The sequence below is a fragment of the Rhinopithecus roxellana genome, chromosome 7 (genome assembly GCF_007565055.1).
Source record: "Rhinopithecus roxellana isolate Shanxi Qingling chromosome 7, ASM756505v1, whole genome shotgun sequence".
NCBI lineage: Eukaryota > Metazoa > Chordata > Mammalia > Primates > Cercopithecidae > Rhinopithecus > Rhinopithecus roxellana.
Window position 1 is genome coordinate 124,228,765 of NC_044555.1, and position 130,641 is coordinate 124,359,405.

At 37.9% G+C, this 130,641-nt stretch overlaps 1 protein-coding gene and 1 pseudogene across 7 annotated transcripts; both read right to left on the minus strand.

Annotated features, from left to right (window-relative positions):
• Positions 1 to 27,523: 27,523 nt before the first annotated feature.
• On the minus strand, positions 27,524 to 27,641 carry LOC115898935 (annotated as a pseudogene).
• A 9,488-nt stretch (positions 27,642 to 37,129) lies between these two features.
• Positions 37,130 to 115,353, minus strand: SMARCA1 (SWI/SNF related, matrix associated, actin dependent regulator of chromatin, subfamily a, member 1). 7 transcript variants are annotated; one of them, XM_010354779.2, is made up of 26 exons: positions 115,343 to 115,353; positions 114,906 to 115,150; positions 109,993 to 110,079; positions 107,946 to 108,112; positions 107,502 to 107,602; positions 107,295 to 107,395; positions 103,595 to 103,774; positions 99,750 to 99,905; positions 97,899 to 98,030; positions 96,554 to 96,622; positions 91,409 to 91,518; positions 89,494 to 89,720; positions 88,403 to 88,524; positions 84,361 to 84,396; positions 83,269 to 83,421; positions 81,397 to 81,529; positions 80,277 to 80,425; positions 78,033 to 78,152; positions 72,583 to 72,693; positions 72,211 to 72,324; positions 62,487 to 62,609; positions 60,033 to 60,165; positions 57,114 to 57,232; positions 56,790 to 57,002; positions 38,966 to 39,076; positions 37,130 to 37,864 (listed from the first exon to the last, which is right to left on the minus strand). In XM_010354779.2, the coding sequence occupies exons 2-26, from the start codon at positions 115,077 to 115,079 to the stop codon at positions 37,793 to 37,795; spliced, it is 3,213 nt and encodes a 1,070-aa protein (XP_010353081.1). In that variant the 5' UTR covers positions 115,080 to 115,150; positions 115,343 to 115,353; the 3' UTR covers positions 37,130 to 37,792. The 7 variants fall into 7 exon arrangements, with proteins under 7 accessions (XP_010353081.1, XP_010353085.1, XP_010353084.1 ...); XM_010354783.2 differs by lacking the exon at positions 115,343 to 115,353 and having other exon boundaries at positions 37,130 to 37,932; positions 114,906 to 115,221; XM_010354782.2 differs by lacking the exon at positions 115,343 to 115,353 and having other exon boundaries at positions 38,935 to 39,076; positions 114,906 to 115,221.
• Positions 115,354 to 130,641: the final 15,288 nt, after the last annotated feature.

Below are 130,641 nucleotides of genomic sequence, written 5' to 3' on the forward strand. Positions count from 1 at the left end.
AGGACTTCATGTCTAAAACACCAAAAGCAACAGCAGCAAAAGCCAAAATTGACAAACGGGATCTAATTAAACTAAAGAGCTTTTGCACAGCAAAAGAAACTACCATCAGAGTGAACAGGCAACCTACAGAATGGGAGAAAATTTTTGCAACCTACTCATCTGACAAAGGGCTAATATCCAGAATCTACCAAGAACTCAAAGAAATTTACAAGAAAAAAGCAAACAACCCCATCAAAAAGTGGGCAAAGGATATGAACAGACATTTCTCAAAAGAAGACATTCATACGGCCAACAGACACATGAAAAAATGCTCATCATCACTCGCCATCAGAGAAATGCAAATCAAAACCACAATGAGATACCATCTCACACCAGTTAGAATGGCAATCATTAAGAAGTCAGGAAACAACAGGTGTTGGAGAGGATGTGGAGAAATAGGAACACTTTTACACTGTTGGTGGGAGTGTAAACTAGTTCAACCATTATGGAAAACAGTATGGCAATTCCTCAAGGATCTAGAACGAGATGTACCATATGACCCAGCCATCCCACTACTGGGTATATACCCAAAGGATTATAAATTATTCTACTACAAAGACACATGCACACGTATGTTTATTGCGGCACTATTCACAATAGCAAAGACTTGGAATCAACCCAAATGTCCATCTGTGACAGACTGGATTAAGAAAATGTGGCACATATACACCATGGAATACTATGCAGCCATAAAAAAGGATGAGTTTGCGTCCTTTGTAGGGACATGGATGCAGCTGGAAACCATCATTCTTAGCAAACTATCACAAGAACAGAAAACCAAACACTGCATGTTCTCACTCATAGGTGGGAACTGAACAATGAGATCACTTGGACTCGGGAAGGGCATCATCACACACTGGGGCCTATCATGGGGAGGGGGGAGGAGGGAGGGATTACATTGGGGAGTTATACATGATATAAATGATGAATTGATGGGTGCTGACGAGTTGGTGGGTGCAGCACACCAACATGGCATAAGTATACATATGTAACAAACCTGCACGTTATGCACATGTACCCTAGAACTTAAAGTATAATAAAAAAAAAAAAAAAAAAAAAAGAAACACCAAGAACTGGTCACCACCAGAAGCTAAGGAGAGGCAAAGAAGTGTTCTACCTAGAGTCTCAGAGGTAGCATGGCCCTACTAACACCTTGACTTCAGACTTCTAGTCTCCAGAACCATTAGACAATTAATTTCCATTGTTTTAAGTCACTTCGTTTGTGGTATTTTGTTATGGCAGCTCAAGGAAACTGATACAGCTTCTTTAAAAATATAACAATCCATTGAGTTTTAACTTGTATGAGATATCAGAAATTACACTGGACTAGGAGTTAAAGGACCTATATTTTTGTCCCAACTCTCTTCTAACTCACTAACATCGACGTTGGGCAAGTCACTAACTTTCTCTGTTTTTTTCCTTTTATAAAATGCAGGGATTGTCTTGCATGTTCACTAAGGTCCCCTCAAGGATGACATTCCCCATTAATAGAATTCTTTATTTTACAATTCTGAAAATGTTAGCATAGGACCCCAAATTCAAATGACACCAATAAAAAGTAAAATATTTTCCAAATAAATTAACTTCTTCCATTTTGAAACTCTTTTGTTCGTCTTGACATCTCACTGGAATGAAATCACTCCATTTCTTCTTAGCTCCCATAGGAATATGAAGTCATTCCCCAAGCCTTGTGGGGACTAACTAGCAACTGGGACATAACATAGCTGCTGAGACAATGTAAATTAAACTCCATTTGTCCTTTCTCTTATAACTTGTAAATGTAGAACTCCCTTTCAAGAATTGTGCTTTTATAAAACCTGTGTGATGCCAACAACTAAACCTCATTTAACCAAAGAAAGAAAAGTAGCATTGTCCTAGTTTTTTCTCTGCCTTGTATTTAAAGATGCCTTATATAATGTGTAAACCACTGGTTTGTATATAAATTAAAGAAATCTCATGTCAATCTCTCCTTTGTTATTAAAAATGTACAGCATATTATTGTACAACACAGCAAGTGCTCAAAATGGCTTCCCCTTCCATGTTTTTAAAATGTGAAACAAAACACTCTTTCCTTTATGTCTCCTTTATTTTATTTTTTTGACCTTCCTTTTATCTCTCCTGTGGTGTATTCTCTTTACAACAAAATTCACTTTACACACTTGACACTGTATTGTAGCTCAAGAAATGAGTATACATCAGTTGCTGAATTGTGTACATGCAATAAAGACGTCTTTTCTTTAATACCCAGCACCATGTGAAGTTTAAATTAACTTCCCCGATCACCACAAACTAGATTTTTTTTTTTACCAGCTGAATATTCAGGAAGCAGTTTGGTATTTAGCTTCAAAGTAATGAACTCTTCTATCCTAAGTGCCAATCATTGGCTTTTTGGTATCTCATTATGCAGAATACCAAGGATAAAAAAAAAAAAAAAACAATTCTACAAGGGAATGACTATTAGATTGACAATGGAGGCTCAAATAAAATGGAATGATAGCTTCAAAGTGATGAGGAAAAATATCTTCTACCCTGAAGCCTACGCTTAGCTAAACTATCATTAAGAAGTGAGAGTGAACAAAAGGCATTTTCAGACAAACAAGACTAAAAGCAGTTTCCTCTCAAAGACCCTTGCTGAAAGACAACAAAAATATCTACTTCAGAAAGGAAAAAATAATAATTTCAGAATAAAAGTATAGGACAAAACAAACAATGGTGAGCATAGAAACTGAAAAATATGTTTACAAATTTAAAAAGCACTGAGTATAAAAATAAACAATAGTGATAGTTGAGGATGATTTAATAATAAAGTTAATACACTAGACAACAAGATGGAAGAAGGGATGATGACAAGTATTTGTTTTCTTGCATCGTTTAGAAAAATACAGAGTGACTGATGTTAGACTCCGTTGTTACATTTATCTATAAACATTTAAGGGGTCACATATTGATTTAAATTTTTTTAAGTTACTAGAAGATCAGAAATAAAATGTACAACTTCCAAAGGAGTAAAGGGTAAAAATAAAAATAAAGAAAACTTGATTCATAATAAGAATCATCGTTGGCAGTTCCTTAAATAGTAAAACACACAGTTACAATATGACCCAGCAACTCGACTCCTATGTATATGCCCAAGAGAACTGAAAACACGAAACCTTGTATGTGAATGTTCATAACAGTGTTATTCACAATAACCAAAGAGTAAAAACAACCCAAATGTGTATCAACCGATAAATGGACTAACAAATGGCACTATGTCTATACAATAGAATATCATTCAGCCATAAAAAGGAACGAACTGCCTATAAGCTGACTGAGAGAAAAAAGGAATGAAGTGCCAATCCATGCTACAACATGAATGAACCTTGAAAACATTATGCTAAGCGAAAGAAGCCAGACATAAAAGCCCACATATTTTATGATTCTATTTCTGTGATGAGTCCAGAATGGACAAATTCATAGAGACAAAAAGTAGGTAAGTGACTGCCACGGGTTGGAAGAGAGGGGAACATGAAGTGACTTTCAATGTGTATGAAGTTTCTTTACTGGATGATGAAAGTGTTTTAAAATTAGATTGTAGTGATGTTTGCAAAGCACTGTGAATATAACAAGAGCTATTGAATTTTGCATGTTAAAAGCAGGAATTGCATAGAATGCACATTATGCCTCAATAAATCTGTTATTAAAAAATAAAACAATAATGTCCAAATATATCAGTAATCACAACAAAAGAAAATGAATTAAACATAGCTGTCAAAGGCCCATATGGTTTGAGAATCAAGTTTAACCAAATGTTCAAAAATATATAATCCAGATTTTGTATAAAATGCTCCAGAAGGGCCGGGCGCGGTGGCTCAAGCCTGTAATCCCAGCACTTTGGGAGGCTGAGACGGGCGGATCACGAGGTCAGGAGATAGAGACCATCCTGGCGAACACGGTGAAACCCCATCTCTACTAAAAAACACAAAAAAAAAAAAAAATGCTCCAGAAGAAAAAGAAGTTAGTATTTCCAAATTATTTTGTGAATCTAGTATGCCTTGATACAAAAACTCTAAAAGAACAGTGTAAAAAGAGGACAAAAACTGGAGAATTCAACGTATGATCATTAATGTAAAATCCTAAATCCAACATTAGCAAACCAAACTTAGCAATGAATTATAATTTTGAAAACATTATGACCAGGTAGTAGTTATTCCAGAAACATAAGATTAGTTTAACATTAGAAAATCCACGTAATTCACAAAATTAAGTGTCCAAGGGAGAAAATACACCAAATTTCACTAGATGCAGACAAAGCGTTTGATAAAATTCAACACTCATTCATATGACTTTTTTAAAAACACATCTTAGCCAACTCAGAATGAAAAGGAACTTCCTTGACTTGATAAAAGGTAGCTAACAAAAATCTGCAGCAAACATCCTATCTAATGGTGAAATATTAGAATCATACCCTTTAGAATCAGAAAACAAATCAAGTATCTTCATCACTATTCCTATTCAATATAGACTGGAGGCACTTGTCAGAACAACAAAACAAAAAATAAAAACAAATGAAAGAGAATATTATAAAAAAAGAAGGAAAATTGCCATTTTTGCAACAAACTATTCACTAATAAGAGATTTCAGCAATGTTGCTGGACATCAAATCAACATACAAAAGTATATATACCAGCAATAATCAATTAGAAAATATATGTTTTCAAATATCATTCACAACAGCAACAAAACCTGTAAGATTCTTAGGAAAAAAGTTAACCAAGTATGTGTAGAATTATAATAGAGAAAATTATTATTCAATTATATTCCAACCAAAATCCCAACAGTATATTTCCCATTAACCTTGACAAGCTAATTCTAAAAGTGCTATGGAGGAGTTTCAGGCCAAGAACAGCCAAGAAAATTTTGAAGAGAATGAGGGAAGAGTCAACCTACTAGATATCAATTTATTAAAAACATATTGTTAAATAATATAATATTAACATTAAAAAATCAAATAGATCAGAGGTTGGTAAACTTTGTCTGTAAAGGCCAGATAGTAAACACTTTAGGCTTTGCATGCCGGGGGAAAATTTGAGGATATTGTGTAGATACTTATATAACGAGAGAGGAACTCCTACCCAGCTTCACCCCATTTGCCTGGAGTGGATAGTTCCACACAGTGAGCAGGCTTTGTATCCTCTGTTGGAGACATTTTTCAGAAGATCTACCATCCAAAGGCTAAGGTGACTATTGATCAACTATCTCAGTTTGCCTGGGACTGCCCTTATTTTAGCCCTGAAAGTCTCAGATACTGAGTATCCCTCCATCTCCAGAAAATCGGCATGGTTGATTGCTCTACCTAAGCGGGAAAGGAAGACAAGAAGGCAACCACCACAGTCAGTAACATCTTCAGCCCCAGCCACACCCAGACCCCAGTACATCCATCCTGCTCTCCTCTCAGAGAGCTTGGCCATCTTAACTTGGGCAGGTGGCTAGAGGCAAGGCAACTCACTAAGTCACTGACCCCCAGACTGAGATTCCACTAGACTGATTCCACTGCTCCATGGGGGCAGCCGCCAACAGCAGAGCCTCCAACAAGTAGAAGAAGACTATGAGTCCTGGGCAGCAGTGAGAAGTGGCTGCCATAAGGGGAGGCAAGCTCTGGGAACAAAGAGGAGAACACAGACAGAGGAATATGGCCAAGACTTGGCCTCCAACATTTGAGCAGCGCTTGTGGGCCAGATTTGACCTGAGGGATATAGTTCACTGACCCCTGAAATATATCAATGCTTCACATTAGAGTGCCCCAAAGCAGATGTACATACATATGGGAACTTGGTATATAACAGAAGTAGCATTATAAATTAGTTGGGGAAATAATGGAGCATTCAATAAATGGTGCTGGGACAATTTGTTATCTGCAAAAGTAAAGGGAAATAAAAATTGATCCCTACCTTATATCCTACACAAAAATAAATTCCAGATGAATTAAAGACTTAAATGTGAAAAACAAATTTTCAAAAAATCTAGAATTAAAAAAGGGAGAATATCTTAATGACATAAAGGTATAAAATAAGTTATTAAACAGGGCACAATAAGCACAAACAAGAAAGAGTATCAACAACTTGGACTACATTAAATAGAAAACTTCTATATGATAAGACATCTTTAAAAAGTAAAAAGATAATCTACAGACAGGAAGAAGATATTTTCAATGTATAAAATCAATAACAGATTAATATACAGTGTATATTTTTAACTTCTACAAATCCATAAGAAAAAACAACAAACAGCCCAAATGAAAAGAATTAGACATGGAATGAATAGGCAGTTCCCAGAAGAGGACATCCCAATGGTTAATATAGGAAATATAAACAAGGATATACAAAGATGTTAATCAGAATAAGCTGGACTTATGCTACAATAACAAATTATCCCCAAATCTCAGTGGCTTAACACATAAACATTTCTTACCCATAAAAAGTCAACTATAAATCAGGCACCTCTCCAAGACAGTAGTTCTCCACGAGATGACTCAGGAATTAAGGCTGCTTTGATCATGTGGCTCCATTTTCTCCATAGCCAACTTCCATGCTCCTGATCCAAGGGCAGGGTGGTGGAGGAATGAGAGAAGGGAAGGATAGGACAGCATAGCGTAGCGTAGCGTAGCATAGCATAGCATAGACTGCCTCAACCAGGAGGTGACCCACATCACTTCTGCTCACAATTTTATGGGCCAGAACTAGTCATATGGCCCTGCAAGGGGACTGGAAAGTAGAGTTTTCTGTTGTTTAGGAAGGAGAATATGAAACAGAATTTGGTAAATGCATAGCATTGTCTCTAGCGTTGTCTCTGCTATAAATGATCATTACAGTTTCTAAGACAAAAACAATATAGTTTGTAATGTAAAAAATTGAGAACGATATACCTATCCATCAAAGTGTTAAATAAAGTAGCAAGTGTATTCATTAGAATACTACAGGGAAAATGAATTAACTAGATCCGTATGTCTAATATGGGTAAATCTCAAAAATAAAATGTTGAGAAAACATAAAACCATAGATAGGAGGGATAAGCACCAACCTCTAGGTAATGCCTACCTCTGAAGTGGAAAGGAGGGAGGGGAATGGCATAGGGAGAGGAGGGGGGTGATGAATCTTCAGAGGTATGATGTGACATTTTGTTTCTTTTTAAAATGATACGTAGAGTAAAATGGTGGTTATCAGAGGCTGGAAGGTGGGGGGAATGGGGCAACACTGGTCAAAGGGTAGAAAGCTGCCATTAGACAGGAGGGATAAATAGTAGGTATTTAAGTTAATGGATAGCTAATTCATTTGATTCGATCATTCCACACTGTATATCATATATATAATAACATCATATATCATAACATCACTGTATATGCCATAATTATATATGATTATAAGATGTTTACAAATAGGAAATAAATAAGTAATAAAAATGATCTGTAGAGGCAAATTTATAGAGAAAGGAAATTGATTAGTGTTTGCCTGGGGCTGAGTGTGAAAATTGGGGAGTGACTACAAATAGACACGAGAGATTTTAGGAAGGTGATGAACGTCTTCAAAAATTGGATCATGGTGATGGTTGCACAGCTCTGTAAACCACTGAACTGTATACACTTAAAAAAGTGAATTTTATGGTATTTAAACTGTACCTAAGTAAAGCTATTTTATATCCATAGTCATACAATAGAACATTTTTCTATATCTGTAATAAATCCATATTTATCTGTAATAAATATACAAAAATGTTCTATTGTATGCCTCCATTAACATAAAAATAGATGTTTACATATACAATAAAAGCTTTATTTTTTAATGAGGGGGCATAGTAGCTGGTTTCTGCCTTAAAGGTCTCATGGCTCAAGTAAATTGCTTTTTGGAAAGAAAAGGACGTGAGACCTAAAGATGACATTGCTAAAGCAATAATAACTACTTAATATTATTCAATTTATTTAGATAAATGCATATTTAAATTTTAAGTCAGCCACGTTGATTATCCACTCTAATTTCATAAAGTCTAATCAGTGTTTTCATCTTACTAGATCACTTTTTGCATCATCTAACATAATTTTCCAGAGCACAAAATTTTCACTTCCAAATAATAGCAGAAGACACAACATTTTTTAAATGCTTCTATGATGCTCTCTCTAGAAAAAAATCTTACCAGGCAACAAATACCTATAGGCATAACATGCATAACACTTAGACCATTTTTTCCATTAATGGTTTAATATAATGATTAAAAGTATAGCTCTGAAGCTTGACCAGTTAACATTTATTGAGGAATTTCTATGCACCAAGCCAATCACCTTTCAAAGTAAGGCTCTGGGATAAATATCGTTATTAAGCCCATTTTTTACGTGGAAAAACAAGGCTCAGAGAACTTGAGTAACTAACAGCTAGTGAGATCTGATAGCAAAGCCTGAGTGCCTCTACTTTAGCTGTTCCTATCAAAAGTCTTACCTAGGGATGTGTTATAACATTAACCACAAGGATCTAGTGGAAGGAGAGTGTTGTCCAGAGTCCTTGTCAATGTTGTCAGAACAAAACTTTCTGTTTTGAGTTTATTCAATGACTTCAGGTAATTTTAATACAAGGGGTTGCAGAGAATTCAGATGTTTTTGCAAGAGTTTTTCAGATTTTTTATTGATACACAATGTTTGTACATATTTATGAGATACATTTGATATTTTATTACATGCATAGCATGCATAATGATCAAGTCAGGGTATTTAAGGTATCCATCACCTCGAATATTCATCATTTCCATGAGTTGGAAACATTTCAAGTCCTCTTTTCTAGCTGTTTTGAAATATACAATGCATTGTTGTTAACTACAGTCACTCTAACCTGCTTTGAACATTAGAACTTATTCCTTCCATCTAACTGTATATTTGTACCCATTAACCAACTTCTCTTTGTTGACTCTCCTACACAACCCACACATTCTTCCCAGATTTCTAGTATCCATCATTCTTCTCTCTACCTCCATGAGATCAATTTTTTTCTCCTATATGAGAACATGCGATATATGTCTTTCTGTGCCTGGCTGTCTTCATGTAACAGAATGACATTCAGTTTCATCCATGTTGCTGAAATGACATTATTTCATTCTTTTATATGGCCAAATAGTATTTAATTGCATACATATATATGATATATATATATATGATATATATATATATATATATAACCTTATTATACTTTAAGTTCTGGGATACATATGCATAATGTGCAGGTTTGTTACATAGGTATACATGTGTCATGGTGGTTTGCTGTACCCATTAACCCATCATCTACTTTAGGTATTTCTCCTAATGCTATCCCTCCCCTACCCCCCAACCCCGACAGGCCCCAGTGTGTGATGTTCCCCTCTCTGTGTCCATGTGTTCTCATTATTCAACTCTCACTTATGAGTGAGAACATGTAGTGTTTGGTTTTCTGTCCTTGGGTTAGTTTGCTGAGAATGATGGTTTCCAGCTTCATCCATGTCCCTGCAAAGGACATGAACTCATCTTTTTTTATGGCTGCATAGTATTCCATGGGGTATATGTGCCACATTTTCTTTATCCAGTCTATCATCGATGGGCATTTGGGTTGGTTCCAAGTCTTTGCTATTGTGAACAGTGCTGCAATAAACATACATGTGCATGTGTCTTTATATTAGAATGATTTCTAATCCTTTGGATATATACCCAGTAATGGAATTGCTGGGTTAAATGGTACTTCTGGTTCTAGATCCTTGAGGAATTGCCACGCTGTCTTCCACAATGGTTGAACTAATTTACACTTCCACCAACAGTGTGAAAGTGTTCCTATTTCTCCACATCTTCTCCAGCATCTATTGTTTCCTGACTTTTTAATGATTGCCATTCTAACTGGGGTGAGATGGTATCTCGTTGTGATTTTGATTTGCATTTCTCTAATGACCAGTGATGTTGAGCTTTTTTTCATGTTTGTGGACCACATAAATGTCTTCTTTTGAGAAGTGTCTGTTCATACCCTTTGCCTACTTTTTAATGGGGTTGTTTGTTTTTTTCTTGTAAATTTGTTTAAGTTCCTTGTAGATTCTGGATATTAGCCCTTTATCAGATGGATAGATTGCAAAAGTTTTCTCCCATTATATAGGTTGCCTGTTCACTCTGATTATAGTTTCTTTTGGTGTGCAGAAGCTCTTTAGCTTAATTAGATCCTATTTGTCAATTTTGGCTTTTGTTGCCATTGCTTTTGGTGTTTTACTCATGAAGTCTTTGCCCAGGCCTATATCCTGAATGGTATTGCCTAGGTTTTCTTCTAGGGTTTTTATGGTTTTAGGTCTTATGTTTAAGTCTTTAATCCATCTTGAGTTAATTTTTGTATAAGTTGTAAGGAAGGGGTCCCGTTTCAGTTTTCTGCATATGGCTAGCCAGTTTTCCCAACACCATTTATTAAATAGGGAATCCTTTCCCCATTGCTTATTTTTGTCAGGTTTGTCAAAGATCAGATGGTTGTAGATGTGTAGCATTATTTTTGAGGCTTCTGTTCTGTTCCATTGGTCTATATATCTGTTTTGATACAAGTACCATGCTGCTTTGGTTACTGTAGCCTTGTAGCATAGTTTGAAGTCAGGTAGTGTAAGGCCTCCATCTTTATTCTTTTTGCTTAGGCTTGTCTTGGCTATGTGGGCTCTTTTTTGGTTCCATATGAAATTTAAAGTAGTTTTTCCTAATTCTGTGAAGAAAGTCAATGGTAGCTTGATAGAGATGGCATTGAATCTTTAAATTACTTTGGGCAGTATGGCCCTTTTCATGATACTGATTCTTCCTATCCATGAGCATGGAATTTTTTTCCATTTGTTTGGGTCCTCTCTTATTTCCTTGAGCAGTAGTTTGTAGTGCTCCTTGAAGAGGTCCTTGATATCCCTTGTAAGTTGGATTCCTAGGTATTTTATTCTCTTGGTAGCAATTGTGAATGGGAGTTCACTCATGATTTGGCTTTCTGTTTGGCTATTATTGGTGTATAGGAATGCTTGTGATTTTTGCACTCATTGATTTTATATCCTGAGAATTTGCTGAAGTTGCTTATCAGCTTAAGGAGATTTTGGGCTGAGACGATGGGGTTTTCTAAATATACCATCATGTCATCTGCAAACAGAGACAATTTGACTTCCTCTCTTCCTATTTGAAGGCCCTCTATTACCTTCTCTTGCCTGATTGCCCTGGCCAGAACTTCCAATACTGTGTTGAATAGGAGTGGTGACAGAGGGCATCCTTGTCTTGTGCCGGTTTTCAAAGGGAATGCTTCCAACTTTTGCCCACTCATTATTATCTTGGCTGTGGGTTTGTCATAATTTGCTCTTATTATTTTTAGATATGTTCCATCAATACCTACTTTATTGAGGGTTTTTAGCATGGAGTGTTGAATTTTATCAAAGGCCTTTTCTGCATCTATTGAAATAATCATATGGTTTTTGTCATTGGTTCTGTTTATGTGATGGATTACGTTTATTGATTTGTATATGTTGAACCAGCCTTGCATCCCAGGAATTAAGCCAACTTGATCATGGTGGATAAGCTTTTTGATGTGCTCCTGGATTCGGTTTGCCAGTATTTTATTGAGGATTTTCACATTGATGTACATCAGGGATATTGGCCTGAAATTTTCTTTTTGTTGTTGTTGTTGTGTCTCTGCCAGGTTTTGGTATCAGGATGATGCTGCCTCATAAAATTAGTTAGGGAGGAGTCCCTCTTTTTCAATTGTTTGGAATAGTTTCAGAAGGAATGGTAGAAGTTCCTCTTTGTACCTCTGGTAGAATTCGGCTGTGAATCTGTCTGGTCCTGGGCTTTTTTTGGTTGGTAGGCTATTAATTGCTGCCTCAATTTCAGAACTTGTTATTGGTCTATTCAAGGATTCGACTTCTTCCTGGTTTAGCCTTGGGAGGGTGTATGTGTCCAGGAAGTTATCCATTTCTTCTAGATTTTCTAGTTTACTTGCATAGAGGTGTTTATAGTATTCTCTGATGGTAGTTTGTATTTCTGTGGTATCAGTGGTGATATCCCCTTTATCATTTTTTATTGTGTCTATTTGATTCTTCTCTCTTTTCTTCTTTATCAGTCGGGCTAGTGGTCTATTTTGTTAATCTTTTCAAAAAATCAGCTCCTGGATTCCTTGATTTTTTGAAGGGTTTTTTTGTGTCTCTGTCTCCTTCAGTTCTGCTCTGATCTTAGTTATTTCTTGTCTTCTGCTAGCTTTTGAATTTGTTTGCTCTGGCTTCTCTAGTTCTTTTAATTGTGATGTTAGGGTGTTGATTTTAGATCTTTCCCACTTTCTCCTGTGGGAATTTAGTGCTAGAAATTTCCCTCTAAACACTGCTTTAGCTGTGTCCCAGAGATTCGGGTACATTGTGTCTTTGTTCTCATTGGTTTCAAAGAACTTATTTATTTCTGCCTTAATTTCGTTATTTACTCAGTAGTCACTCGGGAGCAGGTTGTTCAGTTTCCATGTAGTTATGCAGTTTTGAGTGAGTTTCTTAATCCTGAGTTCTAATTTGATTTCACTGTGGTCTGAGTGACTGTTATGATTTCCGTTCTTTTGCATTTGCTGAGTAGTTTTTTACTTCCAATTTTGTGGTCAATTTTAGAATAAGTGCAATGTGGTGCTGAGAAGAATGTATATTCTGTTGATTTGGGGTGGAGAGTTCTGTAGATGTCTATTAGGTCTGCTTGGTCCAGAGCTGAGTTCAAGTCCTGAATATCCTTGTTAATTTTCTGTCTTATAGATCTAATATTGACAGTGAATAAATACCACAGTTTTTAATCATTCGTCCATTGATGGACACTTAGGTTGATTCCATATCTTGACTATCGTGAATAGTGCTGCAATAAACATGGCAGTGCAAGTATCTTTTTGATATACTGATTTATTTTCTTTTGGATAAATACCCTGTAGTGGGATTGCTGGATCATAAGGAGTTCTATTTTTAGTTTTCCGAGAAATCTCCATACTATTTTCCATACTGGCTGTACTAATTTACATTCCCACCAACAGTGTATAAGACTTCCCTTTTTTCTGCATCCTCGCCACCATCTGCTATTTACCATATTTTTAGTAATAGCCATTCTAACTGAGCATGATATCTCACTGTGGTTTTGATTTGCATTTTCCTGATGATTAATGACGTTGAGCATTTTTAATATGCCTATTTACCATTTGAATGTCTTCTTTTGAGAAATGTCTATTCATGTCATATGGTCACTGCTTAATGAGACTATTAGGGTTTTTACTGTTGAGTTCCTTGTATATTCTAAATGTTAGTCCCTTGTCACACGAATATTTGATATTTTCTTCCAGTCAACAGGTGGTCTCTTCACTCTGTTGATTGTTTCCTTTGCTGTTCAAAACCTTTTTTGCTTATTACAGTCTAGTTTGTCTAGTTTTGTTTTTGTTGCTGCCTGTGCTTTTGAGCTCTTGGCCATAAAATCTTTGCCTAGACCAATGTCCTAAGATGTTTTCCCTATGTTTTCTTTTAGTAGTTTTATACTTTGGAGTCTTATGTTTAAATCTTTAATCCATCTTGAGTTGATATTTGTATATGGTGAGAGATAAGGGTCCAGGTTAATTCTTCTGCATATGAATATCTAATTTTCACAGCATCATTTATTGAAAAGTGTTCTTTCCCCAGTGTATGTTCTTGGTACCTTTGTAAAAATCAGTTGGCAACAAATAAGTCAATTTATTTCTGGGTTCTCTCTTCCGTTCCATTGGTCTATGCGTCTATTTTTATACCAATACCATGCTGTCTTGGTAACCATAGTTTTGTAATATATTTTGAAATCAGGTAGTGTGATGATTCCAGTTTTGTTATTTTTGTTCAGGATTGCTAACTATTTGGGTCCTTTTTTGTTCCCATATAAATTTTAAGACTGTTTTCTCTATTTCTGTGAAAAATGAAATTGGTATTTTGATAGGTATTCCATTAAATCTGTATATTTCTTTGGGTACTATGGTCATTTTAATAATGGTAATTCTTCTAATCCATGAGCATGTAATGCCTTTGCATTTGTCTGTGTCCCCTTTAATTTCTTTCATCAGAGTTTTGTAGATTTCCTCGTAGAGGTCTTTCACATCTCCTTATTAAACCTATTCCTAGGTATTTTAATGTTTGTACCTATTGTAAATGGGATTGCCTTCTTGATTTTTTTCCTCAGCTAACTCATTATCAATGTAAAGAAACACTGCTGATTTCTGTATGTTGATTTCGTACCCTGTAACTTTACTGAATTTATTTATCAGATCTCAATTTTTTTTTTTTTTTTTTTTTTGTGGAGTCGTTAAGTTTTCTATCTATAAGATCATGTCATCGCCAAAGAGGGACAATTTGCCCTCCCCTTTTTCAGTTTGGATGCCTTTTTTTTTTTTTTTTTTTTAATATCTTGCCTGATTGCTCTGGCTAGAATTTCCAGTACTATTTTGAATAGGAGTGGTGAAAGTGGGCATCCTTGTCTTATTCCAGTTCTTAGAGGAAAGGCTTTCAGCTTTTCCCCATTTAGTATAATGTTGGCTGTGGATTTATCATATATGGCCTTTATTATGTTGAGGTATGTTTCTTCTATGCCTAGTATGTTGGGAGTTTTTATCATGAAGGGATGTTGAATTTTGTCAAGTGCTTTTTCTGCATCTATTGAGATGATCATATGGTTTTTGTTCTTTCTGTTGATCTGATGTATCACATTTATTGATTTGCATATGTTGAACCAGCCTTGCATCTCTGGGATAAATCCCACTTAATCATGGTGTGCTATATTTTTGTTGTGCTGATTCAGTTTACTAGTATTTTGTTTAGGATTTTTGCATCTACGTTCATCAGGGATATTGGCCTATAGTTTTATTTATTGTTGTGTCCTTATCTGATTTTGGTATCAGGATATAATGCTGGCCTCATATAATGAGCTAGAAAGAATTTCCTTGTCATCAAGTATTTTCAAATATTTTGAGGAAAACTGGTGTTAGTTCTTCTTTGTGAGTTTTGTAGAATTCATCAGTGAAGCCATTCGGTCCTGGGCTTTTAACTGTTGGGAGACATTTTATTACTGCTTCAATCTCATTACTCATTAATGGTCTGTTCAGGTTTTCTATTTCTTCTTGGTTCAATCTTGGTAGGTTGTATGTGTCCAGGAATTTATCCATTTCCTCTAAGTTTTCCAGTTTGTTGAAGTATAGTTGTTAATAATAGTGTCTGATGATCTTCTATGTTTCCGTGGTATAAGTTATAATGTCTCCTTTTGCATTTCTTTTATTTATTTATTTATTTATTTAGCTGGAGTTTTGCTCGTATCACCCAGGCTGGAGTGCAATGGCACAATCTCGGCTCACTGCAAACTCTGCCTCCCGGGTTCAAGTGATTCTCCTGCCTCAGCCTCCCGAGTAGCTGGGATTACAGGCGTCCACCACCACACCCAGCTAATTTTTGTATTTTTAGTAGAGATGGAGTTTCATCATGTTGGCTAGGCTGGTCTAGAACTACTGACCTCAGGTGATCCACCAGCCTGCCTCAGCCTCTCAAAGTGCTGGGATTACAGGAGGTGCCTGCCCTCCTTTTTTACTTCTGATTTTGTTTATTTGGGCTGTCCCTCTTTTTTTCTTGGTTAGTCTAGCTAGTGGTTTATCAATTTTGTTTATCTTTTCACAAAACCAATTTTTTTATTTTGTTGATCTTTTTTATTTTTTTTTAAGTCTTTTTATTTAGTTCTGCTCAGATCCTTGTTACTTCTTTCCTTCTACTAATTTAAGTTTGGGTTCTTCTTGCATTTCGTTTTTTTTTTTCTTTCTTTCTTTTTTTTTTCCTTATGCAGAGTTCAGTTTATTTTAATTCTTAAAAATTGATTGACTTGCACATAATAAAATTAACTGAACTGAAATATTTGGCTAATTTGTCTGTCACTGTAGGAAATACAATCTGGCTAATAGATAGCTGCAAAAACCCTGAGATCTGTAAGTTCATTTCCATCTTTGCAACTAGAGTAGGAAATCAAGCTGAATTGCAAAAATCAGGTCTTTTATGATTTGAACTTCCATTCTTTGTGTCGGAATCTCTCACTTGATCTGAAAATTCTGGTAAATCATTAAGTTACCCTTTTTCCCAGCAGAACATCCTTCTTTTTTTTTTTTAATTTTTTTTTAATTATTATACTTTAAGTTCTAGGGTACATGTGCATAACGTGCAGGTTTGTTACGTATGTATACTTGTGCCATGTTGGTGTGCTGCATCCATCAACTCGTCAGCACCTATCAATTCGTCATTTATATCAGGTATAACTCCCAGTGCAATCCCTCCCCCCTCCCCCCTCCCCATGATAGGCCCCGATGTGTGATGTTCCCCTTCCCGAGTCCAAGTGATCTCATTGTTCAGTTCCCACCTATGAGTGAGAACATGCGGTGTTTGGTTTTCTCTTCTTGTGATAGTTTGCTAAGAATGATGGTTTCCAGCTGCATCCATGTCCCTACAAAGGACGCACCCATCCTTTTTTATGGCTGCATAATATTCCATGGTGTATATGTGCCACATTTTCTTAATCCAGTCTGTCACAGATGGACATTTGGGTTGATTCCAAGTCTTTGCTATTGTGAATAGTGCCGCAATAAACATACGTGTGCATGTGTCTTTATAGCAGCATGATTTATAATCCTTTGGGTATATACCCAGTAGTGGGATGGCTGGGTCATATGGTACATCTAGTTCTAGATCCTTGAGGAATCGCCATACTGTTTTCCATAATGGTTGAACTAGTTTACAATCCCACCAACAGTGTAAAAGTGTTCCTATTTCTCCACATCCTCTCCAGCACCTGTTGTTTCCTGACTTTTTTATGATTGCCATTCTAATTGGTGTGAGATGGTATCTCATTGTGGTTTTGATTTGCATTTCTCTGATGGCCAGTGATGATGAGCATTTTTTCATGTGTCTGTTGGCTGTATGAATGTCTTCTTTTGAGAAATGTCTGTTCATATCCTTTGCCCACTTTTTGATGGGGTTGTTTTTTTCTTGTAAATTTGTTTGAGTTCTTTGTAGATTCTGGATATTAGCCCTTTGTCAGATGAGTAGATAGCAAAAATTTTCTCCCATTCTGTAGGTTGCCTGTTCACTCTGATGGTAGTTTCTTTTGCTGTGCAGAAGTTCTTAAGTTTAATCATATCCCATTTGTCAATTTTGGCTTTTGCTGCCGTTGCTTTTGGTGTTTTAGACATGAAGTCCTTGCCCATGCCTATGCCCTGAATGGTACTACCTAGGTTTTCTTCTAGGGTTTTTATGGTATTAGGTCTAACATTTAAGTCTCTAATCCATCTTGAATTAATTTTCGTATAAGGAGTAAGTAAACCCCATTGTCTCAGCCCAAAATCTTCTTAAGCTGATAAGCAACTTCAGCAAAGTCTCAGGATACAAAATTAATGTGCAAAAATCACAAGCATTCTTATACACCAGTAACAGACAAGCAGAGAGCCAAATCATGAATGAACTTCCATTCACAATTGCTTCAAAGAGAATAAAATACCTAGGAATCCAACTTACAAGGGATGTAAAGGACCTCTTCAAGGAGAACTACAAACCACTGCTCAGTGAAATCAAAGAGGACACAAACAAATGGAAGAACATACCATGCTCATGGATAGGAAGAATCAATATCGTGAAAATGGCCATACTGCCCAAGGTTATTTCTAGATTCAATGCCATCCCCATCAAGCTACCAATGAGTTTCTTCACAGAATTGGAAAAAACTGCTTTAAAGTTCATATGGAACCAAAAAAGAGCCCACATTGCCAAGACAATCCTAAGTCAAAAGAACAAAGCTGGAGGCATCACGCTACCTGACTTCAAACTATACTACAAGGCTACAGTAACCAAAACAGCATGGTACTGGTACCAAAACAGAGATATAGACCAATGGAACAGAACAGAGTCCTCAGAAATAATACCACACATCTACAGCCATCTGATCTTTGACAAACCTGAGAGAAACAAGAAATGGGGAAAGGACTCCCTATTTAATAAATGGTGCTGGGAAAATTGGCTAGCCATAAGTAGAAAGCTGAAACTGGATCTTCTTGCATTTCTAATTCCTCGAGATGCAATGTTATATTGTTCCTTTGAAATTTTTCTACTTTTTTGATATAGGCATTCACTGCTATAAACGTCCCGTTAGCACTGCTTTTGCTGTATCTCATACGTTTTGGTATGTTGTGGTATGTTTGGTATGTTGTGGTATGTTTTGGTATGTTTCAAGACTTTTTAAAAATTTCCTCCTTAATTTCTTCCTTGACCCAATGGTCATTCAGGCTCATATTGTTTAATTTCTACATTTTTTTAAAGTTCCTAAAGTTACTCTTATTAATTTCTAGTTTTATTCCATTGTGGTCTCAGAAGATACTTGATATGATTTCAATTTTTAAAAATGTGTTGACACTTGTTTTCTGTCCTAGCATATGATCTATCCTGTAGAATGTTCCATGTGCTGATGAGAAGAATGTGTATTCTATCACTGTTGGACAAAATGTTCTGTAAATGTCTGTTAGGTCCATTTGGTCTAAAGTGCAGTTTAAATCCAATGTTTCTTTGTTAATTTCCTTTCCAGATAATCTGTCTAACGCTGAGAGTGGGGTGTCACTTCTTCCAGTTTTTTTGGAATTTGCTTTCATAGCGGAGGACTTATTCCTGAAGATGCATTTGCGGTATTGGTTGGTAGGGCATTTTGGCTTCGATTCTGAGCATGTGCAGTAGTGTAATCTCTGTATAATTTCTTCAGATGTAAAGAGTGTCAGTAGTGTCTGTGGTTTCCTCAGGAGCTTAGGGTGTGGTTTTTAGTGGTGGCTTTGTTGAAGTTTCACTGGGGATAGGTTTGTCAGGTGGGCCAGTCCTTGGACCACTGTGGTGGCAGTGGTGGACTGCACATACCTGTCCTTGGGCCCCAGTGTGGCATATAATGGCACTAGTATTAGCAGGTCGATGCAGGCCAATCATTTGGCCTCCAGGCAGCTTGCTTGAGTATCATCAGTGGCAGTGATAGACCAGGTGGTAGGGTGGGTCCTTGGGCCCTTGGGCAGTGGGTGTGTTGTGACCGACAGCAGTAGCAATGGTATGACAATCTACTGGCGCCCAAGTGTCTGCACAGGTGTTGGTGGTGGCTACAACAGGCTAAGTGGGCCAGTTCCCAGGCCCACAGGTGATGCATGCTGATGGGTTCCAGCTGTGGTGGTAGCATCATGTTGGGTGGGCCTGTCCTCAGGCCCCTAGGAGGAGTGCTCAGATGCCAATGATGGTGGATGGGGTAGGGCAATCCTCAAGCCTATAGATGGCATGCTTGTGCACCAGGGGAAGTGGAGCCAGGCTGAGTGGACATGTCCTCAGGCCCCCTACTGGTGCATACAGGTGCTGGCTGTGATAGGCAGGAGCAGGGTGATCCCCATGCTCCCAGCAGATGGCTCAGTTAGGGGTGGCAGCTGCTGGGGAGGGTGGTGTTACTTTCAGTGGCAGCAGCCATGAAAAAGTGGCTGAGGAGCACACACTTCAGCCCCAGGTGGTGGCTGCAAGCAGGATAGCCTTTCCTCAGGGCACATGTAAATGTACAGTGGCCCTGCTACTGGGGCCAGCAGGTTTGCTGCCAATGGTTTGCACTTCAGCCCTGGAAGTGGCATCTGGCTGTGGGTGGAGATGTCAATGGGACTCTAGGAATGTGAAGATGCAGGGACTGTTGGGCCTGATGGCAGAATGCACTCTGGTGGGAGCTGGGCTCTTAAAATGACACTATGCTGCAGTTTCTTGGAACTGGAAAGGGGTGAGGCACAGCAAGGTTGAACTCAGTGTGAGCTCCCTCTCTCTAACAATGCTGTTGCACAATCTCCAGGCAGTTAGTTCCCTGGGTTAGTCTCTTGGCCCACATGGATCCAGGGCTCTCCTGGGGCTAGGACTGCGGGAGTCTGCAGTAGGAATGTGAACCACAGGAATCACTCACTTACCCTTTTCCCTCATTGGGGAGCCTCTTCAGGCTCCCTGCCAATCCTGATGAGCTGGGAAGGCTGCCTCTTTCCCTCTTTTTCCTTGCCTTAGGTGTTTCCTGTCACTTATCTGTTGTATTCCAGCATTCTCTCTTAGGTGATCTATTTGAAGTATGATTATCTACACACTATTTTGGTTCTTCTTTGTGGAGGAGGCAAGTACCCAATCACTAGTCAGCCATCTTGAAGCCCCTCTCGATAGTCTTTTTAGGAAGGTTCCAAATTTACTAAATCATGAATAATCCTCCGGGTGCTTCAGCTCCATAGATGACCTGGGAGTGTTGGCTGACTCAATGACCAAGAAGCAGGAAGACTGATGCTCTGGCAGCAATGGAATTTTTTTAAAAAGGTATAAACTCCAAAATGAGGACAACAGTAAAGAGACCATCAGTATACCAGAGAAATCGGTGCATTTCTGAAGATAGAAAGCAGATGCAGGCATGGTAACTAATGAAGAAGCAATAACCTAAAGAATGCATAGAGAAGTACAGCCAAGAAAAGAGTCAGTGTGCCCTTTAGGATCCCAGAAAAGCTCAGAGTTCAGAAGGACCAGGTACAGCAAAAAGTAGAAGTGAAGTGTGGAACTGACAACACTGAGATTAATTAAAAGTCTGTATATGGAACAGTTGTCTCTCCTCAACCTCCAATTCCCCATACAAAAGAATATAATTACCAGGCTTCTATCCTAGGCAAGAGAAAGGAGGATTATTCTCCAGGGGAATTAAATAGTCCTAGAGCAAAGGCCTCTGCCTTATGTTCCTTGAGGGATCCCTACCAGATCAGCCTAAAGTGAAACCCACTAGTTGACAAGCTTTACCCAAGCACAGCGCTCTCAAGCAGTTGTTTATATTTACTGCATTATTGTTATATATGAAGACATGCAGGGATCACCAGATATTTGAAAAAAAAAATCTGTAATGTAAATGAGATCAATAATAAACAGAAAAATGGTCCCAAGAGCAACTGCAACAGATCAGGGAATAAAGAGAACTTAAACAGCAGTAAAACAAAACAATTTTAAGTAGTGTTCTCAGAGAGATTCGTGATATTGCATCCCCAAAACACGGACGAAATGCAATGATAAAGGACCAATCAGAGAACAAGAAAGAGGTTGTGTAAATTTAAAATGTGATTTTCGAAATAAGACTTAGTGACAAGTTTGAGCATAAGGGTGGGGAAATTTCCCAGAAAATAGAAGGAAAAGACAAAGAGATGGGAAATCTGAGCAAAAAGATAAAAGACATAGAGGGTCAATCCAAAAATTCCAAATCTAATTAACAGTAGTTTCAGAAAAGAGACAGAGAAAGCAGAGAGGGAGAAATTATTGGAACAAATTATATAAGATAATTTTATAGAACTGCATGAAGAATAGAGTTTCTATATCAAAGGGATCCCCCTCAGTGCTCAATGCCACAAATCAAAAACACCTAACAAGCCACATCACTATGAATTCCAGGACACCAAAAATAAAAGTGTTAAAAGCTTCCAAAAAGAAAAAAAAAAAATGGTGATCTATAAAGGTACAAGAATTGGATTGGCATATTTCTCATTTGCAACATTGGATACCAGACGACAATTGAGCCATTCCTTCAAGTTCTGAAAGAAAAGTACTTTCAAATGAGAATTCTGCACCCACAAACTTATCAATCAAGCCTGAGAACAGAATCAAAACATTTTCAGAAACTTAAAACTCAGAAAGTTTATCTCACATATTCTTTCTTCTGAAATTACTTGAGGCTCTATTCCAGCCAGGAAAACTAGTAAACCAAAAAAGAAAACAATGAGATCCAAGAAACAGTGGTTCTATCCAAGGACTGCAGTTAAGAGAAGTCCTAGGATGACTGGTATCTATTAGGACTAGAGTGCAATCACACCAGATTGCAGCAAGGTGATGGAGGGTTCCAGGAGTAAGGTACCCATAGAAAACAATAGGAATCAAGAGCATTTCCACTATCCTTTAAAAACTGGAACAACCTAAGGAGATGGTAAAGGCAGACAATTCCTGTGAATTAGGAAAGCAACCAAGTAAGCAATAATTTGGGTAATATAGTTCCCATGGAAGCCTCTGGAAAGAACTGCGTAAGGATAAAATCCATCCAGGAAAGAGATAAGCAAAATAAAAAAATTTATAAGTAAAGATTCTTTGGTAAAATGGACTGTTTTTCCAGGCATTAAATCTATGCAAATATAAAATGAAAACTAAGCAACTACGGAATTGAGGTCACAGGAGTTGCTCACCTTGGGCAATGTGCTCAGTGGAAAAACTATATTCTTCAATCTCCCCTACAGATGAGGGATGTAATGAAATACAAATAGCAGTTGGGGCTGCTGGAAGTCTTTCTGACCTTCTCCCCCTTCCGTTTCTTGCCTAGAATGTAGACATGATGAGTAGAACTCTAGCAGCCACCTCATAACCTTTAAAATGAAAGTCACACACTTAGCCTGGGAAACACGGAAGCCAGAGGAAGCTGGATCCCTATTGAGTTCATGGAACCTTCACCATGACTGACTCCCACCTCCAGTCTTCCTTCAGGTGAGAGACTAGATTCTTATGTGTTTAACTCATTACTGTCAGGTCTCTATTAACTGCCAAACACAATTTCTAACTGATTCCTAGAACAGAAAGTATATGTTATTGATCTTGACAATGTAAGATAGGGAAAACATGTATGATTTCCTCATCTTTCATAGCAAAGTCAATCAATATCACTTAAAATCAGAAAAAGAAGAAAAAATACAATAACGCCACCTCAATGTTTTTTTCATCAATTTTTTTCCCCTCAACCTTAGAAGGATCTGTTAGAAACTGATATTTTTATGAGGAATAAATATTTTTCCAAAGTTTACGACTCCTTCCACTTTACTTCATTTTCTCTTTGTTAAATTCTAGTAAACATAAATTGAATAATTTTGATTAAAATATATATAATATTGCCAGGTGCAGTGGCTCATGCCTGTAATCCAAGCACTTTGGGAGGCTGAGGCAGGTGGATCACTTGAGGTCAGGAGTTCAAGACCAGCCTGGCCAACATGGTGAAACCCCATCTCTACTAAAAATACAAAAAGTCACGGGGTGTGGTGGTGGGCACCTGTAATCCAGCTACTGGGGAAGCTGAGGCAGGAGAATCACTTGAAGCTGGGAAGCAGAGGTTGCAGTGAGCTGAGATCACACCATTGCACTTCAGCCTGGGCATCACAGTGAGACTCCATCTCAGAAAAAAAAATATATATATATATATATTCATCTATCACATGCAATGAGATATCTGGAACACTATGAATCTCATGCTAATGGACATTTATCAGGGTGGTGAGATTTGAGATGGCTTTAGCTCCCAACTTTTTATTTTGAATTACTAGAATTTTTGTAATGAACTTGTATCATTTTTAGAAGAATAAAGTCCTTTTGAAATAAGATGATTAGAGTCAAAGATCTCCAAAGATCTTCAAGCTCTAATAGTTTTAATAGATTTAATATTCCATGAAGCAAATGCATATCCATAATTCAAAGGCTCCACATTCTTTTTTTAAAAACAATAATATCTCACTAAGTCATCTGAGTCTCCTTTGATCACTGATCTTTGTTGAGGCTCAAGGCCTGTTAGAAAAGCACTAGATGACTTCAGATAACTTTAGAGGACAGTGTGTTCTCATTAACCAAAAGCAGTTTTTTTAACACCAATGGAAATTTTTTAAATGGGAAGCATGCTATCTAATTAATCTAAGAAAAATGAAAAAACATTAACTTACACATAAAGTAGTTTTTTGTTTGTTTGGGATTTTTTTTGAAACAGGGTCTCACACTGTCCCCTCCCCCGGGCTGGAGTGCAACGGCGCAATTTCAGCTCACTGCAACCTCTGCCTCCCGGGTTCAAGCAGTTCTCCTGCCTCAGCCTCCTGAGTAGCTGGGATTACAGGCTCCTACTACCACACCTGGCTATTTTTTGTATTTTCAGTAGAGACGACGTTTCGCTAAGTTGGTTAGGCTCATCTGGAACTCCTGACCTCGTGATCCACTGCCTGGCTAATATTTTTTGTATTTTTAGTAGAGACGAGGTTTCACTAAGTTGGCCAGGCTGGTCTCGAACTCTTGACCTCGTGATCCACTGCACCCGGCCCACATAAAATAGTTTTAATATTTAGATGTAATTATGGTAAACTGTATACTTAAAGAGTCTATAAATATAACTTACATTGTCATCACTTTCTTCAATACCAAGAGTCCAAATATATTGTCTGGTTGGAGAACCCACTATTCCTCTAATCTCTCCCAGTTATTTCATACCTCTCTGTCTTTGCACACATGCTAAGGCTTTCTCCTTCATCTCTATTTGGTCAAATGTCATTTATCCTTCAAAACTCAGTACCTCCTACCACTACAGGCCTATAGCACCTGGGGTATACATCAGTTATAACATTCTCAGGGCCTTGTGTAATTGTGTAGGTTGTGCACTGCACAGGGCACACAGATGAGGGAGTAAGGGGGAGTTAAAATCCAGCCTGAGCTCAGCTGCTAAGTGAGCTGTACCTGCCTAGAGGAGGACTCTACTAAATCTGCACAAATGTTGACCTTACAGGTTCATGTTGACTCTCAGGGTTGTTTGGATTGAAATCAGAAGTTTACTGCTCCTCCTAGACTGTGAATGCATAAAAGGCAGGGACAGTGCCATGTTCACCCTTTTACCCCCAGCATCCTCAATGCCTAGCATAAAGTAGGAACTTCATATTTGTTTAATAGATCCTGAATAAATATAAGATATAAACAGTTCCTTAACCTCTTAACATCACAGTAATAACAAGTGCCAGAAATTTTTCTCTCACCTTTAGGTTGAAAAACATTTTTTAAAAGTCATACAGGAAAATAAATAAAACTAATATTAAGTCAGTCGCATTTGTATGCCAGGAATTTCACATATATCATTTCATTTTATGCTTCCAATAACCCTACCCATTAAGTCCTCTTAGTAGTGATCATACTTAACATACTTAATCAACATACTTAACAACCAGTACAACATAGGCACCCACCAATCAGAGTGGACACTGATAGAGCTCAGCTATAAACAACTGTTCCACCCATGCTGGTAAGTATCAACTCAATGTCAGCCCTGTGTATGTCATCCTCACATCAGAGATAGGCAAATGCATGCTCGGGAAAGTTAGATAATGTGTCAAAGTCACATAGCTAGTTAAGTGGAAAAACCAGGCCTACAACCTGGCTGATTCCCAAAACATGTGCTCTTTCCCCCATACCATGATACCACTACATCATCTGTATATAGCCTAGCAGGCGTGTGGCAGCTTCGCCTGTTTCCTGACATCTGGCGCAATGTCTATTCACTAGAGTACTTCACCTTCCCAAAGAGGAATAATCATAGTTTATAACTCTAAAGTAATTACCTTGATTCCACAAGTCACACACAACTACTCATGTGGCTTTATAGTAATGCTTCATATCTTAATAAATCTGAGTGGTACATTTTTATTACTTCATACATTGAAGGGGTTAGGAACAGGAGACAATTCTTGATTAAGGCTCCTGGTTCCCTTTAAATTTGCTAAAGTTAATTTTCTTTAAACTTGGACTAAATAATGTAGTTCCTTTCCACAATTATACCTCAACTGCTTAAGATTATACCCAATGTAATTTTGTTCTGTGAAAGTTCGGGGCAGTACTTTGCATCCTACACATTTTACTATTGGTTAATGAATTCTAGCTTGTTTCAAGAGATCATATGTTCTATGAACATATGTTCATTTGGGGACCCTGTTATTTACTCAATCCTTGGACCATCCACCATATAGCCCTATGGCCAGACACTATACATAATGCCAAATCCCTACTAGGAATGAAAACACTGAACAGTGCTTGGTTTGTTTTGAGTTTGTTTTCCATTACAGCCCTGCAGGGAATTCTAATAAACTAGTTTATACTATTAAATCAGTTCTTCTCTGTAAAATAAAGGGGATTTTTTTCCCTTAGTTTAGTTTTACTGGAATGTAGTACTAACCTACAGACAATCTAATCATTCTGATTTGTGACCAAAATTTATTTTACTTGCAAGAAGACAGTGAACCTAAGGAAAGATTATCAGTTTTAAAATGCTTTTTAAAAGACATGCGTTCCCTTTTTTTTAAGCAAGACATGTTGAAATTGCTTTAGAAGAAATCAACCAAACTATGAAATGCTTTATTTACAACTACATTGATGCAAGTACACATAGAAAATGTTGTACACATGCCTTCTGTAATACAAGTTTTGGATCCTCTTTCCATCCAAATCATGGGGTGGCACTCAAAATAATTAGCAACCAGAATGGCAAAGACATAAGCCAATCAAAATGGAGGAGGCCAACCCTAGCCCTGAAGCAGAAGCCTGGAGTCCTCTGCTACGCCACAAAATAACCCTTTAGTTGTTGGGTAGTAAGAAGGTGTTGGGGGTCTCAGGAAGGGATCAAGTCAGTTGGGGTAAGAACGCATTCAAGAGGTTCAGGGAAGGAACTATTTACCAATCACTAAGAAGTATTCAGTATTTTAATAACAAGTTTAGCCGGTTATTAAATAATTGCCAGTATTGTTATATTCTAATTTATATTATATTTTAGTATTACAGTAATAGCAGTATAATTTAAAATAAACACTATGGTGAGTACCATCTAAAAATCAATCTGCCAGTCAATACACTGTACTTGAAATGTCCATCAATGCCTGCCAGACCCCAGGCCCTTTGTCCACCTACTCTACTCTTAGCCCCTACTGTCTAGCAGCCATGTTATGTATTATATTAGTGTGCCTTTCATTGGACACAGCCAGTGAGACTCAGGATGAATTCACAACTCAAGGTCCAAAAATCCACAAGCCAGTCAGCAACCTTTGACATAGCTGGCACAAAAATAAACTGGCCAACAAATCAGACTCCCAATCTTGGGAATTTTGAGTTGGGAAGCATGGAAAGATTCACGCATGGGGCATTAGTCCTTCCTGGCAGGAAATGAGAATTCAAGAGGCGATCACAGAAGTATCACTATATAAAAAGAGGATTGGAGGAGCTAGGGTTGGACACAAGTGGCAACAGTTAATCCCAGGTGAGTATGGACATCACAATCAGCATATGAGGAACAGTGGCAATCCAGGTGCCAGGAGGGATAACACAGGGAGACCTCTATTTTGAGTTTACAAATCAAGGGCTTCCAAGGATCATAACTGTCAGATGACCTAGTGAAATTCTCCTGGATTGAAACTACCACAGAGTGAGACAACAAAGCCCACTTCAGCTCAACCACCAAAGGCCTGGATTCAAATTGGCACCCTAGAAACAGCAGTTTTCAAAGCGTGATTCCTGGACCAAGAGCATCAACGTAACCTGGGAACTTGTTAGAAATGCAAGTATCTACTGAATCAGAAACTCTGGAGATGGAGCTCAGCATTCTGGATTTTTTTTAATTAAATTTAAATAATGCCTACAGCACTCATGTTCCCAGGGGGTCTCCCATCCAAGTACTAACCAGGCCCAACCCTGCTTAGCTTCCAAGATCAGGCGAGATTGGGCATATTCAGTGTGATATGGCAATAGACCAGTTTGAGTTTTAACAAGTCTTCCAGGTGATTCCAATCCAAGTTCGAGTTTGAGAACCAACCCCTCAAGTTGCCTTTGCCCAGAGTGCCAACATTACCTAGAAGTGTACTGCTGCTGCCCTTAGATCATCTCAGGGATAATCCTCCCAGAGGCAGATTCCCCAGTTGTTCGGATTTGCTGATGAAAGAACTCCTCTGCAATAGTTTATGCTTACTGGTTTCAGTATATAATTCATCATTCCCAAGCAGCTGCAAGGATGCAATATACACGCTGAACCAAAGACCATAAGCAGGCCCAGGAACTGAAGATTTAAGGATGTCCCCTAAAGGTTGCAGACAGAGACTGACAGGCAGCTTTTAATATGATTCTTTCATATGGCTTCTAGATGAAACTGAGTTGCGTCTCTCCTGGAAGCACGTGTTTGTGGTTGAGGTGTAATAGGTAGGTGGTTTTAGGCAGAGACATCTTTGGTATTGTATATAGAAGAAAGGTCAGCGTACTAACGGGCAAGAAACAGACTATATGAAGATGTCAATTACTGCCTGTTAGTCCAGTGCCTGCTTGCAACCTCTGCTGCTCTTGCTGCCAAGTTTTATATCACATGACCTCACCCTTTAGCCACAGGGTGTACCCCTGACCCAGTTGTAGCCAAGTCAGTCAAGTCACTTACCTACAATGTGGCCTGATGCAGAAGATGATCTATGCCCATATGATTCTCCCATTCAAAAACGTGAAGGCGGCAGCAGTTAGAAATGAGAGTTAGAGTTTACCAAAAATGTCCTGAGGAAGAGAGGGATCTACGAAGGATCATGGCAGGAAAAAGTAACAATAAAAGCAGAACTCGTGCACAAAATCAGTAGGCCATTGATTAGAGCTATGGACACATACAGAGAGAAGCAGGGATGCTGAGAGAGAGAATGACAATGACAGAGACATTGAGAGAGACATCATGTAGCCCCAGAGAGAGATGAAGAGCATAACTGCCTCGATTCCTGCTGGCTGATGTCCTTATAATAACCACCTGTTCTTATTTAGGTAGTCAGCGAGTTACTAGAGTGCCTGAGGAAAGAGCTATTTATATTTGTTTGAGTGTAAGAGCACGTGAGAGCAAGTAACAAGATGATAGAGACACAGAGCCAATGAGAGGCAAGGGCAATAAAAGAAAGAAACAGAGACAGACTGTCCCTATGGATACAAAGCTTGAAGGGTATTCTGTCAGAGAAGGGGTCATGGCCACAACCCCTTCTCCCTAGCGTTTAACCTGAGGTGCAATTAAAAATGAAGAATGAATGAACAAATGAATGCATGAATACATAAATGAGTAAATAATAAATAGACAAGTACATTTCAAATGAATAAAGTTAATGACATTTGTCAGAATGGACAGAGATGACGACGGCCAAGGTCCAGTGGCAGAAAGCGCAACAAAGCTTCTGAGATCAAACCACTATGAGACCAGAAAGATGACTTAAGCATTTGAATTTCAAACCATTTTTGCTGGAACATCTTTGCCCAATGGTGGACTGAGTGGGGATCTCACTTAGGGACCAGTGACATGGGAGTTGAGACATTTTGCCCCAGATACATTAATTTAGTCATAACAAGTAACAGGGCACAGTCAGTCCAGCCCCATCCATGGAAATAATGGCAATTATGGGATCACAAATCATGATAACTCTGGTGGCAGCAAAAGTGACAGGAAAGCCTGTTCTGAAGCAAACAGCTTAGGTAGCAAAGGTAAAGGTCTCCTGCCTCAAAAAAGCTTGTCTGAGTTCTGACCCAGTGACAGAATAGGGGTGGTAGGACCGTCCCTGAACCTCAATAAATATGTTGAACCTCAGGGTACTCTCAAACAATACAGGGCATTTTGATCTCACTGCCCAGTTTTGGCCCCACTATTTTGACCACAAGGCCGTTTTTTTTTTTTTCTGCATGTTGCTTTCTTCTTCTCAGACTATGAACCATTCTGGTTATAAGAACTCAACTTTACTAGTTTAATTTAATACCCCTATTTGAACTTATAAGGATTTCTTTGAATGTATAAATAGGAATTTGACAACTTGAAAGTAGCTGAGCCCATGAGATGCTGAGCCCAACCCAAACTGCTAACCCACAGAATTGTGAGTTGCAAGTGGTTGTTTTAAGCCACTGAGTTTTAGGGTAGATTTTTATGCAGCAAAAGGTAACTGACATGGAGCCTGTCTAAAATAAAGCCAAACCAAGTGTAGTTGTCTTCAAAGCCTAAAGCTGAAAATTCTGAATGTGATTCTGAATGATTTCCTTCAGCATGGCAAATCCATATCCCCGCATCCTGAGAGATAAAATCACTAATTCCAGTTCTATGAGGTTTAAGCAGTGCAGCTTGGCATACCACAGCACCTACCTAGCATTGCAGAAGATCTCCACGTGAGGAAAATTATGGCATGCAAACTATTCACATATAGTCTACATTGCTTTTTTAAAAACTACAAAATAAAAACAAATCGTTTAAAAACATAGTCCATCCATATTCAAATTTCAGCGTATGTGCATTTATAACAGCATATGAAAGTATCACATTTTCTCCCAGTATCGTAAACAGCAGCAAGTTGCCATTTCCCAGAAGACTCAAAATACTGTGACACCATGGTATAGTAAACCATTGTCTCAAGGATTCAAGTTCACTGATAAAAGAATCTCACCAATAATCAAAAACTGTGTTAGAAAATAAGAAGTCCCACACAGGTGATGTGATTCTCACAGAAAGTTATTGAGTTTGCATTCTATAATGGTACCTCTTTTGATACCTTCTGTATTAGTCAATGCTCCAGCCACAAATCAACACATAATCAAGCACACACTAAATAATGTACATGGTTGCCATAGCTAAACATCTAAGCAAGCATAGTGTCCATATTGACTTCCAGGCAAAGGAGTTAAAAGTTCCTCTCTAGTCTGCTCCCCAGCCTCCTACCCAAGTAGTGGAGGAGTGCTGAATTGATGGGCAAGATTCCTGGGCGCTGTTGAACCACAGTTTTTACTGGGTGGAGCCCTGAGAATATAAACAATCCCATACAGGCAGAAAGCCCCTTTCTGGGTTCATTCTCTCTGGGGCTGGTGGCTGTAACGTTTTTTTCCCTCTCATTTGAATGGCAAATTTGGAAATTTGACTTTGGCTTAAGGGAAATGCTATTCATCCTGTTTGGGTTCTGAGTTCCACACTATCTCTACTCTAAGCTTCCTTGTGGTCAGCTTAGTAGAGTGCTGAAATAGAATCTGGGGGTCAATGCCCCCAATGTTATTTTACTTCCTTTGCCACTCTTTAATCACATGTGTCTCTTGTGGAACACACCAGAGTGACAGGGCCAAGGCAGAATTTAAATATTCCCAAGTCACCCGGCCAATCACTACCATAATTCATCCCTTAATGGTGCCTGGATCTCACCTCTGTCCCTGACACTGACATGATCTCAGAAGACAGGGCAACTGTATACCCCAGGGACTGACATTTGGGGAGTAAAGTCCCACAAAAGAGATTGAGGTTTAGTCCTCAAACTTGAAGCACTGCTGCTGTAGGGCCAGTGTATAATCTCCCATGTGTAACAGGCAGGTGCTGTTATTGGTGTAAATACTCATTTTAGGAGCTAGGATAACCTTGTCCATGACTTCAAACTGCAGGAGCCGCAAGGTTCTGCAGCTAGGTCTCCCTAAAATAAACAAAATTCCAGTGTGTGACATTTTTGGCCTATTGGATCATTAGATCCAAATACTCATACACCCAACTTAGATGACAGGCCTAGATTCTGTTCCTCTGAACTTTGTTTTAACTTGTATCCAGAGATAGAGAATGATGGTCACATAAAATTCTGAGGTGTCATGGCCTTCTGTGAAGTTTTCTGAGTCCCTTACCCACCATATGTTCTCATGTTGACTCTGATTTGGACATTGCATAAACCCTAATATAAGAATCTGTGGAGAAAAGATAGAGTTAAAAAAATAACCCTTAGTGATTTGCAAGGCCTAATCAAAAGACAAGACACACCCTGCAGTTGCTTTCCTGATCAGGAATCTTCAATAAACATCGGCCAAGAGTCTAATTATGGTTGTGGACTTTAGAGACCTGAGTGTGGATGCAATCACTGAAGGAAGGTAGAGTTCACTCATAAAAAGAGATTGAGACCTTCACTACATGGAGACAGTAGCTTACTCTCAGACTGAGGTGAAGAGTAAAAGTTAATGAAAGAAAAAAAGATCAAAAGTCAACAGGGCATTAAATAATAACTATATCCAGAATGCCATGGCTTTGAGAATTGGGTCGGCCTGGAAATAAAGGCCCTAGGTTAGGTTAGGTTACATTATAAGATAGGTTAGACTACAGGATAGGATGTGTTAGATTACAGGGTACTTTAAATGAACTAAAAACTCTTGCCCGGGAGATAGTTATTGCTTTGGAAGTGGTGGGAAGCAAGCCAGGAAAGAATCAGAAAAGGAGACTGGGTGTGGGGCCTCACACCTGTAATCCCATCACTTTGGGGGGACCAAGGCAGGAGGATCGTTTGAACCCAGGGGTTCAAGACCCACCTGGGCAGCATGGCGAAACCCTGCCTCTACAAAAAATACAAAAAATTAGCCCGTCATGGCAGTGCCCACCTGTAGTCCCAGCTACTCAGGAGGCTGAGGTGGGAGAATCCCCTGAGCCAGGGAAGTCAAGGCTGCAGTGAGCCAAAATTGCACAACTGCACTCCAGTCTCAGTGACAGAATGAGACCATGTCTCAATAAACAAAACTAGGAAAGGAAGAAAGCTTGAGATCTTAGAAACCAGGATAGACATATATGAAAGGAGAAAAGGATATACCTACACAGATACAGCACCCAGATCTCAGACCCAATTGCAATCATTTCTCATGAAGGCAAGGGAAACCATCTACCTAACTGTAAACAGTGTAGCTAACATACATTAGGAAATAGTAGACGAAATACCATAACAATCTTAGTAGAAAGGGGTAAGTTATCATATTTCAGCAGTGATCTTATTGCCAGTACAAAACTAAATGCCAGTACAAAAACAAATGGCATTTGGAAACTTACAGTTGATTTCAGGAAAGGGCTGAATAATCCTACATGATGATGATGGTGGTCACATAATAAATACTCTAGCAAAGGTGAGACCTTATGCAAAGATCTTTTCTATCTTGGATATAGCAAATAGGCTTTGAGCTCTACCACTGAAGGATATATGTTAATTCAAAACTATTCATGAAGAGAGGTAGACAGTTGTGAGATGAATAGTGCTCACCATCAACCTCCCATAGATATATGGAGACTCAAAGACAGCCCACATAATTTGGTAATCCAATATATTGATGAATTCTAGTATCTATATCACAGGAAGATCAGAAATTAACCAAGCATATCTTGGGGGCAATACAGACAGGGCTGAAAGTCAATGGAAAGATATAGCTTGGATCTGACTACAGTGGCCTAGATGAATGTTTCCTCAGCAGGAGAGCAATGTATCAGGAAAGGGACAAATGACCAAGTCACTAGGCCAACAAATGAAAAGAGCCTGTTATCAACAAGCTTTCGTAATGGTTGCATTACAGTAAGAAAGGCCAATGCTTGGTCCAAATATCTAAATGAAACACTGGTACAGGGAAGGAATATCAGCTAGCATGGAGAACACTTAAAAAGACAATAGCTTGGGCACCATCTTTGGCCTTACCAAACACTTGAGAACCTTGTAACCTCTGCCTCATGATAATACCCAATACCATAGCTATTGGTGATACAAGAAAATTTCTTTTGTTAATTAGCTTGCAGAGGCCTGGAAGGCTTCCCTATCTTCTGTAAGGTAGCCTGGAAGAGCTCAGGGTTCCCAGTGCAGAATACTCTGATTCAGTCATACCACCCATTAGCTGTTCACAGAGGGAATAGAATTTATAAGAACAGATCAATAATATGCTATCCAGTCATTACTCTTATTAAACACCCTATGCTTTCTAAATGAATTACTAAGGGCTAAGAAGAGCTATGCACACAAGGCGAGTATCTTAATTTGAGTTCCCTCAGAAGCAAATGCTGATACAAAGATTCTAATTCAAGTAATTTATTCAGGAGCTGACATAAGGAAATACCTACAGGTGAGTAGGGAAGTGATACAGGGAAAAGAAAGCAGTTAATAGAGTGTGTTATCAAGACAGCCCCTACTGTGGGTGGCTGGAGCTTAATCCGGTGGGTAAACTCTGGGGAACCATAAATCACATACCTTAGTTACCTTGCTCAAGAGGTAAGAGAGTTGGGGTATTCCTACACCAACTCCCATCAGTTTTTTATTCAGAGTCACTTCCAGAGGTGTTAATCCCTAGCTCTTCCAGCCTACCATGCGGAGGGTAGAGAAGCCTTCTAGGCCTCTGAAAAAGCCTTCAGAAAGAGACAGTGGCAAATAAAAATCAGTTGGAGCACACAGAAATAATAAGGCTGAGGGATAGGTGACAGGACAGTTAGTATTAGCTATGTGTACTTCAACCACAGAAAAATCTTACTCCTGTCTATTAGGCAGGATGGCTTGGGAGATGAAGGAAACATGAGATGGAATACTCAGAGAAGTTGGAAATTTGGTAACAACCTGAGGATTTCAGGAATTGGTAAGAACACCTGGAGAGAAAGACATGTGGTGGCCTTGAAGCTGGCCTGGACTCTTAGCTGCACTGGCTAATGCACCATAGAGGGGGAACAATAGACCACAGTGGGGACTTTTGCCAATAATTGGGAAATAACAGCATTTTATTTTGATGACAGTAGATAGATTCACCAGTTAGGTAGAGGCTTTTCAAACCAAACACCTAGCAACTAAGATAGCTGCAAATATTTTAGTTCAAAAATTTCTCTTAACTGGGAGTCTTACACAAAGAACCAAATTTGGAAACACATTTCATGGGAAAACTGTGTAATCTGACAAGTATCCAAGTATAGCCTAACACTCGTAGGCTAGGTAGCCAGAGAAAAACACAGAACTATACAATAAAGCCATACCAATGGCTATGATAAAAACAAGAGATTACTGAGCTCACCACCTGCCTTCTTTTGATTCTAAGGAAATTAGAGCCTGAGTAGCCAATGAATCAAGACAGAGCTTTACAAGGACCTCTGTGGAAGATCTAGGGTTGTTGGGAAATTCATTCACCCCTTATCTTTTACAGATAGAGGCCTTGAGTGAAGGAAGCCACTCAGGGTCTCTGTTTCTGTGCTCACTTTCCTCCTTGTACATTTTCCAAACAAGGAATCAGGTTGGGTCAGATTCCAATGTACCATTCCATTGGACCATTTTTGCTGGTGGGCAGAGTCATTATGCTTTATAAGACTGCATTCATGTATATAGCACTCTCTTCTGCTTCCTCTGGCCTCCATACAGCTGACATAGTAAACTGACAATCCAGATTTATCTCCCCAACATGGCAGCCATGTCTAGGCCACTTGTTTGAAATGGGATTTCTTTGTTGGGACTTTTACATTTTCAATGGGAGTTGAATTTCTCTGAGGAAATTTCACAATAAGAGGGGTTTCATATTCAAACTTGAGGCATTTTGTATTTCCAAGATGTTACTATTTGGACTAAGCTATCATCTGGTGTTCACTGTATGGGTCTGTTTGGTAGGCTAGGTTCAACAATGTAGCTATACATACTTTAAGATGAGAAGTAGAATAGGTGATGAATTTTTCACTAAATATATAGTGTGGTCTTTAAGTTAAGTCCTGAATAAAACTATTTCACAAGTTTCTAAGGATGACATCAGAAGCATCCATTGAAGGCCTTGGGGAGCTCAATTTCACATCTCTTTGGTCCAAGAAAGACTCACAACAGCCATGATATGGAACAGGGAAATGGCTCCATGAAAAGAAGAACTTACCTGCAGATTTTTTCCCCTAAGGTAGAGAATCACATATTAGCTCAGCTACTGACCCCTTTGGATTACCAGAGAAAGAATGAGAATTAGAGATTATTAAATGTCCGTGTTGGGGTTCAAAGACCCTAACTGTGCCAGCTCCCACCCGCCATCTTCACTGCTCCCTAGGAAAAGAAAGGCTGAACTGACTGATCAGAGTCCAGGACCTTATTAGGCTGTTTTCTACTGCATACAACTTGGGGTTATCAGTAAAAGTCTCTGGTATCATTTTCTCCAGCACAGATGACTAACTACAGCTATTCATATCATTGGAGTGGAAAATTCCAAGGTTAGATTTCGGGCTGAAGAGCTCTGGAGTTTGCAGCCAAAGCACCAGCTAGTGAAGTATTACTTTGCTCACCTTAACCTCCCTTCCTTACAGAAAAGGCAGTTAAGCCAAGGATAGATTTGGGTATACCTGGGTCCCCTGATATAATACCGTCCCAACCTTGTCTCTTAATAGAATCCCAATTTTACCCCAACCCCCAAGAGGGTACAAGAGTCTAAGTGCTAATAGTGGAAACAGTAAAAATAATCCAACCAGAAACACGGCAGTAAGAGATATAAAATCCGGACAATGAATGGAGACTTAGAAGAGTCCCACAGACAGTGGGTTGTTGTTCTAGAAGATCTATTCCTCTACTGGAGAACCTCTATGAAGATTGAGGATGTGAAGAATGCTGACTTACACTCAGGGGCTACCCAGAATTTGCTAGTAGTATACTAAAGAGAGTCTGATAGAAAATGCAGAAAGATCTTGGAAGGGGGAAGAGACAACTCTTTAGTGGTCCAAACCTTGTTTTGGTAACTAACATCATTATCCTGCATTCTCAGCTTTACTTATTTGTTGCGTATTTCACACTAGATTCAGATCCATTTTCCCTGCTCTCTTACAATCTGACCCAGACTCTGATTAATTCCACACTTAAAGTTTCATGTAATAGACCCAGGTTCATTCCTGAACTGACAGTCTCTGTGACAGAGGCAGTAATGTAAGACGTTCCATTTATTTCCCTACATTTGCCAGCCCTCTTTCAGGTATATAGGATGACAGGACTACTTTGGTGGCAATGAAATATAAGTGGATGTGACACACGTCACTTCTGGGCTGAGGCAGTAAAGAGCCTAAGTGCTACATGTTTCAGATGTTGCAGCCACAAAAGAGCAGAGCCTTAGTCATCCTGGAACCTTGAGTTACCATGTGGAGCAGATCCCTTCCCATTCCCACATCCCTCTGTCCTGCATGAGATATGTAGTGTGAGCAAGAAAAAAACTCTTGGTGTATAAAACCTCTGACACTTTTGAGATTGTTACCTGAGCATAACTGTATTCCTGACAAACACACCCCCCTTCTTCTGCATGCATAGTGCTTATTTCATACTCTAAACTTAATTGTTAATAATTCTACATGTTACACCCAGGCCCTTCTGAACTGGCTCTATGGGACAGAAGATCACACACAAGTCAGCAAGCAAAGCTTTAACTTTGAACCAAATACACAGTAGTAAACAATACAATTCAGTAAACACAACTACTTTCTACTGCACAAAAAAACAGGAAATAATTAAATTTCTTATAGACATTTCTTTATTATATTTTCCCACTTGAATATTTAGAGAATAATTTAAATGTAATGCATACTGACAGCAAGCACAGTATCAAATATTAGTTTTTTTAATATTTTTCTTTCCTCACCCTTTATTCCTTTGGAAAAAAATATTTAGATGACCTCAAAGAAACAAGTATTATGCTAATCACAGTATGCAGTAACACATACAAGCCCAGACTCAATAGAAAAGAAAGCAACAAAGAAGTGAAAAAGTCTTTCTCCTCAAATCATTTTAATTCATTTTTCCACAGCCATATAAATTTAAAGTATGAAACAACAATAATACAACTATAGAATCTAGGTTCTCTTTCAAAGCAGCGGCATATAAAACATAGAAAAGCTAAAACCTCAGCACAAGCTTCAAAAGAACAAGGACTGAGAGGATTTTGATGAAGACATGAAATGCACAAAATACAGTACACAAAATACTAGAATGCCATAAAATATAAAGCTACACATTTCAGGTAGAAAGCATTGTAAAATATATAAAATATGCAAGAAATCAAAACCAAAGAGATTTTTCTTAGAGTACCATGAATACACTGGAACTGGCAATTAGCATTTGAAGATGGGAACAAGAAAATAGCAGTTTCCCATTTAAAACTTTATTTCTAGGCTTTAGGATTTCACCTTCTTGACATCCTTCTTTCCAGAGCTCTCAGTAGCTGACTCTGCTTTTCTTTTCTGTGACTAAAATGGAAACAGATTTAATGTTCTGCTCCAATATGCACATTTTAAATGGCCCAACAATGTTAAATCTAGGATGCAAATGCATTAAAAAAAAATTTTAACATGAATATTCACTTAAATGTTATATTCACAGTTAATGTTCTATATAGCCCAACAAACTACATAACCCAATGTAAAATAACCTTCAAAGATGTTTCTTTTTATGAAAAGACATAAAATACCCATCAAAAATAGTCATCAAGTATCTACTTACACACGGTATTATAAATGTACTCTTATCTTAAAGAACTACTTAATGTTTTCTGGGCAAAATTTTATTTGTGAGTATATATTTTTTAAAAACTTATGATAGGTTTTAACATACCATATTTCATATCTTCTATGATACACATTTCTTTCACATTTTAGCATCTCTGAAATCAGGATGCATCTTACAACTGACGACAAATTACACCTGGCAGCATTTTTCCCTCAGTGGTACATAAAATAATGCTGTGTCTTACAATGGAAGGCATCTTAGATTCGATGAAATATGGCAGTTTACTTAACCACACTCAAATAATACGATCTATTAAAGAATATTTTAAATTACAGCTATACAAAGCAACCTGACCGGATTAAAATCAAGTTATCCTATCAACTCAACAGTTCACTTATTACCAAGCAATGTTTTGTTGTCTGCTCAGAGTTCCCATTTGTACTCATAGTTCCACAAACATCAGAAAACTTACTTGATCAAATCAGAACTCCTAGTTTCAACTTTAGCCCCATCCCATCCCACCCTTACCCCTCCGCTACCCCCATGATAGCTCTAGTCTCAATTCAGAAGATTTTGCTTGCATTATACTTCTGTTTAGATTGATGAGGAATTTTTTAAAATACTGAGCCTAGTTACTAGGGAGTTCCTAACCATATGTTCTACAAACAAATAAGAAACATGATAGTGATGTAATTCTTTTTCTGTCCAAAACAAATTAGCATTTCATAAAACCAGCTTTTATTTATAGGTATCACTATGGCATTAAACATAATATAGGCATTTTAATTATGTAAAAAAAAATGGGATCTACCTAAAAGTTAGGAAAATGCTGAAAATTTTACCATTGGAGTTTTAGTTGCCCGTTTCTTCTTTTCTGCTCTCTCTCTTTCCTCAATTTCCATATTTTCTTTCTCAATCAATGAAATCAGAGTGTTACAGCGTCTCTGGAATTCCTAAATGAAGTAATAAAAAGATTTTTAATTTCTGCAACCCAATCATAATCTTTAAAAGGCTGACAACTATTTAAATGTATGATTTCTGTGGTACAGAATTTCCAAAATTGCCATTTTTCTGAAAAATATTCACACAGGGTATTAATAGATTGCACCAAAAATAAGGAGTGGGGGTAAATGTCATTTATGGATGACTGGCTAAACAAACCGTGATACATCCATATCATGTAATATTACTCAGCAATAGAAAGGAAAGAACTATTAATATAGCTAACAATCTGAGTGAACCTCAAGGGAATTATGCCACGTTAAAAAAAAGCTAATTTCAAAAGGTTACATACCATATTATTGCATTTATATAACATCCTTAAATAACAAAATTATAGAAAGAGAGAACAGATCAATGGTTGCCAGGAGCTAGGGAGAGGAGAGATGGTGGGTGTGACTGTAAAGAGATAGCACAATGGAGTCACGGTGGTGGAGGTTATACCACTCTACACGTGACAAAACTGCACTGAACTGCATACACACACACACACACACACACACACACACGCACGCACATGTATAACTGATGAAATCTGAACAAGCTCTATAGATTATACGAATGTCAATTTCCTGGTGGTGATATTTCACTATAGTTTTGCAAAATGTCACTATTAGGGAAAACTGGGTGAAGGGTGCATGGGACCTCTCTGTACATTTTCTTTACAACTTTTTGTGAATGTATAAATATTTCAAAATAAAAAGTTAACATAAATCACATAAACAAAAAAAAATAAGGGGATGTTCTATGGTCAAAATAAGTTTTGGAAGTACTCAGTTTACAAAAGTTAAACAGATTTACTTATTACATAGCTTCTCAGAGCCTTTCAGTTTCCTAAGTGCACTGTGAACCACTAGGCATACAGGATGCAGCAGTCGTCAAAAATACTTAACCAACAGACTTTCTTCTCACCGGGCATCTTGTGGGATCAGAGTTCTGGGGACCACATCACAGTAAACACTGCTGTATTTGTTAATTCAGAGCAAATAATACCTGAAAAGATTTCTACATTAACCTTGCCACTACCTATATTTCACTGTCAGCAAATCAATGCATGCAAATTATAAATACTTTTTATGAATGTATGGTGAGCATTAAACATGATTCATTAATATGGAATCTCATATATTATTAACCCTATATACTTTGCTATATTTTAAAGGTAAATAATGGTTTAATATCAAAGGATAAATAATATTTTAAGATATGATTCCTTTTCTGTATAAGCAAAAATGTCTGCCAGAATAGCCAAACACTCAAGAGAAAATGTAGGTTTCCTGGCAATTAAGAACAACCCCAACACACACACACACAAATGGTCAAAGTGCAGGAATAGAAAACTCACCAAAAAAAAAAAAAAGCCCAAACATTAAAATCAAGTTTCACTGCAACTAATGACCAAAGAAATGCAAAGTAAAACAATGCCATCTTCATCAAATTAGCAATGATACGTACAATGCTTGTATGCATGTACACATATATGGTATACATATCTGGTACTGACAATAAGATGTTGAAATGGGAACTTTCATTCACTGATGATGAAATGTCAATGCTACTATCTGCTATGGACTGAGGTATGTCTCTGCAAAATTCATTTGAAGCCCTAACCTGCAATGTGACTGCATTTGAAGACAGGGACTTTAAGGAGGTAATTAAGGTTAAACGAGGTCATATGGGCGGAGCCCTAATCCAATAGGACTAGTGCCCTTGTAAGAAGTGGAAGATACATCAAAGCTCTCCCTTTCTCTGCATGCACTCCAAGAACGGGCCACATCAGAACGTCATGTGCAGAAGGTGGCCATCCACAAGCCAGGAAGAGAAGCCACACCAGAAACCAGCCCTGCTGGCACCTTGATCTTGAACTTTCAGTCTCCTTAACGGTGAGAAAATAAATTCCTGTTGCTTAAGCCACCCAGTCTGTGGCATTCTGTTATGGCCGCCCAAGCTGACTAATACACTACCTTTCTCAAAAGCAAATTGGAAATTTCAATGAAGGATCTTAAAATTTTCATACCCTTTGACCTAAAAATTCCATTCCCAGAAATTCATTATAAGGAAATGAGATGTAAAAAAAGATTTACAAAATAATGTTTAGAGCAGTGTTAAACTGGGAACTAACTAAAATTTTGGTAATCTGGAAATAGAATACACAGACACAGATTATTATTATATATATATATATACACAGAAAGAGCTAAAAGAATATTAACAACATTACTAGTCGTTAACAGCGGCTATCTCTGAGAGTAGGACCATTGATAACTTTTATTTTTCTCTTGATACTAGCCTGAATTCTCCAAATTTTCTGCAGTGAACATTTAAGTCTTGGGCAATCTGTAACTTTTTAAGAACGAAAAATTGTTTAAAATTCAGTTTTATCTTTCCAAATAAAATCCAAAAAAAATGGCATACAACACAGGAAATGTAAGATACAAAATAAGATCAACTATCCAGGCAAATGAATTTTAGACTCTAAATGAAACCCCAAAGGAGGCAGAAAACCAGAGAGTCTAGCCAGAAAAAAAATTACTCATTAGTGAATTATTGTTTACCTATTAAAAATAATCTAACATAATACTGGCATGTTCAAGTTTCTTGTGTATCTTCAATTACCCTGGGTTAAATAATTTACCAACAGTAACTCTGAAATTTTCCTTACTTACCAAAACAATAGTGATATCTTTAGTATGCAGACCAAATATTCTTCATAGCTTCATTCAATAACACACATACAAATTAAACAGCATGTTATTCAATTTATCTATTATAGAAAGGGCTAAGTTGACCCTGATGAGATTTGATCGTTGGTTTCTAGGGAGACTAAATAGAGTCTTTATGTAAAGCTGATTCGTGAATCATTAAGCTATATCCTCTGGCTATTATTATTCTCAATAAGTAATAGTTGCTTGTGACTGGAGATATCTTTAGATACATATCCATGGTTCATGTGGGTGATTCGGGAAAAAAAACTAATACTTTTGAGACAGCCTCCTATGCAGGGAAGTAGAATACCTCGAAATGACTATAAATGGACTGTGTAATTAGTTCATACCTTAATTCCTTTTAACCTGTCAATAACTACTCCAGACAGAAAAATAATCTAAGACTCTAGAGAAGGACATCGAGGAATGGGCAGATATAGGTGTTACCTTCCTAGCATAGGTCATGTCATGTTCTCTATAGATAATAGCTCCATTTTTTTATTCACATGCTTCATGACCGCCTAATGCAACATACGTTATCATAAACAGAACACTAGCTAAAACTAGAAGTTAAAAGGAGAAAGGCTAGATTACCAATAAAAAATGACTCATTTATTGAATAAGTGACTATGAAATGACTATGAGAAATTTCATGATGTCAAAATCACTTCTTTTTCTATAATTTCTCCTTTCATATATTCTCCTAGACTCTTGTACATCTTTATCTTCCTATTTTGTCGGGGATTACAGGGAATTGTTCATAGGACCTCAAACTGTTTCCACAATTCTATAGTCTAATTATCTCTTTCTCTCACCATTTCCCCACACTGGATTTAAAAATGAAGTTGGAGAAAAACAGCACATAAGAGGAAAAGAGGAGATGCAAAAACAATAAAGACAACAGAAAAGAATAGGAAAATAACAAACAGAAAACTGCTCTGTAGTGTTAATAGCTGTGGCAAAAAATTCCTGTGTTCAAATGTACATGGGAAATGTTGGTTTTTTTAAAATGTTAAACAAATGTCTTTATGATAGGACTTCTCAGAGCTTTTAGCATTCTAATGCAGAGTGGAAATGTGAATGGCAGGATTCAGTATCATCAGCATGTCCCAACTCTATCTGAACACAGAACTCTTGTTCTTCATGTCATCTATTTGCACACCCTGGAACGACGTTTGGTAGAAATCAACTTGGTAAACGTTGCACAGCATGAGTGACGAATACAGCTAAGTTAGGATCAAAGTACAGGCATAACTTGTTTTATTGCACTTCACTTTACTGAGCTTCATAGATACTGTGCTTTTACAAATTGAAAGTCTGTAGCAACCCTGCATTGAACAAGTCTATGGGTGCCATTTTTCCAAGAGGATATGTTTACTTCATGTCTCTGTGTCACATGTTGGCAATTCTCACAATATTTCAAAAATCATCATTATTGTACTTGTTACGGTGACCTGAGATCAGTGGTCTTTTATGTTACCATCATAATCATTTTGGGGTACCACGAATCACATCCACATTAGATGGCCAACTTTATTTATAAATGTTGTGTGTATTCCAACCACTCTAATGACCAGCCGTTCCCCCATCTCTCTCCCTCCCTCACACTTCTCTCTATTCCCTGAAACACAATGATATAGAAATAGGGCTAATTATAACTCTAAAATGGCCCCTAGGTGTTCAAACAAAAGGAAAAGACTTACTTTAAATCAAAAGCTAGAAATGATTAAGCTTAGTGAGGAAGTTAAGGCAGGCCAAAAGCTAGGCCTCTTGAGCTAAACAACTAGCCAAGTTGTGAATGCAAAGGAAACACTCTTGGAGGAAATTAAAACTGCTATTCCACTGGAAGTATTCCCTATGAAAACTGGCACAAGACAAGGATGTCCTTTCTCACCACTCCTATTCAACACAGTATTGGAAGTTCTGGCCAGGGCAATCAGGCAAGAGAAAGAAAGAAACGGTATTCAAATAGGAAGACAGGAAGTCAAATTGTCTCTGTTTGCGGATGACATAATTGTATATTTAGAAAACCCCATTGTCTCAGCCCAAAATCTCCTTAAGCTGATAAGCAACTCTGACAAAATCTCAGGATATAAAATCTATGTGCAATAATCACAAGCATACCTATACACCAATAATAGACAAACAGAGAGCCAAATCATGAGTGAACTCCAACTCACAATTGCTACCATGAGAATAAAATATCTAGGAATACAACTTACAAGGGATGTGAAGGACCTCTTCAAAGAGAACTACAAACCACTGCTCAAGGAAATAAGAGAGGACACAAACATATAGAAAAACATTCCATGCTCATGGATAGGAAGAATCAATATCGTGAAAATGGCAATACTGCCCAAAGTAATTTATAGATTAAATGCTATCCCCATCAAGCTACCCTTGACTTTCTTCATAGAATTAGAAAAAACTACTTTAAATTTCATATGGAACCAAAAAATAGCCCGTAGAGCCAAGACAATCCTAAACAAAAAGAACAAAGCTGGAGGTATCACACTATCTGACTTTAAACTACACTACAAGGCTACAGTAACCAAAACAGCATGGTATTGGTACCAAAGCAGATATACAGACCAATGGAACAGAACAGAAGCCTCAGAAATAACACCACACATCTAACCATCTGATCTTTGACAAACCTGACAAAAATAAGCAATGGGGAAAGGATTCCCTATTTAATAAATGGTGTTGGGAAAACTGGCTAGCCATATGCAGAAAACTGAAACTAGACCCCTTCCTTACACCTTATACAAAAATTAACTCAAGATGACTTAAAGACTTAAACATAAGACCTAAAACCATAAAAACCTTTGAAGAAAACCTAGGCAATACCATTCAGGACACAGGCCTGGGCAAAGACTTCATGAGTAAAACACCAAAAGCAATGACAACAAAAGCCAAAATTGACAAATGGGATCTACTTAAACTAAAGAGCTTCTACACAGCAAAAGAAACTATCATCAGAGTGAACAGGCAAACTAGAGAATGGGAAAAAATCTCTGCAATGTATCCATCTGATAAAGGGCTAATATCCAGAATCTACAAGGAACTTAAATGAATTTACAAGAGAAAAAGCCAAACAACCCCATTAAACAGTGGGCAAAGGATATGAACACACACTTCTCAAAACAAGACATTTATGCAGCCAACTAACATATGAAAAAAGCTCAACATCACTGGTCATTAGAGAAATGCAAATTAAAACCACAATGAGACACCATCTCACACCAGTTAGAATGGCAATCATTAAAAAGTCAGGAAACAACAGATGCTGGAGAGGATGTGGAGAAATAGGAATGCTTTTACACTGTTGGTGGGAGTGCAAATTAGGTCAACCAGTTCCTCCAGTGTGGAAGACAGTGTGGCAATTCCTCAAGGATCTAGAACCAGAAATACCATTTAACCCAGCAATCCCATTACTGGGTATATATCCAAAGGATTAGAAATCATTCTAATATAAAGACACATGCACATGTATGTTTATTGCAGCACTGTTCACAATAGCAAAGACTTGGAACCAACCCAAATGCCCATCGATGATAGACTGGATAAAGAAAATGTGGCACATATACCCCATGGAATACTATGCAGCCATAAAAAAAGATGAGTTCATGTCCTTTGCAGGGACATGGATGAAGCTGGAAACCATCATTCTCAGCAAACTAACCCAAGGACAGAAAACCAAATACAGCATGTTCTCACTCATAGTGGGAGTTGAACAATGAGAACACATGGACACAAAGAGGGGAACATCACACACTGGGGCCTGTCGGGGGGTGGGACACTAGGGGAGGGATAGCATTAGGAGAAATACCTAATGTAGATGCTGGATTGATGGGTGCAGCAAACCACTATGGCACGTGTATACCTATGTAACAAACCTGCATGTTCTGCACATGTATCCCAGAATGTAAAGTACAATCTAAAAAAAAAAAAAAAAGTGCTACGCCACTGAACACACAAGTGATAAGAAAGTCAAACAGCCTTATTGCTGATATGGAAAAAGTTTTAGTGGTCTGGATAGATCAAACCAGCCACAACATTCCCTTAAGCCAAAGCCTCATTCAGAGCAAGATCCTAACTCTTCAAAATTCTATGAAGGCTGAGAGAGGTGAGGAAGATGCAGAAGAAAAGTTTAAAGTTGGCGGAGGTTGGTTCATGAAGTTTAAAGGCTGTTTCCGTAACATAAGAGTGCAAGGGGAAACAGCAAGTGCTGATGGAGAAGCTGCAGCAAGTTATCCAGAAAAATCTAGCTAAGATAATTGATGAGGGTGGCCACACTAACCAATGAACTTTCAATGGAGACAAAATACCCTAATATTAGAAGAAGATGCCATCTAGGACTTTCATAACTAGAGAGGAAAAGCGGATGCCCAGCTTCAAAGCTTCAAATGACATGTTTACTCGTTAGGGGCTAATGTAGCTGGTGACTTTAAATTGAAACCAATGCTCATTTATTATTCTGAAAAATCCTAGGGCCCTTAAAAATTATGCTAAATCCACTCTACCTTAGCTCTAGAAATGGAACAACAAAGCCTGGGGTGACAGCACTATTTATAGTATGGTTTTCTGAATATTTTAAACCCAGTGTTGAGACCCTACTCCTCAAAAAAAAGATTCCTTTTAAAATATTATTGCTCTTTGACATTGCACCTGGTCACCCAAGAGTTCCGATGGAGATAACACATAAGAATATTGATGGTTTTCATGCCTGTTAATACAACATTCATTTGCAGCCCATGGATCAAGGAGTAATTCTGACTTTCAAGAGTTCCGATGGAGATAACATATAAGAATATTGATGAGCCGGGTGCGGTGGCTCAAGCCTGTAATCCCAGCACTTTGGGAGGCCGAGACGGGCGGATCACAAGGTCAGGAGATCGAGACCATCCTGGCTAATATGGTGAAACCCCATCTCTACTAAAGAATACAAAAAACTAGCTGGGCGACGAGGCGGGCGCCTGTAGTCCCAGCTACTTGGGAGGCGGAGGCAGGAGAATGGCGTAAACCCGGGAGGCGGAGCTTGCAGTGAGCTGAGATCCGGCCACCGCACTCCAGCCTGGGCGACAGAGCCAGACTCCGTCTCAAAAAAAAAAAAAAAAAAAAAGAATATTGATGGTTTTCATGCCTGTTAATACAACATTCATTTGCAGCCCATGGATCAAGGAGTAATTCTGACTTTCAAGTCATATTATTTAAGAAATACATTTTATAAGACTATAGCTGCCATAAATAGTGATTCCTCTGATGGATCTGGGCAAAGTAAATTGAAAACCTTCTGGAAAGGATTCATCATTCTAGATGCCATTAAGAACATTTGTGATTCATGGAAGGAAGTCAAAATGTCAATATTAACAAGAGTTTGGAAGAAGGTGATTCCAATCCTCATGGATGACTTTGAGGGATTCAAGACTTTAGTGGAGGAAGTCACTGCAGATGTGGTGGAAATAGCAAGAGAACTAGAATTAGAAGTGGAGCCTGAAGATGTGACTGAAATGCTGCAATTTCATGATAAAACTTGAATGGATGAGGAGTTGCTTCTTATGGATGAACAAAGAAAGTGGTTACTTGGGAAGGCATCTACTCCTGGTGAAGATGCTATGAACACTGTTGAGATGACAACAAAGGATTCAGAATTATACATAAAATTAGTTAATAAAGGATTGGCAAGATTTGAGAGGACTGAGTCTAATTTTGAAAGAAGCTCTACTGTAACATGCTATAAAACAGCATCACAAGCCAAAGATAAATCTTTTGTGAAAAGAGGAGTCAATCAATGTGGCACACTTCATTGCTGTCTTCTCTGAAGAAATTGCCACAGCCACCCCAACCTTCAGCAACCACCACCCTGATCAGTCAGCAGCCATTCACACTGAGGCAAGACCCTCCACCAGCAAAAAGATTACAACTTGCTAAAGGCTCAGATGATTGTTAACATTTTTAAGCAATAAAGTATTTTTAATTAAAGTAAGTACTTTTTTAGACATAATGCTATTGCTCGCCTTATAGACAAAACTTGTATATGCACTGAGAAACCAAAAAATTCATGTGACTTGCTTTATTGTGATATTTGCTTTATTGTGGTGGTCTGGAACTGAACCTGCAATATCTCCAATGTGTGCCTGTGCAAAGAACCTGGGAACTAAGAACAAAGAACTTAAAAATTTTACCTAATTCCATTGACAAAAGGATCCTATAAACAATTTTTGAGCAGGAGGAGTGATGTAATCAAAAGTGTACTATGTACTCAGAAATCTTTTCTTGATACAGATTCTCACTAGTAGTTCATAAAATCATAAAGGAAATTTTAAAAGTCATTCAGGTTGACGTTTGAATCCCTACTACTAGGTCCTTGCTAATTAGTCGTACAGCCTATCTGAAGTATTCCAATGATGGGGTACTCACTACCTCACAAGGCTGGCTATTCCAACTTTGGACAAGTTAAAACTGTTCCTTTATGCAAAGCTATTAATTTGCTACCTCATGGTTTCCAAAAATTGGTTCTAGGTCTAACTTTTGTAGACATTAGAGAACAAGCTGATTTCCTCTTCCATATGACAATCTTTCACATATTTCAAGGAAGTTCCCATGCCTCTATCACAGTCACCCCTAGGTCCCCAAATACTCCTCTTTAAGGCTAAATATCCTCTCCCTTTATACACCCATCCTTCACTTAACCCATTTCTTATAGAATTGTGTAACATTTATATCAACCCTTGCTTATAATTCTTTCCACCTTTCTTATACATACTTTTAAGCCAGGTGTTGGTACATTGTTTCTATAAAGAGCCTGACAGCAAATATTTTTGACTTTGCAGACCACACAATCTCTGTCACAACTATTCAGCTCTGCCATTGTAGCATGAAAACAGCCAAAGACAATACATAAACAAATGTGTGGCCATTTTCCAAAAAAATCGTACTTATGAACCCTAGAATGTGAATTTTGTATCATTTTCACATGTTGCAGCAAAATATCCTTCTTCTTTTGATTTTTTTCAACCACTTAAAAATATAAAAATCATTCTTTGCTTTCAGGCCACACAAAAACAGGTGGTGGGCCACAGTTTGCAAGTCCTGTTTTAAGCTACAGACTCAGCTTCACTTTAAACAAAATTGTGCTGCCTTGCTTCTCCATACCTTTTTAATGGTTTATGATTCTATACAAAGCAAAGTCACTCAAGTTTCAATTTTTGAATACTAGGATATGTATCTCCACCTTTAATAAATGATGTAATGTTTGCAGTGAGCGGCACTGCCCCTTAGTGTGTGGTGAATATCAATCATCCTGGGCACTAAGTTCAAATATCCTTTGCTCCAATACTCAGCTTCAAAGCATCAATTCAAAAGGCAGAGAAAGCAATAGTAGACTTGAAGTGACTTATTGAAAGAGATTAAAGAGGATCCACATTACATTTCCTATGTACTAAAATCCTAGACACTAAGCCTACCTAAGTCTGAATGACAGAAGGTCTGTGCCTGTTATGGTTGAAAGTCAAAAGCAGCTGAATGAGCAAGGGCACACAAAAACTCCACTCCACATTTGTGCCTCTGAATTTGTAGGTAAAGTTCTATGAGGTCAGAATTTTCTTCTACAGCTCTTAGTAAAACAAAGTGGACATTGTTTCACCTTTGCTCTTTTTTAATCGATGTCTTCACCTATACATTCTGCAGTATATTTCCCAAGTTCCTAGTCACTTCTGAATCTCTATCATACTAACAAAAAGCAATGGCAGTCTATACTAAAATGCACACAGGCAATTATATGAGAGTTAATATTCAAATAAACATGTCCTACATTTCACAAACAAGTATTAAATGTTATGATGCCTTTATGTAACTGCTGCTGCTTAAGCACTGCTATTTAGAAACTACTGTATTACTGGGCACAGTGGCTCACACTTGTAATCCCAGCACTTTAGGAGGCCAAGGTGGGCAGATCATGAGGTCAAGAAATCGAGACCATCCAGGCCAACATGGTGAAACCTCATCTCTACTAAAAACACAAAAATTAGCCGGGTGTGGTGGCACAGGCCTGTAGTCCCAGCTACTCGGGAGGCTGAGGCAGGAGAATTGCTTGAACCCGGGAGGTAGAGGTTGCAGTGAGCCGAGATTGCACCACTGCACTCCAGCCTGGCAACACAGCAAGACTCCGTCTCAAAAAAAAGAAAAAGAAAAAAGAAAATGTTGGCCGGGCGCGGTGGCTCAAGCCTGTAATCCCAGCACTTTGGGAGGCCGAGACGGGCGGATCACGAGGTCAGGAGATCGAGACCATCCTGGCTAACACGGTGAAACCCCGTCTCTACTAAAAATACAAAAAAAACTAGCCGGGCGAAGTGGCGGGCGCCTGTAGTCCCAGCTACTCGGGAGGCTGAGGCAGGAGAATGGCGTAAACCCGGGAGGCGGAGCTTGCAGTGAGCTGAGATCCGGCCACTGCACTCCAGCCCCGGCGACAGAGTGAGACTCTGCCTCAAAAAAAAAAAAAAAAAAAAAAAAAAAAAAAAAAAAAAAAAAAAAAAGAAAATGTTGTATCACTTCCTCACAAGGTAATGCGTAAGAATAAATACCTTAAATGAACCCCTGTTAGTGCATTAATTGTATCTCATGTCAGATTGTTACAATAGTTCAAGGTACCAAATCGAACACTATTGTTGCATAATAAAACACATTTATAACTGGCTATTCAAGCTTATGAATAAATAAAAGCTGCAGGGATGATAGCCAAATAAAGTCTAACCTTAGAAAAAGTTAGATTAAAGGAAAAGTAAAATGAACTCCAACCCACTGGCATATCTGCTTGCATTCTATCCAAATGTGGTCCAACTGTAGGAGTCTATGGGATGGAAGTAAACTTAACTACAACAGTTCTATGCCTATTTATTCACTGAACGCCTACTCTAAGTCAAGTGCTATGCTGGTCTCTTTAAATATAACTATTAATAATTGTGGCCAGGCACAGTGGCTCATGCCTGTAATCCTGATACTTTGGGAGGCCGAGGCAGGAGGACTGCTTGAACCCAGGAGTTCAAGACCAGCCTGGGCAACACAGTGAGACCCCATCTTCACAAAAACTGAAAAAGCCAGCTGTGTGCAGTGACATGCGCCTGTAGTCCCAGCTACTTCGGAGGCTGAAGTGGGAGGTTTGCTTGCGTGCAGGAGTTTTAGGTTGCAGTGACCCATGATCATGCCACTGCACTCCAGCTGGGCAAGAGAGATAAAGACCCTGTTGTTAAAAAATAAAAAAAAATTTAATAAGAAAAGAACATTTTAGTCTTTTAAGTGCCTGAGGAAGTAATAAATTCCTAAGTGCATAAATATATGTAGTTTCAAATATTTTAATTCTATAGTCAAGAACCCATCGGTACATTTTACAGTTAATCAGTTTTACCAATGATGTATTAATTCATATTTTTCATACTCTACTAAGAATGTAATGCTCTAAAATATCAATATTAGGCCGGGCGCGGTGGCTCATGCCTGTTATCCCAGCACTTTGGGAGACCAAGGTGGGTGGATCACTTGAGGTCAGGAGTTCAAGACCAGCCTGGCCAATATGGTGAAATCCCATCTCTACCAAAAACATTAAAAATTAGCCAGTCACAGTGGTGTGCACCTGTAATCCCAGCTACTTGGGAGGCTGAGGCACAAGAATCACTTGAACCCAGGAGGCGGAGGTTGCAGTAAGCCGAGAAAAAAAAAATTAGCTGTTACCACACAACTAAGTACTAACATAGAAATTAAAAATCATGAGTAGCTGTCTTTCCTTATGAAATTTTCCTAGACTACACTCCATAAGCAGCAAAAAGAAGTGCTACTGTGACTATAGAACAAGTTGGCAATTTCTTAATTTGACTGTCATTTTTCTAAAGTATCTGTAAAGAAAATCCATTTCTGACTGGACTGATAATTTTAAAATATCCTGTGCTGAACCAATAACCTAATTAATATTTAATACCTCCTGATAAGCCAAAAACAGGGAAGTTAATAAAGAGCCAAAGCAGAGGGCCGGGCACGGTGGCTCAAGCCTGTAATCCCAGCACTTTGGGAGGCCGAGACGGGCGGATCACGAGGTCAGGAGATCGAGACCATCCTGGCTAACACAGTGAAACCCCGTCTCTACTAAAAATACCAAAACTAGCCGGGCGAGGCGGCGGGCGCCTGTAGTCCCAGCTACTCGGGAGGCTGAGGCAGGAGAATGGCGTAAACCCGGCAGGCGGAGCTTGCAGTGAGCTGAGATCCGGCCACTGCACTCCAGCCTGGGCGACAGAGCGAGACTCCGTCTCAACAAAAAAAAAAAAAAAAAAAAAAAAAAAAAAAGAGCCAAAGCAGTATTTTCTAAAAAGTATTTTTTTCCTACAATTCTAATGGAGAACGTCATTTTCTTACCTTTTAAATAGAAAACACTTTCATTTATAATAAAGCTGTGATTTGAAGACAAGCAGTAATAACAAAATTTTTATTACATTGTATACCACAGTATGTGATTCTCTTTCTGAGATGCTATCAGAAAAATGCATTGAAACTACTACAACAGACCGGGTAATTGTAATGACTAATTACTAATACTCGGATTCAACTCTAATATATACAAGGCCACAGGCAATGTACACACAGGCTCTTGAGCTGGCTGGAAAAGGAAAAAGCTCCCCAGAGGTTAAAAGGTAAGATTTTTTTTTTTTTAAACTAAAATTAAGAGTCAAAGCAACCCTGCAAATAATACAATAAATGGTTCTATCAAGAAAAGTTCCTTATTTCAGAGAGTTAAATTCTGCTTTTTCTACTTTAAGTACTTAAAAGGACCTAAGAAGGTACAAAGAATTACTGATTGAATTTTGGGTACTCTTTCCACATGTCCCTTTGCAGTAAACTAACTAATGTGCTAGACCTTTTGGACCTCTCAGATTCTTCTCGAATCTCCCAGTCACGTTTAGTCTGTCACTAAATGAACAGAGATACTGTCCTGACATTCATTTCCTAAAAGAAGTGGCAAGAAAATTAAGCTAATGTTGGTAAAGGAATTGGCAAGCATTATATAAAAGGTACCATATAAATACAAAGTATTACTTCCTCTTATGGTTATTTGGTAAAGGTCCTTTTAACTCTGATAGTTTTTGACTATCCTAAGACTATGACCTCATTCTAAGATGGTTTTCTTAGAAAGAAAATGGTAGGGCAATTCATATGCTCTGAGCTTAAAAAGCTAAGTTGATCATATCCTTCCTACTTGTTTATGTAGTTCAAGAGAGACTGATTACTTACTTAAAGACCACACAAATTCTCAGAGAAAGAAATCACAATCCTTTTAGTACAGAGAAATTGAACTGAAACTCATTTTCTCTTTTGTATAGCTAGCATTTTTTAATGAAAAAGAGCCTCAAAGAAATCTGCAACCTTTAGCTGAAGGCTTTCAAAGTGAGTCATATTTAGAAGCGGAAGTTCGTGCCTTTAAGCACTTTATGACTGTTAGTTAAGTCAGAAGCCATGAATTCAGTACTTTGAGATCTCTGAATAAAATACAACTATCAAGGTTTCTACTTTTTATAAGATGCATTTCAGACTATTCATGTCTCTGAGAAAGAAAAGGGTCATCTTCAAGCAAGATCATTTTTAAAGGTATCTTTAGTAAGCTAAGTTCAATCATTAGTAAGATTTTCATTTGAACACAGTGACACACTCACATAATGAATCAAATTACATTCTCTGTAGTTCTAAGATGGGATTTTTCAGTGAAATAACTTCTTTGTATTTCAGAAATCATAAGTGCCTCTTTCAAAGGGGGCAGTTTCTCTTCCCAGATTGTGAATGTGATTCACTATACAGAACAGTTGTTAAAAATGAAAGGGGAAAAGAAGATCATCAAGGACCATCAATCCATTTCTATAATTTCCTAATTGTTGATATTATCACGAAATTTTCTAAAAAGAAGTTCCAAATGTATGTGTATTTTAAAATATATTATTTATACTCTAAATCCAGAATTATAAGCAAAAATTATCCATTAACTAGAAGGGAAATAAAAATTTAATACAAAAAAATAAATAAAACTTTTCAATTAAAATATTTAAATACAAAATAAACTACTGCATGTTTTTGAAGATTGTTCAGAAATAATAAATTCCACTTTCTAGAAGGTAATTGAAGACAGAAATGTCTTCATTTTTAACAGACAAAAAAGATTTCATTTTATGATCATTTAAATAGTTAATGTGTGCTTTTTAGAAAATATACTTGAGATTTAAATTTCTCGGTAAAGAAAGAGTACAGAGGTAAATGTTTTGTAAAAAGAAGATGGAGGAAAAACAGATTTTTTACAAGGGAGTTCAGAGACATCTAGTGGTTGGTAATATTATACTGGATTTTTTTCTTAGAAAATAAAATAAGGTTATGTAGTTCCACAGTTGTGTTCACATTATAAATAGTATAAGATTTTCCTTGCAGTTTGAATGCGTTTCGTCCTACTGGTTTAATGATTCCAGAAACTGAAAACAGCATTAAGCTCTCAACCTTTTTAAAAAATAGCAAAATATCACTGAAATAAAAACTCAAAATTCAATAACTATTCTATCACAGAAAAGGTTATGTTTGTTCTAAAACATGATTAACTGACAAATGCAACTAGGCATTTGTCTTTTACAAGCTGTTAGTGGTGCTCTAAATTAAATCATTACATGTATAAAACCCCAAATGGCTAAAAGATTTATCCCGCATGGCTTTTAAAAGGAGTTCTCTGCTAAACATAGTCATAGATTCACCGTGCTAAAGGGGACCTTAAAAGCCCAAGTAACTCACCGCCAATGTCTTCAGAGAGTCAAAATAGAATTCCACTTTCAAAGGCTGATGAAAAGCTATTCTACATTGTTCTTCAATAATCTATTTCAATGACACAAAGAACCCTATAAAACAACTCTCCCCTATATCTAACCTCAGTCCTTCATGCTACAGATTACCTATTCTTTTCTTAATTCTTTTCTTAATTTTCTTAATTCTTCCTACTATATCTTACTAACATATATATCTTTTCATAGTCTTCTGTACAAGTATAGCACTTTACACTTATCCCCATTAAATGTCATGTTTGCTAGGCACAATGGCTCACGCCTATAATCCCAGCACTTTGGGAGGCCGAGGTGGGTGGATCACATGAGATCAGGAGTTTGAGACCAGCCTGGCCAACATGGTGAAATCCTGTCTCTACTAAAAATACAAAAGTTAGCTGGACGTGGTGGCAGGCGCCTGTAATCCCAGCTACTCGGGAGGCTGAGACAGGAGAACTGCTTGAACCTGGGAGGTGGAGGTTGCAGTGAGCCAAGACTGCACCACTGCACTCCAGCCTGGGTGACAAGAGTGAAACTCCGTCTCAAAATAAATAAATAAATGCCTACATACATATAAAAATAAATTAAATAAATAAACGTTGTGCTGCTAGATTCAACTGACCCATCATTCCAACTGCTCTAGTTCCTTCTGGATCATGGCTTGGTCTAAAATGTCTGCTAGCTCTCCAAGCATACGCCATTCATAAATTTGATGGACATATTCCACACACTCTAAATTTTTGTTAAAGTTTTAACAAATATGTGATCTTCTAAAGCATCTGCCAAAATTAATGTCTTCACTACAGTAACCCAAATTTTTCCTTTTTATTCAACTTGAACTGAAAATACAAAGTGAGTCAAGCAAAATATTAAGCATTGTTTCACACTCAGTCCCAACTTTTAGACAAAAAGATATTTATGATAGGTAGCAGCTAAGAAAAATGTATCCTATTTTATGACTAGTCACAAAAATATTGTTTGGATTATTAGTTTCTGGTTGCTTTTAATTTTTAGGCTGCATAAATCTACTTTTGTCTTAATTACCTTGGCTGACAAAAGATTAACAATGTCAACATTAAAAATGTGTTACATGTATTTCAAAATCATCATGAACACCACTGCGAAGCAGGACTAGAATAGGAACACAATTCACATTAGAAAGTAATGGAGGAAATCACATAAGCTAAAATAAAATATCTCTTCAACTTAAATATTCTGTTTCCTAAAAAAAAAACTCAACTTAGGCAACAACTCCTTTTCATTGAAAGTCCATCTTTAAGTCATTCACATAGTCTCAAGTATAATCTGCTTAATTACAAATGGGAAAATATACCTCTAAAGTGGAGAGCTCTGAAGATGAGCACATTAACAAGTGACCAAACTTAGCATCACCAACAGTGTGACAACATGACATAATGTGCCTTCTGATGGGATGCAATAAAAATACATAACATCACTTCCATAGCACTCTTGCCAAATATGTTGAACCTAAATCTTACAATGAGTAATGAGGCAAATCCACAATGTGGCACATTCTACAAGACAGCTAGCCTGGACACCTTTAAAAAGTCATGATCACGAAAACCAAAAAGTTGTGGATTAAAAGAGATTAAAGAGACCCAACAATGAAATGCAATGTGTGAAACTTGTAGGATCATCAATTTTAAAAAACAGCTATAAAGAGCATTTTGGGGGCCACTGGAAAAGCTTATACATGGACTGCATACTAAATGACATTACTGAATCAATGTTTTCAGGTGGGACTGTGGTTATGTAAGAAAATGTCATTATTCTTAGGAGATACATGCTTAAGTATTTAGAGGTGAACACTCACATTGTCTGTAATTTTCAAATGGTTCAGAAATATAGTTAAGTATACTTATAAATATAAAATATAGATATGCATTTCAGAATATAGAATATAGATGCCCCCATATTTTTAATACAAAGTATAGATTCTACAGGTATGTATAGCTGCTGCATATGTATAGATATATATACAGAGAGAGAGAAAGAGAGAGCACCAATGTGCCAAAATGTTAATTGGAGAATCTAGGTGAAGGATATACGGCGTCTGAAATTTTTCAAAATAAAAAGTTGGAGGAAATCGGTAAGAAAGGAATACATACCATGGCAGTCCTAGACTTGATAAACCAGTCAAATCTAAACTGGGGAGCATTTCGTACACACTGTCTTAATTCTTCATATACATTTTCTCTATCAAAGCCCATTTTGTGTAACATACAAATCAAGAATCTATCTTCTTCCTCAGTATAGTTCTTTCCTTTGCTGGTTCCATATTGAATGCGCAACTGATGAAATGGAGCCTTGTATCTTGCAATCTGTGTATTTAAACAAAATAGTGCTTTTAGTTGAACGTGCAGTAAGAAGTCAAAGCTGACCACCATATCAATTAAAACGATCTAATAATAATTTGACATAAAATATAGTACTTTGGCATCCAGGGCTTTCTTGATACTGATCCTTCGTTGAATTCTTGCTTCTCCACGTTCAATTTGAGCCATAATTTTCTCAATGTCCTGTAATTCATTGCAACGTTCCCAAAATACAGCTGAAAAACAGAGTTATTTCTTTAAAATCCTATCATTTAAGCAAATAAATCCAAAGAATTGTAGAATAACGAATTAATGGGAAAGAATGCAGTGAGTTTGTACTTCTTAAAATTAAGATTCACATTCATCTTATACATATAATATGTTCAATTATTAAATACTACTAACTTTTCACTTAAAAATAAGACCTCAACAAGGTTTTAGGCTAGCAATGTTCCCTTCATGAAATTGTATGGAATCTTATGATCCATCCCAAATGACTAGGATTTCAAAAGATGGTGCAGATACTGATGTAAGATAGGCTTTTTACTCAAACATGATAGAAAAGGGACCAAACACATAAAGTGACACAGGAGAGAGCAATATATAAACAGTGAATATAGCTTCCTAGCATGCAAAAACAAACTACTATGGGCCGGGTGCAGTGGCTCACACTGTAATCCCAGCACTTTGGGAGGCCAAGGTGGGCAGATTGCCTGAGGTTGGGAGTTTGAGACCAGCCTGGTCAACATGGTGAAACCACGTCTCTACTAAAAATACGAAAATTAGCTGCGCATGGTGGTGCATGCCTGTAATCCCAGCTACTCAGGAAGCTGAGGCGGGAGAATTGCTTGAACCCGGAAAGTGGAGGCTGCAGTAAGCCAAGATTACGCCATTGCACTCCAGCCTGGGTGACTGAGTGACACTCTGTCTCAAAAACAAACAAACAAACAAAAAAACCAAGCTATTATGAACAGATTGTTCAAATTTTTTCTATGGAGCAGCCATTTCTCCTGAAATTGTCATTTGCTTTTGGAATCACTCACTAATCATCTTACGGTATTTCCAATGAGCAATAGTGTGCTTTTAAACTTACTTGCAATACCCTTTTCTCATTATATAAAAAGAAAAAAAAAAAACCTCATTGGGATTTTAATTGCATACACACTGAAAAATACTTCAAGTCACTCAACCAGATTTCATAGATGAGCCAAATAATCTGACTGTATTAATATGTCACATCTTATGACTTCAATGAAAGGCCTTTTAATGACATACTCCACATCCTCAAGCTTTTCATTTTTAGAGCCTATCAAGAAAGGTATGTGAGCACCTGTGTTCATTTATTCATTCACTCACTTATTCATTCAACAAATATTTAAACAACTGCTATGTACAAGATACTGTATATTCAAGGGTGGCCAATTGTATACATTTCTTCTCTTACTGTAACCAACTACAACAAACTCATTGCAATGTCCCCACCCTGTGACATGGCCCCCAACCTGGCAGGCAGCAATTAAATAGTCCTGAGCTAGTCATGCCACCTGGCCTGGTGTCAAATTTAAAAGAATGTCTGACAGGACAATCTTTTTAAATCACATTTTTTCTTGCAACTTCACACACACTGATGTTATCTCCCTGCCTATCTTCTGAAGAAAATTCTTCTTAAAAATCTCTCTGCACATACTCTTTTACATTCTTTTCATTCAACTCTTGACGCTAAAATTTCTCTCTTCAATCTATTTTTTCCCCTAAGCCTCCAAATGCCCTAAATTTATGTGCTAAATGTTCAGAGTAATAGTAATGTCATGCTGGTATCAAGGAAAAGGAAGTTCATAAACTTAATGTTATATGTAATAAAAACTCAATACAACTGACCTCTAAAGTCCCCCCAGAAGACCCTTTTAGATTTCCAGAAGAAAAAAATCTCTCTACTTAAATCTGGATTTCTTCAAGCACTAGCATGCTAGATAAATTAAAAGCTGTTCCAAGCCATTATTAATCTTTAGTATATTTATTGTTACTGTAATATTTCTTTCCTACTATTGCAAAAACAGAATTTCAGTGGTTAGGTTAAATAGATTTGGGGCAGGGGCTATCATAGAAACTTAAACCTACTTTGTAAACTTAAATCTACTTTGCCATTGTTTCAATGACAAAAAATGCTCTAGATTCTAAACATCTTGTTTCAAATTACAATTTTAAGAGCTGAACCTATTTGGAAGTTAGAAAAGTCCTATATACTACATATAGAAAACTTGCTAGACATATTTACCTATTTTTAATAAGATTTCTGGATAGCTAAGCACGAGGAGGTTTCTGGAGGGTGGCGTGCCCAGGGAGGGCACTGAAGCGCTGCGTCCCTTTGCCCATACCTTGCTCTACACGCTTCATCTGTGTCCTTTGCAATATCCTTTATAATAAACCAGTAAGTGTAAAAAAAATCCATATGCTTCAGCAGCTAAACTGATTCTGGTCGAGCTCAACAACACAGGTGAGTAAGAGAAGGAGAGGATTCGAGGACCAGTTAACAGATTGATTAAAGCAACCTTTTCAGCTCTATGCCCGCTAGCCTCAAGTTAATGGGACCCACAGGAACTCTCTGGAAAAGGTTGGAACTCTGAGGGTGTTTGAGCATCTAAATGGGCCTGACGGGAACTCTCTACTTTAAGGACAACCTAGAAAGAAAGGCACGAATTCAGTCCACTGAATACGAATCTCAGAACTGAACCAGAAGAGGACCAAATTCCAGAGGTGGGAAGGTGGGAAACTAATTTTGTCAATGCTTATCCAATAGCCACCTTTGTTTTATCGAGCTTTATTTGGCTCTTTTAGCTAGGTGATAGAAACAATAGCAGTCAGTTTGTTAGGATAAATCTTATAATCTTTTCATAGAAATACAAGTACAGTTTATACTCTCATCTATGTCTTATTCATAAAAGTTTAAAACATCTCTGAACAAAGGTACAATTAAATTGGTGCTAAATAAATGAATAACGTTAAAATATAACACCATGTTTCAAATTATATACAAACCTGAATACTCCATGACCTCCTCAGGGGATTTGCCCTCTACCTCTCGAGCTATGTTATCAATGTCATCTCTTCCATATTTCTCATTAGCTTTAATAAACTGGTTAAAATCTCGTTTAGTCCAGTTTGTGAAACCCTGTGAACAAAAAGTTAAGCATTATCAATAGAGGTTAAATTAATAAATCCATTTATTGTCCTATTTACTTCTACAATGATACATTTAAAAACACTTTAAAAGACTTAAAATGTTTCTCCTCATAAAATTGCACATATTTTTTGTTGGAATCAAAAGTTGAGTGAGAGTTGTTACAGAAATAACTGCTTTTCTATTACAAAGAGAATGTAATCCTCTCCAAGTACTTAAAGTTGATATATAGTTCTAAGATCTTCTGTAGTTTTTAATTTCATATTTTATAGATGCCTACTACATTAAAATACAAATGCATGAAAATAAAAATGCTAATATAAATGCTGAAGTCGTGATATTCTAGTACTTCAATGATTTTTTTCACAGATCTGTTCCCATGTAAATTAAGAGAGAGAAATGTGGATACACTAAATCAAAAGAACACTAAGAATAACCAAAAGAGAATGCAAAAAAAAAAAAAAAATTCTAACTCTTTACATCATTCTGAAATAGTGGGAATAAATAATTTCTGTTCTAAATTATGTTCCTAAATAGAACTTCTACAAGCAGAATGTTATTGGAGCCACTCAATTTCTTTACTAAAACATAAAACACTTTAGCCAGTGTTTTAAATTCCCTTGGCATTATTAGCATGTCTGTGAAGTCACAAGACCAAGAATTTGTCTTCCACTCCTCGAGCCCCAACTCACATAAATGTGATACTCTAGACATTGCAAAACTCTATCCCTGGCTTTTAGTCGATAAAGATTTCAGATGACCCCACATTTTGTTCCTATGTACTGCCATGGTTTTTGAAAAAGATTAATTATTTAAGGTAGCAGAGAAGGACAAAAATGAATTCATCTACTAGGAGGGGCAGAAAACTGATTATATTTCTAATCATAAACTAAAATATTATCTCAGTTGAGACTGTATATTCATGTTATATCGTACATTCACAATATACTCCAAGCCATGTAGCATTCTAAAGCCGTAACTTCACTTTTGCATTCAGGAAATACATTTTGAAAATAGAAGATGAATATTTAAATGTTTTATTTTATCCTGCGGTAAGTTCTAATATTCAGCCATCTGCAATTATATTTTCAAACTAAACTTTATTACTTCCAGGCATTTGGTTCAAAAACTTATGAATGTAATTTGTGAAAATCCAATACACATACAATAAAATTACATGTTACAGCAAAGACGTATATAATAAATAACATATAAATATAAAAACTATCTTTCAATAATTAATGTGGAGAATTACCTGCTATTATGCATTGCACATTGTTCAAAATTTGTTGAATAAATAAATCTTGCTGGCAACCCTCTATACTAAAGTAATGTCTTACAGTACACATTTTGCTTACATTGCAAGCCTTCTGTGCTGAAACTCTTTTTACCTTCTATAGTTTATTTTAGAAGTAGAACACTTGTAAAACTCATTATAGCAATAATAACTTGAAAGCATTAATATTTTGTTCAAATGGAAACCTTTCTAATTTAATAATTGTTATACAATGATCACCTTAAACAGCTTCAGAAATATCTCATCATTGCATGAAAATTCTAAAAAGAAATAAAATTAATTTTGAAAATTACAAAACTATTCCATTAATAAAAAATTAGTAGAATATAACTTCAGGAGACAATTCACATCTATAAACAAAAGAAATTTAAATTTTCAAGAATATGCTAATAACAGGCTTGGGGCGGTGGCTCACACCTGTAATATCAGCCGCACTTTGGAAGGCCGAGGTGGGCGGATAACTTGAGGTCAGGAGTTTGAGGCTAGCCTGGCCAACATGGCAAAACCCCATCTCTACTAAAAACACAAAAATTAGCCAGGCATGGTGGCGGGTGCCTGTAATCCCAGTTACTCGGGAGGCTGGGGCAGGAGAATCGCTTGAACCCGGGAGGTGAAGGATGCAGTGAGCTGAGATTGCACCACTGCACTCTGGCCTGGGTGACAGAGCAAGACTGTCTCAAAAAACAAAAAAGAATATGTTAATAACTACTGTCTATCAGAATTCAAATGTGGATTCACTGACCTTATTATAATTGGCAAAATGTGTGTCATATTGCTAATACTTTACACTTATATTTTACATATACATACTACCCAGTATTTCCAAAAGGGCATATTCTATAAGATCAATTTTAAAAAATAGGGATTTTGGTCTAAACATGTTTACAAAATAGCCCTGAGTTTTGTTGGTGTGTCAAACTAGGATACTAGGCACATACAAAAAAAGTAAGTGTGATCTGTATTTTCTTTTTTTCTATCGATTGACTAAGTATTTCAGCCATTGAAAATATTTTACTTGGGTGAGAAGTTTTTCCTTTTCTTCAGTCTCTTCTGGTGTAAGAGGTTCAGCTCCATCAATCTTTTTTTGCTCTTCTCTTTGAGCCAGAGCTGGATTTGGGATATCAGGATTCCTTGGGACCTATAAATCAAGAGACAAACTAAGAGTAAACTGATGAGAAAAATTAATTACTAAGGCTGTATATACACAGTCTTATCAATCTTTAGAGTTATTTCAAGAGTAAACAATATAAAATCATAGTCAGAATGACACATGGACCTCTCCACATTTCTGCTACCATGATACTATTGAAGTAAAAACCATTATTATGCCACATGATATTCCATAGTTAAAACTCATTAGTAAATGCCACATTAGATTTCAGATATGATTATACTCTGGAACAAAGTCTATCCTTGTACTATTGTAATATACAGAACAAACAAAAAGTTTGGCAGTAAAAAGAAAAAAGAACTCATATTCCCCTGGTAACACAGAGCAGGATGGAGAAGTGGCAACGCACCTAAACATTACATCCAACAGTCTGATCAGTTCAACGTGCAAAAAGAAAGGAGTGCTTTTATTGCCTGCCAAGGTATGTAAGGGGAGAGAGGAATTTTACATAAAATCGAAAGTTTGGAAAACATAACAGGATAATGAAGAAAAAAGAAGAAACAGAGAATATAAGAGGGAAGGGTATAGTAGAGCACACAAATAGCTATAATAGGACCAGTGGTCAAGGGGGGAAAAGACTAACAACAGCAGTGACCAACAGAAATCATATATGGTGTTTTGGGCACAGAACTGCAAATACAGTGACAAGTGAGAACAGAACTCGAGTTCAAAAGATGAGGAAAGAAGCTCAGCTCTCCAAGAAAGCAAGCTGCCACCTGTATCTCAAAACTGTAGCCTGCAGAGCCTCAGTGTATCACAGTGAGCATATACAACCAGTGTGGTTCAGCAGTATGGGGCTGAACCATACTGTGTGTATGGAGGAACAAATGAAGTCTCTCAGCCTAAAGCCCATATCATCGCTATGGGCATCTACAGCTACAAGGAAGTACACTGATTTAAGAGGGCTAGTACATAACATGTGTACTACACTTTATAGCATTCCATTAAACATGAAAATAAAAGGGCTGGCAGTAAGCCTTCCACTGCTTGAAATGCACACATATCATAAATGACTCATTCCCTAGGGGCATCCGGTAGTCATGGTTTTACTACCCTGTAATTATAATACATATTAGAGCGCATTTTTCTCATTGTATGTATTTCATAGAGTTTGGAACTATATCATTGCAACTTGAAAATAACCTTTAAAAAATAACTATTAAGTACAATAGTTCTTCAAGTATAAAACCTAACTGAGCATTAAAAAGAAATACTGAGAAAGTAGACTCACTTGTAATCATCAGTATCAGGCAATCAAATTAGCAGGTATTGACTAAATGTCTATTATGTTTATAGAACTATGATAAGTATTGATTGGAATATAACTATAGGTTTTATCCCTTATCCCAAATGTTTCAGACCAGAAGTGTTTCAGATTTCAGATTTCAGATTTTTGGGGGGTTTGGAATATTTGCATTACACTTATCTGTTGAGCATTTCTAATTTGAGAATCTGAAATCCAAAAAATGCTCCAATGAGCATTTCCTTTGGGTGCAATGTCAGAGCTCAAAAGGTTTTGGATTTTGGAGCATGTCAGATTTCAGATTTTTGAATTAGGGAAACTCTACCTACATTAGATATGGTCCTTGCCCACAAGGAGCTCACAAACTAGTTGTGGAATTTTGAGCTGTACCTTAAGGACTCTAAGGATTTGTGGAGATGGAGAAGGAAGAAAGAATATTCTAGGCTAGGGCAGTATGAGCAAAAACATGAAGGCAGAAATGTGTGGAAGGCACACATGGGGTTTATGTCGAAAAGAGATAAGAAACAAGGCCAGGTAGAGGCAGATTTACAGGGTCTTGAAACTACACAGAAGGTTCTGCAGACTTTTGAACAAGCAAGTGAAGTATCAAAATGTAGTGTTTTTACCTGTAAGCCTTCTGCTGAATGGACTGAAGTGGGGAAGCGACTGACAGGTAAGAGAACCTGCTGAACTATCATAATCTAGAAATGAGGCATGATCATCTGGACTACGATGGTGGCATACGGAAATGGAAAAGAAGGTGTACATTTAAAATAAAATGTAGTTTAGTCATAGCATGATTAAAAACAACTTCTCTTCAGTAGCTAAACCCAATGTTAAAATTACAGGCATACCAGCAATTCCATTCCTAAGTATTTACGCAAAGAAAGGAAAATGTTATCTATGCAAAGACTTTGACAAGATTCTTCACAGCAGCTTTACTCATCATAGCCAAAAGCCAGAAAACAGCCCAGATGACCATCAAGAGAATGGATAAGCAAACTGTGGCCTATCCATACAATGGAATAGGTGTTCTACAATCAAAAGGAAAGAGCCACACAGATACATGGGACAACATGGCTGAATCTCTAAAACATTATGCTAAGTGAAACAAGCCTTATACATACGGTATGATTCTATTTATGTGAAATTCTAGAACAAAATTTAAAAATCTAATCTATGGAGGGAAAGATCAGAACAGTGGTTGCATCTGAGGTGTGCATATGGTCACTGGGAAGAGGCACTTTCTGGGGTGACAGTAATGGTCTATATCTTTGTAGGAGGAGTTCAAGTTACGTAAGAGTATGCATTTGTGAAAAAACAATGAATGGTACACTTAAGGTTTATATATTTCACTCATGTAAATGTTACTTTAAAAAATCATAAACAAAATATGACTGGCTAATGACATGCATGCTGAAGTGTTTCTGGGTAAAATATACTTATGTCTGCAACTTTGAGATGCATAATGATAAGATAAACACCCATATGATAGAGGGCCAGATAAATGGAAAAATAGGTGAAAAAGCAAATACGATAAGATGTAAACTGTCAAATGTATGTGGTGTATATATGGGTGTTCACTATACAATTATTTCAACATTTTTCTATTTTTAAAAATCCTTCATAATTTTTTTTAAAAAAGTAGAGATACAGCTTTAAAAGTTAATAGACCCCTTAAATTCCTGGTATTTGAAATTACTTTGATTTCAAATTTTAATTTTAATTGAAAGAAACCTCTTTGATCTTAAGATATTCTTCTCTTAAATATTTTCAAAATTTCCATGTCCAACAAACTATATTTCTAACAAAATGAAAATATTTTATAAACATCTAATTTATGACAGAAAATAGATAATATACTCACATAAAATAAAATAAAAATGTTTATTCCCATGCAGACATCCCCACACTAAAAACTTCCCCTTTCAACTTCTAATACAAGCAAAATCAGAATATTTTATAAAACCATTGGATTTTAGGATCCACTGCAATTTATGCTATATCCAGTGGTCATATTAATTAACATAGCAAAACAAGAATGACTTCATGAAAGCTTTGTTTGCTATTTTAATTCTAGGAAATACTCAAATAGCTGCTAAAATGTTTAGAATTAGAAAAGGCTCAAATTTTCTAAATTCCTGTATCTCCCGCTGATATGGTTTGGCTGTGTCCCCACCCAAATTTCATCTTGAATTGTAGCTCCCACAATTCCCACGTGTCAGGGGAAGGACCCAACTGGAGGTAATTGAATCATGGGGGCAGGTCTTTCCCATGCTGTTCTCGTGATAGTGAATAATTCTCATGAGATCTGATGGTATTATAAAGAGGAATTCCCCTGCACAAGTTCTCTCTTCCCTTCTAACATGGAGAATGTGACTTACTCCTCCTTGTCTTCTGCCATGATTGCGATGCCCCCCCGAGTCATGTGGAACTGTGAGTCAATTAAACCTCTTTTCTTTATAAACTACCCAGTCCCGGGTATGTCCTTATCAGCAATGTGAAAACAGACTAACACACCTCCTATAAAAAAATCTTAATAGTCATCATTTTAATAAGACATACATTTTTTTGCCTCATGAGGTTCATATCAGCATTAAGCTTCCTGGAATGATTTCAAAGTGCTACATTATAAATTAAGCAGATAGGCCAGGTGTGGTGGCTCACACCTGTAATCCCAGCACTTTGGGAGGTCAAGGTGGGTGGATCACTTGAGGTTAGGAGTTTGAGACCAGTCTGGCCAACATGGTGAAACCCCGTCTCTACTAAAATTATAAAAACTAGCCGGGCGTGGTGATGGGTGCCTGTAATCCCAGCTACTCGGGAGGCTGAGGCAGCAGAATTGCTTGAACCCAGGAGATGGAAGTTGCAGTGAGCTGACAGTGCCGCTGCACTCCAGCCTCAGCGAGACAATGAGACTCTGTCTCAAAAAAAAAAAAAATTAAGCAGACAAATTACAGACCAATAGTACTGAATAGGTAACTAGGAGGTATTTAAAGTCTTCATACTCTATGTCTCATTATGATCTCCAGCAACACAATATATAAAAAGTTTTCTTTCTAAAGGAAAAATCTCAATTATTATTTGGATTTCTAGTCAGATGCTAAGGAATTTGTGATTAAGAACTGTATTCCATGAAGTAGTGAAAAATTTTTTTGGCCTTGTTTCTAGGAGGAGTTTAGCAAGCATTGCATAGAAAATATGGAATACTGAATTAAATGTGACACCACACAAAATAAAAGCAGTAACCTGAAATCAGCTCACATTTTAGTTCTACCACTGAAAAAATAGGTGGCCCACAATGACACATTACCAAAACTCACAAAGATTATGGAACTTTCTCCATTTATCAAATGTTTATATTTGTCCCTAAAGAATTTTTTATTGGGGATAAATGTTAGAATGTTCTACAGCTTTCTTAAGCTTCAAATGTGGCAAAACTCTTGCATTCCAGGTGTTAGACTCAATGGAACGTCCAGATATTCTGCATTTTTTATGCTGCAATTGAAAGTTCAATTAAGTCATCCTCTTGCAATATAAAGGTTTTAGCGACCAAGTGATTGTATGCATTAAATAACAACTCCTTTAAGTCGAAAGACCAATGAAGCTTTTGAATATGCCTAAGGTCAAAGCCTAGATAACAGCAAGAATGGGCACATCATGTACTGCTGTCCACCAAGTGGTTAGGGCAAAACAAATACTTCTCTCACCTTCAAATAAAACAAAACTCTTTAACTCCAGATCTTATTATCAGCAATATTGCTGTGACCTTGTGCTGAATATGAGGGTGGGAAAGGGGGAGCAAAATAGAAAATAAAAATGCAAATAACCAGGAAGTACAAGGAAACCACTCTCTACCAACTGCTTCAAAACTTGTGAGCCCTTCACTAGCCCCACTCCAAATCACAACAGAATAAGCCTTTGGGGACTCAACACAGATAAAACGTAACCATGAACCACAGTGCCCATAGCTGTGGGCATCACCTATCTCCCCTTGGCTAACAATCCTTCAGGCAGAAAACGGGGAAAGAGTCCCTTTTCAGAATCTGTGTATACAGAATACCAGGTAACTTCACTAAAGCACTTTTGTTTTGTTCATTTGAGGATAAACTAGTGTTCCATTCACTTTGTGGCCCTGATGAGTTTTCTGAAGGTGTGACAGGAAATAAAGCAATGTTAGCTATGCCTTGAGAAGATATGTCTAATGGTTACATATCACATCATCCTTAAAAGGGAGCTTTTTAAGATGATTAACAGGCCTGCTAATCTGTCTATTCTCTGAACTCAAACAAAAAACCACCTCGCTGGGCGCGGTGGCTCAAGCCTGTAATCCCAGCACTTTGGGAGGCCGAGACGGGCGGATCACGAGGTCAGGAGATCGAGACCATCCTGGCTAACATGGTGAAACCCCGTCTCTACTAAAAAATACAAAAAAACTAGCCGGGCGAGGTGGCGGGCGCCTGTAGTCCCAGCTACTCGGGAGGCTGAGGCAGGAGAATGGCGTAAACCCGGGAGGCGGAGCTTGCAGTGAGCTGAGATCCGGCCACTGCACTCCAGCCTGGGCGACAGAGCAAGACTCCGTCTCAAAAAAAAAAGAATGGAAGAGACAAGGTCCAGAAAGAACCAATATCCAGACGGTATTCTTATTTGTCTCGTAAATCCTCAGCTAAGCATGCATAGGGAGGATCAAGGCAAGTCTTAAGACAATACGGAAGCAATCTAGGATGCGGCTGAAGAGAGCACAAGGCCAGGAGTAGAGGAGTAGGGGACTGGTTCTCCTTCCACCACTACCACCGCAGTCCAAGTCACCACCATCTTCTCTCATTCTGATACTTCAACAGCCTCCTGGCTGGTTTCCTTGGATAAACCTGCCATTCTCTGCATCGCGGTCAAAGTGATCTTTTAAAAATGTAAATCTGGACCAGGTGCGGAGGCTCACACCTGTAATCCCAGCACTTTGGGAGGCCGAGGTGGGCAGATCAAGACATCAAGAAATCGAAACCATCCTGGCCAACACAGTGAAACCCCATTTCTACTAAAAATACAAAAATTAGCTGGGCATGGTGGCATGCGCCTGTAGTCCCAGCTACTTGGGAGGCTGAGGCAGGAGAATCCCTTGAACCCGGGAGGCAGAGGTTGCAATGAGCCAAGATCGCGCCACTGCATTCCAGCCTGGTGACAAAGCCAGACTCTGTCTCAAAAAAAAAAAAAAAAATGTAAATCTGATCATAATTGACCATTTATAAGTTGTATGACCTTAAGCAAATTATTCAGGGCAAATGACTCAACTTTTCTATGCTTCCGTTTCCTCATCTGTAAAATAAGGATGTAGTTCAAGGGCTGTTAGAAGGATAATGAGCTAACATTTATAAATAACTTGGAACAATAAATAACACATGTAAGGACTAAGTATCTGCTATTAGTATTACTTTACCACCCGCCCACCCACTTCCCTGCCTTAAAAACATCTCAGTGGGTTTTCTTTACTCTAAAGCTAAAGTTCAACTACATTAATATGACCTACAAAGCCCTCCATATGATTTGACTCTACCCACTTAGCAGCCTCATCTCAAGTCACCTTCTTTCTTAACAGTCCCTAACAACACTGGCTTTCTTAGAGCTCCCAGAAGGAGCCATCCTCCTTCCCACCTCAAGACCTTGACATATGAGGTGCCACCTGCCTCAGCTTTTCTATCCCACACTTCACTTAGCTCATTCACATCTCTGGAAACTCAGCTTAAATGACACTTCCTTAGGGAACGCTTCCCTGATCTCCCAGTCCACATAAGATACCCATGTTATATTCCCTTCATTAGCACCCCTTGTAAGCACAGAACCACACAAATGCCACCACCATTATACTGTAGTATCTAATGCTTATCTCCTCTATTAGAATGTGAGCTCCACGAGGTGAAAGACTGTCTTATTCACTGCTTTATCCCAAGTGCTTGGCCCAGTACCTGGCACAGAGGAGTGCTCAATAAATAGGTATTAAACTCTGTAAAAAGGTCCTCCTTTTACTCTTTTTCCCTCTCCTCTTGCTTCTTTCAGGGAAGTGAGGAAGAGCAAACAGTAAGGTGCAATAGCACAAATTCCATGCCATTCATCTCCCCCTCCCTATTCATCCCTTTCCTCTATAATACTTACACCTCCCCCTCCTCTTCCCCTTCCTTTCTACCACCCTTAATAGCTGTCCCTTCATTCCTCTATCTTCTGAGATTTCCTCTCTTCTCCATCTCCTTACAGCTGGCCACCACCCAAAGAGTCACTGTAAGACTTCACCCCTAACCACAAACTGCCTGTAAAGAAAGGCACTGTTCATATTCAAACCAGACCCGTGGCCAGAATGTGGTGGGCACTAAATTATCATGGGGAACAAAATTTCAGTATCTCCGAAGAAGGAGCATTAAAGTTATATCAGAGATGATTTTTTTAATTGTTGCTACTCGACTACCACTTGGCCCAACTCCCAAATGTCATGCCACACCAATGTAAACACAGTCCTTATTTAGGACTGCAGAAAGAAGCAGGGTTTCATCACATGCAGAAAGAGCCCAGAATGTCTGAGTGAAATAAACAGAACATCTGAATACTGAGAAACTGGTTGTGAGACCAGGACCCATGGCAACCCTGTTAGCTCCATGACCTTGAACAAGGTCCTTTAACCTCTCTGAACTTCAGTTTCCTCACCTATTAAATGGCGATGATAATAACACCTACTTCATGAGGTTGTTAGGAACACCTACTTCATGAGGTTGTTAGACCTCAGTATGTGTTAAAGCACTTTGTAACATAAAATATTCTATGCAAATATTTGATTTATTACTGAGGTCTAACATTTCAATTAATTCTCCTTTCAAGTCTCACTAGTAACAGTTAATGAAAGTAACAGAAAATAATATTCTAAACCTATAATTATTATAAACCTTAATGAGATATGTATTTGTTTACCTCATAAGGTAACTACTTCATTATTAAATAATAATTATTGTTAATAATTATTAATTTTCCTATTTTTATTTTGCATTTGAACCTATAACTTACCTGTTTCTTCTGGTGTATCACTGTTTTCACTTTCTTTGAAACTAGTTTTATGTCTTATGTGAATGCTCACCCTAAAGATCTACTCTAGTTCCAAAATATAAATGAGTTAAGATATAAGTATCTTATATACGTGGAGCTTTTCTAGGCACACTCCAGCTACTAATTAAAATAATGGGTCACAGTTCCAGTTGTGATAAAGGTTTACAAAATAAAATTTAAAACACAGCTGTTAATTCATAAAACAGAACACTTCATAAAATTAAAATAGTGTTAATATTTTATTTATTTTATTTTATTTTATTTTTGAGACGGAGTCTCCCTCTGTCACCCAGGCTGGAGTGTAGTGGCGCGATTTCAGCTCATTGCAACCTTCACCTCCCAGGTTCAAGCGATTCTCCTGCCTCAGCCTCCCGAGTAGCTGGGATTACAGGCGCCTGCCACCACACCCAGCTAATTTTTGTATTTTTAGTAGATACAGGGTTTTGTCATGTTGGCAAGGCTGGTCTCATGCTCCTGACCTCAAGTGATCCTCCTGCCAGCCTCCCAAAGTGCTGGGATTACAGGCATGAGCCACTGCGCCCGGCCAGTATTTTATAATTTTTTAATATTAGTGATTATTATACCTTTGGTCATCTCTCTCCATTCACTAGGAAGTCAATTTCAACATACAGAAATTACGTGGTATGCTTACTCTCTCAATACGACAGATTTAGTGTGACATATTAAATTTCACTCATGAAAACTAGGATTCTATCTACCTATATAAATAAGAATTCCAAATACCAAACGATCATTTTAAAATTGTATAATTCACTATCATGTTTATCATTATCTTTAACACCTAAGTGACTACAATCTACTACCCACCAGCAAGGCTTTCAGCAACCTATAAGCAATAAAGACAGAAATACTATTTCTTGGACCTATTAAGGAAATGATCAAAAATTTCCTATCATATATTAATATTTGCTTTTAACTGCATACCTACTGTTCTCTCTACATATTCTTTATTCAAAGACTGGCATTATAAAAATAATATGTTGTTATTACTATTTTGAAATATTGCATAATTCTTCATTAATCTCATTTAGTGATAACTGTACTGGTGATTGAGTAGTTAGATGTTTTACATCTAGTTAAACTTCCTCTTTGGTTTTAAAAACATCACTGTTGTGATTTACTGTTACAGTCTCTCAAATTAAAATGCAACACCTTCTAGTCTAGATTAACAGATTAAATTATTTTTAAATATTATATTAATCTAAAAAATGGAAAAAATACCTTATAGCCTATTGTCTTCCGATAATAAAGAATTTCCTTTTCCAGGAGCTCAAATAAGCGTGGTGGGAAAAATTGAAAATCCTGAACATTTGGCTGTTTTGGAGGCCGTGGAGCCTATGAGAGGAAAATATATTATATATAGTTCTTTTCAGTACAGGAAGTAAACTTACTTGTCTTTTGCTATTTCTGTTATACATGTAACAATAAATACAATAAAATCCATTTATATGGCTGGACCAAATCAAATACTTTTTTGCACTGTTCTATTTTAGAGACTATGATTTGGCAATGATATAAGTAAACCTGACCCATAGATCATGTTGCAAGAGAAATCTACTTTAGGACATAAAAACTGGCCTTGTACAGTTTTACCTTTGGAATCTTTGGCTCGCTGACACGCAAAGCCTCTCTAAAGTAGGCATCCACTGCGTAGTTTGCTTTGCGTTCTCGTTTAGGAGGTTCAATCCATTCCACCATGCCAAGCTATACACAACAAACAACAACAAGGGGTTTAATGACTCCAAACAGTTTTATCAAAATCAAGTACATCAAGGCTGCAGAAACATAAGAAAGCAAAAGCCACCAGGAAGAATCAAAACTTGCCTTATAAATCACAATTTACCTCCAAAGTTCCAAAACATAGTAGTACACCAAGTTTAGACACAAAGACAGTTTATTTTTATTTGAAAGTAGGTTTAAAAATTAGTTCTTCCTTGGTGATTGAGAAGAATCTGTACAATCTGCTTTTTGTTTTGTTTTGTTTTGTTTTGTTTTGTCAAATGAAATAAAGGTAGCTAATATAGAAGGAAGAGTAACATTGACTATGGTAACTGTAGTTAAGTGTATGAATTAGAAACAGATGAAAGGGGTAAACAATAAATATCAACATGACAAGCATATATCCCTTCAAATAAAGAGAAATGTTCAAATGAGACCTTCTGGAAACGTAGGTATGGCAGAGTTGGAAAAGTTGGTGGAAACAGAAAGACCTAGATTCTGCTACTTTTCTAGTCATATAACTTTGGGGAAATTATGTTTATCCATCTGCAAAATGAGAATAATAATACCTACCTTAAGGATTACATATGATCATATATGTGAAAGCATTAAGTAAACTGCCAAGAGTTAAATACAAGATATTATTAAACATCCAAAGTAGCATAAACCAGGATTTGGCAGCATTACCAATTTTACCCTATTATCAGCTAGAAAATATAATTTTAACAGTCAACAGACAAAACTGACACTACAATGTTCTGGAGTCTGAGAAACGGCTTCCTAATCCATATTTTTCTTTATTTCAGTCCTTAGCCAAGAGTCTTTACATAAAAAGGGGCATTAATCCACCATTAGTTGTCTCACTCTACTTGATCTAATATAAGGGCTGAATTCCAACCTTGGCATCATATTTTAAAAGTGGATAATAAACCAAGATGACCAGGGTGGTTAGAGATCTACAAATTCTCACAGTGCCTAGAGAAGCAATGGCTAAAGACAGACACAATGGTGACATCTGCATATGGGAAAGTCTATCAAATAGAAAAGAACACAGTTCTTTGTTGATCTGTAAGATTAAAACCAATGTGGAAAGTTAGAGAAAGTAAATGGCTACTCAATATAACTTAACTATTAATTAAGTACCTACTGTACTGTGTGCAAGTCAGTGTCAGGGATATACAGATGAATAAAATAATCTCTTTCATCAAGGAACTTGTAACTCAAATAAAAAGTTTTCTGAGAACCAGAGAATATGAAACAGTGAAACAAACTGCCCTGAGAGGGGTAAGATTCCCAACACTACAGTGTTCAGAGGCTGCATATCTGTCTTAGATGCTAAAGATGAGATTTCTTAATTACAAGAAACTTAGCATAAACGACCTTCTAAGAGCCTATGAGATATCGATACTATAATGAGATTAGATAAAATGAGAAATTCCCACAGCAATGAAACAAATTTCGCTTTTCTTTCAGATGGATTAATGTGAAGTGACAGTATTGAAAGAGCTATTTTATAAATAACCCCCCCCCCTCTCTCTCTCTCTCTCTCTCTCTCTCTCTCTCTCTCTATATATATATATATATATATATATATATATATAATTTTTTTTTTTTTTTCCGAGACGGAGTCTTGCTCTGTCGCCCAGGGTGGAGTGCAGTGGCGCGATCTCAGCTCACTGCAAACTCCGCCTCCCAGGTTCACACCATTTTCCTGCCTCAGCCTCTCGAGCAGCAGGGACTACAGGCGCCCGCCACCGTGCCCTGCTAATTTTTTGTATTTTTAGTAGAGACGGGTTTTCACCATGGTCTCGATCTCCTGACCTCGTGATCCACCCTCCTCAGACTCCCAAAGTGCTGGGATTACAGGCGTGAGCCCTCACACCCGGCCATAAATAACCATTATCTTATCTTTCTCAATTGGAGTAAAACTAAATTAATAATAGTGTAAACTAACATTCTACAAGTGATGTATTTAGCTATTTAACCTACACTTGTTTGATGGTCTAGGCATTCAAATTTGAAACAAACATTAAAGGCCAATTCCTCAACTTTCAAAAAAAGAATAAATCATACTGAGTTAGTTTATTTCACATAAGAGTACATTAATGCTAACTTATCTGGGTTAATTTATTCAGGATCACAGCCATCATGACTTAATTTACCAGGTATGGTTGTAAAAGTAATGCAACTGATTCAACATACCATATATGAAAATCTACCTCAATGTATAATTTCCATGATTTATAAATGATATTCTTTCAAGTTTTCACTTCTCCTCAAAAGATAATTTAAACCTATTTTAAGAACCTATCTAGAAAATACAGAGGCAGAAATAAAATATAATCTCAGCTTAGAATATTCAGAAAAAAATGTGATTCTGGACATCACTGTTACTGTCAGACATTTAATTATAAAAATACAAGTCATCATAGTTATTAAAATTCTCTTTATCTATGCATCATTACTTTGCTAAAATTAGAAGCACAAGGAAACCAGTTAGAGATAGACAAGTATTTTACTAACTTTTCTCTAAAAATGCGGATAAGAAGCTCCACTGGTATTTAGACTTCATTGTTTAAAATTTTTCCACTTTATAAAACACTCCTAGTACCCATAAGTCTGTAGGAATAATTGTAAAATTAATAAAATTTATATCACATAATGAGATCTCAAAAGCATATTAGAAAGGCAATTTCCACCCTGTGCAGATAGGCTATCACCTCCATCTCAGCAGGATAAAATATAAGCAGTCTAAGTGAAGATTAGAGATAGGACAATCTGACAAATACAAGTCAAGAAACTAAAAGCTATCAGAAGCAATAACAGAAACAAAGCATTATCAGCATACTAGCTAAAATGCAAAACCAAAATGGCTCTTCTCAGTTTTCAGTAAAATAAGTACCTAAGAATGAGCTTTTTTATTTTAAGAAAATTCATTTCCGTCAGTTCAAAAATATAACAGCATTATGGAGCAATTTGAGCAACAAAATATGTAAAGATAGAACTGGATTGTAACTCAAAACATCCATGGGTCCATACTGATATAAATAAATAACTGAAGATACAAACAAATTGGGGAGAAGGAGTAGATCTTCCACACAGAAAAGTATCACTTAATAAATACATATAGGTGGAATGAAGAAAAAACAAAATTACCATTAGGGAAACACCACAATAACTACTGCAGGCAAGCTCCACCAATACATGCTAAAATCAGTGAGTAAGAGTTTGAGAAAGATCTCCCCACAAGGTATTTATCAATTACAGAGGAAAAAATGGCAGAGGATGTATTAGAAAGCCTGGATTTCCAGGCAGAAGCCTGTCACAGGGGCGCTGCCCTGTGGAGCGACTCTACTAAGGCAATGCTGAGTGGAAATGTGAGGTTGGAATTCCTACAGAAAGTCCCCAACAAGGGCACTGCCTAGTGGAATTGGGGTTGTTACAGGGACCCTAGAATTATAGAGCCACCAGCATCCAGCAACTCCTATCTGGAAAAGCTGCAGGCACCATACTCCAATTCATGAGAGCAGCCACGTGGGCTGTACCCAGCAAAGCCCTGGAGGCAGGGCTGCTCAAGTGCTTGGGATCCCATCTCTCACACTAGTGTGCCCAGCATGTAGGACACAGAGTCAAGGGAGATCATTTTGGAGCTTTCAGATTTAATGTCTACCCTGCTGGGTTTTGGACTTGCATGCGGCTTGGTTCTCCCTTTCAGAATGGAAATGTTTACCCAATGCCTATATAACCATTGTATCTTAGAAATAAATATCTTGTTTTTCGTTTTACAGGCTCACAGCTGTAAGGAACTTGCATTGAGACTGAGATGAGACTTTGGACTTTTTAGCTGATGCTGGAACAAGCTAAGACTTCTGAGGACCATTGGGATGGAATGATTATAATTTGCAATGTGGGAAGGACATGAGATGTGGGAGGCCAGGGGTAGAATGCTATAGTTTGGATATATTTGTCCCCCAAATCTCACATGGAAATTTGATCCCCAGTGTTGGAGGTGGGACCCAATAGGAAGTGTTTGGGTCATGGGGGCAGATCTCTCATGAAGGGCTTGGTGTAGTCCTCGAGGTAATGAGTGAGTTCTCTCACTCTATTAGCTCCTGACAAAGAGCCTAGCATTTCCCTCTTCTCTCCGGCACTGTCTCTCTCTCTGTCTCGACCATGTGGTCTTTACATATGCCGGCTCTCCTTTGCCTTCTTCCATAAGTGAAAGCAGGCTGAGCCCCTCACCAGAAGCAGATGCTGATGCCATGCTTCTCTTACAGCCTGTAGAACCATGAGCCTCAGGTATCCCTTTACAGCAACACAAATGTGTTAAGACAGTAGATATACCAATTACCCTGATTTGATCATTACACATTGTATATATGTAACAAAATATCACTCTGCATCCCATAAATGTGTACAATTAACATGTGTCAACTAAAAATAAAAGGAAAAAATAATGAAGTCTATTTTTAAAGAAATGCAATGTGGGATACTAGATTAGATCCCCTGGAATCTAACACCAGTTAATTAGATAATTAACCAATATCTTTTCCTGGCACAGGAAAGGACATTAGGAGAAAAACTGGTGTTAATTTCCCGGTTGTGATCATTATACTAACATGTAAACTGTTAATATTAGGGGAAGCTGAGTGAAGGATATAGGTTAGCTCTGTACTATTTTTACAACTATTCTGTAAGTCTAAAGTAATTTAAAAATAAAAAATTTTTAAAATCCAGCCTTAATTTCAGTTTAAAAAACAAGATAAATAAAACCCTCATTTCTTCAACAGACCACATGTAACAAAGTCCTTCTGCATTTAAGTAACTAAATGTTACTAATATTATTATTCATATAGTTAACATTAAGTGCCAGGTACTATTCGAATAACTTTATGAGTATTAACTCATTTCATCATCAGAATCCCTCTATGATGTAACTATTATAACCTCCATTTGATAAGTGAGAAAACTGAGAATACCCACAGTCACTTAATTAGTGACAAAAGTTGAGATTTCAGCTCCAGAATTCAGGAATTCAACCTCAATCCTACTCTGCTTCTCAATAACAAAAGTAGTACTAGCAGTAGTAGTAGTAGCAGCAGCAGCAGCAACAGCAAAAATGATGATGATGATGATGATGATGATGATGATGATGATAAACCAGTAAAATATATGAAAGATAAACCTTGCATGAGATCTCTAGACCTGTATCAAATTTCACTGTAGAGCAGGGTATTATAATAGGTAAATGCCAGGGTTATTTTATAATTGTTATAGGGAGAAATGCTCATTTGAGGTTCTAATGGTTGAGAGTAAAAAGTTACCTTCTGTTTTTCTCTATAATCTTCTCCTTCAAACTTGTATAAACTTTGTTCGATGTCCATTCTAAAATTTCTTAGAGAAGACTCTCCCATTTTTTGCAGGCGCTCATTCATCTCTGCAGTCTAAAGATGAATACATTGAAATGAGAAAATAATCACTGAATTACTTGTAAAAGTCTGTGGAATCTCTACCTTTTTAATAGTCAGGTTTTGACATGAAATATCCAGTCTGCTAATTTACAAGGTATGAATGCAATGCTAACATCAAACTTGAAGTGTAAATTTTACTTGCCCAAGTATTTCAAATATTTAAATGGTGCTTCCTAAGTACTCTCACTCAGGCTTTCTTTAAAATCTTTTATCAGTGAAGTTGTAGCCACATTATAATCGCTCTTGCATAATTTAAATGGGACAAATAGCTAAAGCTAACACAAAGACAAAGATGGACTAAAATAACACATTTTGCATACCAATATGAAACGCATTAACACAAGATTATTCAAAATGCAGGTTATTACCTGAACTACAAAATTCTTCTGAAAAGCAAATTCAACCAGTTTACAAAATATGTAACAAACATAGTAAAATACACCAGAGAGATGAAATCAGCAAAATCCACACTGTGATTAAGTCAAAAGGCAAACAACCTAGTCTTTTCACCAAATAAATTACAAGCAATACAATACATGGCAGGAGAAGGGGCCTATAGATTTTAAAAGATAGGGATGAAATCTCAACCAATGGCAATTTGTATTCTGATTTGCATTCTGATTTAAAAACAAAAAGAAAACTTTTTAAGTATAAATATGTATGAAACAATTGTAAATTTGAATACTAACTGGATATTTGGTGTTATTAAAGAATTATTGGGGTTGGCCGGGCGCGGTGGCTCAAGACTGTAATCCCAGCACTTTGGGAGGCCGAGACGGGCGAATCACGAGGTCAGGAGATCGAGACCACCCTGGCTGACACGGTGAAACCCCGTCTCTACTAAAAAATACAAAAAAACTAGCTGGGCGAGGTGGTGGGCGCCTGTAGTCCCAGCTACTCTGGAGGCTGAGGCAGGAGGATGGCGTAAATCCGGGAGGCGGAGCTTGCAGTGAGCCGAGATCTGGCCACTGCACTCCAGCCTGGGCAACAGAGCGAGATGCTGTCTCAAAAAAAAAAAAAACAAGTATTGGGGTTTTTCAGGTGAGACAATGTTATAATGACTATCTTTAAAGAGTCCTTCTATTTTAGAAATACACAGTGAATTATTTACAGCTGAAGTATGTCTGAGATTTGCTTCAAAATAATCCAAGGAGGGGAAAAGATAACAAGGCATATAAGCAGAACGGGACTGGTTGATGGTTGTTAGAAACAGGTGATAAGTACTTCGGGGCTCAATATACTTCTCTGTCTACTTTTACTTATGTTTAAAATTATCCATAATGTGTGGAGAGGGGAAGGTGAATTAAACACAAAATTACAATATTCTGAAACAACTTATGCTTTAACAAATAGTGATTTAGTATTTCTTGAAATGTTTTATAAAAGATTTTCAATTAACCAATGTATCAGTAGATGATTTCTAGTCCACGGCAAAATATATATATATATATATATATATATATATATATATATATATGTATATATACATAAAAATATATAGTCCTGGTCAGGCATGATGGCTCATGCCTATAATGTCAGTGCTTTGGGAGGCAGAGATGGGAGGCTCACTTGGGGCCAGAGGTTCAAGATTAGCCTGGGCAACAAAGCAAGACATTGTCTCTAAAAAAGAAAATTAATAGGATGTGCATGCTGGTACATGCCTGTGGTCCCAGCTACTCTGGAGGCTGAGGTGGGAGGATCACGTGAGACCAGGAGGTAGAGGCTACAGTGAGTTATGATTGCACCACTGCACTCCAGCCTGGGTGACAGAGCAAAACTCTGTCTCTAATAAAAAAAAAAATGTATTCCTTATACATGTGATTAAACACAAAATTTACTTGGCTTTTATTTTCAATAAAGCATTAGATATAAGGTCACTCAATTTTAAACCCTGCTTCTTAGTCTTTCTCACCAAAAAAAAAGTTTTTAAGCCTTAATCTACCCCTGGAAATAGATCTACAAGTTGTTGGAGACAATATGAGTTATCTGAAACATGTAAATAATGTAGACAAACATGTACAATGAAAACATAAGTATGCTGAAGTATGCTGATATTAAAACAATCCAGCATGAAAATAAAATGCTATTTTAACTAACCTTCTTTTCCCCTCTCTCCAGAATAGTTGTAATGTCTTCATCTGTCAACTCACTCTCTTTAGAAGCAAAAACATGGGTGGCTCCATGCCGTATCATTTGTAACATTTCCTCTTTCGCCAGCTTGTTAGACTGTTGGTCAATGAGTCTTCCTAATAATAAAAATTGAAATTGTACATATTCAAACAATTATATTCCAAAGAAGGCATAATCATTCTAATCAGACATTACCACATTTAGCCATCCATAAAGCTTTAAAAGAACAAAAAATTAGTGAACATTAAGGTTATTTGTTTAATGAACAACCCTACAAGTTTTTCTTCTAGCATACTTTCTATTTCTATACGAATTCCCTTCTGTAAAACTCAGTTAAAACCCAGAAGGACAGAAACTTTTTTTCATGTTCAAACGTTGTTTTCAGATCAAACTTCTCTATATGAAAAGGTACCCTCTAACGTGTTTTCAAAAAATTAAAAGTAGCCATTTTATCTGCTAAATAATCTCAGGTACTTCAAAAAGCATGCTACTGACATTGAAGAATAAGCTAGTGATGTTCAACTACTCCATATATTAAATGCTAGGGTTTCAATTCAGAAGATTTCAATTCACATTTTTTGTTTGTTTGTTTGTTTGTTTGTTTTGAGACAGAGTCTTGCTCTGTCGCCCAAGGTGGAGTGCAGTGGCGCGATCTCAGCTCACTGCAACCTCCACCTCCCAGGTTCAAGCAATTCTCCTGCCTCAGTCTCCTGAGTAGCTGGGACTACTGGCGCATGCCACCACACCTGGCTAATTTTTTGTATTTTTAGTAGAGACAAGGTTTCACCATGTTGGCCAGGCTGGTCTCAAACTCCTGATCTCAGGTGATCTGCCCGCCTCGGCCTCCCAAAGTGCTGGGATTACAGGCATGACCCACCTTACCCGGCCTCAATTAGCATTTTTAAATTTTTTCCTTTTATTTTTAGGTGATACATAACAATTGTACAGACTCATGGGATACACAGTGATGTTTCAATTTTTCCTCTAAGTTTTCAAATTTTGATCACCTTTTATTAAAAGTAATCTCCTTTGAAGAAAATCATGTGTTTTATAAAAAACACCTAATTAAGTTTCTATGTATAAATACCTTGTTGTATAACAATTGAATCAAGTCTCAGCTTTATCTCAGCTCTCTCTACAATCCTCTCTTCAACAGTGTTGTCAGTGATGAGACGGAATACACGTACTGGCTTCTTCTGACCAATACGATGTGCTCGATCCTAGTAGAAAGAGTCCTAATATAAGATATTGGATATTCTGGATAAAATTTAGAGTATAGCCATCATATGCTATAAAATTCTAAAAATAAAATTAGTTCTTTATCTCCCAATCTGACACTTTGGAAAAGAGCATGATGAATATTGACAATATCTAAAGACCACTGGGAACAAAGAAATCTGCAAATATTATATTGTACCATTAATGGGAAATTTCCAGGACAAAGGGCAAAGCACCTGTAAGATGAGTAAAAGAGGGAGCCGAAAGTTTCTGGATTGAGTTACTAAGTAACTTTAAGCCACTAAATATAAACATCTTCCAAACTAGTAAGGAATTTTATTAAGTAGTTAGTAAGGGTTGCTATGGTGGCAAAAATCTGCTTTATCTCATCATCAGGCACTTCTTTCTGCTTACTGAGGGATATGCAGTAGAGCTATAAAAATTAATGGGATATTAATATCCTTACTATTCAGTAGTCTAGAACTGGTTCTATGGTTTATAGTTCGTACAGGTGACAAGTGGCAAACTTCTAGTGGTATAAAACCATCTAGGGAGAGTATTTTTAAAACACAGAAGCTACTAGAGCAAATAGGTAAAGGGAGGAGGGTGGTAGAGAAAAAACTTTAAGTTCAAAACAGGCCTTGTACTAAATACAAAAACACTAGAGCCTAGTAACAAAGTTTCAACACAGCACATTTTTAAAACAGAATACCCTACACATATTCACATTAAACCTGAACCAACAAATCCTGAAAGACTGGATGCACACTAAGACGTCTACAGAAATGAAGTGCTATCACTATTAAATTTTTCAGTTCAGTAACACTGTAACTTACTGGTGCTTACTCCTAGTTAGTCATATCAAACAGGTAGTTCAATACCATTGTAATGTAATAATTACGCCAAAGCATATTGATTTTGGAATGTCCCAGTGGTCAATCCCTTTCAATTCTCTATCATAAAGGAAAGCCTTCTAAGTTATACCTCATTGGCATATGACTTTTCATTGCTCCCAAAAAGACAATTATCCCATAGCTATATATTCAAAATCGTAAGAAGTTATTTTGTATCTTTTTACTTCCAAATTATATTTCTTTATCTGAAAATGTCAGTCAAATTGAGAGAAGCTGTAGCTCTAGTTCAATAAATGACACCAAAATATCAAAGGGGTTACTTGTAGTGTCATGATGAAAGGTCAGAGAAATTGCTCCCTAAAAAAGATTTTAAGTGTAGAATAGCTTTTGCATGGTATCATTATTAAGTAGCAAGTGTTTTTCTGGAATATATTCCTTTCTTGCCTTTTTGCCTTCTCTCCCAAAATTTTTTTTATGAAAGTTAAAAATCCTACCTCTCCTAATTTCACTACTAAGGATTTTAATATATTTAGTTGTTAAGCAGAATAATAACAAGAGATTGTTTTTTAATCCTTTTCATTAAAACAAATGTATGTGCCCTCTTCAATCTGTAGGAATGGGAAAAAACTGATATTTCTATTTCATGATAAAAACCAAAATCAACACAAAAATGCTATAGTTGGATCTGGGGTGTGTTTGTTGTTTGCTTTCATTTCTTTTGTCTTTGCAATTAGCATAACAACTGTGTTTTCCAGGATAATCGAATGTAACTTCTACAAAATCTCTCAAAAATTGTTACCTTTTTATCATAAATGACCTTTACATGTATAAATAGCAATAGTATTCAGAGCTATGATAAATTTGTGACACCATTAAAGATTACTAACCATAGCTTGTAGATCAACCTGTGGGTTCCAGTCTGAATCATATAGTATAACCACATCAGCACTTGCCAGGTTAATTCCGAGACCTCCAGCCCTGGTACTTAGCATAAAGATGAATTTGCTACTATTAGGAGCATTAAAAGCCTCTATTGCTTCCTTTATTTTTAATTGATAAAGGGATAGAAGAAAAAGAGAAAAATAAAATTAGACTATCAGGGTCCTTAAGAAACAAAATCATTTAAAATACATACGGAAAATCTTCACACACTTTATAAGATTCCTTATAAATATACTTTATAATATTCTTCCATCTTCAAAAATATTTAAGTGTCTATACTTATACTGTACTGTGTGAAGTTCTGTAGAAAGTATATTATATAAATGAAGTTCCTAATCTTTAAAAGCTTACATCAATAGAGACAAATTCAGAACAATTACATAGACAAATTTAACTAAGCAAGTAATAATTCATTTACATTATTTAAAAACAATAATAATGAAAACATTTTAATTGAGAGCTGAAATATATCTGGGGAATGAAGTATCAGAAAGCTCAACTTCATTTCCATTAGCTTATGAATGATTAGTTTAGAAGATTAACCAACAGAGAAAATGGTTTACAAATGGGAATGAGGGCAATGGATAAAGGGGAAAGTAAGAAGATTTCTATCAGTATGGTAACAAGGAACAAGCAGGTAAGTAATGAAGAAAATCAGGATGACAATCCAGGGGTATTTAGTAAAGAATCTTAAAATTAATATGAATATTCTTACTATATAAAGATCTCATACAAATTAATTAGAAAAACAGAGTCCAGTAGAAAAATGAGCAGAAAAAAAGAACAGACAATTCACAGAACAAATACAAATGGTTAGAAAACACAACAATAATGTTCATTCTTGCTAGTAATCAAATAAATGCAAACTAAAACAACATAATAACATTTTTGAAGATTAAAAAAAGATAATACTCAATGTTGACGAGGGGGCGGTGAGACGGGCACTCTCATACATTGCTGCTGGGAGTATAAATTGGTACAACCTTTCTGGAAAGCAATTTGGCAATATGCATCAAGAGCCTTAAAAATGTTCATACCCTTTGACCCAGAAATTCCACTTCTAGGAATTTATCCTAAGGAAATAATCAGAGATGTGCACAAAGATTTATGTATAAGGACTTTCACTATAGCATTATTTATAATAGTGAAAATTTTGAAACAACCTAAATGATCAACAATAGGGATGAATTATTTACAGTACATCCATAGGGTGAAATATTACCCTAAAATTACTTTTACAATTATTTTTTACGGACATTAAAAAGTACAATATAATATCAAGAAAAAAGTATCAGGATACTGTACTTTACATATAGTATATGAAGTATATACCAATTACTTATACATATTACATATACCTAAAAAGATTGGCCAGAAATACTTGTATTTAATTTCAAAACTTCCTTCAGCAGTCACATATTACTTGCACAATCACAAAGTATGGGCAATCTTTTTTAAAATAAATAGATGGCATGGTCAAAGTTTTAGGCAGAGAAGGTGACTCCCACTGTCACAGTCAGCAGAGCAGGTAAAGGGGGCAGTATAGAAAGCAGCGTGGTGTAGTGAGAGGCACCTTGGTGTAGAGGAAATAGCAAAAACTTGGGCATGAATCACAACTTCACCACTGATTACATCTGTGATTCTGGGCAAGTATTTAATCTCTCTGAGACACAGTTTCAAATGGAGAAAATTATACCAATACTTTACCGGGCTGCTGGGAGAATTCAATTGGAACTTTAAGTTGCCTAGCTTATAGTAGTTGCTTGACAAATGTTAGTTCCTTTCCCTACAAAAGTGAGGAGGCCAATTAAGCAGAGGTTACAGGAACTGAGTCAGACGATGACCACTGGCTTTGTTAGCTGAATTTAGCTGCAGTAATGGAGAAAGGGAAAATCTGAGAGCTGTTGAGAAAGAATTACTTATTCACAGCTGGCACACAATCAAAGTAAGGAATCAAACGTGGTCTTCTTCTTACTGGGAAAATAGATGAAATGATGGTGTGGACAACATAATGGGAAAGCAGGGCATTTCCAAGAAAAAAGGAACAGCTCTGACTTTGCTATATTTAAAGTCAATACATGAAATTCAGAGTCTCTAAGGGGATAACATTGTTTGGAATTTTAAAAAACCAGAACAATTTGGACATAAATAGGTAAACAGTAGAGAGTTCAGTCAGAAATGCAAATTGGCTATTTGAGGTCAGAAAGCATGTACTGCTCTGCCATGATATTCTCTTTGTCCTAGGAACAAGGATCATCCTGAATGGTACCATAGGGCCTATATTTAGTATGGATTTGGGGAAACCAATCCTCAGCAATAAGTCAGCAAAAGCTCAGTAACGCTTCAAGTTGCCATCTCAGAGAAAGTGAAAAAACTATAGGACAGGGAATAGTGTAAGCCTTGAAATGTCCTCAAATATATAAATGTTATTGCAACTGTTTCCCCATAGAGGTAGCAGTAAAACCTTTAATATGAAAAGGGTCTGTGTGCTTGCTGTGAACACTACGGTATGCTAGAACCAGATTCAATAAGGAGGCACACAAGGAACGGAGTGCCCATTGCAGCTACGGAAGGAGAGGGATGCTGGCTAAGAGAGAGTCCTTGTAGCCTGAGATGGGGCCCTAAAAGTGTAATGGAGAAAGCCCTGTGTGCAATTCCATGACATGCAGTACGTACTGCAATATGCCATTTAAAACTGTGCTCATACCTATTACATCCACTTATCCTCACAACAACAACGTCAGAGAAAGAAGCCTAGGTGTTATTATCCTTATAATAGAATTAAATGTACTGAGGCTCAGAGAATTAAATGGCTTGCACACGCTGCAAAGTGGTGAAGTTGGTGCTAAAATTCAGGTCTTCTGAAACCAAGTTCAGTGCATTTTCCACTATACCATAAAATCATGATCTTTACCCAAAGCATGAGTACAGCAGGTCCTCGAGTAACATCGTTTCATTATAAAACTGATGACAAAAAAAAAAAAAACAATCAATTCCCGGCCAGGGCCACTGTCCATATGGGTTTTGCATGTGCTCCCCATGTCTGTATGAGTTTTCTCTGTGCACTCCCACAGCCCAAAGCTATGCACAAAAAGCAAACTGGCATGTCTACACGGTCCCAGCGTGAGTGGTGTGTGTGTGAGCATGCCCTGTGATGGAATGGCATTCTGTCCAGGGCTAGTTCCTCCCTGGGGTCCTGAGCTGCCAGAAGAGGCTCCAACCACTGTAATCCTGAACTGGAATAAGCAGGTAAATAATTATCTTGTTTTTATTAATCTTTCTTTTTTTTTTTTTTTTTTTTTTTTCTGAGACGGAGTCTCGCTCCGTCGCCCAGGCTGGAGTGCAGTGGCCGGATCTCAGATCACTGCAAGCTCCGCCTCCCGGGTTTACGCCATTCTCCTGCCTCAGCCTCCCGAGTAGCTGGGACTACAGGCGCCCACCACCTCGCCCGGCTAGTTTTTTTTGTATTTTTTAGTAGAGACGGGGTTTCACCATGTTAGCCAGGATGGTCTCGATCTCCTGACCTCGTGATCCGCCCGTCTCGGCCTCCCAAAGTGCTGGGATTACAGGCTTGAGCCACCGTGCCCAGCCTTACTAATCTTTCTTAAATGTATGTCTGGCTCACATTTATTTCCATGTTTAATATTGTAAGTGTTTGGGTCTTTATTTAGAAGTTTGGTGATGTCTTTGTGACCAGAAATATGCCATAGGAATTGGGGTCTTGTCCTGTCACATAGTTTGAAGTGCAGTGGCACAATCACATCTCACTGTGGCCTCAAACTCCTGGGCTCAAGCCATTTTCCTGCCTCGGCCTCCCGAGTAGCAGGGACTACAGGTGCATGCCACCATGCCTGGCTAACGCTTTTTAAAATTTAATTTAATTTTATTTTTGTAGAGACCGGGTCTCGCTATGTTGCTCAGGCTAGTCTTTACTGGGCTCAAGCAATCCCCCTGCCTCAGCCTCCCAATCCCAAACGCTGGTATCACAGGCATGAGTCAACACACCTGGCCAGAACTTAAATCTTGTTTGTATCAATTAGCCTAAGATAGAACTGATTTCATCATACATTGTTTTGCTTGACGTCGCAGTTTCTAAGAACCTATTTTTTTTTTTTTTTTAGACAGAGTCTCATTATGTCGCCCAGGCTGGAGTGGTGCAATGGCATGATCTTGGCTCACTGCAACCTCCGCCTCCTGGGGTTCAAGCGATTCTCCTGCCTCATTCTCCTGAGTAGCTGGGATTACAGGGGCGTGCCACCACGCTTGGCTAATTTTTTTTTGCAACGACATTAAGTGAGGACTTACTGTACAGACTTAAAACAGAAGCCAAAGACAGAGCTCTGAAGGATCACAGAAAACAGAAGATAAATTAGCAAAGCCTTCCAAGAACAAGTGCTTTAAAGGGTATTAAACGCATTAGACCCATGACATTTGTGAGGAATAATCTAAAGACCTGCAAGAATTTCCATGTTTGAGAAAAATACCACATACTAGATAAGCTTAATCACTATGTGACTCATTCCTGCACGCCAACCTTTTAGTGTCCCAAGGTCTAAATTCATGATAAACACCTATACGTATGTTGTCACATTTAGTTTTTACAAGAGCTCCGTAAGAACCAAGATCATTCCCTTTACGAATTACCATGCTTCGTGAGTCTTTAGGGTTGCTTATAAACTGGCAAAATCTCAACTATTAAACTCCACAAATGGCAAAGGTCTGCTATAGCTGGCAAATCAGGAAAAGAAAATGACATAAAATTGGAGGTCAGAGAGTAAGGTGAGAAACTGTTAGTAATTTAAAAGGTCAGAGATAGGCATGGTTAGAGAAGATAAGGATGGGATGGTGTAGTGCCCTTTAGATAAGTGATGATGTCTTTGAAGACCTTGAAAAAGATGATTTGTAAAGAGTCAGTGGAATGGAAGCCACATTGAAGACTGAAGAGAGAAAGAGATGGTAATGAGAAATTCAACACACCCACCAAAAGAAAAGGCAAAAGTTCAAAACTACCTAATGTTGATACACATTGCTTAATTGAACTCTGATTTCTGAAGTCTTATTTTATTTTCTCTTCCTCACCTCTCTTTCTTCATGCGGTGTTTGTCCATCCAGTCGACAATACTCATAACCACGCCACATGCAATAATCTTCCAAAATATCCAGCAAGCGAGTCATCTGGCTGAAAATGAGAACCCTTGAACCTAAAACATTTCGCCAAGAAAAAGTGAGTTGTACAACTTGTGTAAAACTAACTGAAAAGCTACGAAATAAACATATGCAACATAAATGTAGAGCACATGAACACTCCACTAAACACACACACACACACACACACACACGTGCACACACACCCGCACACACCTGCAAGAGATGCTATATACAGAATTACGCATTTGTTGAGTTAGGCATTTTTTAAGGTCTTCAAAATCCTCCATACATATTGCAATGACTTAAAAGACTGCCTTTACTTTTTAAGGACGAATGATGGATCCACAGGCTCTCTCACTGGACTACAGCAATAGCCTCCCAACTAGTCTCCTGTTCCTAGTCTCTCATCCTCAATAGACCCCCGTACTGCTTTCAAGGTTCTCTTCCTAACATGTAAGAGTGACATACTCTGATTGTCACTCTTCACAGCCAGTCTTCTCTGACGTTCCCTCTGCCTTCAAAATAAAAGTCCTAACTCCTTAACGCATGGTTTAAAATACCTTTCATAATTTGGTTGCATCCATCTTTCCAGATTCAACAACTGCCACTCTACCCCAAGTACCATATGCTCTCTCTGTTCCCTTGTTTCACACCTCTGTTTCATTGCCCTGGAAAACCCTTCCTCTCCTTTTCCCCATGGTTCACTCGTACACATTCTCCAGTGCTCTCCTCAAAGGTTATCTCTGTGAAGACTTTCCCAACTCCCAGTTTCTCAACATATCATAGCACTTATCACAATGAATTGCAACTATTCCTCCTCACTACACTGTGAGCTTATCCAAGGCAAAGATTGTTGTCTTATTCATCTTTGTACACCCAGCCCGTAGGACAATTCCTGACAAATGGTAAGTACTCAACAATGTCTGCTGAATAACTGAATGAATGAATATGGAAAAATTTTATTTATATACAAGTCATTAATATAAATTTATTCCATGCTAATTTAAAAATTTATTACTCACCCTGTTCTTTGAGTTTGGCCAATAGTTTATCCAGAACTACCATTTTACCACTGTTGCTGACAATATGCTCATCAGTGGTATAAGGTGGACCAGGTTCAGCACCATCAAACAGATATGGATGATTACAACACTTTCGAAGCTGCATCAGAATGTTTAAGAGTCGCATCTTGTCCATCTTGCCAGAAGAGTTTAAAACATCAATATCTTTCATCAGGATTTTTGTATACCTAAAAATTTAAACTATAATTACTCATCAATTACTACAAAGTTAATGTCATAAAGAAATGTTCCTTTGGCCATCAGATTAGATTCCTGTTTAAAGATAAACAAGATTTGATTTGAGATTAAATCTGATGGGCAAAACCAACAAAGTAATGACTATTTGAACATGTGAACTTATGTGCTGCTTATAAACCTGTTTCCTCCTGCTTTATCCATGACCAGAAATTGCCATCAGTTGATAATTATTTAGAGAATTCTATCTGCTAATTATTAGTAACTACAGCATGTGCCTGAATTTGACATCCAACATTTACTTGTTTGAACTAGAAACAATTTCAATTTCTTATACCTGTCTTCACAGGTCATTTTTTCCTGATCCTACAAACATTTTTCATTCTCTTTTCTACAATTCCACCCCTACAAACAGAGACTTGTGTGTGTGTGTAGATAGATAGATAGATAGATAGATAGATAGATAGATAGATAGATACCTGATCAATGATAATATGTAATTATAATAATCATCAACTTTTACTGAGTACAAGTGCCAAGTACCATGTCAAGGGCTTTATATGAATTATCCCACTAAATCTTCATAACAATTCTGAGTATTTACTAGTATCATCCCCATTTTACAGATGGAAATTAAGGCAGCTAAAAGAAGTTAAACAACTTACTCAGGGTCACAGAAGGGACAAAACCAAGCTGTGATCTTATGTCTGAGTCCAAAGAATATACTCTTAATCTCTAGCCTATACTGGCTTGTGTAGTAAAGAAATCATATACTTTATACATGATCTAACTGTATTTATATACATAACATTTTGCTCCTATTAGCAGCACTATTACATTAACACTTCCCATTTATGATTCCTTGTGACTTCCCTTGTCAATTTCCTGCTTTAATTGCATTTATCTAACCATTCCAGATTCTATTTTTGTAATATCCACAATCACCAACATTTTCATCATCACTAGTAAATGGTTATAACCATTTTCACTGAAGAAAAAAGCAAGAATGCTTTTTTTTTGAGACAGGGTCTCACTCTGTCGCCTACCCTGGAGTGCAGTGGCACAAACATAGCTCACTGCAGCCTTGACTTCCTGGGCTCCAGTAATCCTCCTGCCTCGGCCTCTCATGTAGCGGTGTGTGCCACAATGCTCAGCTAATTTTATTTTTTATTTTTTGTAGAGATGGGGTCTCACTTTGTTGCCCAGGCTAGTCTTGAACTCCTAGGCTCAAACGATCCTCCTGCCTTGGCCTCCCAAAGTGCTGGGATTACAGATGTGAGCCACTGCACCTGGCCAAGGAATGCTTTAAAAGAATGCTTTTTAACTAACAAGCATGCCACTGACATTACCCGCCTTTAATCCTAACATCATCCTCACAAGTATTATTATCCCCATTTTACAGAATGGAAATTTAGGCTATGTAACTTGCCCAAGATAACTATCTATTAAGTGGTAATGCATGGAATTCAAACACAGATCTATAGACTCCAAAACCTATACTCTTTTCAAAAGGTTAAATAAAATACTTACAAACTTTCTCTGAGAATATCTGAACTACTTAACTTGCCATTTAAATATAAAATGTAATTTTTGAACCAACGGCGTAACTGAACAACTACAAAGCTAATTTTTAGTAAATTCTTGCATACAAATAAGTTTTAATGGAAATGAAATAGCTCACCATTCTCGTTGCATCTTACTCAGCCCCAGGTAAATCTTTATTTCCTTTTTAGGTGGCAGACTCTTCTCTACATCAGTTTTTATACGGCGTAACAAAAATGGTTTTAAAACCTAAAAGGTGATCATTTTTATAAAAGTTTATGAAACATTTAATACGATTAATAATGTATTTCATTAACAACATTAATGTGAAATTTACTTCCCACTGCAAAGTCTGACAAATACTACCAATACCAGTTGCCAACTTTCTTGGTAAAGAACCACCAAGCAAGAGTCCATTAGAACATCAGAATAGGGGACCTAAAGTAGGCATTCATGACTTCATGGCACAAAATACATGAAAAATTAAGACAAGACTATTGGTTGCTGAATAAGCACTAAAGAACCCTTAAAAAAAAAAAAAAAAAAAAAAAAAAAAAAAAAAAAAAGCTGCTGTAACACAAGATTTTTTTTTTTTTTTGGAGACAAAGTCTCACTCTTTCACCCAGGCTGGAGTGCAACGGCACAATCTTGGCTCATTGCAACCTCCGCCTCCTGGGTTCAAGCAATTCCCCTGCCTCAGTCTCCTGAGTAGCTGGAATTACATGCATGCGCCACCATGCCTGGCTCATTTTTGTATCTTTAGTAGAGACAGGGTTTCACCATGTTAGCCAGGCTGGTCTCAAACTCCTGACCTTGTGATCTACCCGCCTTGGCCTCCCAAAGTACTGGGATTACAGGTACAAGCCACTGCGCCCAGCCCACAAGATTTTTAAACCTGAGAGGAAATCTGAAGTCAGAGTATCGATCAGGGAGTCTTCAAAAATGAAATAAAAATGCAGGTCATTTCAAAGTACCATCATGTGCCACTTAACGATGGGGATATGTTCTAAGAAATGTGTTGTTAAGTGATTTCATCATTGTGTTAAGATCATAGAGTGTTCTTACACAAACCTATATGTCATATGTATTTGTTTTTTCATATAGAAAACCAAGTGTTCCAGCACCATTACTCACTATCAATCATTTCCCCTACTTGATCTGCAATGCCAGTATCAAGTGTCATATATCAGGTCTCTATATATGCTCCATTATAATCTGATGGGACCACCATCATCTATGCGGTCCATCGTTGACCATAACGTTGTTATGCCAGTGCATGACTGTAGTTAAATATATAAATGAGGAGAAAATATTCATTGTGAAGGAAAATACAGATAAATAGAGAAAACAAGATAAAAATAATCAGTGTATACCTGGAAGACAGATTCTATCACAAGAAAATAGTGCTACAATCTACAGAGTACCTATCTACAATGTGCCAGACACTATACTATGAACTTTACATGTATTATTTAATCCTTACAATAAATTAAATAAATTTAATCCTTGTAATAAATAAATTAAATAAATATTGTAAATCCTTACAATAAATCCTTACATGTATTATTTAATCCTTACAAAAATCTGTACTTTTAGTAGAGATGTGGTTTCACCATGTTGGCCAGGATGGTCTCAAGGAAATGTTATCAGTTCTATTTTAGTAAGTTCATCAAAGGAACTTTGCTAGCAAGTGGTAGATGTGGAATTCAAACCCAGATCAAGCTAATTCTAAAATCAGCTCAGTCCTGACTAGCTGTTGTGAGCCTAGGAAAGTACTCTAATTTTTCCAAGCCTATTTCCTCATCGGTTCATCCAAAAACAAATATATGATATGTGTATATGCCAAACTTTTTTTTTTTGAGACAGAGTCTCGCTCTGTCACCCAGGCTGGAGTGCAGTGGGGCTATTTCGGCTCACTGCCACCTCCGCCTCCCAGGTTCAAGCAATTCTGCCTCAGCCTCCCAAATAGCTGGGACTACAGGCGCACACCACCACGCCTGGCTAAGTTTTCATATTTTAGTAGAGATGAGGTTTCACCATGTTGCCCAACTCCTGAGCTCAGGTAATCTGCCCATCTCGACCTCCCAAAGAGCTAGGATTACAGGCGTGAGCCACCATGCTCAGCCCGCCAAACTTTTTGGGGGTGGGGGCGAGGGGGGACAGAGTCTTGCTGTGTCACCAGGCTGGAATGCAGTGGCGAGATCTCGGCTCACTGCAACCTCCATCTCCCAGGTTCAAGCCATTGTCCTACCTCAGCCTCCCGAGTAGCTGGGACTACAGGCGCCCACCACCACGTCCAACTAATTTTTTGTATTTTTAGTAGAGATGTGGTTTCACCATGTTGGCCAGGATGGTCTCAATCTCTGGACCTAGTGATCCACCCACCTCAGCCTCCCAAAGTGCTGGGATTACAGGCATGAGCCACCGTGCCTGGTCAAACATTTTTAAATGGGGATAATGATATCTATTTCCAAGTCTGCTGTGGAAATTTGTGGTAGTACATGTGTAGAACTTAAGTATACAGTAGACAATAAACTATAGCTATTATTATTAGAGATCTATGGGAGGTAAGGAAAAGGGAAGAGTAAAAGAAGACTTCTGGTTTCTGGTGTGAGCCTCAAAGATTTCTAAAAGATATCCTTAAGAGTTTAAACTGCCTGTGAGATACTTGAGCAAAAAGATTCCAAAGGCAAGGGGATATGAAAGTATAGTGCTTAGGAGGAGGATACAGAGAGGTCAGTTCAGGAGGTATCAGTATATAGGTGGTAGGTAAAACCATGGGCGTGGATCCTCAGGGAGAGCATGTATGAAAATCAAAGACAAAGCCCTATAAAACACTAAACTTTATAAGAGACAGTCAAGGAAAGAAAGCCCACAAAAGGGACTGATGGGGTGGACAAAGGGTGAAAGAAAATCCAAAAGAGAACAGTATCGTAGAAACCAAGCAGGAAAGAGTTTTCAGCAGGAAGAGATGGTTAGCAGCTTCAAAGCAATAGCCAAGATACTGACCAAAAAGCATACCCTGAATTCAGCAACTGGAAAGTCATTGAAGATACTGTGAGATAAGTTTCAGTTGTATGGAATGGATAGAAGCCAGTGGTCAATGGATTCAAGAGTAAACAGGAGACTAGGGAGTAGATATGGAGAGGATAAACTACTCTTTCAAGAAGTTTAGCTATCAAGGGAAGAAAATGGAATTACAGCCAGAGGCACACAGTGTTGAGGGAGCACTGTTTTGCATACGTGTGAGGGTGGATGGGTACGTGTTTGGGTTTGGAGTTAATAAGGGAGATACCTGAGCATGTTTACACTTAGGGCAAAGACCCAATCTGGATGGAGAGGTAGAAAATATAGTCGGTTAAAAAGATAGAAAATATAGTCAATTAAAAATAAGTAGAAAATATAGTCAACTAAAAAGATAAATCATGGGGGAAAGTCCATAAAGAATAGGAAGAGATGAGATAAAGGATTCACATGGGAGAATTAGCCACTGACCAGAGAAAAGACACCTCTTCCACTCAAACAGAAGGTAACACAGATGCAGGCCTCCTTGGAAGGTAGACATCCTTGAAGGACTTCCTACCTAATGTCTTCTTTTTTCTCTTTGAGAAAGGAAGGATGTTACCTGCTGAGGGAGAAGGAGGGCAGAGATACCTGGGATAGAAGTCTTGAGGAGACTGGGGAAGGTCTGAAATAGTTGTTATAGGAAACAGGGAAGAATACTGTAGAAGGTCATGTTGAAGGATCACCAGTATCACAACATCTCAGCTTATGTTAGAGAACATGGAATCATAGTGGTTCCAACCTGGGCAGTTGTGAAATCTTCTTTATCAGTGTTGGGCAGCCCCAATACAGAGACGTCCACTCTGCTAGTAAGTGGCAGAAGCAAAATTGAAACCCAGAAGACAGAGAGACAGTTACATTACATTATTCCAGGTTATGGTTTTTAGGCAGGTATGGCAGACGGAGAAGGGAGCAAGGGAGCTTAGGAGTACTGGCCAAAGATGGTTTGAGTGATAGAAAATGAGTTAACTGCTGGATAGAAAAAAAAGTCACAACAGGAATAAGCTGATACATGGGGAGAAAAATGCAGAGGTCTGGGGATTAGAGGTCTCTGTGAGGTAACAGGACAAGTACAGAATGATTAACATGAATGAAAGTACTAGAAAGAGATGAGAAGTTGTGATCAAAGAACAGAAAGTTGGGGCCAGGCACAGTGGTTCACGCCTGTAATCCCAGCACTTTGGGGGGCCAAGATGGGTGGATTGTAAAGTCAGGAGTTCGAGACCAGCCTGGTCAAAATGGTGAAAACCCATCTCTACTAAAAATACAAAAATTAGCCAGGGGTGGTGGCATGAGCCATTAGTTAGAGAGGCTGAGGCAAGAGAACCGCTTGAACACAGGAAGTGGAAGTTGCAGTGAGCCGAGATCGTGCCACTGCACTCCAGCAGTCTGGGCTATACAGCGAGACTCTCTGGAAAAAAAAAAAAAAAAAAAAAAAAAAAGGGTTGGGCGCAGTGGCTCACACCTGTAATCCCAGCACTTTGGGAGTCCCAGGCGGGTGGATTACCTGAGGTCGGGAGCTCGAGACCAGCCTGGCCAGCATGGTGAAACCCCATTTCTACTAAAAATACAAAAATTAGCCAGGTGAGGTGGCACATGCCTGTAATCCCAGCTACTCAGGAGGCTGAGGTAGGAGAATTGCTTGAGCCCGGGAGGCGGAGGTTGCAGTGAGCCGAAATCATGCCACTGCACTCCAGCCTGGCCGACAGAGCGAGACTCTGTCTCTCAAATAAAAAAAAAAGAATATAAAACTGGCATACAATGAACGTTAAGGAGCCACCCGATGATGAACAGATTAACAGAAAAGAGAATGGGTGGAGGATAAAACTGCAAGACAGCTTAGGCCTCAAAGGAAGAGCTTTATACATGACAGTGGAGAAGCAGTGGCTTAGAAGTGGCAGCGGGGGAACTAGGAGAATACTGATACCATCCTGAGGAACTGTGGGGTGTGGGATCAGGAACAGCCTCTCTGTTGGAGAGGACCACATTGTTCACAGGGGAGAGCCAAGGCAAAAAAGCTGTTCTAGAGAGAGGCTGAGGACATAGAGGAAAAAAAAAAAAAAATACACAAAAGAGGCTGTCAGAAAGGTTGGGAGGGAGAAACAGTGACATTGAGCCAAGAGGCAAACACAAGTTCAAACAGATTCTATAGCATTTTGTTTGCTAGGTCAATCTGTATACACTATTTAATTACTGAACGTTCTTGTCTGCTATTACTTACTGCATGAAGTCTTTCCACGAGTTTTTGATCACCAAGACAATTTTTAGTGTCAAACCAAGAATCAAAGTCCTGTAGAGGGGTGGAAATTCTCCAATGAGTGCACAGTTTTTTTAAATATACCTGATATTCTATAGATTCTTACACAACCAATATGAAAAAATGCATTTAAAAAGTACTTTCAAAAATATTATCGGCTGTGATGGCTACTATTATTTACTTCTGAAAATAGGTAAAATACTGGAGCAGTTAACAAAATTTGAGCCCCATTGTGTAAGAATTCCATCAACTTTTTCCTTAAAAGATATTTATTAGGCTTCCCCATACTGTAGTAATATTATGTCCAGTTTAAAAAGTAGAATATAAAATCAAAGACATAATGTTAATAAAAGTGTTAATTTTACCAAACAATAAAACAAACAAAAGCAAGATAAAGTGTGCAAACCAACTTATGGTTGAACTTGCTACTTTTTATAATCAATTAATAATCATAATGGGGCTGGGTGCAGTGGCTCACACCTGTAATCCCAGCACTTTGGGAGGCCGAGGCGGGCAGACCACTTGAGGTCCTCAGGAGTTCGAGACCAGCCTGGCCAACATGGCAAAACCCTGTCTCTACTAAAAATACAAAAAATTAGCCAGGTGTGGTGACAAGGACCAGTAATCCCAGCTACTGGGGAGGCTGAGGCAGGAGAATCACTTGAACCCAGGAGGCAGAGGTTGCAGGGAGCTGAGATTGCACCACGGTACTCCAGCCTGGGCAACAGAATGAGAATCCCTCTTAAAATAATAATAATAATAACAATAATGGGAAAAATCAAGCACCAAAGTTCTTAAATCTTTCAATTTAGTTTGGTGTCTTAGCATAACTCTGTGTTAATGATAAAATATATATATATATAAATCACACATTTACACAATATGCTGTCTTTCACATACTCTGAGCTCTTTAGCACTCACCAAATGTCAACGCCTACAATAATCAAAGATCATTTTATAGCTTCCACCTGCCAAACTAGTATACAGAAATATGTTTCAAACCACTTCAACTTAATGAAAATAAAATGTTGAACGCACTACTATAGACTCAGCCTCACATCATAAGTTTTAGGAGCAATGTGATAGAGGCAAAGTTGAACAGGCAGGTTAATCTCGAAGACAAGAAGCATACTATTTCTCAAAAGATCCCCATTTTAAAACTTTTAAAGAACTCTTTCCTAAGAAAACCAAAACATGCAGATAAAAAACTACAAATTAAAAAGTACCATAAATTTCAATCTATAGTGTTTTAAAACACATGCCAGTGAACATAAGAAAGTTATACTTAAAACTTATGGCTTAAACTTACATCTGCAGAATTAAAGACATCAGGCAATAAAAAGTTGAGTAAGGCCCACAGTTCATGCAGGTTATTCTGCAAAGGTGTTCCAGTTAGGAGCAAGCGGTTAGTCGACTTGAACTCACGAACAATCTCTGAAAGCTGCAAAAATAATACTCATATGAGGATTATTTTACTTATTAGAACGCTCAACATTCAGTTATACTGTAATTTATCCAACCAATACATTTTTTACTACAATATAACTTGAAAATTTTCTATGGAAAAATACCCCAGTTCAAGTGACAAAGCTGCAGTGAGACAAAACTGAACATTTCTATACTTAAAAGAATGCAAGCCAGTCACAGTGGCTCACACCTGTAATCCCAGCACTTTGGGAGGTCAAAGCAGGTGGATCACCTCAGGTCAGAAGTTTGAGACCAGCCTCGTCAACATGGTGAAACCCCATTTCTACTAAAAATACAAAAAAAAAAAAAAAAAAGCTGGGCATGGTGGTGCACGCCTGTAATCCCAGCTACTCAGGAGGCTGAGGCAGGAGAATCGCTTGAACCCAGGAGGCGGAGGTTGCAGTGAGCCGAAATCATGCCACTGCACTCCACCCTGGGCAACGGAGTATGACTCTGTCTCACAAAAAAAAAAAAAAAAAAAAAAATGCAGATCATATTTATACCTGAGACCCTCCCCCGAACTTCAATATTTCAGTTTCTCCATTTTGGGCTCACAGAAAACAGTCAAAACTTCTCCATGGAATCCAGGTTAGCCATTTTACACAATAAAATCTCCATCTCCCCACCAACCACATTCATCTACATGCCTAGACATGTTCTAACTTGGCCTGGTCACAATTTTTAAGCCCCAGAATTGAGCTGATTTTCCCAGTAACTTATATTAACTTTCTAAACACAAGACCACAAAAATTAAGACACAAAAAGCACAAAAAAATGGTAATCATATGAACAAAAATGCATTTTTATAATGCTCTTAAATATAAAATTATCTCTAACATGCATCCTCTTGTCAGATATTAGTTCCAATTTGAAATTAGTATAATCCATCTGGTGGTTTTGCTCCAGTTCTGTCCCTGTTTCTCCCAAATTAGCCCAGTGATCCAAAGAGAGGTTCACCATAATTAAAGCTTTTCCTACTGTTGATGGAGTTGAATGCCAAGAAATATTGATATTTTTCAATGTTAACACCACACTCTAATTCATACAAGTCAGATAATTCCAGGAAATTATTTTCTCTCATCCATATAAATACATATAAGGTAGCCCCTCAATAAAAACTAAATCAATACAAATGATATTTGTACACTAAATATTCTCAATAAAATTAAAATACTACAGCATAACAGTTAGACACAGGAGGTAGAGCAAAGGAACACTTAATTTTCTTTACATTAAAAACTGTGCTCAATTTTAATGTGTCTTATATTCAATAATTTAGATTTGCATTCACATTCCATGAACAAAATCACAATGTTCCATTTTGAGACAGAGTGTCGCTCTGTTGCCAGGCTGGAGTGCAGTGGTGCAATCTCAGCTCACTGCAATCTCCGCCTCCCGGTGTTCAAGCTATTCTCCTGCCTCAGCCTCCCAAGTAGCTGGGACTACAGGTGCGCACCACCACGCCCTGCCAATTTTTGTATTTTTAGTAGAGATGGGGTTTCACCGTGTTGGCCAGAATCATCTCGATCTCTTGACCTTGTGATCCGCCCACCTCGGCCTCCCAAACTGCTGGGATTACAGGCGTGAGCCAGCACACCCAACTGTTCCATCATTTTTTATTCTGAATACAGAAACGTGAACAAACAAATCTGGTAATTAAATGAAAACTTTAATAAAGATATTGATAACTTACCTTAGATTTTTCATTCTTTATTCTGTGAGCTTCATCAATGACTAGGTATCGCCAGTGAAACTTTTTGAATACAGATTTTTCTTTAATTACCATCTCATAAGAAGTAACGCAAACATCCCACTCTCCTGGCATCATTTCATCACGAATAAAAGCAGCCTAATGCAAAATAAAATACTTCATATTAGAATATATTTATATTAGAAGATGTTACAAGATGATCACAGAATTAAAGTATCAAGAAAATATTAAGAATTGTAAGAGACCCTGAGGATCATTTAGTTTCATCTATTTTAGAGATGGGGAAAACTGAGGCCCAAAGATAGCTGTGTGGTCAATTACCTGGATGACCTGCTAATATATTCATTAGCAGAAGAGAAACAAAGGCTTCCCTTACAGAAGTACCATATATTCAATGACCTAGAAAAGTTCATATGACCAGAAATCACAAAGTTACTAGGCTTGTCTTCATATCATGGGGCATCCAAAAGAACATAGACAAAGTAACTCTTTCTGAACAACATATTCTTGCCAAGATCCAAGAGTTACCAACATAATACAGTTTAAACAAATAGAAAGAACTCAATGTGCATGAATGATTCCAACCTTTTGAGAACTCTCGTATGTCCCTTCTTCATTTTCTAGCTGGGCTGAGTCATACACTTTGTTAAAAGGTCATGGAACCCCATTAATGTTTTTGTGAAGTTCCAGATGTTGCCGTGAGGTTTACAAATGTGATTTCATAAAGGGGACTTGCTCTGTCTAGTACAGGAGGCTATGGAAAACAGTGAGACTATTTAAAACTATTTTTAAGTCTTCACAGGCAGTGGCCAACATGGTAGGTAAGTTGACTGAGAGCATTTTTAACTTGTATGAGCTGAATTCCAGATGTTATCGGTCAAAATAAAACCACAAAAGTTAATGGGAAGCAGCAAAATCTATATTAAGAAGAGGATGACTAGTATTATAAATCTGGCTGGGCACGGTGGCTCACGCCTGTAATGTCAGCACTTTGGGAGGCCGAGGCGGATAGATCACGAGGTCAGGAGTTCAAGAACAGCCTGGCCAACATCTCTACTAAAAATTATAAAAATTAGCTGGGCATGGTGGCTTACACCTGTAATCCCAGCCACTTGGGAGGCTGAGGCAGGAGAATTGCTTGAGCCCAGAACGCGGGGATGTTGCAGTGAGTTGAGATGTCACCACTGCACTCAAGCCTTTGTGACAGAACGAGACTCCGTCTCAAAAAAAAAAAAAAAAACAGTTTTATAAATCTGAAGTTACAGTGCATAAACAAAAGTAACTGTTCCCTGCAAAGTCTTTATTTCATAATTCACAACTATGCACTAAACACACTGCAGACTCATTCAACAGATATTTACTGAGTGTCTACTATGTATAAGAGAATCACCTGGACTGAAGAGAACAGAAAAAAAAAAAAGGCCTTTTCAGAGATCTCAGTTGCACCCTGGGAAGTGATCACATTTATAAATTTAATTAAGACATTAGGGAATAGGAGACAAAATAAAGAGAAGTAGAGTGCCAGACCCCATTCAGTCATGCTAACACCTTATCCTTATTTGATTTTGTGAAGCTCTCAGTTTGATGGTTTCACCTACAAGTTTCATGGAACAAATGCATATTTTTAATTTAAATTAGCTCTGCTTTGAATTTTTTGTAACTATTGGATAAATTTAGACTTAAACATCTTGAAAAAAACATTAAAGGTGTCACATAATCAAAAAGCTCTCATTTTAGAGGTGAAAAAATTAAGGCCCTTCAAGACACTCAACCCCATACAATCAGTAGCAAAGCCATAACTGAAATCAAACCCATTTCCATGTCTACTACGTTTGATACCTCTGGCGTGGAAAAGGAAGGGGCCACAAAGCACACTGGTATCCATCAGACAGGATCAAGAGTATCTCTAATAACCTCCCAACTCAATTAAATGCCTATTATAACCTACATCAAATTTTTATTATTAAAATATTACCTTCATAAAATATTTACAGAAGACCAGGAAAATACAAAGACCCAACATATTTATCCTATGTTGTACCAAGATTCAAATCTGTCTATATATAATGATCTGGATTTCCTCTATTCATATCCACATCAATCTGTAAGTGCTGAACATGGTACATTTATTATTTATGTAATTAGTAATTATTGGTTTTCAAACTCTTTTGACCATGGCCCACAGTAAAATTACCTTTTGAATTGCAATCCAGTATAAACATATATGTTTGAGTGTGTGTACACAGAAAGAGGCAACTTAAGAGTTTCTCAAAGCAATATTTATCCTTATTATAGTATGAAACACTCTGCAATTTGCTATTCCATTCTCTCTCAATGTTGTAGAAAATTGTTGTCACCAAGTACTAAGCTGAATTCACAACCCACTAATGGGTAGCAACTCACAATTTGAAAAACACTAACTTTGAAGACTGGTTTTCAAGATTAAGAAATTTTTCAAAGCCAGGCACAGTGGTGTGGTCCCAGCAACTCAGGAACCCGAGGTGAGAGGATCGCTTGAGCCCAGGAGTTCAAGGCTGCAGTGAGCTATGATTGCGTCACTGCACTCCGGCCTGGGCGACAGAGCGAGACTCCGCCTCTGGAAAAAGAAACAAAGAAATTTTTCAAGCCACCAGAATCCCAGCCTCTCCAGGAAGCAGAGATAGGGCAGTCATAAAATAAATATACTGGGACATTATGAAAACACAAACCTAGATATGTATCTTTTGCTTTTAATCTTTAAGAAATAATTTCAGCAAAAGTTCAATACTTTAGAAATGCAAAGTTTATATGGAGTGGTATTACATTAGGTAACAGTGGTGACCAGAAAGAGTTCTAAGTGACTAATTTGCTTTGGGGAAATATTAGGCATAGGGAAGAATCTGGCCTGTAATTGCAAACTTATGAGCTCAATATTTCAATATTTAAATTATTTATGTTAAATTTAAATAAATTTAAGTAATTTTTCTTCAAGCAAAATGATGAGGATAAAATTGTAATTCATTAGGCTACCATTCTTTTGAGGATATCTTTAGATAATCTTTCTAAATATGGAAAACAGAACACATCTCTAAACTGTGTTCTCTGGAGGCAAAATAAAGACAAAGTTTAATAATATGCTTTCTAAGCTGATTATTTTAGTATTTTTGCATAATTTATTAGTTTTAGATTAATTCTACAGTCCTAAAATGATTGGAGCCTACTAGATTGACAAATGGCTAATTTAAACACCCCCCCCAAAAAATGCCCAGTTTCTAATATTACCTGAGAACATATATAGACATATATTTTTCTATTCAAAGACCAAAACTGAAAGCTGTGTCTATGCATAAACACAAAACACGAGGGTCTCTGTACATACAGAAGAGGTTCCAGTTGTGTACATGCATATGCATGTGTGTATACCAAGTCAAAAGGCAAAAACTTAAATATAAAATTTTAAGTCATGCAAATTTATATATTGTTGGCTTCAAAATAGCACAAATGAGAGTCACTGGTAAGATATACTGTCAATAAAATAAGATGTTTTTAATGAAAAGTCACTCAAAGTACAATTCAAAACTGCTTAGGTTAATTAACTAGTTAAAGCGAAAGGAGACAAAGCATAATAATGGATTGTCTATTATTAATAGGTGATATATCTACCTCATGGGAGTGTTGTGAGAATTAAATAGATGCAAAACACTTAAAACAGAGCCTAGCTTAGGGTACGTACAACTTGTCTTACTTAGTAGTAGTCAACTCAGATGTTTTTAACAGCAATAATATGTAACTAAACTCCAGAAATGTTGTTATTCTTGACTGTCTTTTTACACTTGTTTCTCACTTACTCTGGCATCCTTGTCCCCAACAAAACAAATGACACGCAGAGATGGGACCCATCGTTTAAATTCATTCATCCAGTTGTGTAAAGTAGACTTCGGAACTAAAACCATGTGAGGTCCAGGAATATTTCGGTAGTGTTTCAGGTAACCAAGCAAAGCAATTGTTTGTAAAGTTTTCCCAAGACCCTGCATTATCATCACAAGGAAAAAAATCCATGAACATTTTTTCTGTATGGAAACATTTTGTTAGCAACAACATAACAAAATATCTTTGTCCACTATCTCTCAAAGGCAATTATGTTTCTACCAATGAAAAGTAAAAATACCAAATACTTTTTTTAAAGAAGATAATCAAATCATTCCAATTCAGTATCGTACTTACCGTTAGTACAAACTGAAACCAGTAACTTGCAGTCAGAATGTTGCTCAACAAAGCAACTTTCTATTTAGAACATTTTTCCTCCTAAAGGAGCAAGCAATCTACTATATAATTTTTCTACTTGTTCTGAAGTTAGGAATTTTCTGTGTGTTTGTTTTACAAAGACACGCTTCCTTTGCCAGCCTGCTTAGATACTGGTCTTTCTTTCCTATTGTTCCTAACATTATTACAGCCCAGACATTAAATATTCAGACTATGTGTCTCAAGGGGCTTGTGGCTCTGTACTTGCATCTCACACTCTTAAAAACCTTAGGAACCACAAAAGAACAGAACTTTGCAGCCAGAAAGAACCTTAGAGAGATCACCAATTCCAGAGGACTTTTTAAAAAATAACATATTCAATACCTATGAACGGATACCTAACCCATAAGAAAGGGAACTAAGCCTTTTTTGGCCTCTTAAAACTGCTTTGGTTTTATCTCTGAGCAAGATATATACTTCTTTTTATAAATGTCTGCTTAAAGCTATTTTTTTTAGATTGTATCCTATCTGATATGACACTTAATGAGACAACTTTTATGAATACTGTATATCAAAACCTCAAAATGTTTATATTCCTTAACCAAGTAATTCTACTTCCAGGAATCCTACAGAAATAATCTGAGAGGTACAGAAAAACTAAATTACAAGATTCTTATAGTGGCATTATTTACACTATACATCAGGCAATCCAACTGAATAGCAATAAGAGAGAAGTTGAATAAAATTATGGTACCTTCCTAGGATTATTATGTAATAATTATGTTCAGAAAATGTCTTCATTACATGGAAAATATGTGTGAATGTAAATAAATCAGAATGCCAAATTATACATACAATATGATTTCAACTATACAAAATAAGTACAACCAGAAGAAAAATATTAAAAAGAAATATGCCAAAATGTTAGCTGTGGTTACTTCTAAGTAGCACAAGTATAATTTAATTTTAATGATTTATTTTTTTCCAAATTTTCTATACTTCTTAAAGTGTCTATTTTTTAGGAATTGAAACATATCTAGTATTGGCTGGGTGCAATGGCTCACACCTGTAATCCCAGCACTTTGGGAGACCAAGGCAGGTGGATCACCTGAAGTCAGGAGTTTGAGACCAGCCTGACCAACATGGTGAAACCCCCATCTCTACTAAAAATACAAAATTAGCCAGGTGTGGTGGCGGGCGCCTGTAATCCCAGCTACCTGGGAGGCTGGGGCAGGAGAACTGCTTGAACCCGGGAGGCAGAGGCTGCAGTAAGCCAAGATCACGCCATTGCACTCCAGCCTGGGCAACAAGAGCAAAACTCCATCTAAAAAAATATATATACATATAAATATGCATGTCATATATACTTAGATATTATATCTAAGTATATATGACATGCATATTTATTATATATTATATAAACATATATTATATATAATATATATTTATGCTAATACCAGATATATATTTTTTATATATTTTATATATCATATATTACATATATAATATATATCTGGTATCAGCATAAATACATCACTAAAGATCAGATCCTTCATGTTTAGACAGGTTGCAGCCAAGAGCTGCTTGGGGCAAATAATCCTGGTCCTTCCATTGTCCAATTTACCAAGCTCCTCCCCCTCTGAACTGACAATAGTCTTCAAATCAGAATACCTAAATATAAGGAGCTACAGACCCTTTCCTTAAGGGATCCTCTGCCACATACCCAACAGTTGCTCAACCAGGGGTGAGTACTTATGTGACTGACTACTAACTATACTAGACACCATAGGGCACATATCATCATGTGGCTCTTCTGGATAATAGTGGTTACAAGGATGGTTTCAGAGTCACATAAATATGAATATCATTGAGTTATATGGATTTAGAACTTTCCTTGCCCTCTCTTAAATCCCATTTTATTAATTTGGTCTTAAAATACAAATATAGGCCTTCATATATTCCCCCTTTAGCTGATGAATTAGCATCTTATGTGCCTTACTTTTTCCTGTTCGGTTATTTTATTTACACATTTATAACTCCTTCACTGATTTCCAAAGCCCCACCATGCACTGTACTGTATCAAGATTCAGCATTACTCTTTATTCGTTCCTTATTCCACCTATGCACTTTTTGATTGTTCACAAGTCAAAATATTGATATTCATTCAGACATGCATATATTCAGTCAGTCATTTATGTATTGCTTGGTTTGTATACCCCGCCTTATTCCCAAAAGGATTTCAGGTAGCCTACAATGAAAACATGGAACATAAATTGATAGCAAAATAGAAATAAAGAGACGGCAAGGAAAGTAAGAAAGACAAGTAGATAAAGAACAGGAAAAGACAGAAGGACACATGGGGCAGACCATTAAAGGTTACATAAAGTCAGGGTGGGGGTGGTTCACACCTGTAATCCCAGCACTTTGGGAGGTCGAGGCGGGTGGACCACGAGGTCAGGAGTTCAAGACCAGCCTGGCCAAAATGGTGAACCCCCATCTCTACTGAAAATACAAAAAAAGTTAGCCAGATGTGGTGGCAGGTGCCTGTAATCCCAGCTACTCAGGAGGCTGAGACAGAGAACTGCTTGAACCCGGGAGGTGGAGGCTGCAGTGAGCTGAGATCGTGCCACTGCACTCCAGTCTGGGTGACAGAGCAAGACTCCATCTCAAAAAAATTTTTTTTAAAAAGTTACATAAAGGCATCATTTGGGCATCCATCTTGACTCTGTGCTTCCTGGAAGCCAAACTGCAAACAAAAACAAAAGTACAGGGAAGGTTTTTGGACCATTTGAGGAAAGCAGAGTTTTACGGCCTGTGAAAGTCTGTGTTCTAGCAGTTACTTAACGAAACAATTCTAGCCAGGCGCTATGGCTCACACCTGTAATCTTAACACTTTGGGAAGTCGAGGTGGGAGGACTGCTTGAGCCCAGGAGTTCAAAATCAGTCTGGTTGACATGGCGAGACCTGTCTCTACTAAAAATAAAAATAAAAATTAGCCCAGTGTGGTGGGCTCATGCCTGGAGTCGCAGCTTCTCAGGAGGCTGAGGCAGGAGGATCGCTTGAACCCAGGAAGTCGAGGGTGCAGTGAGCCAAGATTGTACCACTGCACTCAAGCCTGGACAACACAGAGAGACCCTCTCTCAAAAAAATAATAATAATTCTAAGACTACAAAATACCTTTTACATGGTAACAACTTTAAAAAAGCCTCCAGGCATCGGGGAGCGGGGCAGGTAAGCTCAGGTTTTTCAAATTTACATAAAAATCAATGATAACTGAGAATGTGGTTTTAGCTACCAATTCCTTACCATTTCATCAGCCAAAATGCCATTGATGCCATTTTCATATAAAGAGATCAACCAATTCAGTCCTCGAATCTGATAATCTCTCAGTGGCCCCCCTTTCACATCTGGGGAAAAAATGCAAGGACGTTTCATACTTTCATTAACATACTCAAGTAAAATTTTTCTAAAACTAAATTGAAAAAGGACTCACCAATGTGATGAAGTACTTACATGAAGGTGACACCTCAAATCTAATACACACATTAGATGTTTTCCGACTCTCCGACAGTAGCTCTTCATCTTCTTCTTGCTCTGTGCGCCTGTGGCGGTAGCTGAAATTAAAAAAGGAAATCCTTTCATATTCGACCCAAATGCTAAGGTATCAATTAAATCAGTGTACATGGCTATTTATCTTTTACAGAAAAAAAATGAGTTGTCCAAGGTATTGCTTAGAAATCGGTAGAACCAGCCTACATTTTTACTGATCAGCCTCTAGTGAGAAAAAAATATAGTTGTCTTCAAAATATAATTATAATGGCAATACCCTTATTTTTTGTCACATGAAGGTATACTGAACAATAAAGAGGGAAGGGGTGCATGAAGGGATCAAGGGAGGACAGGAGGAAGAAAAGGCAGAAGAAAGGAAAGAAAGTAGAGAGAGAGGTGCCAACATACTCTCCAGCAGAAATTAAGCTCTGCTTTTCATCTTTCTTTATTCGAGGACGTCCCAACTTCATGTTCAGTGGAGATGTTGGAGATTTCTGCGCTGAAGGCTGAATGAAATGTGCAAAAAGTTCTGTCTGCTTCAGTAAAAATTCAAATCTCTTTGCTCGGTCGGCTTTCTAATTTGCAAAACAAAAGAAAAGTGAGGACTTTGCTTTTCATTCCTTGAAAGTCATTTAACAAATACTTGTATTACATTTACTTTGTACAACACTCTTAGCACTTTAAACATATTAATCCATTCAATTATCTTAAGAAACCTATGACGTAGTTACAGGTATCATCTCCACTGTAACTACATGATACTGAAGCACAGAGAGGGTAAGTAATTTGCCCAACCTTGCAGAGCTAATAAATAGCAGAATTTGAAAATGTATTTTCAAATAGTTTGAAGGGAAGAAAAATGATCTGACAGACAGTAAATTCCCCAGTAACAAATATCCTTCTTAAAGAGTCATAATCATAAAGCAAATCCTCTTTCCAAAACATTATTTTATTAAATAAAATAGTAACAAAATTAAGCATCAAATATGTAACATATCCCAAATACTGAAATATAAATTAACTATGATATATATATACCATAAACTGAACTCTTAAGAATTTTCAAGTTGTATCCAGAAATAACTTAAATCTTAAAATACAGTATCATCTTGTCTCAAAATATTTTCAATGTCATGGTATAATAACGTAACAAACATTCCTCTCTTCACTCACAGGGATCTAGAAAACTGTATTTTATGCTAGTAGCATATAAACTTTCTCCCCAAAGTAAGCAGAATTTGGGAAAAATACATAAACACACACACATATATGTGAAATAGTTAATATATATTAACTATTAAAAGTTGATATGTATTCTAATTTCTCAATAAATTGTAAAAGGTCAGGGAACATGTATCATATACAGGCAATAAAACTTTGTTTCATTAAAAAATCTTAAAAGATCAAAAGACATATACATCATTCTAGATAAAGCAAAAAATAGACTATTTGTTTATTCAAAGTCACTTTCCAACCACAGAGTAGAGAATACTTGATTGCTAATGAAGGATGCATAATTAATAACCCAGAAAACTTACAGAAGAGTTCATTAACATAAATATAAGAGTTAGATAAATTCAGACCATGAGCTGGAAGGAGGCCAAAAACTTTCCATTTTATGTTATCCTCACTGGAATGTTATTTTTAGAGTTGCTAAAACATTGCCTACCTACATTAGATGTGGCCTTAAACATAAAGTCTTATAAAATAGCTATCAACAACCAAAAAAAATTTATTTCATCTCTACTTATTTTTATAATATTATTGCAAAAACAATCCCTCAGAGGAAAAAAAAATCCATTTCAACCACCTGTCAAATTGTTGAAAGATCCAAGGTTATAAGGGTTTAGTTAAAATTAAGGCTAAAATATGGATTTTAGTGACTAAAAATTAAATAATTAAATGTATTATAGCAAGCAATATGTAAGTATAACTAAGATTATGCTGCTTAAATATGTGATATTTTCATGCATTGGACAAATATTCTTCCCTTTAAAGTGTACTGACATATTACATATTTCATTAATGTGTAGCATTTATTCATATGTCCAAAGAAGGAGAAAGAAAGAAAAATATGAAAATCTGGCTTTGTGACTGGATTTCTCTCAGGTCACAAAGCCACAATGGTATTACCACTGATATTTGCACCTCATAAATAAATATTTCTAACTTAAAGTATTTTATTATGGGACGGAGAGTACTAAACAAAAATGAGATGTGACTTCTAGTCCCAACTATGACATAGAGCTTCCCTGATCCTTTAATTCCTCATCTGAAAATGAGGTTAATTTATTCAACATAAAATATTGTGACACATTGTATATTAAATTACTTTCCAATTCTAAAATCGATGATTCTCTATGCATTATACATACATACATATTTTTTCGTCTTTAACATCTCAACTATAAAAATTAACTACAGCATTCACTATCCTATCCAAGAGTACATTTACCATTTTCTCTTCATATTCCGGGTCCATTTCCTTTTCAGATTTAGGAGCTTTAGCAGCAAGTTTGAGTTGAAATGAAGAAACGTTTTTCTAGAATTTCAAAGAAAATAAATGTCATCAAATTGCAAAGCAAGGTTCTTAAATTGGTCAATGTTCTCATTACAAGAAGGCGGAAAGCAATTACATAACTAAATATATAAATCAATGTGGGACATGCATGGACTGATGATGAGAGCATGTCACAAAGCAAGGCTTATGATTAATCCAGTTCTGTACACCTGAGGTCCAATAAAAACATCTGAAAAATTGTGAATGCCAGAGAAATATTAATTGGAATAAAACCCAAAAGGCGAAACATTGAGCTTTCTCTTCCATTCTTTAATTTACAGTGTAAGAAAATGTGTAAACATTAAATAAGAGATTTTAAAATCTAGAAAAGGCTAATATCAACCACAAACCAAAGAATTCAAAGAAAGTAAATATTAATTCTCAGAAACACTCCTTCATGTCATGGAAATATGCCACACTTTCAGAAGAAAAACTGTGGTTTCTGTTCCTAAAACAATGCTTTTTAAATTGTTTTCATAGCATTATAAGAATATTTAATTTTTTATGTAATGCAATGTCATCATATATACTTAATATAATAGTGCAGTTTTAAACTTTTGGCTTATGTTAATTTTCTCTAACTGGAAAGAAAACTAAACTATTTATATTGCATAAATATTTTGTAGAAGCAATTTATCAAGGCTATTTAACTATTAACGTTTGCTATTTCAAAATTGTAATTTAGCAAAAACTAACATCAATCAATAACTTAATACAGAGATTATCTGGGGAAGGGGGTTATCTCATGCACCCTATCCTTTGTAAAGACAAGCCTGTACTGGCAAATATAAACACATATATAGAATAAGCCTCCTTCCCTATAAGAAATCAAGAAATAAAATAATAAAAACACAAATCTACCCATCAGAACCAAAGATGAGAGTATTTCATTTTTAACACAGACTTTGCGTTAAGTGAAAACACAAATTTGTTCGTGAAAACTATCATGGCTTTTGCCAAACTATTTCTGAAAACTTAGGTCAAAAATCAACAGAAAGTGACCTTAAACATAAGAAAGATACAGCCCCAATATGTCTTCTAATATTTACTAAAATTTCTATTTTGAGGAAATCCAAACTGAGATTATAGAATTTGACCTTGTCCAGACTCTTACTTTGTAGCACTGATCAGATATCATTCAGTTACACTAACCCAAATAATAACCATCTTCATTTACAGCATCCGACATGTACATATCTATGTGGAACGTTTTGAAGGTAATCCTGGATGGATGAGAATAGAAAACTGCTGAAAAGCCCCTCAAATTCACACTTTCAGACTGCCATATATAATATAAATCGTATTTATTTTCAAAGCAACAAGAAAAATTGGGTATCAAATCCATACCTTTACCATTCATTCCTTGAAAGGCTATATGACGTGTAGTTTTCCAGTTTCAAAACAGTGAAAATAACTTCGTCATATACACAAGTGTATATAATAATGTGGGAAGTACACTTACAGAAAATTAAAGCTTTAATCCTAGAAAAACATTTTACCCACTACTTTTTTGCTTACCTTGCGGTAGACTACCATCAAAATCTAATTATATGCTAATTAAAATTTCTAATCTTGAGCAGGGCTATTAAAAGCTGTGGGTAATTACTTAATTGGCACTATCTTCCACAACAAATTTTAAAATACCTATCTTCTAAACCTTCTCATTTGTGTGTGTGTGTGTGTATGCATTCTCAAAACTACATTTTTTCACACAAGAAAAGATGAAAGGTGACTAAGAGACTCTAATGAATTCCTTTGGATTTTGTTATCTGAGTCTAGGTGCCATGAGAACACAGCACAAGGTCAACAAAATGGTTTGTTTTAAAGACCATAACCTTTTTCTTGACGTTTTCATTACCAAAGATACCATCTCCAATTTCTACAGTGTTGGGTAATCCAATCGTCACTTAAACCAAGTAAGTTCAACAACCAGAAGGTAAGCAGAAATACCTTTGAGTAGATAAATGCCACAGGTCAATTCACTAAATCTCATCTACTGTATTCATCATGAAAGCGCTCTCATTCAGAAACCTATTTTCTTTTATTTGGTAGACAATTCCACCAAGTTTGAAAATCTGGCTTCCCATGTCACCGAGAATACAAGCAACAGTAAAAGACATGGGAAAGATGGCTAGAGGAACGCACTCTACAAGAAGGCACAGCAGGAACCCAAGACGAAAATGTCTTCCACTGCAGTAGCATCCCTCATCCTTGGTGTGCACGTGTCATTACTTCCCTTTCTCCGCTTTATCACTGACACTTTTGTATTTTACAGTTGTTTTCAAACGAGTTTATGGATTTGTTACACCTATATTCTTTATCATAAACTAACATATTATTTCTGGTGAAACTAGATGAGGTGTTTAAAAAGTGATAGCTAACAGTCTGGCAATTAAGAAAGAAGACAGAAAAATTTTATTTATTTATTTATTTACTTATTTATTTTGAGACGGAGTCTCAGTCTGTCGCTCAGGTCGGAGTGCAGTGGTGTGATCTCGGCTCACTGCAACCTCAGCCTTCTGGGTTCAAGCGATTCTCCTGCCTCAACCTCTCAAGTAGCTGGGATTACAGGTGCCCGCCACCACGCTCATCTAATTTTTTTTTTTTTTTTTTTTTTTTTTTTTTGGTATTTTTAGTAGAGATGGGGTTTCACCATACTGGCCAGGCCGGTTTTGAACTCCTGACCTCAAGTAATCCACCTGCCTCGGCTTCCCAAAGTGCTAGCATTACAGGCGTGAGCCACCGCGCCCGGTCAGAAAAATTATTTTCAAAAATCAACACAATAATGGAAGAGTCTGGCAGGTGGTTACTTAATAGAGAGGGAACAACCTGCAGGATTTCAGGTGCCTTTGTGTCACTGTTTGAGTACACTGATGACCATGAAGAAGAGGTTAATCTGCACTTTTAGTACACAATTTAAAGTGTGAAGATAGTATGTAATGTATTTCAATTGTTAAGGAAAAATTAAAAATAAAAATGATGCAGTGGCTAAACTTCAGCTATCCAGGAAGTTCCTGACATACAGCGCCTCATTCCCCTACCCTGGGTGGACAAATGAAGTACTGGTAGGGCTATTTCTGATGAGGCAACAGAGTTGACAAATATGTAGGCATCAATTCAGTGTTTATATTATACAGTTTTTTTTTTATTGGTCCCTTGTTTTTACACAATTCAAAATCTTATTAAAAATTTTATACAAAATTCAAACATTTATACAATCTGGAAATTCGACAACCTTTCCTGCCATACAAAAGGCAGTTTGGCACTCACATTTGTCCAGTCTAGGGAATAAAAGGCACAGAGACATTTCCGAATTTCCCAACATTTGATTTATATTGATGCTTGGTATTATGCCCACTTTTAATCAACAATATTGTCTTACTAATCCAAGTACCGCGTAGATCTTACAATGTGTGTATTTTCTACGGTTTTCGTTTAGCACTACAATTGTCCTTCTGTTTAGTCAACCTTGTAACAGTAAAATATGTCACATAAGCAACTGCTAAATTTAAAATTACTCTCCTCATTTAAGGCGAAAGGTGTTAATTTTCCTCAAAAGCTTTTCATTTGGTCGTATAGTATCATATAATGATTCAGACAAAGCCACTTGAGATCTCTAAAGCATAATTACCCACCTTTTTAAAACTGCGATATGACTACTCGTAAATGGGAAAAAAATCCACCTATAAACGATTAGTTGTGCAATTTTATCATACATCAAAAATGCTTATGGCCCATCCTATTTTTATGTCAATTTTTCAATGTTCTATAGTTTTATCTGCATGTCTCGGGCCACACGAAATGTGCCTTATGGAGATAATACATATCTGGATTGGCTTTAATATGTGTCAGAGCGGTTCCCTTACGTTAGAAGCAGCTCATCTTGGCGACGCTGAGTTTTTTAAAAATTAAAGGAAAAAAAAAAAAAAAAAAAAACCTGTGTGTGTCCAGGAGCCAGCAGCGCCCACTAGGAGAGGGAGGCGGAAGCCTGGAAAGCTTGGGGCCGGATTGAGGGACCATTGGGGTGGCCCTGGAGTGAAACCCTATACCGTCGGGGGCGGGGCAGAAGAGGGTGAGGGTGCAGATGTTGGAAATTTTCCTAAGCCAGCGTCCGCGGTTCCTCAGTTTGGGGGGGTGGGGGGGTGCGACGCAGAGAGCTCCTTTCCTCGGGGTGACACCCCCACCTCGGCAGGCGGGGTTCATACGAACAAGGGATGGCTTTTTTTCCTGCCATCCAAAAGACTGACATTGCCAATGAAAGAAAGAAATGTCTTCCCTGTCACCCTCCACCCAGCAACCACCAGCAGCACCTTGAAATTCGAATTACAAAAAAAAAAGCCCCAGCAAAACCCCTTTAGCGCGAGTGTGGGATTGAAGGGCCCAGATTTCCCAGGCAGAGGCCGACGGGAAAGGGGGGGAGAGGGAGCGAGCGAGAGGAGAGGGAGAGGCGGAGGCTTTTTCCTGCACAGCCCCATCCCCCACTCCGTTACCCGAGTTCCGGGAAGGTGGAGGGGGTCGAGGGTTGTCGAGGGGCTCCCGAGCCCCCAGGCCCCGGGAGAGCGAGCACCCCTCCACCCCGCGCCGCTCCCGCCCGCGCCCAGCCCCGCCCCCGTCCTCCAGGCGGCGAGAAGGAAAGGGGGAGGGGAGCGAACGCCAGGCGGTTCCGCCGCCGACCCCCGCACCCGCCGCCCCCAGCCCCGCAAAGCTCCGCGGGTACCTGTCGGCGCCGAAAGGTTAGGCTTTGGGCCCCTCAGAGGGGCCAGGCACAGGATTTGTCCACCACACACACACACCCCCTTCCTATTTACCTCCTTCTTCTTCTCGCCCTTCTCCGTGGCCGCGGTGGCTTCGGTGGCCGCGGCGGCCGCTCCCTCCTCCTGAGAGGTGGACGGCCCGGGTTGCTCGTCCTCTATGACCACGATAGTGGCGGTCGCATCCGCGGCTGCCACGGTGGCTGCCACTGCGGCGGTGTCCTGCTCCATGCCGTGGGAGCGGGAACGAGGAGGGGGACGAGACAGGGGACGAGGGCTCCTGGGCGGCGGCAGTGCCTGCACTGGAAAGAGCTAGATGGAGCAGGGGTGGGGAATCACTCCGCTTCCAACCCCTTCGCTCAGGCCCCCCCTTCTTTAAATAACCCTCAACCCTGCCCCACTTCCGTCCACCCACCCTACGTCATGGCCTCCCCCCGTCACTCTCCCCCCTTCCTCCACCCCCCCTCAACGATCGCGAGACTCCCCTTCCCCACCCAGAGCCCGGGCCGGCCCCGCACGACCAACTGTTGCCTGAGTGTGGGGCGCGGACAGGGGTGGAGGCGGGAACCCACAACTCGCGGTCCCCTAAAAATCCCCTTTCCCACACGCCCCCAACAGTGAGCCTGAGCTCCCCTCGCAGATGCGTGCAAAACGAATCCTCTTTTCCTTAAATCTGCTCTTTGTACCTCGGGGCGCTCTCCCCTTGCACAAAGAACTTTTCCTCTGCTCATAACTGTACTGTAGAAGGTCTTTTTCACCATTTGCAAAGCGCGGAACACCTCTGGGACTGCCCTTTCCCAGGTCGCTAAAGAGATAGGATTAGCGGTGCTGTTTCCACCTTCCTAAATTCTGCACAAAGAGAAGCATTCCTTGAATCTCTTGATTGCAACTGCAAACATTCACTTTCAAGGCAGTCTGACTCTCAAGTTTTAGGTATATTTGTTCTATTTTCACCTCTGGTACCTCTCAGGTGGCCAATGTGCAGTAACCCTTCTCTTGCCTTCACCACTACATTTTTAAATTCCTAGGGGACAAGGTCAAGATTCCCCACCGAACTTGGGGCAACATGTGGTAGGCACTCAATGTTAGTAATTGAAATGAATTACTGTGATTTTTTGGCACAGGTCTTATTTGCACCTCCATTATTATTTGGTAATAATACACTGATAGTATGAACGATCATGGACATAAAATCATTTCATGATACAGAATCAATCAGAGTCCATCAGCAGATGAATGGTTAAGGAAAATGTGGTCTATATACACAATGAAATACTATTTAGCCATAAAAAAGAATGAAATTTCATTTGCAGCAACATAAATGAAACTGAAGGTTATGTTGCACAAAATAAGCCAGGCACATGTTCTCACTCCTACGTGGGAGCTAAAAAGTAGATCTCATGGAGGGAGAGAGTAGTAGAATGATAGGTACCAGAAATCTGAGAATGGTGTGTGGGGTTGAGGCGGATCACTGAAGAGAGGTTGGTTAATGAGTACAAATATACAGTTAGATGGAAGGAATAAGTTCTTATGTTCAAAGTAGAGTAGGATGACTCTAGTGAACAAACAATGCAATGTATATTTCAAAATAGCTAGAAGAGAGGACATGAAATGTTCCCAACACATAGAAATGATAAATACTTGAGGCAATGGACACCCTAAATACCCTGACTTGAGAAGGACCCTTAAGGACAGCAACAGTGGAGGATTTATTTTTCACCAAATTGCAGCTATTGGAAGATAGAATTCCTCTTTCATTGCATGGGACTGCAAAGGAGAAAACTTCAAGAAATATTTGTTGTGTATTGGTGTGTCCCTGCTTTCAAGTCAGTTTTGTTCCACTGTATTTCTTATTGTCAGTGTACATTATTTCAGTTACATCGTGGGTTAAATGCACTTTTGTGAGGAAATCTGGGAAACTCACATCCCTTTTTAACACCTTTTTTTGTGTGTGGGGACATGTGTTCCAAGTTCCAAAAAAAGAATTTAGAAATTTATTTGGGGGCAGAACATATTTGTACGTTGGCAATTTTCCATGCATGTATAATGCAATCCTTCCTTTTCGAGATGACGCGGCTGAAAGTGCTATCAAGTATACGAATTTGGCTGGAAAGGTCGATGCTTGGTCAACAGACCTTGCCACAGGATTCATGTAAATATTGCCCTTTGGCTTGTGGCAACAGCTGCTGTTTACAGAGCATGTGCTATCCTTATTTGTAAATCTGCCCAAAATTCATGATCTGTAGACTTTGTTCAACAAGAGTCATCTCATTTCTGAGCCTACTCAACACCTTGCTCTATCTGCTACTACTTTCCCCAATTATGTCTTTTCATTTGAAATGGTCTTGGATTGCTCTATTCCATTGGGGTTGGAGGACAGAGCAAACTTTTATAAAGAACTGGCTCACGCCTGTAATCCCAGCACTTTGGGAGGCCGAAGCAGGCGGATCACAAGGAGATCCAGACCATCCTGGCCAACATGGTGAAACCCCATCTCTACCACTAAAAATACAAAAATTAGCTGAGTATGGTGGTGCACGCCTGTAATCCCAGCTGCTCTGGAGGCTGAGGCAGGAGAATCGCTTGAATCTGGGAGACAGAGATTGCAGTGAGCCGAGATCAAGCCACTGCACTCCAGCCTGGCAACAGAACGAGACTCTGTATCAAAAAATAAAATAAAAATAAAAATAAACTGGGAACCTCAGAACAAATCCCGGTCTACCGGTCAATATGTCCATTTTGGTAGATTATAGAGGTTGTTCAACAATCATTCTCGAATAGTCAAACTTGTTTAGTAGCTACTAGAACATGTGTCCACTGGTGAAATTAAATGTTTTATAAAGTTCATAAAGGAAAAGCCAAAGGTTTCGTGTTCCTTCTCTTATTTTGTGTCTGAAATTTGTCATTGAAACCACAGTATGACTTAAAACCACATTGTGATCTGACTGATTAATGTTCTTCAGAAACTGGCACAAAAGATTCTGGACACACTGTCTTGCTTACAGCTACAGTAACCATTCTGTTCATATCAGTAAGCTTTCTCACTATTTTTTAAAAGACATTTATGACAGTGGCATTTTTGAAAATGTGATATTTCCTTGGTGATCTGTATTTTAAGGAAAAGGTCATGGTAATAACTAGTATACATCTACCATTTCTTGAGCACCCGCTATTGTATTAGGCACCGTGCTAGATTCTTTACATATGATATTGCTAATCCTCCAAATACTTCTATGAAATAAACATTATTATCCCTATTTTACAGATGAGAAAATGGAGATTTAGGCTAAATAACTGATCTAACGTTCCACAGCTAGTAAGTGACAGGAGACAGATTCAAACCCCAGACTGTCTAGTCCAAACCTCATTTTTCCACTTCATCTTTATTAAGTTCACTGGTCTTCACAGGGCTTCCTGCTTGACAGTAGAAATTATGAGAAAATAACTGAAAAATATTTCTGCCATCTGTCTCCACGGTGTTCCCTCTAAAGCAGCTGTGTCCGACCCTTTGAATGCAAGAACATTTTTTGCCTATGTGGTGGCAGATAATCACGAAAATTAGGCATGGACCTTTTTTTTTTTCTGATTATCAGCTATCATTGGCATTAGTATTTTATGTGTGGCCCAAGACAATTCTTCTTCCAGTATGACCCAGGGAAGCCAAAAGATTGTACACCCATGCTCTAAAGTAAATTCTCAAAACAGTAATGAGACTCAGGACAGTTTGCACAAAGAAGGGGAGAGCGTAATAGAAACAACTGAGATGTCCAAGAAGAAAGGATTGCCAAAACATTGTATAGTACATTAATAAATGTAATGCTATGCAAGCATTAAGAATGATTATGTGTTGACCAGGCGCGGTGGCTCATGCCTGTAATCCCAGAACTTTGGGAGGCCAAGGCGGGTGAATCACAAGGTCAGGAGTTCGAGACCAGCCTGGCCAACATGATGAAAGCCCATCTCTACTAAAAATACAAAAAATTACCTATGCGTAGGGGCGGGCACCTGTAATCCCAGCTACTCAGGAGGCTGAGGCAGGAGAATCGCTTGAACCCTGGAGGTGGAGGTTGCAGTGAGGCGAGATCGCGCCACTGCACCCCAGCCTGGGTGACAGAGTGAGACTCTGTTTCAAAAAAAAAAAAGAAAAAAGGAAAAAGAAAAAAAGATAATGATTATGTAATCTGGTATCTGTTGACATGCAAATATATTCCTGTATATTGTTAAATGAAAACATACAGGCAAAAAGAATGATCCCATTTTAGCCACACACACACTGAAAAACACTATTTACATAAATGTATTTCCACAAAGGAAAAACCCTGGAAGGTTCTACTCCAAATGTTAAACCAGTGGTTACAGCAGGGTGGTGGGATTGTGGGTTATTTTTTTTCTTATTTTGCTTTTCTATTCTAGTTTTCCTCAATGAAGGTGTTTCTTTATATAATAGATAAATACCATTTTATAGATGAATCAAAACGTATTACTCAAAACTGGACAAGTTTAAATTAATCCTTAACAGAAGGAGTATGACCTAGTAGATAGGGTGAGTCAAAAAAAAAGAACAGGCCAGGTGCAGTGGCTCACGCCTGTAATCCCAGCACTTTGAGAGGCCGAGGCGGGTAGATCATGAAGTCAGGAGTTCGAGACCAGCCTGGCCAAGATGGGGAAACCCCATCTCTACCAAAAATAAAAAAATTAGCTGGGTGCAGTGGCGGGCACCTGTAATCTCAGCTACTCTGGAGGCTGAGGCAGGAAAATCACTTGAACCCAGGAGGTGGAGGTTGCAGTGAGCTGAGATCACGCCACTGCACTCTAGCCTGGGTGACAGAACAAGACTCCATCTCAAAAAAAAATTGAACAGAACAATTTCACACGGAAGAGACAATGCAGTAGCAATGTGTAATGTAACAGAAGCAATGTGAGTATTATACTGTTCACAATAATGTTACTTCATTGAGGAATGATTTTTGACATTATTTTAAGTGGTATATAAAATGATTTTCTACTGTTAAGCAATTTTCAAAAGTAGCTCAGGAAAAAAAATACAAGATTTTCTTTTCTTTTCTTTCTTTCTTTTTTTTTTTTTTCTTTTTTTTTTTTTTTTTTTTTTTTATTGAGACAGAGTCTCATTCTGTCACCCAGGCTGTAGTTCAGTGGTACAGTCCCAGCTCACTGCAACCACCACCTCCTGGATTCAAGCAATTCTCCTGCCTCCGCCTCCCGAGTAGCTGGGACTACAGGCACATGCCACCACGCCTGGCTAATTTTTGTATTTTTAGTAGAGATGGGGTTTCACCATGTTGGTCAGACTGGTCTCGAACTCCTGACCTCTTGATCTGCCCACCTTGGCCTCCTGAAGTCTTGGGATTACAGGTATGAGTCACTGCGCCCAGCAAGATTTTCTTAAATGCTCTCAACCCTGAAATTCTACCCACCCATACATGCCCTAAAACACGAAACACATGCTAAATAATCTGAATTGGGTTTGCGAAAGGCACAATATTGTTTTCACTATTTAATACATTTTATTTCCATTTAAATAAATCAGTTTCTATTACATGCAAGTAAAAATTCTCATGGATGCACACGTTACCATTGATGTCCATGTATTTACCATGTATGTAGAGGCACAATATTATCCATGGCGATATTATTAGAGGCAGAATAGTACAATTATTAACAGCTTTGGCTGTAGAGTCAGAAAGACTTGGGGTTCAGATTCTACCAAATTGTTTAACCTCTCTCTCCTCCGATTTGCATCTGTAAAATGGGTATAATGATACCTAATTCAAAGTGATTTCATGAGGATTTAATGTAAAATATATGTATAAAACATTTAACATGATCCCGGCATATAACAGATACTCAGTGGATGGTAGTTAACAAAAAGGAAAAGCAGGGTGCTGCTTTGAGTTTTGGCTGAGCCAAGGAAAAAGACAGAATATGGTAAAGTAAGTCTGAAAGTCAGTGCTAAACTAAAACAGGAATAAGGCGGAAGTGCTGTTTGCCAAGTTCATTTTCTCTGTTCATTATCATTTACCAGGGTCAGCAATTTGGTGCAGTTACACTTCCTCAAAGGTAAGTTCTGAAGAAAGGCAGTAATGAGGGAGAAGAGGGTTAGGCTACTTCTCTACTTAGACTGTGACTTTTTTGAGGACAGGAGTCACACTCGATTCATCTTTGGTTAAAAAGAGGCCGGAGGGGCCAGGCGCGGTGGCTCACACCTATAATCCCAGCACTTTGGGAGGCCGAGGCAAGAGAATCACCTGAGGTCAGGAGTTTGAGGCCAGCCTGACCAATGTGGAGAAATCCCGTCTCTACTAAAAATACAAAATTAGCCGGGTATGGTGGCACATGCCCGTAATCCCAGCTACTCGGGAGGCTGAGGCAGGAGAATCGCTTGAACCCAGGAGGCGGAGGTTGCAGTGAGCCGAGATCACGCCATTGCACTCCAGCCTGGGCGACAGAGTGAGACTCCATCTCAAAAAATATGTATAATAATAATAAGAGGTAGGAGGGAAGGCAGTTCAGGGACTGGCTCCCTAGCTACATCATGCCCTCCCCACTCCACACATACCCTTCAGCTTCTGTGTTGCCCCCTTGTTTCTCCCATTCTTCTTCCTTCAGTCGTGTCCTGAGTGTCCATTCTTGCCAGATTTCATATGCGTAATAACACACTTATACAACATTTTTCAGGGCTCTCCCCCAGCTTACCCACTACATGTAGAACAAGATACCAAAAGACAATGATGTCTACACACACACACACACACACTCTCTCTCAAAAAAAAAAAAAAAAAAAAAAAAAAAAAAAAAAAAAAAAAGGTTGAGTCCTTGTCCTGGGCCTAGACCAGTGGTTTTCAAACTTTAGCGCATCAGCATCATCTGGAGAGCTTGTTAAAACAAAGATGGTTGGCCCCACTCCCAGAGTTTCTGAATTGGTAAGTTTGGAGTGGGGCCAAGAATTTGTCTATCTAACAAGTTCCCCACTGATGCTGATGCTATTGGTCCAGGGACCACACTTTGAGAACTAGTGACCTAGAACAGGGACCAGCAAACTTTTTCTGTAAAGGGCCAGGTAGTAAGTATTTGAGGCTTTACAGATTATAAAGTCTTTGTCACAACCACTAAACTCTGCTGTTGTGACATGAAAGCAGCCATAGACTATAGGTAACCATGTGAACGTGGCTGGTTCCAATGAAACTGTTTTTGTGTACACTGGAATTTGAATTTCATATAACTAAATATTATTATTATTATTATTTTGATTTTTAAAAACAATTTTAAATGTAAAAACATTCTTAGTTCAAGGGCCATACAAAAATGGGCTTCAGGCTGTGTTTGCTGACCTTTGCCTGAAAGAGACTCATTCTTTGTGGAAGACAAACACAAGTGGATGAAAGAAGACTTAACAAAGCAATTAATATATGAGAATGTGTTTAACTTCAGTAGTCATCAGGGAAATGCAAGTTAAAACCACAATGAGGCCCAGCACAGTGGCTCATGCTTGTATCCCCAGCACTTTGGGAGGCCAAGGTGGGTGTATTGCTTGAGCCCAGGAGTTCGAGACCAGCGTAGGCAACATGGTGAAATCCTGTCTCTACAAAAATGAAAAATAAATTAGTCTGGCATGGTGGCATGCACCTGTAGTGCCAGCTACTCAGGAGGCTAAGGCAGGAGGTTCACATATCCCTGGGAGGTCGAGGCTACAGTGGGTCATGGTCATGCCACTACACTCCAGCCTGGGGTGACATAATGAGACTCTGTCTCAAAACAAAACAAAAACAATGAGATACTGCTGCACATCCATTAGAATGGCTAAAATGTTTAAAGACTGACAACAGTAAGAGTTTGTGAGGATGGGGACTCTCATAGAGTGCAAGTGAAGATGTAAATTGTACAACCACTTTGGAAACCAGTTTGACAGTATTTACTAGAGTTGAGCACATATGTACCCTTTTGTAGTAGCAACACAGAGATGTGCCACCTAGATTCTGCTTCGAGGAAGAACATTCTACTCAGGTATGCAGGGGAGGTACAGTCAGCAGATAGCCTCCAGCTGTCAGCTCCTTGAGACTCTGCCTTAGCTGCAAAGAGCTGCTTCACGCGAAGTCACACTCTTCCTAAGGTGACCATTTCAACCTGACAAAGTACTCACCAATGGGCTCTACTTTTTCCAAAACTCAGTGCCAAGTTAGCTCAAGCTTCATCAGCCTTGTATCATAGTTCATCTCTCCTGCCCAATACTACTCCCTCTGCCTTCCTTCCACTGGTATTGATCCCTAATAAACATCTTGCACCCAACATTTCATCTCAGCTTTTGCTTCTAGAGAGCCCAACCTGTGACATCTTTCACCCCACTAGGATAATACACCCCAGAGGTAATCATTCATATATGCACCAAAAACCATGTACAAGAATGTTCTAGGCTGGGTGCAATGGCTCACACCTGTAATCCTAGCACTCTGGGAAGCCGAGGTGGGTGGATCACCTAAGGTTAGGAGTTCGAGTCCAGCCTGACTAGCATGATGAAACTCCATCTCTACTAAAATAAAAACAAACAAAAAAAATAGCTGGGTGCGATGGCACACACCTGTAGTCCCAGCTACTCGGGAGACTGAGGCATGAGAATCGCTTGAACCCTGGAGGCGGAGGTTGCAGTCAGCAGAGATCGCACCACTGCACTCCAGCCTGAGTGACAGAGTGAGACTCTGTTTCAGGAAAAAAAAAAAAAAAAGAATGCTCTTATCAGCTTTTGTTTGTAATAGCCAAATGCTGGAAACCACCTAATGTCCATCAACAAGAGAATGAATTAATTCCAATATAGTCACACAATAGAATATTGTACCTCAATTAAACTGCAGGGCATCTATATACGACCGCATGCATGACATACTATTAGCTGAAATAAGCAAGATATAAAGAATATATACCATACAATGCCATTCATATAAAGTTCAAAAGCAGGCAAAATTTTAATGACTGCATTCATAAGCGATAAAACTATAAAGAAAAGCAAGGAAATGATTATCACAGAACTCAAGATAGTGGTTATGTCCAGGGATGACCTTCAAAAATTTTAACGACCACTATGGCATGGACTTTGACCATTCCAAACAGACAGAATTTTTCATACCTCACCAGGGAATGCTGGCTCAATACTACCCTTGATTTAATTCCGGGTGGGAGAAGAAGGAATGATCAGAGAAAACTACCTGTTTTGGGTGACCAGCCCAGAAGCAAATTTGGAAGCTGGAGTCTTGCATTGTTTGCACTTTCAAAGGGCTAACAATGTTCAGTTTTTTAACCTAGGTAGAGGTTACATGGACATTCGCTTTATAATTATTTGTTAAACTGTACATATATGTCTTATGCACACTAAAAGAAGGAAAATTAGACACACCAAAGAAAAATATAAAGAAGTACTTTATAAATGTTTCTTTCAAAACATGTGACTATAAAGCACTGAGGAGATGGTGCTGAGTAGCGATAAGAATGATCAGAGTTTATCATGTGCTTGTTCATTCTGTTACAATATTGTACAAAACAGACCTTGAAAAGTTCCAAGAACTTCCCTAAGAGGTACACAGAGGCACTGTTATTCAGGAGGGAGCATTCCTTTCCAACTGAGAGGAGACAGGAGAAAAGCTTCAAAGAAGGAAAAGCTTCACTTGAGGTGAGCATTGAAGAATAGGGAATTCCAGCAGGTACAGTTGCAGAGGATGTTGGGGAAAAGATGTAGCATTAGCACTGAGATGGAGTGAAGATTAAGTGGCGTGTGATCAACAGATTAAATAGTTACATTGGTTAGAGCAAAACTTCCCAATTTGTTTTGATGCTTAACACACTTAGAATAATTCTAAATCACTCATTATTTTCTGTAAGGGACAGTTATACACTCCACAGATACCTATCGAAATGCTACTGTGCCAGTTACTAGGTGCTAGGTATATAGCCATAAGCAAGACAGACAAGGTTCTGGAGCTTATGCTGCTTATGTCTGGATTTAATGCCTTTCTAGAAGCATCATTCTTTCTGATAGCAGAAACCAATCCTCCACTTAAACTCAGTCAATTCATGTTTAAACCCAATCAGATTTAGGATTCACCCCTCCCGCCTTCACGCCCCACATGTTGATTTTGAACTCGAGTTTATGCAAGACTGAAATAACAGTGGTGGGGAGGAGGAACCCACTTCTCAGGTTCTTGGTATATTCTGCACTGGGCTTCCCTAAGATGTGCAGTTATCCTGTCTTCCAACCCTGCTGCCATCCATTAGGGTGGCCAACTGCCCATCAGGCCTCTAATGACATGGTCTTTACTTCTCCCAAACATGGCTTCTTCTCATCATGACCACAAGATTCCAGCTTCCAAATTCTCTTCTGGGCTGGGCGTGATGGCTCATACCTTTAATCCCAGCACTTTAGGAGGCCAAGAGAGGGTGAATCACTTGAGCCCAGAAGTTCAAGACCAACCTGGGTAACATGGGAAGACACTGTCTCTTAATTTTATTTTTAATTACCTAGATGTGGCAGTGCACATCTGTAGTCCCAGAGGATCACTTGAGCTCAGGAGTTCAAGGCTGCAGTGAGCTATGATTATGCCACTGCATTCCAGCCTGGGCAACAAAGTGAGACTCTGTCTCTAAATAAACAAAAGCATTCTCTTACTTTCCTGCTCTACTCCTTCTCAGTTCTGAGGCTCTTGTCTACTGAGGGTGGAGGTATGGGTTGAGGAATGTAACACATCTTTCTCAACAGAGCCTCTTTCCAAATCTTCCTGTCTTACACCCTGGACTGAGACTTAAAATGATAACCTAAAAACCAAGAATATATTTTCCCCTTCTTTTGTGACACCTGCATTAGGGATAAGACCAGCCTCATCCCTATCTGCATCCAGAAGGGTCACATGATTGAGAGTAGAAGGGAGCTCAGGCAGCCTTCATAGATCATCCCACTATATCCATCACAGTATGGTTAAATGTTACTAGGCCTTGCAGCATTTACAAATAGACAAAAACCCTTTTCAAGACCTGAAATTGGAATTATTGAATTTCGTGCTTTAAAAAATATCAACCTGCTTACTTTAATAATTTTTGCATTTTGTTTCTAAATGATGATATTAGAGATCTCATCATTTGACTTTGCAGATGTGGATAATTTTTTATTCCCAATAAGTGAGAAAACAAATTGAATTTAGCCATAACTCAATTTTCTTTTTAAGGATTTCTGAAGTGCTTGAGAAATTTTTATGAGCTATATAAGAATTTTGATCAGATAAATGCAGCTTCTGGGTCTGATGAATGTTATCTTGGGAATTTTTAGAATTGTAATATTTTATGCTCTGTATTTCAATCATCAGCATCTCTTCGATTCTTTATGGATATATATTAAACAGCTTATGGATCATTTTTTTATAATTTAACACTCTATAAAGGTCAAGACCAAGATGGCAAGCCAGCAGTGTTCAGCTAAATGATCGACTGAGTATTTGAGTCACAGACACATCCATTTGATCGCCACTAACTGCTGCACATGTTCAAATCTGAAGGGAAATCATGGGCAGAGCATAAAGTTTATAAAGAGTTTCCTTGGGAGATAACTCTGGAATGATGCATTCAGGACAGATCCTTGGAGCTTTAATGCCAGGCTGATGCCATATTCTTTCAGTTCAGCATCTCCAATTTCTGAGAAGAAGAGGCAAGTAGGCCTGGGCAATGCTGACCTGCCTATGGGATTCACTAAGCAGAAAGGAGAGCCTAGCCTTGGTGAATGTGATAGGGGTAGAGAATGAAGGGAATTAAGAGACTAGCCTGTGTAGGAATAAAGTAGCAAAGGGAAAGAAGGGCCTGGAGGGCATTGTGTGCCGAAGGAGGTCAGTTTTTCCTGCTTGCCATGCCTGTCGCCATTTCACCAAGAGTGTAGGTGTGGCCCCTACACTCTTGGTGAAAGAGTGGTGAAGAGGGGGCTGTGGCCCCAAGTAATGAGCCTTTCTCACCCCAAACTCTATAAGGAATGAAAATAGACATAAATAACATAGAAATGTGTAAGTAGACATATAGAAATGCAAATCAGAAATATGTAAATAAAAATTAACTCTTTGTGTTGCTCTGTATGGAAAGCCATACCCATGCTGGATTTGTGTATATGAAAAGGGAGGCTTTTCAACTAGTGGTGATTTAAAAATCAATAAATCATTTATGCTTCCACTAGGCCTGCCTTCCAGCCTCTGGCTGCTGACTCACCTATGCAAAATCTTCCTTCCCAGCCTCATCTATGTTAGGCAGGCCTGTTTTTGCCTTCGCAGGCCCTAAACACTGTCACTTGTGGAGACTTCAGCCAACATCATAATAAACATATTAAAATGCATCTGCATCCTGCATTAAACATTTATATTTTTGCTATAAATTTTTGAAAATGCTTTGGTAATTTTGCTTTTGAAATTATTTGTCTGTGCATAACTAATTTAATTTACATGGCTGTGATTTCTCCATAAGAATTATATGTACTTGGGAATTCTTGGGAAGTGAGAAATTCAACCTAAAAATCGTCTTCAAATATAATGGGTTTTTTAATGCATACTAAATTTAACTGTTAATGAACTTGATATACTGTTCTATTGTGTATGCCATTTAATTAAATTATTATTTTTTGTCATTTTAGTATTTTGTAGCCTTTACTTAAAAACAAATTTTTTTAGAGACGGAGTCTCCTGTCGCCCAGACTGGAGTGCTGTGGGACAATCATAGCTCACTGCAACCTTGAACTCCTGCGCTCAAGTGATCCTCCTGCCTCGGCCTCTCGAGTAACTGGGACTATAGGCACATACCACCATGCCCAGCTAATTTTATTTTATTTTATTTTTGTAGAGATGGGGGTCGCGTTAGATTGCCCAGGCTAATCTCAAACTTCAAATGATCCTTCTGCCTCAGCCTGCCAAAGTGCTGGGATGATAGGTGTGAGCCACTGTGCTCGGCTCTAGTCTTTTTTAAAGATCCTGTTTTTTTTTTTAATTTTATTTCTGAAAAGCCTGTAAGTTGTAGACACTTAGTGACAGTTGCCTAATGGATAAAAGGCAGGCACTGAGCACCCATTGAATATGTGTGTGTGTGTGTGTGTGTGTGTACACGCATGCACGTGCAGGTGGTGGTGGTGGTGATGGTGGTGGTGATAGTGGTGGTAAAGGTGGTGAGATTCATGTTTTCTTGAAGCCAGAGTTTCATTTATTTGAATTTTATTGAATTTTTTTAACTCTTTGCATTGGAAGCCACTTATATGCAACCATCATTTACCCTGTGAGAGACCTCAGTTTTTAGTATCCTTACCTCAGTATATTTTAATTTCCATACAACCTGTTATTCCTCACTTAACAAATATTTATTGAGTACCCACTATGTGCAAGGCACTGTTTAGGTGCTGAGGATACTGTAAACTTGGAAGAAGAAGTATCTCACCTTTTCCCTAAAGGCCGATTCTGCCATCTCCATCTTGGATCTTTGTCCCTCTCAATTACTGAGGGATTTTGCTTGCAACCTTACCACCTCTCTCTTCTAGCATCTTAAAAGGCCCCCTCTTTGTTGGCTCCTTCCTCTTTGCTTTAAAGTGGCTTCAGGCTTTGTCAACAACCTCTGTTTGACCCTTCTAACTAATTTAATTAAAATTGTACTTCGTTCCTTTTTATTTCCAAACCTCTTTAATCTGTGGTCTCTTGTCTCCGTTTTCTCACAATACAGCTCCTCCTCAATTCCCCATAATCTCGTTTCTATCCTCACCACTTATTGAAACCAAACAAGTATTGGTCTCCAGTGAACTCCTTGACACATCCAAACAAAATCTCTTTGGCCCTCATTTTCTTGTCCTATTTTCAGCATTTGATACTGCTAACCCTCCCCTGCATATTCCTTCTTTATCTTTCATTTTCATTGACTGCAAATGATTTTCAGTGCAGGAAAGTACATGGAATAACAGAACCAATATATGTACCCACCACCCAGTTCTATCAAATCTTGCAGCATCACTTTTCAGATTCTGTTTTGAGAAATAAATATTACAGATATATTTGATATTCTCTGTATGCCCCTCCCCAGTGTCAATCCTCTCCCTCCTTTAAATTTGGTGATCATGCCCTTTCATGTTTTATATACTATTACAGTACTACTCATTTATGTAGCCATAAACAATAGATGATATTTTCAGACTTTATATACACAGTATACTGTACATGTTTTGCAATTCGCTTTTTGCTCAACGTTATATTTTTGAAATTTAGCTGTTACAACTTGTAGCTCAAATTCATTCATCGAGAACACCATTATTTATTCATTCACCTGCTGACATTTACTTGGCTTCCATTTTTGGGATTACATATAATACTGCAATGAATATTCTTTTATATGTCTCTTTGTGCATATAAAAGGTAGAGTTTTGCCAGTGTCTATATCTAGAAATAGGATTTCTAGATTCAGGGGTATTGCCTTTATTAGACATCGTCAAATTGTTCTTCCTAGCAGTTCTACCAACTTAAACTCCTTCTAGCCTTAAATCAGAGTTCTACTGCTAGAACCTCAACAACACTTGGGGTTGTCTGACTTTTTAAATTTTCACAAAACCGATGGTTGTGAAATGGTATCTTGTGGTTTTACTTTTCAATTTCCCTGAATAGTAATAAAGTTAGGCATCTTTCATGTCTTTGTTGGCCATCTGGGTTTCCTTGACTATGAATTACTTACTCAGATATTTTGTCAATTTTTCTATTAGGTTTCTTTATTTCTTTTTTATAGGAGTTCTTATATATCCTGGATACTAAGTCATTCATTCATGTAATCAATATTTCTCTAGCACCTACTTTGCTCCAAGAATGGTTCTAGGCACTGAGAATGCAGCTATGATCAAAACAGACAAAAATCCTTGCACTCATGGAACTCAACATTCTAGTGGGTGAAGGTAAATGACCAATAATATTGATAAATAAAACAGAAGTGGTGGATAGTGATACATAAGCAGGGAAGAGGGATAGGAAACCTGTATGTGTGGTGATGGAGAAGGGGATTGTTAAATTACAGTTTTCAATAAAGTGGTCTAGGAAGGCTTCAGCGAGAAAGTGACATTTGAGCAAAGACCTGAAGGAGGTGAGAGTGCAGGCAGAGTGAACAGCAAGTGCAAAGGCCCTGAGGCAAGAGTGTGCCTGACAAGTCCTAGGAACAACAAGGAGTCAGTGTGACTAAGCAAAGCTAGTTAGAGAGAGTGGAGGGAAATGGAGGGCGATGTCAGAAAGGTGATGACAGCTGGCCTTTTTTCTTTTTCTTTTTTTTTTTTTTTTTGAGACAAGCTCTTGCTCTGTCACCCAGACTCCCAGGCTGGAGTGCAGTGGCGCCATCCATGGCTCACTGCAGCTGTGACCTCGCTGGCTCAAGGGGATGCTCCCACCTCAGCCTCCTGAGTAGCTGGGACTCCAAGCACTTGCCACCACATCCAGCTAATTTTTATATTTTTTGTAGAGACAGGGTTTTGCCACATTGCCCAGGCTGGTCTTAAACTCCTGGGCTAAAGTGATCCTACCGCCTCGGCCTCCCAAAGTGCTAGGATTACAGGCACGAGCCACTGTGCAGGCCAGTTTGTCTTTTAACTTGTTTATATTGTCTTGAAGTACACACATTTTGGAATTTTATTTAGCTAAATGTCTTATTCTCATTCCATATTCCAAGCTCATAAAGATACTCAGTTTTTTTCTGAAAGTTATAAAGTTTTGCTTTTCACATTTAGATCTTTAATCCACTTGGAACTGATTTTTCTTCC

Bases quoted from the DNA above. Each gene is read 5' to 3' on its own strand.
- SMARCA1 (XM_010354779.2), bottom strand. From the start codon at position 115,079: ATGGAGCAGGACACCGCCGCAGTGGCAGCCACCGTGGCAGCCGCGGAT. The intron at 89,721-91,408 runs GTGAGCTATTTC...TTAAATTTTTAG, and splicing joins AGTAAGATGCAACGAGAATG to GTATACAAAAATCCTGATGA. The intron at 37,865-38,965 runs GTAAAATTTTCA...TTTCCATTTTAG, and splicing joins GGGCAACTAAAACTCCAATG to TCACAGAAAAGAAAAGCAGA.